At 39.8% G+C, this 144179-nt stretch overlaps 5 protein-coding genes and 1 long non-coding RNA gene across 8 annotated transcripts in view; 3 read left to right on the top strand and 3 right to left on the bottom strand.

Annotated features, from left to right (window-relative positions):
- tpt1 (tumor protein, translationally-controlled 1) overlaps nt 1-2540 on the top strand; it is a 3748-nt gene extending 1208 nt beyond the window's left edge. Inside the window, exons 3-6 of the mRNA XM_022213104.2 lie at nt 628-812; nt 1023-1128; nt 1756-1872; nt 2105-2540. Coding sequence (XP_022068796.1) covers nt 628-812; nt 1023-1128; nt 1756-1872; nt 2105-2107 — 411 coding nt within the window. The 3' untranslated portion in view covers nt 2108-2540. The remainder of the gene's footprint in view (nt 1-627; nt 813-1022; nt 1129-1755; nt 1873-2104) is intronic.
- A 3779-nt stretch (nt 2541-6319) lies between these two features.
- LOC110964389 (general transcription factor IIF subunit 2-like) lies at nt 6320-55494 on the bottom strand. Its single transcript, XM_022213101.2, has 6 exons — nt 55376-55494; nt 54384-54528; nt 12689-12770; nt 10456-10555; nt 8870-9013; nt 6320-6851 (listed from the first exon to the last, which is right to left on the bottom strand). Exons 1-6 carry the CDS (start codon nt 55427-55429, stop codon nt 6717-6719), a joined length of 660 nt encoding a protein of 219 aa, XP_022068793.2. The 5' UTR covers nt 55430-55494; the 3' UTR covers nt 6320-6716.
- On the top strand, nt 30434-32389 carry kctd4 (potassium channel tetramerization domain containing 4). The gene has a single exon (XM_022213100.2). It carries the CDS (start codon nt 30734-30736, stop codon nt 31508-31510), a length of 777 nt encoding a protein of 258 aa, XP_022068792.1. The 5' UTR covers nt 30434-30733; the 3' UTR covers nt 31511-32389.
- A 17699-nt stretch (nt 55495-73193) lies between the features above and the next one.
- LOC110964384 (TSC22 domain family protein 1-like) lies at nt 73194-108765 on the top strand. 3 transcript variants are annotated; one of them, XM_022213092.2, is made up of 3 exons: nt 73194-76664; nt 105505-105556; nt 106997-108765. In XM_022213092.2, the coding sequence occupies exons 1-3, from the start codon at nt 73963-73965 to the stop codon at nt 107264-107266; spliced, it is 3024 nt and encodes a 1007-aa protein (XP_022068784.1). In that variant the 5' UTR covers nt 73194-73962; the 3' UTR covers nt 107267-108765. The 3 variants fall into 3 exon arrangements, with proteins under 3 accessions (XP_022068784.1, XP_022068786.1, XP_022068785.2); XM_022213094.2 differs by lacking the exon at nt 73194-76664 and adding an exon at nt 101162-101491; XM_022213093.2 differs by lacking the exon at nt 73194-76664 and adding an exon at nt 104922-105245.
- Nucleotides 108766-110923: 2158 nt separating this feature from the next.
- serp2 (stress-associated endoplasmic reticulum protein family member 2) lies at nt 110924-116579 on the bottom strand. The gene is made up of 3 exons (XM_022213111.2): nt 116378-116579; nt 112477-112549; nt 110924-111408 (listed from the first exon to the last, which is right to left on the bottom strand). Exons 1-3 carry the CDS (start codon nt 116459-116461, stop codon nt 111368-111370), a joined length of 198 nt encoding a protein of 65 aa, XP_022068803.1. The 5' UTR covers nt 116462-116579; the 3' UTR covers nt 110924-111367.
- A 21997-nt stretch (nt 116580-138576) lies between these two features.
- LOC127537170 (uncharacterized) lies at nt 138577-142031 on the bottom strand. Its single transcript, XR_007946702.1, has 2 exons — nt 140438-142031; nt 138577-139410 (listed from the first exon to the last, which is right to left on the bottom strand). It is a non-coding gene; the product is annotated as an uncharacterized LOC127537170 (long non-coding RNA).
- Nucleotides 142032-144179: the final 2148 nt, after the last annotated feature.

The following is a 144179-nucleotide window of genomic DNA, read 5'->3' as shown; positions in this document are numbered from 1 at the left end:
TGTGTAGCAAGTCACAGTTACAGTGAAATAAGTTGGAAAATGAAAAAAGTTCATCTTTAAAATAGTAGAACCTGGAGTCAACATGTAGGACATATTTTGTGTGTGTTGTGAGTGGCATTTTCTGTAGGTGACATCACTGCTGTTAGGATGAATCACAGGAGAGGAACTAACTTGACTGCTTGAAGCCCTAAGCAGAGTACAACCACAGTCTCATGCTGTGAATTGTGAAATATTGCCATTTATAACTGACTTATGTTTACAGATGTACACGTGATTAAATGGCTGGGATGTGTAAATTCTGGTCTCTAAAGAGTTCTTGTTGAACCTTTTTTTCTGTCCCTCCTGTAAGCAAGAGCAGTGTACAAACACAGCATCCTCCAAATGTTTACATTTGAATTACAGATTCACATGTCAGTGTTAATTAGCAAAAAGTTTGTCTTTAATAGAAAAGTGAAGCTAATTCCCACACCATTGAGCTAGCTGTATAGCATCATGGTCACAACACTGACCATAGGCCATACATTTATCTTCTCCTGCCTGTCAGACACTTTATCGTTTATCATATTCTCACTTAGTTGATGTTCTTCCTTCCCATGTCTATTGTCCGTGCTCCTCTGATGTCTCTAGAACGTTAGTAGGAATGAAGACTTCGATGATGCTTTAATTGGAGCCAATGCCTCTGCTGAAGAAGTGCAAGAGTCCAACGAGTCAAGTACTGTCTCTGGTATCGACATCGTCCTCAACCACAATCTGCGTGAGACATCTTTTGATAAGAAGGGATACCAGACATACATCAAAGACTATATGAAGACGTGAGTATTGGTGCTAAAGACTGCACTGAAGAAGAGATGTTCAAATTTGAAGTAACCATAAGTGTCAGCTCTGCAGTTTGTCAGCCAGTACCGAGACTTTAGGTATTGGGGGGGAAAGTTGGATTTATGCCGATGCATTTGCAACTGTGTGGTATTTTGGATCTGATGTAATATCACACAGTGATAAACAGTATCACTCTTCATGTCCAGTATTAAGGCCAAACTGCAAGAAAGCGAAGCAGACAGAGTGGAAGGCTTCATAACAACTGCCCCAGCGGGAGTGAAGTCCATATTGGGAAACTTCAAGAATTTCCAGGTAACTATACATGTGTTGTGTCAAATAAAGTTGATTAAAATTAATTTGCAATGGACATTAGGTGTCAGCAATCAGGGCTGCTGACTCTTTACACAGGTTGCACTGGTGTACCTTACTTTTTCAAACATAATTTAGGTGTGACCAAAGTATTTTCTCTGCGAATTATACTTTTTAAGTCACCACTTTGGCCACGAGCCAATAATAAGTTTTTGTTAGTCTGTGGTTGTACACCAGAACCCTGATCTAAAATGATGATCCCTTTAAATGTTGTAACATGTCCTACTTTTACTTAAAGAGATTCTCAGTAAAATAATACTTATATGCTCTACTTTTGTGCTGATGCAGCCGTCTTTAAACAAAGTCCTGCCTACCGCACTAACTGGCTGCATGTGACGAAGAATAACTTGAGGATAAATGTTCTTTAAATCACACTGATGTAAAACAAACAAAGCCACTTCTTCATAGTTTTACATTTTGAATTTTCCCAACGTGACTTCTATTTTTACTGCAAATGAGTATCATCTAAAAGTATGTGTACTTAATGACTAATAATCGGTATCTGCTGACTCCAATTAGATCTTTTTGGACATTATGCTGACAGATGACTTCTGATGTGTTTTCCTGCAGTTTTTCACAGGAGAGAGTATGAACCCAGACGGCGCTGTGGGTCTGCTGGATTATCGTGAAGATGGCATCACACCATACATGATTTTCTTCAAGGATGGTCTGGAAATGGAGAAATGTGTAAGTATTGAATCTGTAGAAATACAAATGCTGTCAAGCAACACAGACACGTTTACTTTTCTGTGATTTGGCTGTAGAAAGACTTGGGTAATTCTTACACTACTCATCTAAAGTAAAAAATGTGTTTTAGTTGGATAACTGTTCTATTTTCCTGCATATTAACCTGTACAAGGTTGCTTGACTGAAATGAAGTAACTGGACAGATTATAACCTGTGTTCCTCTTTCTTACAGTAACTACATCTGCTACTTCTCCAACGATTCGCAAGCAGACTGACAGAGCACGACTTTGCATCATGACTGAACGGATACATCCTTGTTCGATTTCTTACATATTCACATTATGGCCCACAGTACTACTCCCAAAGCTGGAGGAATCAAACGTGATTGATCACTGAATAGTTTTAACTTATTCTTTTCAACCTTTGCAGTGTTTGATTTTTGTCCCAGGATTGGCTTAGTTTTGTGATTGAACTACAAGGCAGGACAAAGCGCTGACTTTGACTGGGAAAAAAAAAAATCTTTTTTCATCTGTCGGTGTACTCTTTTAGCGACGATCCATGCAGGTTAACATCTCCAGACCTCTTTGTGTTTGGGTTCCATTAAATAAGATTCCATTTACAGTTAAATGACTTCTGTTTTAATTTGACAATAAAATGAAATGCCACTACTTTCGGTTTCATTATTTGAGAAAGACATTTATATTTTAAATTCGGTTGCAGATTTATTGCCTTTCTGACAAGTTAAACCAACACTGGACCTCTAACAGGATTTCTGCAGAAATCAGCCAATCAAGTTTAATGCTTTTTGTGAAACCTGTTCCTACATTTTACTATTTATGATTCTGGAAACACTGCCTGGAACAATTCAGAAATGCTTTCATTGGATGTGTGTGAGTGGTGCTGCACAGCTGTGTTGCATTCAACCCAAAAGATGCCCCAAGACTGTTTGATTTTCTGACGGTAGCAGTGGTCACTTCAGCTACACTTGTGCTGTTTGAAGTAAATGCTGGTCACAGGAAAGTAACTAGCTACAGTTAACCGTTGTTTGTCACACTGCATGTGAGATTTCATGGCGTTGACACCCATTCACCAAGCTTTTTTTTTTTTTATTCCAAACATCCAGTTTTACGGCCATTTCACCCAACTGGCCAGAGCAAATACTGCAATGGTTCCGCATGTTTACGCAGATGTACATATCTGATGAATTGCAGTCTATGCTCATATTATCAAATATTTTTCTTAAACTGTAGAAAGAATTTTTACTGATTTTTAATACCATTTAAGGCCTTAATTTTAGCAGAATCAATTGAATGATTTTTGATGCCCTGCAGAAACCCTGTCTAATCTCCTGCTTCTCTGGACCAGACCTTAAATGAACAGGGCTATGGCCCGTTTAGCTGCTATTTGCTGGTAGCTGACAGTAATTCTTAGTTTTTTGGTGTTTCAAAGGTTTACAATAGTAACATTGTATACAGCGTCGAAGCCAATGAAAGAACCTCTGCAGAAAAATGTGTGTAGGCAACTAAAAAAAAACCTCATACCTGGTGATGGCTTGAACAGCACAGATGGTATACTGCAGCGTTTATAAAGCTGGTTATTGCTGCTACCTGTTCTTTCAGCCGATGAAGCCACTGACTGATGTTTTTAAAGAAGGAAACCTCAGGTTAACTACAGCAGCAATAATAATGTATATGTGTCCTACAATGTAGTTTAAGTTACATTTCAGAACTGACAACCCAAATCATTGTGTATACGTCAAACATTCATGATCAAAGTTAGAAGCAGTCTGATGACTTCAAACACTAATTTAAAATCAGTCCAACGTCGTGACTGGTGTGGAGGTGTGTGTTTAGACCTGATGTAGCTGATCCACACCAACTAGAGATACTTGTGTAAGGTTACTTCTGTCAAAAGAGCTTTTTTTAATCAGCTATTAGATCCAAGGGTTCTGTGACAGGTTAAGTGAGGCTGTTCCATATAGATGCAGATGCCAAAAGACGCATTTTGTTTGTGAGACCGATAAAGATCGGTTCACATTTTCTGATCTATCAAAGCTGTGATCAATCCATAGTTACTACTGTATTCCACTGTGGCTGCGCTATATTTGACACATCTTCATTTTAAAAAGTAAAATCATAAACTGCTGCTTTCACCCTGAACAGGCGTGTGCTCTGGGGAACACCCGTCGACACGTTTCCCATTAGTTGGGCTGCGGTAGGTTTCTGTCCTGTGAACATACACTGCTCAAAAAAATTAAAGGAACACTTTTTAATCTAAGTATTGCCTCAAGTCAGTCAAACATGTGGGATACTGATCTGGTCAAGTAAGTAACTGAGGGGCTTTTTAGTCAGTTTCAGCCTCTTTGGTGTTCATGAAATTAACAACAGGTGCACTAGAGGGGTAACAATGAGACAAGCCCCAAAACAGGAATGAGTTTACAGGTGAAGGCCACTGACATTTTTTCCTTCCTAATGTTTTCAGACTGTTTTTCAATAGTTTTGCATTTGGCTAGGGTAAGAGTCACTTCTGGTAGCATGAGGCGATACCTGGACCCTACAGAGGTTCCACAGACAGTCAACTCCTCCAGGATGGCACATCAATGCATGCCATTGCCACAAGGTTTGCTGTGTCTCCCAGCACATTCTCAAGCGCATGGAGGAGATTCCAGGAGACCGGCAGTTAGTCTGGGAGAGCTTGACAGGGCTGTAGAAGGTCCTCAACCGATCAGCAGGACAGGTATCTGCTCCTTTGTGCAAGGAGGAACAGGATGAGCACTGCAATAGCTCTACAAAATGACCTCCAGCAGACCACTGATGTGAATGTCTCTGATCAAACAATCAGAAAGAGATTTAATGAGAGTGGTCTGAGGGCCCAGCGTCCTCTAGTGCTCGCTGTGCTCGCTGACTGGCACCGTGGAGCTCGGCTGGCAACACAAGAATTTGCAAGTCCACCACTGGTGCCCTGTGCTTTTCACAGATGAGAGCAGGTTCACCCTGAGCACATGTGACAGACATGAAAAGGTCTGGAGAAGCCGTGGAGAACATTATGCTGCCTGTAACATTGTTCAGCATGAACCATTTGGTGGTGGGTCAGTGATGGTGTGGGGAAGCATATCCATGGAGGGGCGCACAGACCTCTACAGGCTGGACAATGGCATTCTGACTGCCTTTAGGTATCAGGATGAAATCCTTTGACCCATTGTCAGACCCTACATTGGTGCAGTGGTCCTGGATTCCTTCTGGTGCATGACAATGCCCAGTCTTATGTGGTAAGAGGACTCATGCAGTTCCTGGAGGATGAAGGAACTGATACCATTAGCTGGCCCCCATGCTCACCTGACCTGAATCCAATAGAACACCTTTGGAACATTATGTTTTGTTCCATCCGACACCATCAGGTTGCTCCTCAGACTGTCCAGGAGCTCAGCAATGTCCTGGTCCAGTTCTGGAAGGAGATACCCTAGGACACCATCTGTCGTCTCATTCAGAGCATGTCCCGGCAGTCATGCATACAAGCACATGGAGGCCATACAAACTACTGAATACCATTTTGAGATGCTGCCAAGGAATTTCAGCAAGATGGACTAGCCTGCCACATCAGTTTTTCACTTTGATTGTGGGGTGTCGATAATTTTCATTTCTATCAACCAATGTGGCACTTTTTATACCTAACACATTATCCAGTCCATATCAATGCTAATATCCAGTTTGTCTTTTCTCCACATTTGAAATACGATATGTTTTCAAAGTGTTCCTTTAATTGTTTTGAGCAGTGTAGTTTAAGGCTGTTTACAGCTGCCATAGTAACACTTATAGAAAAATGTGCCATGATTCGAAGAGAGTTGTCTTCATTTACAGGCACCAAAAATATTGTTTCTTTGTCTGAAGAAAAATCCAAAAATTCAGCAAAAAAATTCCCCAAATTTCAAAAAAATTTGCAAAACCTTCAGGAAGAAAATTCCAATAATTCCCTAAGAGTTTCCCTTAAGAGTTCTATTTTTTTTTAAATCCCCAAATTTGGCAAGAAAATTCTTGTAAATATTTTCAAGAAATGAGTAAAAATCTCTAAAGTGACTACAATATATATATATATATATATATATATATATATATATATATATATATCAGTAAAATTTCTAATATTTTCTTTAAGAACATTCACAAAATTTTTTTTTAAAAAAGATCCAGCGAAATTTGCTGGATTTTTGTTGATTTTTTTGTGAAAGTTCTTTATTTTTTTAAACATTTCTTTTCTCCAACCAAAACATTTTCAAAGATTTCCCCAAAATGTTGAAAATGTGGACACCATAAGTTTCACTGTGAAAGCATATGTTTTCCACATTTTCAAACTTTAAAACGGGTCAATTTGACCCGCAAGAAAACACGAGGGTTAATGTTTGATTCTGTTGAAAACACCAAAAAAAAAAAAGAAAAACACTATCACAACATATATTTATACTTTACATTTACTGGTTAAACAAGCAAAACTAAATAATCTGATAACCAACAACTCCAGCATCTATATCCATACGGTCAACTGTTGAAGTGCTTTGCTTCCTAGAGATATAAACTGTGAAAAAACACCTGACTGAAACGTGACTGTTGCTAGCAAGGCTAACACAAAGCCTTGTGCAAGAGAGCACCAGATTTTCAGTCAAATCATCAGATATTCAATGAAATCAACTAGCTAGCTAGAAAAAAAATTTTACATGTTTATGTGAAAGTTCTATGTTGGCTCATGCACAGCAGACTTCTACACCCAATTAAGTCAACTTAAAGATTACATAATGCAAAACCTGAATTCTTTGCTATGTTTATTTCTCAAAAGTTCACCCGTTTCTCACTTCACGAGGTCTGCATCTCCTCCTCTTCCTCAGCAGAATGGTAGTGTCGGTACTCCGGCTTCAGTTCCCAGGTGCTTTTGTGAACTCCCTTGCTGTTGTATGTCCCAATTTCTCGCATTATTTCTTTAAGGTAGGTCTGCACAATCTGTATTTAATAAAACAGAACAAACAACTGTACCTGTGTAAAAAAAAAAAAAAAAAAAAAGTAGCATGTACAGAACTGTAAAATACCCAGGACTCCACTCTCCGTTTAGTGAGTACTTGTTTGGTCTATAAAATGTCAGAAAATTAAGGAAAATATTTTTTAAACACCAACATGACGTCCTCACTTGTAAAGTTTTGTCCAGAACCCAAAGATATTTTTTTTCTTGAAGAAATAAAAATTAACAAATTAATCAATTAAACTGGTAACTTTAGCTGTTAAATGCTAGTTAAATTAGCCAACTGCAAGCTGTAGCATTACTAGACAGACATGACTGTGATATAAACTTATGTAAGTTTGTCCAGAAAATACATCCTTTTTTTTGGCCAATTCTAGCTGTTTCCACTGTATCATAGTGAAGCCAAGTAGCTGCTGGCAGTAGCGTCATTTTACAATCTACAAGAGAGGAAATAAACGGATTTCCCAGAATGAATCACACTATTCCTTTGGGCTAGAGGTTCACAAACCTTTTCTGTCATGGAACATAAAAGATTTTTGTCCCTCCTCAGTCCACTTAATATTTATTTGATCAAAAATTAATCAAGGGAGCAACTAATATTTAAGGAAATAAGTACAAGCAAGCATAATAGCACAAACAAGGCCTTGTTTATTCTCTTTATACAGTAGCTAGGCTTCTTACTGGTTTTACCAGATGACATCACATCTCCCCTCTTCTAGCTTCCCTCCACTGGCTCCCTGTCCATTTTAGAATTGATTATAAGATTTTACTGATCACTTTTAAAGTTTGCCAGGCCCTTGCCCCTGGCTTTATTTTAGACATGCTAACCCTGTATGTCCCCTCGCGCAGCCTTAGATCTTTGGGTGGGTTCCTCCTAGTTGTTCCAAAGTCAAGGCTTAAATTAAAGGGTGACTGGACCTTCTCCATCAGGGCCCCTCGGCTTTGCTACGACCTGCCTGAGGAGAATCAGTAGAGTCTTATAAATCACTTCTTAAAACCCGCTTTTATAGACTCACCTTCCAATAAAGTTGTCTTTTATTTCTCTTTTATCACTATGTTCTACCTGTCAAAGCACTTTGTGAATGTTCTTCTGAAAGGTACTATACAAATAAAGCTATTATTATGAATAATAATAATTATTATTATTATTATTATTTCCATTCACACCTTGCCAGCAGTGGTCCATCATGGTCTGCGTTTGCTGCTAAATCCCTGTGACTTGAAGACTCTGGTAGGATATTTTAGCCCCTTTCTGAGCTCGACATCGGGCCAGTTTCATGCTAGTGCTGATGTGACTGCTTGTATTATTATTTTGAACCATCCAACATGTGGAGTATCAGCGCTCCTGGCTTTTATCATATACCCACAAAACAAAGACCTCTTTTCTAACAGAGCAGTAGCTGTAGAAGACAGTCTGTCATTATCGGAGCAGCAGATAATCCGGCAGTGTGGTTTGCTTCTTCGGTCGACCACTGGGTGTCTCTGTTGAGCTAGTAAAGACGCAGCCACTCTACCTGATGAATAACAGTGAGGCTTTTTTTCATAATGGGCATTTCGGTTACTTTAGTTCAGTTAATTTGAGTGTTAGCCAAGTGCTTTAGGAGAGAAATGGTGGTGTGGAGTGTATTGGGGCGTTTGACTCCTACTCAGCCGATGGTTATGCAATCAGATGCAATCAGAGGGAGAGGAGGACCTCAAGGTCTCATCAGCACCTACACATTGCTGTTCACTGCGAGCTGGAACGAATCCCCTGCACGGTATCGATTCATCCCATGTTTGTGTGTGTCTGTGTGAGCGTGTGTGCGTGCGCATATTGGCCCAAATTTCAGCCACAACAGATAGTGTGAGCGGGCGTGAACGTCATGCCGTGGGCGATTTGTTCAAATTTAACAAAGCAAGGTGAACAGTGGGCAGGTGTATTGTTTTTTTTGTTGTTTTTTCCCAGTTATATTGTTGTGTAGTGTATGTTTGTGTGCGCATGCATGCTGCTCACCACAGGTTGTTTGGTGATGTCAACCAGGTCCTTGATGTTGTAATACTGGTGCTTCTCAAAGGCCGAGAAGAGCATGTCCAACACGACCTGCCGCTCAGCCCTCACCATCTTCCCCTCGGACTTCTTTTTCTTCACATATTCCACCTTAAAATTAAACTCAATATTACTACTAATGATAGTGACAGTTGAAATATTTCTAGAGTAGATGTTAAAAGACCATTGTTGTTTAAATCAAATGTCAGAATTTGTCTGTTTATGGGTTTATCGACCCAGGGAGGTTTTTCAAGCCTATAGTTTGCTTGCTGTGGACTGAATCGGAGGAGGAGTTGGAAAATGAGCTATTTTTTGGGGGTTTTTTTGGCAGGAATTTCACACAGAAGTAAACTGAAGTGAATCACTAATAGCCCCCGTTAGAAGCTAGAGCACTTTAACATACAACTAGCATTTTCTTCAGGATCACATATCAAAAAGTCGTGCATGATGATAACTGTGTTTTTGTATAGAGCAGTTTTGAGGTGCATATACTTTGCTTGAGTATTTCCATTTTATGCTACTTTATCCTTCTATTTCAGTACATTTCGGGGGGGGGGTGTTATACTTTCCACTCTGCTACATTTATCCGACAGCTTTAGTTACTTTAAAGTTCAAGATTTTATACAATGGATAATAAAACAAGCTTTTAAAATATGACACATGGTCAGAGCTTAAACCAGTGGTTTCCAGAAATGTTGGTTTCAAAAAGCAGCATGCAGTCGAACTCACATTGCTAACAGGTCGCTAAATGGTAATTTTCACATCTGAACCTCAAATATGGTGTAAATTCATTAAAAATCTAAGAAAAAAAATTCCCATTTGTGGATCAGCACCTTGTTTTTTGTCTTCCCTTCTCAATAATCATATTACTGCCCCACAGATTCATCTACTGTTCCTCTATGTAAGACAGTCTAGAAAGTAATTCAAACTTGCTGCATCTACTGCAGCTAGAACAGTAACATGTTGCTGAAACACTGACGTTTACTATTAATAATCTAACAATGTCATACATAGTAATCAACCAAACTTGTACTTTTACTTTAGTACTTTAAGTACATTTTACTGTAAATGCATTTTCAAGGAGGATTTTTCAGACCTGAATTTTACCTGCAGTAGAGCATTTTTAAATTGACATATTATTTGCACTACTGTGTTTATATATTCCTTTCTAGCTATATAAATATCTGTATATATTGTGCTATATCCATTTTTATTAAGACTATTTTTTCTCTTCTTTCTATAGTTTTTTATAATTCATTTTCCTTATTCCTAAGAGTGACATCACCAGCCGAAACCAAGCTCCTTGAATATCGTGTGCGTACTTGGTCATTAAAGCTGATTCTCGTACTTTTGAATACTTCTTAAACAACTGACAAAGTCTTCGAGAGCCCTCTACATTACTTCTTATTTACCCTGCAGCAACCTTCATGCTCAGATAGTTTCTAATCTCTGCTTTAAATCATTCTTAAAACAATACCACCCTATAGGTCGAGGGATATTGTGTTTTTGAATCAAACTGCTCACACACCCACACAGCTGATATTACTTCTCACATTGAAATCGTGGTTGGCCACAGGCTTAAAGACAGTGGTGACGGCTCTCTCCAGCTGCTGTGACAAACGCTGAGGCTTGACGGACTCTTTAATCTGTAACCTGACACTGACACTGACACACACACACACACACACACACACACACACACACACACACACACACACACACACACACACACACACACACACACACACACACACACACACACACACACACACACACACACACACACACACACACACACACACACACACACACACACACACACACACACACACACACACAGACAGACAGACAGACAGAGAGAACATTTGCTTTGTGTTTCTATCATCTAACATGATCTCTGCTGACAGACTTGCTATTGGCACAAAGATAGCTGTCAGCACCTTGAGTTTCAATGAACAGAAACAAGCGATGGCAGCTGCTCTGTTCAAAGATATTCCGCTTTCTATTTATTTTTTGTTGACTTTCATTTGTCTTGACTCAGCCAATCATTGAAGACGTTTTATTTAGACTGATGACCGAATGAAGCAGCAATGACTGAAATGTCAAACACAAGGCAGGCCAGCTGCCATAATGACTATAACACAATCTTGATGATACATTAACAATGCACAGTCCTTTTGTGAGGCTTACCAATGCATTACAGTCTATGGTTGCTCCTGTGCATACCTCTTTTTTTGTTGTTTTTGGAACACTAGTTTGTCGAGAAGTCAGATTTCAACCACAAAATCAAAATGGTGTGCATCAGAAATACAAAAAAAGACAAAGCAGAAACACAAACAACTCTGTGAAAACAACACATACTTTTGTTTGATTTGACTTCATAATTGATATGGAAAATAATGTGGCAAAGACTGTTCTTGAATTGTTTCCACACACACACACATTCACAGACAGACGCCACAACAATAACATAATGTCCTTCATATTCTGTAGCCTGCAATGATAGAGGGACATTTGTCAGCTGCCGTCCAAATGGAAGATTATAAAGCCTGATCCAAAAGCCAAGATTTTTTTCCTGAGTCTGCAATGAAATACTGCAGACAAATACTACCATCCTGTAACATCTGAGGAAGTCCAACCAGTAGATCAGCATATAAACATTTGTTTTTAAGGGCAGCTGACATGAGACGGTCACAGGAACGTGTTCGAGGATCAGGGGGAACACTTTTTTTTGCACTTTAAGCCTGAAACACTTTCCTTCAGCATTCAGCGTGTCGTATAGATTCGATGGCTGATGCAGACATGGTCTCACGCTGATATAAACTGTGCTTTGTGTTTGCCTTGGGATGTATTGCAGCAGTGCATCTGCCACAGTAATGCTGTTGCTATAGCAATGTCATCCACTAACTCTGGCTGGAATAACATTCTGATGAAGAGGAGACGGAAACCAGTGGAAAAAAAAAAAACAGTGGACTCGAGTGTGTGGTGTACACAAATCAATGGTTGCAACTATGCCCCTGTCAACAACTTTGCTGCTCTTGTTGGAATTAATTCACAACTCTTGAACAGATTTTGTGTTGTCCAGGGGTGAAAGAAGCAAACTGAACAGCACAGTTCTTGAAAACAAATGCTGCCCCATTGGCTTTGTGCATTTCATCTGTGTGTTCATTATTCTCCAGATTATATCTAAAAATTTTACAGGAACATCTCTGATATATCAGCTTTTGACTGACTTAAACTTACACCTCAACAATGTATGTGATTTCATTGAGACGTTGTGATAATGTTATTTTTTCACTCATTTACTCCATTATTTACTCATTTTGGCTGAATTGGCACAATAAACACTTGATGTACTTGTATACAATATTGATACTATATCTCAATTTTATACCCAGTGTGAGTTGGTACCGTTGTTTGAATTTAAAACATACATTTGCTGAATTTTACTTCACAGTATACTACACTGTTTGCTGCATATTATCAATCAAAGTTTATTTCTAGATCTATCTTTACAACAGCCCAAAGGGTGACCAAAGTGCTTCACAGTGAAAAACAAGGAAATAACTTTAAAAAATACAGTAACTTAAAACAGGACAAACACTCACTCGCACTCACACCTATGGGCAAATTCAGAATAATCAATTTACCTCATCACATTTCTGGATTATGTTGATCTAATGGAACGCTGAGGGACATTGTGATTTAAATTCATTGTGCGTGAGCTGAGGTAACTTACCTTTCAAATTACAGCATCTAAGTTGAACAATTTCAAAGTTTACTCACTTCTTCAGCTTCATGTAGTTGTCGGTGACGACTGGTCTGCATTCAGCTCTGTGCACCACCATCCCCTCCAGACTGATCTCATCTGCAGAAAAGACAGCCGCTTAATCATGACTCAGACACATGCACACAGAGGTGCACAGATTCTGTTGTTGGTGGGAAAATATTCATGATAACGAGACGATCAATGCTGCTGACTGCACCCGTCAGATGGTTTTAATGTCTATTGTTTCATATATAATGATATAATTTGCTGCACTCTCACAGTATGCTTAGAGAGTTTAGGAATTACACACTAAAGCTTCTGTTCATTTGTTTCTGGAAGCTCTGATAGATCTCACACGGTGCTTAGCAATAAAAAGTGCATAAAAAGCTTGAAAACAAATGGATTTCTCAGATCAAGTTGGAAAGTAATAACCCTCATATAATGGCTAGAACAATTCATTGTCAGTACTTGACAATTAAATTCTGAAAACCACCAATCTCACCACAGAACTGTGTTGACCGGAGTAAAGAAAATCTGAACAATGAGCTTAAATTTTGACCAAAGGAGACTAAAAACTCAGCGCTCAACCAACTAATTGGGCAGAGATGAGTCAAAGTGGCAGCAGGGCAGACCTCTGCAGCTCTATTACTGACTGTCATAAAGGACTACTGAGGTCAAAATAATAATGAACTGAACAGCTAGTTTATCAGTGAAGCAAGTCATTTTCTTAACAGCGCCTCACCTAAAATCTCTGATGAGGTCAAGGCTGAAAAGGCGATAACTGACAACAGCAAGGAAGTACTTCAAAGACATGATGCTGCACACTTAGTGTAGGTTTAGTCTGGTTTTATAAGTCAACACCTGTGTAGACTCACACGGTTCTAAAGTCTGCTTCGCCAACCTGTTTTTTGAAAAAGCCCTAAATACAGCAAACAACAACATTAGATTTAAGTGGAGATGCACCTTTCATTACTGAAACACCCCGTAATCATGCAGCCACGACAATGCTGGCTTTGTGACAAGCCGATGAATGTCTTCAATCTGCCAAAAGCCTGAACCTGACCTGAACCAATGCCGACAATCAGTTTAGACATAAGGACTGCAATTTAGACACACTTTCCCCGGGAATGTGACACAGCAGGAGAGCAAACGTAAGGAGAAAATTGCCTTAATCCAGGTGTGCACAGCTGGGAGAATTAGCCTCAAAAATACTTTGCTGTAATTGCCAGCAGTGGTGCTCTGCAACAACCTGAATAGAACAAATGAACCGTGCAACGCATTCATTCATACGGTTTCCTTGTCAAGTGACATTAATATAATTGTATGTGTAGACTGTTTGTTTCCTCTGAAAACAGAAATGAGTGTTTTCATGCATTAAGTCTCAGTGTCATTTTAATCTGAAAAGCAAGACAGAAAGCTTTTCATTCTCTTCAGAGGCTTTCCACTTTCAGAAACCCTATGGCACTAGCCATTAATACATAATAGAAGTATTAAGTCAGTACATTTGCAGCCTCGAACCAGTTATGGTCTAGTCGGGCTTCTATAAACCATCCACAACTCGCAGCTAGACATTTTGCGCCACTTCCACTTCACCTTGAGCATGGCTGTTTGTTTTGTCAGATTTATTTTCCAAGCTGTTCTTTCATAAGGTGTTTTAGCCACTTTTTCAACTGTCCAACCCACAACCTCTTTCTTAAACCATTTGATGCCTTTTCCACTCCTCTCCAATCATTAGTGTGTTTAGTAATTTTTTTTTTGTTAGCTTTTGGAATCCACCGTCCAGGAAATGATGGAGTCCAGTTGGTGAGCGTTGGCGTTATATTGGCAACAGCTCAGTCTATTGTGCATTGTTGTGTGGGTTTGGCCTCGCTTGTATGTGGACTCGCAAAAGGTCTGAGAAGCCACTACATTTCACACATATGACTTCGCACAACCAGCAAATAGAGAGACAGAGAGAGATGCTCAAGGGGCAAACACAGACAGAATAATTCCCCACAGAGCTGTAGAGGTCAACAAATAATTGATAATGAACCGACTGACAAGCCTGAATGACCAGCGGAGGAGAGAGATGGGCTGTTAAACGAAATTTAACATTATCTTTCCATTTGAACTGTGCATCTTTATGTGTGAAATCTGAGTTAGTAAATCATTCCAGCTCTCTCTCATCTCCACGCTCCCCTCACTCATCTTTCTCTTTTGTCTTAGTCCCACCCACTTAAATACGCGTGGGAGGAATGCAAAGACAAGATCCAAGGAAAGGACATTTTTACCCCTCTCAGGCGTCATCTGAAGCAACGTCAGTTTCTCATGACGGAGGCGCAGCACGATCACCTGTCTGTGGCATCTTTTGTTCCCCACAGATAATGAGGTGCATCGTCCAGACAATTAAAAGGGAGCATATCACCGCTGCTGAGGCAGTTACTGTTTTACTCATGTCCTCCCACACATCTATACAGCCAAAGAAATATTTGTTGGCCCTTAAAAGCATCCAAACATGCACTGCTAACCCCTTTTCACAATGTGTACAAATCAAGGCGCTGTTAAATTTATATGCTTCACTGCTGAGATTCTGAGCACATGAACCCCTTTTCTACAGGGCAGCAAAGTATTTTTGTATTCATTAATTATTCAGGTCTCTTATGTATTGAAGTTGTATTTGGTAAAGCCATTACTTAAAGATTTATGAGTCCAAAGCCAGAAATATGGATAAATAATCTTATGTGTTTGGGAAGAGAACAGAAATAGGTTTCAGATATGATGGATTACTGCTATTTTATGATTCTTCTGTTAATCAGGTCCACATATGCTAATATATGACATATTTATGATTTCTGAAATGATAGCAAATAAGGAAAACCAGTGATACTGAAATACCTGACTTGGGTTTGTTCATTGTGAGTGCACTGCTGGTATGAAACTGCAGCACTGTGGCGATGTCACAGCAGTTCAATCAACTGTGTTCTCCAGTTACTAATGCATTTCCCGTAAAGGTGACCACTTCACAGTATTATCTGGCTACAGGCTGCTGTGGGATATTGTTATTTCCTGGGTGATCAAATAGTTGGGAGCAATGCAATAAGGGAAATGGCACACACCTTCTTTCTTTAAATAAGATGCTAAAATCTCACAAACTGAGATATGTTTGTGTGTGTGAATAAATCTATGAGGCAAAATGAGAACACCCAACTAGAAATACCTAGCTCAAGCTTGTTTGTTCTACCGATATCTTACAGTTCTTAAAAATAAATACATAAATACATTTGTTGATGTCAATTTTCAGCAATTGATTAACACATTTTTGGTGCACTAGTGAGCATTCATCTTGGTAATTCCTCTGGGCAGCTATTTCAGGCAAACACAAGGTTCCTATCTAAACTGCAAGACAGCCATAACTGCAAACTAAAAGGCAAGGGGAAAACGAAAACGTGACTCTGCCACAAAATATATGAACCCCAAAACTCTAACTATTCATAAGTGATATGCGATTTTGTCGGAAACCTTAACCAAATCTAAGCCTAAAATCGTAAATCACATTTCACCAAAAAATAAAGCGATAAACAAAGAAACAAAGTAGAAACATAAATAGTAAATTATCCATATTATGTAGAGCCACGTAACACCTGTGGGCACTTGGAAAAATGTTGCATGTTTCCACATTTTCTTTAATTTTAAAAATAATCCATGAAATTCAAGTATTATTTCTTTTGTTTGTTTTAAGGATTTTCGGTAATATACCTTATTAAAAGACGGAAAGGACTATTTCTGGCCATGGTTGTGCAATTTCCACAGAGGTGCAGGACTTTACAGAGAAAAATTATCCAATAGGAAGTAAAAATGTGAAGCAAAGAAAACAGAAGCCAGAAGCGTTTCTAAGCAGATATACTTCTATTACGTATGTGCACAGCTTCGTCACATTGTGCTTGCAGCACTGCAGCAACATTGCTGTTTGGACATTTGATAAAAATCCATCTTTGGCACTGAAGAGCTTTTGCATAAATTTCTATTTAGGGTTCTTAAATTGGAGAGGCTCTATCCTACAACATCTCACAGCTCATCTATTTATGCTTCTGGACAACAATCAAGCTCTGTGGCTCAGAGGAATACAAGACTGGGGCTCCACAAACAACCCTTGTTGGTTGGACAAATGTACATATGTACTGTATATGTATTCAGTGTTAACCAAAGCTGAACAAAAGCAGGTGCAACTGCCACGGTCACCATAGTAACCAGCACACCACAACCTGACATCATGTGTCACACAATGTTCCATCTACTGCCCGCAAGAGTCTGTTTTTAATCTTGAGGGAACAAACACTTTGCAGTACGTGTCACAGATCTCACTAATGTTCATCTTTGCCTTTCCCACAAACGGATGCAATTATGTGCAATTATTGCCTGGTGAGTGCCAGAGCAACACATCTTTAAAAAAATAAAATAAAAAAAAACAAAACACACCCACACATAAGAAACATGTGTGCACACATGCACAGCGCTGCTGGAAATCTTCCCCCTACATCCCTGTTGCGAAGTGGTCAAACAGGGTCAAGGACAAGCCGTCTTCTTTCTGCAATTCGAGTCTTACCATTTCCTATTTCCAAAATCCAGAAGGAAGCTGGAGAAGCGCCTTTCTGAACATGGACCATGTAGATAAGAGAGAGACAGAGAGAGAGGACCAGCATGGGATGAAGACTGACCACACCAAATATAGCTCTAGGCTTTGTGAGTAGGAGGAACACTTGAGATGAATAGTAGACTCCTGCACATTGGTTTCACTACAAAACACTTAAGTGCTAGATCAGTGTTGTGGTCTGCACCTTACACAGACATTCAGTATCCTAATTCTCCTACGCACTTACCATTCAGGCCTTTATACTCTCTAGCAGATATAGACAAGTCCATTTTTATGCAGCTGTATCAGTGAAATCATGTTTTTGAGACCCGTTAAAAATCGTACAAACACATGTATTCTTGGTCAGGTTTCCCCTTATGTAGATTTTTTTCTTCACTACAAACCAACAATTTACAAGCGATCCAAAGCTGTTGTAGTAGAGATGCAGAAATAATGTCCACAGCACAACATCGTCTCATTTCCTGAGACAAAAATATTCATACCATTATCTAATATGTCCTCTAAGTACAAAGAAGTAAAAACCATTAATGATTAGTTAATTATTACAGTTCAACAGCTCTGGGAAAAACAGCTTAGTTGAATGTTTATTTAGATCAAAGTTCTTTGGGAGCCAGACTATGTGTTGCAGGACTTCTTGTCACTTGATGACTCTGGTTAAACGGCATTACAGGAGTGCGATCTGTGTGAAATCCCTTAAATGCCAAGTGACTCAAAATTGCATCACCTGTTAATAATTGCAATATGACAGAGTTGAGCAGAAAGGTGTCTGCTTAGATTTACTATATCAAAAACACAGGCCCTCCAATAGGAACTCAATGCTGAGATTAAAATCTTTGTTTTTTTCAAAGGTTCGCAATCATCCACCTTTATTTCTGATGACAGACTCACTCCTCCTCAGGATACTGGTGATACACAAATTACTGGAGAGATGTTCTGTTGCTCTTCAGAGATTTTTTTTTTTTTTTTTTATCCAGCTCTTCTTTGCCTGAGGAGTTGCGTTGCTCTACCTTTCTCTTTAAAACATCCCAAAAGTGCTCTGTTGGACTGAAGTCAAATGACACACTTAACAAGGTGATAGTTTTCACATTTTCCTTCTTTAGAATCTCTTGGGTGGTTTTTGGCAGCGTGCTTTGGATCTTTATCATGCTGGAAAATGTTTCTTGTCTCATCTTGTCAGCCAGGGTTTTGGTGCATCCACAGACATTCATGCTGCCATTTGTGAATATCACCTCCTCACCACCTTTCGCATCCATGCAGCCTCATATCATCACACCCCCACTGCCGTGCTTTGGTCCCAGAGCTATGCATTTATTCCTGACAGTCATGTGGCAGTCCTGGTCGGGTTAATGCCAAACATACTGGCCCCATCTCAGCCAAACAAATTCATCTTGGTCTCATCTGACCAAGAATGTGCTCCCAGTACTCATTAGGCTACTTTTCATGTTCTTCAGCAAACTTTAATCCTGTAGTTATGTGCCAAAGAACACATAAGGGTTTATTCTTGGATGCTGTCCATTGATAACCTCTGTGCCAAGTCTGAAGCACTTGCCTGTCTGTTTTTCAGAGCCAGACTGGAAAGGCAGCACACTGTCAATCACATCATTTTAAGAGCACGTCTACTGCGCCTCGTTCTGTATTTCCCCAGTACTGATGAACTCATGTTTTAGCTTATCTTTCTGCATCCTTTTGTATAGTTATGAAGTCTGACCGTCAGAGTTTTCAGCTCCTCTAGCAGCTCTTTTCCATTTGACAGCGCATAGGGACAACTACTGGTGTTACCAGATTGTTTTATAACCATGTTTATGCAAGTAGGCCAATTGGAAATCAAGGGAACAACCAATTAAGTTTCTTTGATCACTGGTTTTCTAACTTGTGTCACTGACCACAGGTGCATTTACATTAGCTGTACTGAGCTTCAACTTTGGAGTGTATAGTCATTTTAAAGTGTTTTTTTTTGATTGTTCATAAGTGGAAATGCTTGTCTCATCAGCTCAGATATAACGCACGTACTAAGAGATGATACAATTTTGAATCATTTGACATTTGAGTGATTTTGCACATGGGTGTACACAGCTCTGTTATGCACTGTAAGTTCAGGGGTGTCATTCAGCAAAATACATTTAAGTCTGATCGTGCCTTTTAAAATAGATAAGAATCGGCAAAAAATAGAAATTCCCATTACCTCCCGCACTGTCTGCAGGCACCAAGGTCCATCAACTTGTTTTATGGCTCTTATTCAGCTTGTTTTCTCCTGACTAGATCCTTGCTTGTCTCGTAACGACTCTCAGATGTTAGTCGCTTTGGATAAAAGCTCCTGCTAAACAAAACTGTGGAATTGTAGAATCTGTAGCACTGTGCGTATTACGATGTTCCTTACATGTGAAACAAACAGTGGCACAGATAACAGCCTATATGCACTTCAGTTTTGGTTTTAGCTGTAATCACTCTTCTCCCACATTGTTGTGTAACACACATACTTGCTCTCTGCCTGCCCATCATGTCATCCTCTAATCGAGAGGCCTGAATTTCACAGACGATGTCAAAACAGCAGTAAGCTACTCCACACACAACTAGCATCTTGAATATAGATGCCATTGAGTGATGAGCCACAAGGGCAGGACAATATATGTTGTATGATCCTACCCATCAAGAGGTTTCACTGCGCTCATGCCCTGCAGCTTAAAGGGCAAATGCACTGTAAGTTGCATAATTATTATCATAAAAATAGAACAAGCTTCAGGTGTCTCCATGTCTGCGTTTACATCCACTGAACGCAGCTGCATCACCGCTCAGCTGGAGTTAATATGAAATCAAGTCCTCAAGCAGTGTGGCTATAAGAATCATCACATTTGTTCCTTATGTTTTCAATTAAAATAAAATAACTGAATTCAAGGGGATTTTCTATAGGCTTACCTTTATTCTGTCCTTTTAGTCTCTTCCTTTCTGACACTCACTCTCTCACTTAAACTGTAAATTCTAAATAAATCAAGCATTATGTTTCTGTTTTAAACCTACTCCTTCACCCACACTTGTTTCATTTTGGAATGAGGAACTGTACTTTTGTGCCATTGAAATATATTTTTATTACATTTCACAGATGCAGCTCCGACAAATGCAAACCCAAAAGGCCCTCGGTGTGTATTTATTGGTATTACAGCAGATCCTTTTGAGCATTTATGTGATCAGACTGTTTTAAGAGGACGTTACAGTGTTCAGTACAGTGACATACAAACGCAATTCATCAGCCTTTCTATGTTCAAAACTACAATTTGGACAACAGAAGTGACCAAAAACAAAAAGCTGCGGTCAGATCAAACCACAGGCTCACTTATTATGTATTTGTTCATGTCAAGCAGTGCTGACAATACCCAGTGGTAGTCCCCACAGTGTTTTCATGAAACAGCAAAATATGAAAAAAGCCTGGATTGCTGGCATTCTCTCTGTATAACACAGTTCAGTTCGTTCCAAATATTAACACCTCTTAATATAAAACAATCCAGCAGAGTAAGTAAAGGAGCTTATTAAAGTGTGCCAAATTCATACAGTGAGATCAGGACAAGACCACTGAAGTAAATCCAAAAAATGCTAATACCAGCTTATTTTTGTTTGAATTAAATACAGTATTAAAAGGCTGTCTTGAAGGGAAATCAGGAAAACATAAACAACAAGGTCAAAGGAAAAGGTAAGGCCTGCATTAACAACATCCAAGACATTTAAATACATTTAAAGCCATTACACTTAGCTAATTCTTTAAGAGTAGAGATGGGAAAACTGGCTGAGTGAAGACAGCAGAGTAAGAGAGAGACAAATGCGAGGGTGAGGAGGTCAGTCGTCCACCCCCTCACGTTCATCTCTTACCTCCATCTGCTTCAAGGCCCTTTCCTCAAAGCTCTGACCTTCCTAATGCTGAACACAACAAACAGCTTGCCGCCCACTAGGCCTCTATCCACGGTGTCTAACTATCTGTCTTAATCTGCGTTTCAGTCACTAATACACTGAGCTGACATACAGAAGCAGAGCAACAACAAACACATGAAGGCCTTCATCAGCATCCAGCATGGACACAGCTCTACAGAAGCAGAAAATTATCACAAGTACTAGTCTGCTCCATTCAGCATCTACAAAAGAGAATCTTTTTTATTACAAACACAAGATGTAACCCATTGCGTAAGCGGCCTTTGTTCCTGTGCCTCAGGCTGTTCATGTGACCCCGGTTCTCTTTTTGTATGATTTCATTGCTTCTCTGAAAACACCATTCTTGCCTCTGACCTCAGCAGAGACGTGACTGAAGGATGGTGACCTCCTGGTTATAGAGCCCACTGTGAAGTTTGCTGTACTTTTAGCTCCTCAGGAGCGGTTCGTACAAGCACATGTATTAATGTGCATGCACAAAAAATAGGAATAAATCATTTACACATAAACAAGTATTTATATCAGAGCAGTGAGTGCAGTAGTTTTTCTAGGGCCAGCTGCAGATCAGAATATAAGGCAAGAAAATGTACATTCTGTCTATCATTCTTACCCTCAGGGCTGCAAAAATGAAAATGAGGTTAATTCCTGTAAACCTTTTCTTTATACATTCACCTTTATGCACTGGATTTTACAATAGGAGAAGTTTATTATGTTTCGTCCACAACATTGGAAGAAATGATGGATGGATAGACGGACAGACAGACAGATACTTTATTAATCCTGAGGGAAATTTAAGGAATGAATAGAATGAAGAATAGTCTAACAGCACTATCTGACTGGATAAATGTTGAATATCTATCTTTAATTAAATGTATAAAGCATAAACAAACAGAGGCATTTAAACAATTTATTGGGTTAAACTTTGTTCTTGAGAACATCACTGAAGGCCTCCTGCCCTCCATCCAGGAACTGTACTCCACTTGAACCAGGAAGAGGGCAGGGAACATCATCAGAGACCCCAGTCACCCTGGATATAAACTTTCCCCCCCCTCCCCTCCAGCAGGGGTTACAGAGCCATTTTCACTAAAACCACCAGACACAAGAACAGCTTCTTCCCCGCTGCCATCACCCCTATAAACAGCTGAGCCATTCCTCCACATCTGTACATTTACATGTATAATGGATATGCACATTACTTTTTGCACTAAGAACAGCATTCACTGCTTTTTGCACTCTATCATCTAGCAATCATCACTTTGCAATACTGTGTTTATATATTCCTTTCTAGCTTGTAAATATCTGTATATAATTGGGTTATATTTACTCTTTCTTTATTCTATAGTTTTTTTTTTTAAATATTCTCTTTCCTTATGCCTAGGGTGACACCAACAGCCGAAACCAAATTCTTCTTATGTTGTGTATGTACTTGGCCATTAAAGCTGATTCTGTTATTCTAAATTTTGACTTGAGAATTTTCCTTTTAACTACAAAAGATTGGTTATCGGTCTCCTTTATCATTAATAATCAGCATCAGCCCTGAAAAACACATCTTGGTCAATCCCTATTGTACCGCACTAAATTGCAATTGTTGCTAACAGTGTGACTGCATGACTAGTAATAAAAACTCTAAATTGCTGTACCCACAGCTGGTAAGCCACAAGATGTGCAGAGAAAGCAGGGATTACATTGTAGACAGGTGGAACAGAAAGTACAGCTACTGCAAAGAAATCTGTTGTACAACATGAGTATTTGTGAGTCAAGTTTCTCTGCTTGACATACAATAAATGAAGTAATTCAATGCAGCGTGTAAATTGTGCAGACACAGAAAATGCGGTGCTTGTAGCAAAACTTAAGCACAAATTACACAATGATAGCATGCAGCACAAGCTATGCGGGGATTAAAATCAAAAATTCAAACATTCCTCTGGGCAAAATTTTTACTCCGTCAAGGAGATTGTTTCCTCTCTGTTCCTGACCCTCTGTGTATGATCTGAGTTTTGGACTTCATGTCTTTCTCTCAAAGCCTTAGGCTATTATCAAAAAAATCTACCTGAAAAACATCCCTAAATTCCATCAGTAACAGCTCCACAGCTGTAAGGCCCAAACGACTGATCCTGAGCTCTGTGGGAAAAAAACACTTGGGAGAATTCTGAAACATAAGTCTCTCTATTCAGTTCACCAGGCAACGGTGTGATAAGAAAAATTCCAGTAAAAATTTAAAATGATGACATGTTTACTTCAATCCAACACACACAGTAAATTGAAGAATAAGGAAGGGAATGGGGTTTCATCATAAATATACTCATATCTACAATGACTGTAAGAGCTCAGTGCATTGCAACTACAGAAAATGTGCAAAACGACAAAACACAAGAAAATCAAGAAAGTGTCTTTACAGTGCAAAGTCACTGCAGCCGATATGTGCTTTTACAGACACATGCTACATACAGCTAATATGGCCAGAATAAGCAATGCAGGTGTTTTAAAATTACTAAACACTATCTCCTAACTTGTCATGTACTCTAACATATATTTATATGTACCTATAAATTGTGCCTATAATTATACATTATTATTTTTATTTTGTGTTCAATGTATTTATGCATCTCTGCTCTACTGTGTTATGGATGTTTCTGGAGGAAATAAAAAGTGTAATTGAAAAAAAAATACTAAACACAAATTATAAGCTATTGAACAAAATTAGGAAACAGCAAGGAACATTTTTTTTGACACATAAGGAAAGTGACGCTGGAATATATTACCATTCTGACTACACTACACTTTCCACAAATACAGAAACCCAACCAAATGCTGAAAAGCGCTGATATTAGCACAAACAACAGCGTAAAAGTATCTGGGAGGGGGGCACACTATTTGTTGTGCAGTAGTTTGTGACTCACAGAGCGGAATCTGACAGTAAGCTAACATGTACGTTTTAATTAGTCACCTCATGAGTCACAAACTATTGTAACAACACACGTGTCTAAGACAAAACACATTCTTTCCAGAAACAAAACAGAAGCAGAGCAACCAAATCTGACACTCATGCTATCATCCTCTGAGACATTTGGTTGGGATATTGCCACTTGGATGGCAGTGTGCAGTCTGGATCCCTGACTAAGAGCATTACTTGCGGCTGCTAACAGAAAAGTCATCATTCGAAACTGGACTGTCAATTAAATAAGCAGCACAGAGAAATAGAGTTTACTTTATGTTAAGACGATGATATGAACAATATGTGAAATACCGGTCAAACCAAACTACATGGTGGCTCCCAAAAGCACCTTAAACCAAATTTAAAAATGTGTAAATGCCATTGCATTAGACTAAGTAAATAGAAAAGCAAATGGCATATAATTTAAAGACAGCTTTGTAGAACTGCTTGACATCTCCCTGTGGACTCCACATTTCAGACATGTAGGCTTTCAATTGATGACTTTTTTTCCTGTGGTATTTGGGATGTAGTTCTGCGAGGGGCCCAGGAGACTTTGCTTTCTCCTGGGTGAAATATTCTTTCAGCAGGCGGCCAGTGTGCTTTGGATCAAGAGTCACTTCTTCACTTCTTTTGCTTGATTATCTTTTTGTCTGATTTCATTATGTTTGCATGCAAGTCAAGTGCAGTGGCTTTGGAGGCGTGTTTGGGACCTAGTTTAAACCTTTATCCAAACTATTAACATGTATTTTCAACCCCATCCCACCTAGACCGCTGAAGGTAGTTTTTCCCTTGATTACTGCTTCAGTGTTAAACTTGATCTGGGTTTCTTTAATAACAGTATGTATTAACTGCAGCCTTTAAAAGCTTCTTGTAATTAAACCTCCTACTTAAAATGCCAACTATAGAACTGTATCCGCCACCCTCTTTATTAGCTCCTCGAAAAAGTTGTTGCAAGTCAATTACGTTCCCATTTGCACAGAAATGGTTTGAAGAGTTTCAGTGAGGATTTACAGCAGAGAAACAGCACCGGTAAAAGTCACCAATGACCTCCTCAATGCTGCATTTGATACAGTTGATCACGACGTTTCATGACAGAGACCGGAACATGTCAATGGAGAGTAAAGAAACCGCACAAGGCAGGTTTAAATAAATTTATCAGACCGTTTGTTCATGTCAGCAATGGTTCTTCCACCCACACAAGAGTTCTAGACTTCCACAGGGTTCTGTACTAAGGCTGATACTATGGAACATGCTGTCTTTAGGGAATATTATACAGGAAGCACTGCATATATTTTCATTGCTATGCAGATGGCATAAAGCTGAATTTTCTGATGATAAAACAAATCAGTTAGTTCACCCCAAAGCATATCTGAACGACATAACGGCCTGGGTGACCTGTAATTTTCTTCTTCTATATTCAAACAAAAGAAAAGTTATGGTATTTTGCCCTAAGCACTTCAGAAACACGGTCTAACCAGATAGTTACTCTGGATGGTACTGCCTTACTCTCCAGTTCTACTGTGAGAAACTGACTTCTCATCATTCATTCCTTGTAAAATCCAGAAGAGACTTAAAAAGAAATCTACTCTCATACAAACACATACAACACCATTTTTTCTTAAAGAACCCGTGCTACCATAATATCCCACCAGAGCACTTCACTCTCAAAGTGCAGGTCACCTTGTGGTCCTGGAGTTTTCAAAAGCAGACTGGGAGGCAGAGTTTTCAGTTAACAGGCTCCTCTTTTGTTAAACCAGCTCCCAGTTGAGATTCAGGAGGCAGACACTCTCTCTACTTTCAAGATTAGGCTTAAATGTTTCTTTTTGATAAAGCTTATAGTCATGGCTGACTCAGGTGACCCTACACCATCCCTTAGTCATGCAGGCCTACAACGTTTTTATATGTCGTCAGCCTTCTCTCTCCTATAGCTTGTGTGTAGACCTCCCTCTCACCGTACATCCAGAGCTGCTCAGTTACTCATCATCAAACTGTCTGATGTCTGTTGTATCCTCATTTGTTCTGCATCTCTTTCAGTCTGCTCTCCTTTTCTCTTTCCTTTTCATCCTCTCCCAAGCAGGTCTAGGCAGATGGCGTCCCTCCCTGAAGCCTGGTTCTGCTGGAGGTTTCTTATAAACGAAAACGGAGGTTTCTCTGTCGCCAACTGCTGCTCAAAGGAAATAGTTGGATTCTCTATAATGCAATATTGTAAAATCTTTATATTACTATAGGATTGTTTTGTGTGAGCAATTGTATCATTCTGGAGTATTCATTTTATTACCAGGTGATCTTTATTGTAAGTTGTAAGCAGTGTACACCGACTTCACAAGGGACAATGGTTTGATGAGTTAGTGATAAAGAGGCTATAAAAAACACTGATATGCACCTAGTGACTGCTGATTTGACCTTGAAGAACTGTGACAGTGCGACAAAAGTGGTGGAACTGTGGTAATAATGACTAAACGGGGGAGTTCATATGTCCATGTGCTGCTAGCTGTAGGAATGAAAATCTGGCTTTGAAATATTTACAACATAAATCTATGTACACAGAGAACAATTTTTAATTAGTATTTATGCAATTTTCTGTCTTTTTGCATTCAAGTTGCAAGAAATTTAAGCCTCTGGTCATTGTCAAATATTATGCTTGTGCCTGAACTTTACTCGATCAGCAATAAAATACAACAAAAACGTAAAATAGAGCATCTGCTCTTATCTCATTCTTTCTTTTGCACACCTACATGCACAGTTAGGATGGAGGTTTGTCTACACAGGACAACAAGGAAGCAATGTGGGTGGGGTGTGTGGGATGAGATGCGGGGGATAAGACACTGATTGGATCTCCAAATATAATTTTCCATTAGAGCTCCCCTCCGCCAAGCCCAGAGGCTGCTTCATTAAGGAAATGTAATGATTCCATTCATTATCTTTAAAGTGATTTTCTGACGTTTGTCACTGTATTCAACCCACTTGTTTTTGATTCCAACATGGATTAGCAACATCAATATGCAACAGGTAGGCTTTGAAGTGCTGCTAACACAGAGAGAACTGGTGGGCAATTCAATTACGGTACTAGTGGACCGCACTAATGTAAGTCTATAGTCTTCAAAGACTCATGGGGTGTTTCTCAAAATAGTGCATTCTAAGTTTTAAAACAGAGTACTTTTTTTTAGTTTTATGTGTCTGAACTGAAAGGAAACTCTAGTTTACAGCCATACTAGCAGCCCTGTGAGGATAAAACTAAACAATACTATCAGCATGCAAACATTCTGATATGTAATATTTGCCATCCTATTTTAGCATACTGCACTTGCTAATTAGCTCTGAAAACACGGTATTTCTAATTAATATCAAAATAGAGTCCAGAAATCTGTGTGTAGACGATGTGCTATTAACATGCTTGGGTAATATTTTTGCCCTGACAAATACGTACACTCTGTACAGCAGATAGACGTCCGTAATGAATAAAGCAAAAGATTGACAGCTCTGAGCTCATACAGGACCCTAATTTAAGTGGTTGCCATGCCAGCTTCACAGCAGTCAGTGACTCCATGTTACACCACAAGCTCTTAGAGCAGCTCCATGAATAATTCACCATCTTTAAGAGAGAAGGAGAGTCCTTGCTTGCAGCATTTTGGGAAATTTAATTCCGACATCCAAAGCTGTCATTTTAAGAAAGAGATTCAACAGCTGTAACAAACAGATTCTCACTGACTTTAAAGACAATGATTGTCCTCAAAGAGCCAGTTTTTGACGAACAGGAGGCAGAAAGCAGGTCAAACCTCCCACAATCCTCTCCGCTGCATCTTGTCCTCGTTTGCAATTCCAATTGAGTGGTGTTAATGATGATCCAACTGATCACTGATGATTAGAAAATCGCAGCAGAGACAGCATTGTCACTCTGGGATCTTTTCCCAGATAAACGCACACAGAGAAGCAAAGAAAAGCTGCATTTCAGTAACCCACAGCAATTATCACCGCAGTCACATGTTTGAATTAAGGGTTTCAGCTAAAGTGAAGCTTCAGTCATTGTCTATCCAAAGCATTAACAGCTGCAGCTCAGAGGACCACATAGTTGATCACCTGTTGCATCAGTGTAACACACCTGTTGCTCTCTGCTTTACTTTAAGGTGAAAAGGCAAACCATCAAGCCTCATTATTTATTTTCTGCAGGACAAAAGAGCAGGGATGATTTTCACGACTGTTTAATCTTTGTAATGAAAATGCGGACACCTTTCTCATGCTGTTCTATGCACACAAGCAGACGCATGTACATTTACGGATCTTGGCCAAAATGTGGCTAATGAGAATTAAATTTGTGGGTTTAAGTGAAAAATTAAAGAACGAAAACTATCCTCTTTCCTCCAACATACAAACTTAGAATAAAATTCATATTTAACTTTCTGCCAAAGGCTTGGCTACTTTCACACACAATACTTTGCTACTAATTATTCTGAGCTATAAACATCCTTCAAAAGCAAGCACACAGTCTCTGTTGCCATGCAGTGGCAAATACTGTGACAATCCAGGTATTTTGTCATTGCCAGACTCCTGTGCAAGTGCTGATAAATTATGCAAATCGACTGGCATTGCCGCCCTGGTGTAAAAAACACATCTAAAGTAGGTTACAAACCGTCTGCACTGAAATATTTCTGCAGCAGAATAGCTGTTTGGGTCAGAATCTCGCATAAACATAACTTTAATGTGCAGGCTATCTGCCCTAGTGTTTGCATATTTGTGTCTGTGTAAAGAATCTAACAAGCATGATGCACAAGAGCAGTCGTTTTCCGACATTTTCTCACCCATGGCTTTGTAATATCCCAGATGGCACTAATAGAAACATGAATTCTGGCAAAATACAGGTCATAACCTAGAACATGACAAATGTACAATCGATTGCACTGATTTTAAGTAGGTGATTCTGATGACAAACAGAGCTTGTTCTCTTTTTAACAATTGACAGATTTTTAAAAAATCCTTAACTTATCCTGTCGTAGTTTAAGTATCAATGTATAGTCACTACTCATTAATATTTAGCTATACAGTCTCCACTACACTCACACTATCAGTGGAAACGCATCCAGCATCCCCTGCCAGCTAATACACATCTAACACAAAATTGGCGAACAATGCTACATACTATTGAACACTAAGCCAATTTTCTGCTGGCATCCTAGATCCTTTTTTCAGTTTTGAGATAAACTACAGTCACTTAATGTTAAAACGCTGGCATGAAGATCCAGACTAAATGATCTGCAGAGTACACACAGACTTTCATGTTTTTATCACACGCTGCAACCAGCCAGAAACCAAAAACATCACCCTCACATACACAACATCGCCGAACCTTTGTGTATTTCCTCATGTTTGATATGAACTGTGATTTTCACACATTTGCACTGAAAGAGCCACAGGCATGTAAAACACACCAGCATACACGCACACTCACTCAGACAGTTGCTGTGTGAGTGTGTGTGGCCAGATGGTCTCACAACTAATTTACAGCTGTGGGAAAGGAAAAGAGACTTGGCGTTTGATGGGGAAAGATGGGAGAGTCTATCCTTTAGGGGGAAGCCTTCAAGTTGTTTTGCTCAGAAATATCCCACACAAGTCGGCCGCATTTCCCCTGACGGGGGGGCTTCAGTCCAAAGCATTAGCCAATTGAAACCCTCTCTTTAATGACCAGACCATTATTGACTGTAATTGGTCCATTTCCTTGCAGGACCTCAAAGCCAGAACACATACAAGATGCACACACACAATCTTCTGCACAAGCAACATTTGTTAAGACAGTGAGCTGCTTGTTACCTTGCAAGAAAAAAAAAACAAGATTTACATAAATACGTTCCTGTTGTTTTCATTTACATAACGAAGACTAGCAGCCTAGTTGTCCCAGTCAAAACCAGAGAAAACACGAATTGAGCAAGTGAACCCCTCCTCAAATGAAGCTGGATTCCTTTTCAAACAGATTCCAGTTCACATGAAGCGCTGTGTGGTAAACAGATGGATTTGGCTGCAAAAGGAATTTCATATTCAGACACACAAGCTGAGAAAATTTCACACCATAAAAATCCTCCTCCATCTGGTCAGAGGTTGATGTGTGTGAGATCTAATTGCTTGAGCTCAGCTTTGCACCTTTTTAGGGATAATTAGGGAAAAACAGAATGAAAGAAAGAACTCTTGGAGTCCGGAGTCGGCTAGTGCTTGCTCACATATTCCTCTCTCTCCTCCCTGTATGTGACGCTGTCTGCCCACCCACTTATAAAGTGAGAGAGAGAGAGAGAGTGAGCGAGAGAGAGAGAGAGAGGAGGGACATAGAGCAGCACACAGAGCCAGTCTGTTTTCAGCTCCTAGTTCTCTGCCAGACAGCACTCGCCCATCCACCATCACACACACTTACACACATTCACTCTCACTGCACGACAGCTGACAACACCTTCCCATTTTCTCAGCTGCACCACAGACCCACACAGTCAGACCTAAAAGAGAAGAAGAAGAAGAAAACCCGACTCGATTTGTCCTGTACACACCGACACGCAGACACACCAGCTCTGAGGAGGCTGGGTCGAGGCTGGAAAGGGTGACTGGAGAATGGAATGGAACCTCAGAAGGATGGAAAGTGAACTGAGGCACATCAACCCAGACCTGCTGCAGCCCAGCAAGAGCTTCAAGAAGCCCTCCTCAGGCACCATCACCCTTAATGTAGGGGGGTTCCTGTACACCGCTCACCGGACCACCCTTGGCAAGCAGCAGGGGTCTTTTCTAGAAGAGCTTGCCAACGGTAAAAAGCCAGTTCAGCACACAGATTCCATGGGCAACCCATTCATCGACAGAGATGGTCCGGTTTTTCGCCATGTGCTCAACTATCTCCGCACCGGAGAGCTGCAGCTACCTGACGACTTCCGGGAGGCGGGGCTCCTGCGTCGGGAGGCTGATTTTTACCGTCTGACTGAACTGGTGGAGGCCGTGGTCGAGTGGGAAAGCCAGAGGGCAGCCCTGCGCGAACCGGCGTTTTTGGAGGTGACGGATAGCCACGAGAGGTCACAGGGCCTTAAGGTGTACTGCAGCGATGCCGGCTTCATCGACAAGGTCAAAGGGCGGCTGGTGCAGATCTCCAAGAGCCGACTGGACGGCTTTCCGGAAGAATTCGTGGTGTCGTCCAACGTGATCCAGTTCCGACACTTCATCAAGTCAGAACCCGGCTCCCGCCTCGTTCTGAAGGAAGACAGCACATTCCTGTGCACACTTGACTGTCTGAAACTAGAAACAGTAATGCTAGCGCTGAGATCAGGCTTCAAGCTGGTCACCAGCCTTGACAGCAGCAAAGGCTCCGTGGTGGCAGCTGAGGCCCTCCACTTTGTCAAGTAGAACGGAGAGAAACAGAGGGAGGAGAGAGGGAGACAGAGAGAGGAAAGAGTAGTGCCTGATTCCACATCCACACTGCTAATGTAAGACACTGGTTTGAAAATGTCGTAAGATGTGCTAAGCTGTAACGTGTCATTTGGTTGAAGGAGGAGAACAGGTGGGTGGGACTGATTCACAGAACAGTGGTTTACAAACACAGGATATAACAAGTTTTGGGTGATCTTTATTAGTAGAACGGCATTTTGGCACCATCCTTTGCACTGCTTTGTAAGCTAGTATTAATAGCATTCAGAGTGATCCAGATTATCTTAATATTAATGATATCTGAATTGTATCTGATTAGGTATTACACAAAGCATCAGTAATATGGAAGAAGAGCCAAATGTGAATTCTTCTTTAGAGAAAGTGAATGGAAACTGAGACCGACAGCTTTATCAGTGGATTTGTTTCGACACAAGAAATGCTTCTGCTGCTTTGTCAACGGCTGCAAAAGCCTTCAAAACCAGGCGTGATGTGCACTGTTGTGCCATTCAGCTTTTACTACAGTCTGTGTGTGCGTGTGTGTGCGTTGCTATACACCGTGTGTGCTGTGTTTAGTTGGTTTAATAGCTTGTGTGTAGTTTATTAGCTTCTCTGGAGCTTGAAGGAAAAACCACAGCTCATTAAGGTTGTCTTGGATGGACAAACAAACTTCACATCCAAACGTCAAGCTAAGCTGAAGTGCAAAGAACTGTGACTATTGTAAGGGCTTTGAACCTAGCATGATGCATGTGCACTAAATAAACTGTGTTTGTTAGTGCTGTGAGCCTCTGTGAAACCGGTGCCACAACAATGCCTTTTACTTTCAGTGTGAATATTTTACAAATAAAAGTGAGACCAAAACTCTCGGCTCAGTGCCACTGCTTGGTGTAACAAGTCTATAATTAAATACTGCCTGTGATAATATCTGGTGTTGCTAAGCTACATATTTCATAAAGCATAAGAGAGCAAGCCTTGTAAATGTATTGGAATCACGACTATTTTCCGTGTATCCAGCAGCATAAAACATACTTTTAACTGTATAATCTTGACCTGCCTGATCTTGCAGTCTGTACAATGTGTAACTGTTACAAACTGAGCCAGACAGGAGCATTGATAGTGTTACCAATGAGAGATATACACAGACTTGGCTCTCACTGAAATCTTTTTAAAGGTGAAACACTCATCCAAATGTCAAATTTTGCACTTTTTCGCACGTTAACTGCTATTTTTCCTACCTGGAACCTTCAAGACAAAATGTACAAAAGCAAGAATCAAGGAGCCAAAAATAAGAGTGTGTGGCATATTCTTTGTCTTTACACATATAAACCATCAGAACAGTAGAGGGTGTAATTTTCCTGGGTTTCATGTGCCAGTTTAAGTCCTGCTGTGCACAACCTGTAAAATGACTTAAACTGTATAAACTACTTAGAAAATTGCTTTACATTTGGTGTTATATATTATACAATTATAACTGTAAATCTAGACAGGAAATCACAAAGCACAGCCACGTAATGTTGTCTAATATTACAACATCATTGTAGATACTTCAAATGTGATCTGTATTATATACTTAAAATCGGTTGAAAAGGAAAAAAGTCTACCATAAAATCAAAATAATGTGAACTGTATGTTGCACATACTAAACAAACTTGCCTAATTGGGTATAGTTTGAGTTAGCGCCAGAATGACAGGCTTAAACATAGACTAAACTTTAAGGAGAGCTAAATCTGATAGTGACACAAGTGAAATGTTCTTGATGTTTTTTACTGGCTGAATATCACTTATTGGTGATAATCCTGTCTAGAAGTACTTGACCAACATCTGACCCCTAACACTGATTGAACAGTCAACTCCTAAATGTAAACATCAACTTAATACAGTACAAAATATTTTTGCTGTTCCTCTATGTGGTTAATATATTACTAACATCACTGTCAGGATGTTCCAAGGGCAACAGAACAAATCTGACAACGCATAACAGTGACACAGTGTTCTAGAGCAGTGCAACTGGAAAATGAACCAGAAGAGGCGACTTTAACAGCCGTTTCTAGTCTGACGTTAAGTTAATCTTTTGGGTTTTTTTGTCGGGCTCCTGTCTGTGAAATAAAGAAATTTTTGAAGCAAAAAAGAAAGTCTTACAGATATATGTGATTAGAGTTCCTGCATGTTCATTTTTACAATGTAATCTGTGAGCAGATTTCTAAGACAGCAGGCCTAAACTTGTCTGACAACAGTCAGTACTAATTTGTTTTTATAAAGTCATGTAATCACATGCAATAATGTTTGTCAATTAGCAGTCTAATTAAAACATGTTTAGCTTGGATCTCACCTGCTACAATAATTGACACAGTAAGTTGTACTGGCTCGCTGCCACCACTGCAGCAACTTTACCTGCAGGAGCCTTTGGGAGTCCCTTCAAACCCTCCCGGTTCTGGTAAATATATTTGGCATTTTAAAAGTGGGCCAGTCTGTGAGATAAATCCTGCCCTTTTCCCTCAAGGAGGATCTCTTTTTAGCTCTCTGCATCGCGCTCTGATGTGTGTCATCATCAATGCTAGAAGTAATAAACTATTTTTTCTGTGTGATAATTTTCAAATCTAACTTTAAGATATTACGGCTGTCAAACGTGATCCCCTTCTTAACAGGAGTAGAATTAGTCCAACAATAAGTTTACTATCCTGATTTGATTAGGTCATAATTAGTCTCCTGTGAGATGATGTGGGAAACCCCTAAGCTTGTGAAACCTTAATAAACTAGCTGGGAAGAAAAAATAGCAAAAACTAATCAATTCTAAAACTTTTCCACCACGATGACGTAAACTGACAAGATGATCTAAAACTTGCTGGTGCTTTGATTTTATCCAGTATAACTTATGTTAAATATTATAGAGTAGATGTGAACAAATGATACAAAACAAATAGTATTTACACTAATGACAATTACAGAAACAAGGGATGAAACACAGAATAGAATTTCACTAAAACTTTAAATACGTATTTAAATTAAATAAATAAGTTGATGGTAACATAATGAAAAGGATTCTCCAATAATTTACTAGTAAACTCCCACAAACATGGACAAGGGGGAAACACATTTAAAAGGAGTCTATCTCCAAATTATCTTCACAAAAAAGAAAAGAACAAAAAACAAAAAACAGCACAGCCCAATTTGAAGTTTTTAGAGGACAGAAAGCTGCTCGAAAGCCAAAAAAAAAAAAATCAGCTGTGTTTATCACAGTTAGACATCTGGAAGTTTTTTTCCACCATAATAATCTCTTCTTACCTTAAAATGACCTAGATGTAACTCCACACTGCAAACACTGTAAAACTACTCTGCACCACACAATGACAAGCTGCATGTTCCTTACAGGAACTAATTGTGAAGAGGAATAAAGACACAGGAAGCCCGGCCTAGAAACCCTGGAAGTCTGAATATTTGTTTCTGAGACCGTCATCAGTGCTTTGCAGTTTCAGGGTGCAAAAGTTCAGCTCTGGTGACAGCATAGTACACTCAAGATGTCGTTTCCAACTACAAAATACACAATAATGACACTTCAGCAAAGTAAAAAAACAACAACTTGATAGTCAACAGAGGGGGTCTCTAATAAAATCCCCTAATTATGTGTAAAGTCAGTGCCCTTCAAATAAGCACTTAAACACATCCCCTAAATAAATAAATCTATATCAAACTAAATATATTATAATGCAGACAAAAAGAATATTAGATGAATGTACTTTAGAAAAGTATGAGTTAAGATATGCGTGTTGGAGTAATACAAACTAAAGATTAAATCTGACCTACCACATTATGAATCAATATGTTGACGACAAGCCAACAAATAAAAACCTAATACTAGTTTGCAGTGGCTGTATTTAAGCATGTAAAAGCTGCTCTGGCACTGGCTGATGTTGCCAGTGCCAAAGCACATGCAAAGCAAGCCCAGCCTGGATTACATCCAAACAATGTGAAGCAGGGATGCGTCAAGACCCATTTATGGAAACTTGTAGGAGTGGAAATGTTTAAATTTAATTGTTCCAATCATTGAAAAGCCTTCATCTCCTCTCCAAGCTAGAGTGCAAAGATCTTTCTGAACCAAGTTAAAGTGCTTCTTCCTATCTGCTGGAAGTCCATGGTTACAAAGCATGTATATTTGACGAGGAACAATCAGCCACGTTTGAATGAAGCATCTCTCACTCTACCGCTAACTGTGCTCCCCCTGCACGGTGGATGAAACCATCTGCTCTGGCAGGCAATGTCGTCAAACCAGCAGCTCAGCCACCGTCACCCCCATCACGACTCATACACCCACACCAACCTCTGGCATTAAGCGAGCCTAATTCACAGCCCACTCCTCAAAAACACGCACAACAAACCCAAACACGTGCAATAAAGTAAAATGTGAACCCCTTCAAGAGCAGATGCCCAGATGTCAACCCTCGCTCTGCCACTTTACTGTCAACAACATCAAACCTAAGCTTGTTTTTAATTGCAGATCAACTCCATGCATTTTTTATGATGCTGACTGGTTTACTTATTAGTGGCAGGGTCAGTGTGATCCACGCTTAATCAAAAGCAACGAGGGTGGCAGGAGGTGCAGGCAGAGAAAGAGCTGGAAGCGGTGCGAATAATTCAAACCATACCACGATGAACCGTCTTATCTCCATCTTTTCACCTGTTGCCAGGCAAACTCAAGTCCTACATGATTCACTTATAAGCTGCTTTTCCCTCTGTCTCTCTAACACACCCCTCCTTATCACGACGTGTCAGTTGTACGGTTGCCACTCAGCCAGAAAATTACTAACACGACTCAGATTTTTATCATTAAAGTCCAGAAAGGAGGAGCAGGGACAAAATGATGAAGAAGAGGGGGAGGGGCGGTCAGGACACTTCCACTCAGACAAAGAGCAGCAGCAACCATTACACACCAACAATAAGGACATAAGGAACACATGCAAAGAGGGCAAACACTTGGTTTAGAGAATTTCTTCCATGCACAAAATGTATGTTGAGGAGACTGAAGCTGTAAATAGCTGATATTTTAAATCTGAGCTTTTCCATACTAGACATTCAGCAGTGTTTTCCCCAAAGAACTGTTTTTCTTCCTCAGGGTATTACAGCTTGAAACAGCATTTACACTTAAAGAAATGCATCATTTACCTCCATTTTTCTACAATAAAAAAACACTCCAGTGGTGTGAAATCAATTCCTACATTCAAGAATTTTCAAAAACACGTAAATATTTTAAACTTAGAAACAAAAAATGACATTTCCTATAAGTTTATATTCTACTACTAGTATAAAGTTTGAAAAATGTTAGTGCACAAGTGATGAAATAAGCCGTATATGGGTTATGAAAGAGTACGGAAACATCTGAAGACAGCAAATAAATAATAAAAAATGAGAGGATGAAATGGGGGCAGGCAAGAAACAAAGGTGACAGAAGCAGTAAAGAGCGCAGATCTGAAATAGAAAGATAGGAAAAGGATCTCTCCGGAAGAGCAGAGGCAGTGAGACAGAGCAATGTGGAGGAGGAAATCAGAGCCAACCTGCCCTCCACCTTTCTACTGTGAGTGTGAAAGTAGTAATCAATGCACTTTGACACAATGTGACATTAGAGGCTGCAACAGACAAGTTTGTGCGTGCACACAACACGATGTGCTGCACGTATCTTGGAGAAATAAGAAAATAAAGTCAGTGTCTTCAGTGAGACATTAATGATATGCTGTTTCCAGTCCTCAATGTATGCCCTGCAGAGTATATAGAACTATGAAACACTCGGAACAGAAACGAGAGAAGCAGATGAAAAAAATGTGGTGCGCTGAATTTCATTCAGATATGGAAAGACTGTATATCTGAGCATTAATTTAAACATATCTGGGCGGCTGCCAAAGCTCAGGCTCAAACAAACCGCTATGCTGAGCAAACAACCAGACTGAGAAAAGGAGGATATAGTAAATATTTACCGAGGACTCCTAGAAAGATATTATTACACACAGCCTGACCTAAAATATGCACCATTAATTGGGTAGTGCTTTAAGACTTCCCTGCTAAATCTGGCCTGCCTTCAGTGCCTGAATCTGACAGCACAGTCAGCCCAGGGTTGATTTGGACAATGCAGAGCAGAAACTCCCCACTGACATCCACACTAATGGTGGGCAAAAAGCTTTCTACAGCAGAATCAGGCAAGTTTTATTACTGTTGAGTAAAACCCTCCCACACAATACAAAACCATTTTCTTTCTCAGACATCTCACACAAAGACAATACGAACCTATGGACTGTGTGGCCCGTGAAGAGAAACCTCTGTGCCATCAGATGTGAACAACACTGACTCTCCCTAATAACATTTTTTTTTTTAAAAAGAGCCAAAATCAGCCAGAGTTTCCAACCAGCTCATGCACAAGTCTAACAATAATGTTATACTCTTCATTCATGTGTCAGTGTGCATGACTCCCTACAAAAGCAATAGCAGTCTCTCATCTACATCTAAAACCCCACTGGTTCAGGTCAACTGAGCTTGTGGATGTTAAATACAGAAATGGACTGTTAGAGTAAATTGGACTCTTCATTTGAAATGCAGCAGTGAAGAGAGAGAAATAAAGCACAGGACAAGATCTCTGACTCGTACTCAAAAAGACGGATTGCTGAAACGGGAGCAGTAATTTTAGAGAAATAATGCAAATGAAATTCTGAGAAAATTGTCACATCACTACGGTATATAGCTGTCATTTTATAATGGCTTTGAGTACATTTACTTTTAAAGGATCCATTTAAACAAGATAACAAGAAATACATTTACTGTAAAGTCAGTGAAATAAAATCTATTGACGTAATGGGCTTTGTAGACAGCAGCAAGGTTCATGAAAAGAAGTAAACCTCAATATTTCTATACATCTGCGACTTTTTAAAACATGAGCTAAAAAGGTTACTCATCGTACAATGACTTACACAGTCAGGGTATACCCCATCATCAAACTGTCTGTGTGGAGCCAAATTAACATCAAAAGGAACAGTCTATGTACCGGCAAAAATATTAAAAAGCAATCACCAGCTTTGTGTTGTTAGAGAGCAATTCTTCCCTACACTAGAAACAGCAGTTAAGGAGAATATCCACTTAAGTTAGCCTATTTTACAACCAAACAGTTGCTAACTTTGCTACATAGATATTTGTGTAGTGAACTACGTTAATTGTGCATAAAAACAACATCACCTAAACTAATGCTGGTATCAGATGTGGCTTGGTAGTTAATGCTAGACTGTGATCACACGTTAAGTCTTTTTAAATGGAAACTGTTCGTCAAAGAAAAAACAAAAACAACAAAAAAAAGACATTTAGCTTATATACATCTAATGTTAATGTTAGGTAACCAGCTAGAGTTGGTATCAAGAGGAAAAAAAGAGAAAAAAAGAGCTCTTTGAACCTGGAACCTCTACTATGAAGCAACAGGCTCTCTTTGTTTTCTGGTTTCACACAAAGCCGGTTATCAACCCAGGTTTTCTAAACTCAACTATGACCCTGTCCACACGTATCCGGATAAGTCTGAAAACGCATATATTTTTCTCCGATTCGGCCTGTCATCCACACGTAACTGGAGGTTTTTGGTTCTGAAAACGGAGGTTTTGAAAACTCCGGCCAAAGTGGAGATTTGGGAAAAACCGCGGGTATGCGTTTACATGTGGACAGACATAACCGGAGTTTTAGGAGCGCTGACATCACTGCCTGCGACAAAACTGCTGTGACGTCAGACATGCGACCTTTGTAGACAATCGGAGCAGAATGGACGCGCTCAAAAGTGTACTGGTTTCAACAATGCTACAAGCGCTTTTTGATCGTTTGATCTTACAAGCTCATTTACTGCTTCACCTCGAAAAGCATCAGAGAAGGAGGACTGCTGCGACTTCCGCTATTTTGCACCTGACAACTATTCCACGTCCTTGGCATGTTCGACGCGAGAGACGCCGCCGCCACTCCGGATACGTGTAGACAGAGATTTTTGTAGAAAACGGAGACGTGTGGCCGCAGATTTTTTCCTAAACGGAGGGGGGCGGATATTCGGTTTTAAAAATATCCGGATACATGTGGACATGGCCTATGAGTGCATCCAGATCACTAAACACAAACATGTACAGGTCAAAAGCTGCATTTTTCTCACAGAAGGAAGAAAGTGTAAACCATTACGAGGAGCTGGCAAAAAATTGCCAACTGTGTGAATGTGTAAGTTAAAAGGTTTATCTATATCACCTTCCCATCATTAAGGACAGAGAAATGTGACTGTAGTTACAATTGTGAATAAGCCGCTTTGTGTAGGTTTCTTATTCAAGATTTAGTTTATTATAATGCAACACAAGTTTGTATTGACTTCATGCTACTTATGAGAAAGACATCATTTAAAAAATAAATACGCAACAAAAATAACATTTTTTTTGTGGAAGATGACCTTGGTAATCTTACATTCAAGCTCAATCCTATAGTTTTCAAGGCAGTTTGGGCCATATCCTTTATGCTTCATCCCTGGCATACAGCTTTGAGAGTAAGTTCAGAACAAACAGAAAAATGTCGTTCAAACCTGTAAGTCGGTTCACTGTGAATCTTATGTCAAGAAGTACAAGGCTTTGGTATTTTAATCAGTTTCTGTTTTAGGATTATATCGCCATACAAAGGCATATGGAACAAAGAAATGGCACTAGAACCTTATCCTCTCACTGTCTGTGCACTGAGCTTCACAGGATCCACCACCAAAAGATTTGTCACTAAGCGGTGTTTTTATACGCACTGATCCGTCGCCTCAAACATACCCTGCTCTGAAGCAGACGTGCAGCATAAGTTACCATGGTATCCTGGTAAGAAGAGAACCACCAGTCAAACCTGATATTACTTCTCCCAAAGCCTGCTTCTTAGTTCAAGCATCTGTCACAAACAGCATGTCTAGCTCTTCCTCTGTGTACAAGTTAAGATAATCCTAAAACATGCTTTTTAGTGAAATTAAAGACTCCACTTTAAGAAGTGTTGGCAGCCTTATTTCAGAAATATGACAAGGACACTGCTTATAAACAACATGAAAAGAGCTTAATATTTCCACTGAATACCAAATCCCTCCAAACACCACCAGCCCTGGTCATCCAGACAGCTCCCCAACCCCTCTGAAATCCTTTGGAAATCTCTGCAACGTGCATCACTGAAAACCTTTTCAGTCTTTCAGCTACCTAATGACAGAGGCGCACATTGTATCTACTGGTGACAGAACATCACATTTTAGCCCTCTATCATTATTCTGGGTGTCACGTGTCTGTTGTGTGGGAGCCCAGCTGGGGTTGGATGAACCTTTATTTCAAGAGGCCAGCCAGAAATGAGAACACAGATGACATTTCTCCAGCTAAACAATTGCTGGCTTACTCTCATGTTTTCACCTTGGGCAACAACAAGCATGCATCTCCGTGAAGAATAGCGGGACAGTGATTCAGCCCTGCACTTTTCTGTGACTACAGGGAAAAATAAATGTGATATGTGCATTTTTGAAGAGCCTGCAGGGTGCACACAGGGACTTTCTGTCCACAAATTTAGACATTTTTCATCTGGTAAAGTACGACAGGTATTATGTGCTTAGTGATGGGTTAATAACACCAACAAACCACACAAAAGAAAACAATGCTCTCTGGGTACTAACCATTTTTTCTATATTTCAGTGGTTTTAAGCAACAAGTGATGACCTTCCTTTGCTCACTTATCAGGGGTGCTGTACACTGAAATACTCATATTTGGCAGCATTTCAGCTATGCAACACATTTTCTCTTGGTTAGATACGATTAATATGAGCAATATTTTAATCAAATGATTGTTACAAACGCACTAATTTCTTCTGTATCATTGCCTAATGTACTTCACCAGCAGGTGCACTTAGCTTAAACTGTCCACCTCTTTTATATCAATGAGGTCAGACACTTCTCGGTGTAATGCAATACAGGTCAACAGCACCATAAAGTGAAGCCTGCAAAATGAAATCGAACCTGTACTAAACAGAAATAAAACCTCTCTATAACGGTTTCAAAATGACTATCCAGTATAACCTCCATAAAGATGGGATTTACAGCAGGAATGTTGCATGAGACTACATTAGTTTGAGCCATTTGTAACCAATTAACTGAGCATATGGAGATGAGGCTGGACTGTCACGACTCTTCTTAATTTGTGAAAAACTGAACAGGCACTAAATGTGCTTTTCATTCCTACAGAGCAGTACAGTTTGGAACATGAGAGCGCTTAAAATTGCTGTGCTAATTAGAAACAATGGATTCTTATGGTGTGAGTGTGACCTGAATAAATGAGAGGAGGACAGCTGTTGGAAAAAGCTTGGAGCTCAGACCACTGTCTAAGGATTAAACAATATCTTTTAAAAAATAAAAATGCCGGAGTAGCTATATCTTTATTTCTTCAATGTAAATCAGGCCTGCAGGACTATGGCCAAAATTGTAATCCTGACTAGTTTGATCGGTATTGAGATCACAATTACTTGTGATTGTAAAAAGATAATCAGATCGAATTCTTTTACCCTTTCACTAGGCAACATAGTCCAGCAGTTTTTAACCCTTCTTGCACAAAGACATATTATTCAAGTAAGATAATTTTCTACAAACACTCAGAGAGTGCAGTACTCCACCAAGGATGCTCCATTTCCTCCGGATGAAATCTTTAGCAAAAAATTTCCTTGCGCTGAGCACAGGCGTGTGTTATGTACGCATACATTATGTACAGATACTGAATCGCGTGGCCTAAATATGTAGCAGGCGGCAGGAATTGATGGGATTCAGAAACACCCCCACAATTTAATCAATTGTTCCTTGTATTGTTTCCAACGAGTAAGTCCCAATAAGATCACAGCAGTGGATTTGTAGTAGGATAGCAATCATGTGATCATCAGCACACGGCGTTCACTTGTTGTCATAGTTACAGTGCCATGCCGCTATCTCGCAATGTTACAGAAATCTTCAACAAATCTGTAGATCCAGACTAAGCTGCATCACTGCCAAAATTCAATCACTTGGTTCTTGGGTCATTTCTAACCTTCCCTGAAAATTTCATATAAATCCATTTATCTGTTTTTGAGTAATGTCATTAACAGATGGACAGACAGACAAATGTACTCCGGACATCTTTAATACTCCACCACATTCCTTAGCGGATAAATTGTGATCATTGTTCTTTGTTTGATTTCTAAAAATTACTTGTTATTGCTAAATGATTACTTACTTTTTCTTCTGTGTGAACATCAAGTCTCTCTCTCATTTAAAAGAAGCTCTGCAGAGACTTTGTTTTTTATTAATTTTGGCAGACTGACGGCTTCATTTAACATCAAGTGCAGGAAACAAGCACAGACCGAAGCGGGAAGACAATCTAGTCATTTTTCAAAATAAAACACCCTGCAGACTTAAAATGTAAAATTAAATGTTTTTATTCTCTTTCTGCGGCCCCGTACCGGTCTGCAGCCCAGTAGTTGGGGACCACTGATTTAGTGTATCTCCTAAAGGCAAAAGGGCACCCAAACACATCATATTCAGGCTACGGTAGACATTAGGCAAAAAAATAAATTAAAAAAAATCTCAAGTCTTCACTCAGTTCCTGCAGCCTGAATGCTATAAAGCGGTTTTCTTGATTACATAATTTTCTGTTTCTATTGTTAGACAACACAAGAAGTATGAAACAATGGCTGAAATGCAGCCCATTGAGACTACAAGGTAAGTGTTCATCACAACATTATTTCATAACTGCAATGCCGTCAGACAACCTCATCACACACAAGTTTATATAAAATGATCTCAGAGAGAATGTGTGTGGCGACAAAGTCCTGTCCTCACACACAAATTCACATCTGTGCCAGCTGCTGAATGGTCAGTTGTTTTGTTTTGTGCGTCAATCACAGAGACTTCCATTAATTTGCTGAAAAGGGGCAGAATATGGGACCTGTAACATCTGATTACTTGTGCAGTTCTACCAATGACACTATATTTTGAGATTGGTATTTTTCCATATCATTTCTGGTTGTGCTCGGAGAGAGAGTGTAATTGGGGAGAGCTGACAGCTTCAACCAGCCTTGACAGAGAGTTTGCCCAAGAGGCTTGAGCTTTCCGAAAGCAGGAGCTCTGAAGCCTCTCACTGGATTAATGCTGGCACAGACCAGCCCTTAACTCCCCTAACAAAACACAGAACTGACTGCTCCTTGACGTCAGTCATGAAAACAGCTCAACCATACAACTATTAAGAGCACAACTTTCCATACAGCAAGAGGAAGGCTGAGAGCTTCAGATGAATGCCGACATTTCATACCGTAGGTCTGCTGAATCCTTCTGAATGAAGTCGGATATATTTAAGCATGGGTTGTTATTGTCGTCTCACTAGAAAGTCATGCTTTTTCAAGAGGTATCCAGTCAAGAGATATTCCTCTTTAAACCCTCAGCAATTCATGAACCGCATTTTTGGAATGAACCTACAAAGCTAAGCCAGCCACACTCCTTCAATAAAACACCTACGACAGTCTGCCCAGGATCCAGCCAGCAGCTTACACAGTTCCAAAGGTTTAGTGCATGAAGCGACTGCACAATGTGGATTTCAAATAACTTAGGACAACAGCAGTACATTCTTTTTATAGAAGATATGTAAATGTTAATTTCTACTTTGTTTCGATATCTGAATTGCTACCCTGCTTTTTTCAGAGGTTCTCTCTCTCTAAAGTCTGATTCTTGTAATTAACTGTCTCTTGATGGAAATAACAACCGAGCCAATAAGTATTTGTCAGCAAAAGCAAACTTGTTCCAACAGATGGGGTCATAAATATAGAGCTGCAAAGTGGGGGTGATGCTGATTCTTGAATTATTTTTATCATCTTTTTAAGAGCGGGCTGCATAGTGGTGATTAGCACTGTCGCCTATACAGCTAGAAGATCCCCGGTTCACATCCCGGCCTTCCCAGGATCTTCTGCATGTTCTCCCTGTGCATGCGTGGCTTTTCTCCAGGTTCTCCAGCTTCCTCCCACAGTCCAAAAATATGCTAAGGTTAAATGAATATTCTAAATTGCCCGTAGGTGTGAGTGTGATTGTTTGTCTCTATATGTAGCTCTGTGATAGACTGGAGACCTGTCCAGGGTGTCATCTGCCTTCGCCCCAAGTCAGCTGGGATAGGCTCCAGCAACCCTAATGAGGATTAAGCGGTAAACAGATAAAGGATGGATCTTTTCTCTCTATTTTTAAGACCAGGCTTAAAACGTTCATTTTTGACAAATCTTACAGTTAGGGCTGACTGGGTGACCCACAGGGGTTCGGCTTGCGTCTTCATTTGCACAGCTGACTCCCTCTTGGACGTCCCTTCGTTCTGCCCCTAGTCATGCTGCTATAGGCCTATAGGCTGCTGGGGGACTTCTCTTGACACACTGAGCCCTTCTCTATCTACCTTTACATTTAATATGTATACCGTTACTGCAGTACATTCACTCTGTTTCCCCCTGTGCTATTTCTCCGAGTGTCCCTGGTCCCAGAGCTGGATGCTTCAGATCTGCGGTTGATGTTCCACCAGCTGGTCCAGTCTCCACCATGTCCACTGTGGGATGCTGCTGCTGACCTTCCTCCAGCCCTCTGCTTCCAACTCCCCTTTTTCCACCAGTCAACTCTGCATTGCCTTCACTATACTTGTTATGCTAACTTACATACTGTTTGAATTTTACTGCTAGCTATATATGGAGTATGTTTTATGTCAGAGCCATACATCATAAGAGTAAATTATGAGTCAGTTTTCAATGTCAGCTTATACTTTCTCTGTGTCACATATCCTGTCATACATGTATCCAAATGTGTGTTGTGTTTTCCTTGCTTTCCCGCCCCTCCCTCTTCTCCCATCCCTCCCCCTTGCCCTCCTCTGTCCCTCTCAACCCGCCCGGCCAGCAGGCAGATGGGTCCCCCCTATATAGAGCCGGGTTCTGCTCAAGGTTTCTTCCCTGTTAAAAGGGTGTTTTTCCTTGCCACTGTCGCCTTTGGGCTTGCTCTGGGGGTCAGGCATATGGGTTCTGTAAAGCGTCTTGAGACGATTTGACTGTAATTGACGCTATATATAAGATTGAATTGAATTTTGAAGAGCTTCTCAATAGTAATAAAAGTATCATAGCATTTTTAAACCATACCACAACATCACCAGAACCTAACGGCATGATCTTTAATACTGTGAAAAACCTATTTTCCTTCTTGAATCTGCTCTATTAATGTGATGTTTTGTGGGGCACAATTTGCGCTATTAGAGGTCAGTCATGACACAACCAACTTTAGAAAAGAGAACTAAAAACAAAGCCTTTATAATATAATAAGATTCATCTGATATTGCGCAGGGTGGCCCAAAAATCCATCAGCATGTGTGTTTCAAGTGCAGCAACTGAAGGAATATTCAGCACAGTGTGGGCGTACAGTCACCCCACAATGCTCCTTACTAAAGCGAGACAAAGTAAATATGCTCATCTTGTTGGTAACAAACCTTGTTGATTAGGTCTGCTAAACCTCGGTGCTCTAAATCAAAGGATGAGCCATTATGTTTAAGCTTCTTTGAAACTGCAGGTTACGGATTTAATAAGGTTAAATTATACTGTATGTTCGGAGGAGACTGTGTGAATCAGTAATTACTGGTATGATGAGTCACATTTTTTGTGTTCCTTTGTGAGACTCTGAGAAGGTGAACGGATGGTATCTGCATAACTGGTTCCCTGGGAGAATCTTGGAGGAGGATGTGTGATGGAGTGGGGGGGCTTTGCTGGTCACACTGTTGCCGATTAATTTAGAACTCAAAGCAACACCTAACCAGCATGGCTACCACAACACATCATCCCATCTGGTTTGAGCTTGGTGGGACCACTGCCTTTTTTTTTTTTTTTTTTTTCCAACAAGACGCTAGTCCAAAACACACCTCCAGGTTCTCTAAAAGCTGCATTAAAGATTGAGTGCTGCATTGATAACTTGGCCTCCAGAATCATCTGGTCTAAATAACGGTTTATGAAGAGCTGGACTGCAAAGTGAAGGAAATGCAGCCAATAAGTGCTCAGCATGTGGGGACTCCTTCAACACTGCTGGAAAAGCTCCAGGTGACGGCTTCATGAAGCTGGCTCAGAGAACGAAGAGTGTGCAAAGTCTTCCAGCAAGTAGGCGTGTCAACACTTGTGACTGGCACTATATGGTATGAACCATCAGTTATTTTTTTCCAAATTAACTTTAAATATATTTTCTTTCCTGTCAGTTTCATATGGCGGACAGCTCCAGCAGCTACAATACTCAGAAGCTTCATGTTATTGCTAAGTCTGAGGTTAAATATGGAGCTATTGAGTAGCATAACTCAGTGTATTAGTTGCCAGATCTGTCTGAAATATATATAGGCTACAGAAGCAAATTGCAATGCTTCTACAATTCTATTCATGGTAATATTTAAGAGCACTATAGATTCCCATCTGAGGATATACATCAGATCTACAAACCTTTTGACCTGTAAGTTAGTTATATGTGCTACGTTGTCACAGGAACTTACGTGAATCAGTTGGTGATGCATAAAAATCCTAAACATGTTTTCATGTTCAGTCCTGATTTGCTGCCAAGTCTGTTTTATTTTGCTGGTATTGCAGCTAATAGCATATTAGAAAACTGATTAGTCTACTGGCATTTATCACAGAAAATATTCAATCCACAATATTGTTTTCACTTTGACTTTACCAAAAAATGAAATGGTTTTCACATATAATTCATTATGGTACAGCGTCAGACCTATATGCACTTCTTGACTATAATGTTTGAATGAACAAATTTAAAAGCTGAAATGTGCTGTCATGTTAGAAATAAAATTTCTAACAAAACTAAATTTCATAATGAAATCCAGGCTAGTTTTGAGAGGCTTTAACTTGTGGCTATCATTAGCAGACCAGGGTTTGGATTTATGTACCTTAACGTTCTAGGTCTTCTGTAGTCCATGTACACGGCCTTATATCTTTAAATATCTATTTAAAGAATCAGACATTTTCCAACAAGAGCAGTCTATTCACTCAGATGAGTCAAATTTCTTTTTCATAAACACATACAAGGAACCAGTCATTTGTTGTGTTGATATTTAGGTGTGACCTTGTAACAGTTATGGCAGTATTATTTGGCAACATTTTTCTGTGTGTTCGATTTGACTTAAATAGAATTCCAGACGTGGCATTTTGTCTCAGTTAATTGTGAAAAATGTCTCTAATAAGCATCTAATACATAACACAGTCCAGATGTTCATGATTACACTGTTTGACAATTACAAACAATCCAATTAATTAACAGTGAACATCCTGTTTGGCGTCAGTCCTTCACAAAAACATCTTCTTAGTGAAAAAAAAGCATCCATTGTGTGCCTAATAGACCAGAGTGCAATCCAGCAAAAAGAAATCTACTGGGAGAAATAAAAAACAGTGTTCAAAAAGTATGCATAACACTGCTTAAAGTAATTCTTGGATTCTGTTAAGTTTGTCAAGTTGACAATATGAATACAGACATCATGTTCTGTGTGTTTTAGTCATTTCAAAAGACTCAAGGTTTGCAAAGTTTTAGTGAAAAGCTTCATACAGGCGGCAGAGGCAAAGTCATACTGTAACAGAACAGTACATTACATCTGGCTTTCTGTTCTCCTCTGCACGCTTCTGTGGCAGCTAAGCCTGTTGCTTAGCAACCTCTTAATCAATACCTGGTCCTTTGCCGGAACAAAGCAGAACGAGAGAGGAAATAATGGAGGAACATTTAGCTAGCAGCCTAAGAGTACAAAAGCCATGTCAGACACCATTCGCGTACGTATCAATCATTGACGGTCACCATTAGCAACCTCTTGCTATTGTGAGACATTGAATACTCATAGCAGAGGTAGAGGAATGCATTAAATAGGATTACACAGTGAGGCTGGCTGAATTATACATTTCCTCAAAAAAAAAATGGACAGAGTTGGCCTTGACCGTTTTAAGATGTTAAGGAGAAATAAATGCTTGTGCTTGTTTGGTCACATAACAAATAAAGTCACTTGGTGAAAATTTCATCTCATAATCAGTAACCTTAAGACTTACACACTGCCGGACTGAACTGAAAACTCCACGTTTTAACAAGCTGGGGTCCTATTTGGTACCTTAATCTTCAAATTCATGTTTGCACGTTATACTGCAGTGGTACTGTGTTAAAGTAGCATCTGTAATACATTCTACTTCGTAAAGTTCAGACTCACTGTATGTAAAAAATCCATGTGAACACCCAACTGTGTTCATATATGAAACATCTGACTTCAAAACTTTTTGTCTGACATACATTTAACATAAAAACATTTTTAAGAACAAGCTGAGTGAAGATCATATCGTAAAAAGATGAACAATTTGGAGGCTGACAGTTGATTATACAATTGCCTAAGTTTCCCACATCTAAAATCGAATATTTAAAAATATAAACCTGCTTTGTCCAAGGTGTCAAGAATTGGCAAAATTTGAGTAGGCATGAGGAAAAAAGTGTGCAAGTGCAGATTAATGCGCAGGTACAGTTAGGCTGGAAAGCTGCTGTGTGTTTGTGTGCATTGAAGAAAGCAAGACTGTGGGAAAGTGAGTGGGAGCCCAGTGTCATACAGTACACCTTCCAGTAGGCGAGTGGAGGTGGAGCTGAGCGTCGGTCAGGTAAATAGAGACTACACACCACCGCATCTCAGAGGACATTATCCTACTTCTTGTTTCCAGTGCACTTTCACAGTCAAGCCGGCCATCTGGAGCACTGACACCTTTAAGAAGGAACTAAGAGGTTTCTACGCCTCCTGAATGCTGTTTTCACATTCACAAACACAAGATTATAATCCTGATGATCCTCGCTGACACCTGTACCCACCCACCGCTTCTGTAGTTTTACTTAAGCCCAAGCCTTTTTATTAAAATAATTTATAAACCTGAAAAATTGCATGTTGAGGTGTTGCTTTTTATGATGGCAATAGAAGACTAAAGCAAAAGCCTTGAAAAAGAGAAACTGAAAAATCCATTACCACATGTAGGAGGTATTAACACACATGCAAGTGTGGGTGCATCTAAAGTGCATGAGGGCGGTGATAGAATAAACCTTGATGAAGAGGAAGCTTTGTTTAAACTTTCATTGCAGTTTAGTCAGAGTTGTCTGACTGGGACACAGACATGGCCGATACATGTGACGCAACATCACAATTATGATATGAATATTTTTCAAGAACTGATCAATAGGAAACTTTTAAAAAATAATATTACTTTCAAAGCAGTGAACTAAGTTAGAGTGATACATTCGGCAAAACTTTTATGACAAAAATTCACTTTGTTGGTGTGATTTAAAAGTTGCTAAATGATAACGACTAATCTAGTTCAGATTTTGCCCTAAAAGCATTGTTTTCACTCACTGCATCACTTTGTGTTGTTCTGTGCTGCTTTCTGACTTCTGCCCTGTTATGAACACCAGGCTGTGATGCTTTACAAGGAGGAAATGTTACGAAACTTTGCTAAAAAAAATATTTTTCACCATTACTCCAAAATTAAACAATATTTTGGAAAGTAAACTATTCCTGGACACATTATACAAGTAAGGGCTTGAAACAGTGGCCTGCATGAGGTACAAGTCTGATTTTGCACTGTGTGTTTATAGCAGAGAAATATAAATAATCAATTTCAATGCCGTACAAAATTAGTACAAAATGCCTCTATTTTTACCTATGTGAAGTGCCATTAGTAAATATAGCACACTAATGTCTCTTTAGTCCTTTTTGCTTTCCTACACAGTAAAAAAAAGAAAGAAAAAGGTTCCATTAAGCCATTTAAAAGGATTGCATAATACGCTGTGGTTCAAAATGCTGGAGGATATATTTGTTATTTGGACACACAATGCTGTGTGGAGAAATGGGAACTGACAGACTAAAAATAAAGAAAAAAATAGGTACATTTACATAATTGTTTTTATATTTCCTTGCTTGAAAGTACACTACATCTATAGTATTATTAGCACACATTTAGTCACAGGTAAACTGCAGTTCATATGAATGCATACATCAGCCTTAACAATAATTTATGTCTGAATTCTTGCTTGTGTTGTACGTCGCTTTGGACAAAAGCGTCTGCTAAATGAAATTGTAGAATTCTAGAATTGTAGAACAATAAAACCACAGACAAGTGATGCAAATAATTGACAATGACACCTGTCAGTGGTGGAATATATTAGACATCAGGCGGCCATTGAGTTTTGAAGCTGATATAGTGAAAGTAGGAAAAATGGTTAAGTGTAAGGATCTGAGCAACTGTGACGAGCAAAATTGTGACGGTTTGACACCTGAGTGAGAGCATCTCCAAAACATCAGCTGTTGGAACCTGAGAAAACAGCACAATGAAGGACGACTGGTGAAAAGAAAAGAGTCATGGGTGCCCGAAGCTCATTTATGTTTTTGGAGTAAAATGCAGAGCCCATGCACTCCAGAAATCAGAGTTACCGCAACACAAACTGATGAAAACCTAAATATCAATAATGAAAGGAAAGTCTCAGCACACACAGTTCATCGCAGCTTGTTGCACAGCCACAGATCAGACAGTGCCCATGCTGACCAACTGCCCACTGTCAAAAACGCCTACAATGGGCACATGAGTATCAGAACTGTACCACGAGCAATGGAGGAAGATGACATGATCTGATGAATCATGTTTTCTTTTGCACCATGTGGACAGCCAGGTGCGTATGCATCATTTTCCCCAGGAAAAGATGGCTGCAGGATGGACTAAGGAAAGAAGCTAGTGGAGGCAGTGTGGTTCTCTGGGTACAGCAATATTAGGAGACCTTGGGTCCAGGCATTCATGTGGATGTTAGTTCAACGTGTACTACCTACCAAGACACTGCTGTTGGCCACATAACCATTTATAGTAACAGTATTTCCTGATGGCAGTGGCCTTTATCAGCAAGATAATGCTCCATGCCACACTGCAAACATGGTTCAGGAACAGTCTGACCAACAGGACAGAGAGTTAATAGTGCTGACCTGGGCTAGATCTCAGGTCAATTAAGCATCTGTGGGATGTGCTGAAAAAACACGTTTGATCAACAAAGGTCAAAGCCTGCAGGACTTAAAGGATCTGCTGCTAACATCTTGGTGCCTCATACCACAGGACACGTTTCAGAGGTCTGTGGACCCATATCTCAACAGATTAGAGGTGTTTCGATGGCACGAGGAGGAACTGTACAATAGGTGGTTTCAAGGTTGACTTATGCAACACTGAACTCAGATGTTCTAATATAATTTTCTCTTGTATTGCAGCGCTTCTGTTTCTGCTATATTAATCGAAATAATCTTACAGATCTGCTCTTAAGTTTGTCAATGCCTTGTTGTACAATGTGCTCAGCTGCTTAATGAGAACATTATTCAGCCGTTTTCCTGTTTCTCCCGGTGGTTCCTCATAATTTAAACCAACATGAATATTGATTGTTATCGATTTCTCTTGTTCTTTGTGCATGTGTACGTACAGCTGAGAGCCGGAAAGGCATTTACTTTCCATGTTTCTGTCCATTCCTAATGTAGGAGTAGGAAGATTGGATCTGAAGCTGATGAACGTGGGCAGCTCTCCAGGATTTGGTAGCTGAATTGATTATACATTTGGGAAATTATTATTATTATTATTATTTAAAAGTAACAATGGAGACTTTGATGCTTTGACCTAACTGTGCAATTCAGGGGTAGTGATTTCCATTATATTTTAAAAATTAATTTATTATTCTTCATTGAGTGCTCATGTGGTGCATTTTTTGTGCTTAAATCCAAAACACACAGATAATTAAGAAAAGGGGAGATGCAGGGGTTCACACAGGTGAACCCCTGCATCTCCCATTTACATTAGCGAGTAAATCCATGAAAGCAGGATGAAGTTCACGTACCAAGGGGATCTTTCTTTGCTCATTACCAAGAATTCACAACTAAACCTATTCACAGTGGGAGCGCTTTTTGTGTTGCCTTTCAACACTTGGAAATCTGCACCTTGGACATTATCTGGATTGATTCCAGTAGAGGAAAAACCATTCACTGTCTGACTTTTGAGTCAAATGGACTCTATATACACTGAAGGTCTGAACGAGCAAAGTCACAGATGCGATTTAAAACTACTATACATAGAACTAAATTTAAGCACAACTAAACTTGGGTTTGGCGTCTAAATCTCTATAGGCATGTATGAGCACTCTGGTTTGGCTGCAGCGCCCCCTTCCTGTCAAGCAGGGGAAGGGGAAAAAAACAGCAGGACAAGTCTAATGTCACTTATATCCAAGTGAATAAGCAGTAAGATTGTGTGACTTTTTGCAAGCCGACAACAGAAAACATAGCATATTACACATCAGTATCTAGTCTTGTTTCTCTGTGATATACTCACACTTCATCAGAACAATCTGACATTCTGATGTCCAATTTACAATTAAATATTCACTACTGTTCAGTTTTCTCTTCGTATAAAATATTTCTGTGGTTTTCTTTAGTTTAAACTTCAATGTTTTAGCTTTCCTCTCTGTCTTAGTGTAATCACAGCTTCAGCTTTTTCTCTCGCCATACCGCACTAGAAAACTATGCACTGCTCCATTTGGATTCACTCTTTCCACTGTGGATACAGTTTTGGTCTCCGGTCAAAATGTGCTTGAAACTAATTTGGTCACATCTAGGGAGTGCTCAAAAAATGCTTTTTGTTTTGAAGCCAACACCACCCAATTATGTGCACCCTTAGCCCCATCTAAAAAAAATACAATGAGAAGCAGTAATTTCATTTTTATTGAGTGCTGGACCCCCTGCAGGTACAGAATTGCTCTTGAGATTTTGCTGATTTGAGCAGCCCATTCCCTGCTTTTTATTTACCTTCTCACAAAATGAAAGTGTTCACTAAATTAGGGGGGCATTTTCAGTTTTAATTTTTTTCCGTATCAGTCCCTTTTCATTCTATTTTCTTTCAATTTTTTAATCTTTAATAATTCCTCATTGTACTGTCTTGGAATAATAATTAAATCCAGTTCCTTATTAATTACTTTTCTAAGTGTGATGTATGAAAATAATCAAACAGCGCTGTTGTTATTCTCAGGTCCCACACTCAGACACCCAACCCTATAGCTGCAACTATTTTTAAGCTCTTGGTCTGATGCAAATCCCTGCAAGTCCCTCTGGCTCAGTAAGCAGTATGACACATCGTGCCTGGCAGCAAGCGTCCTCCACAAATCAGAAGCCACTCTGAGCATTCTCATGAATTTTACAGTGCAATCACTGTATAATATATCAAAAGGAGCTTTCTGTCAGAGCAAGGAAACCTCAGAAACATGGAAGAGCTCAGGCTACTCAAATCAGTAATGTCAGATCGTGAGTGTTTGTAAGAAGCTCCATGATTTGTCTTGAGCTCCCTTAAACAACTTAATATATTAACAGGCACCAGAACATCCACACAACGTTTTTGGTGTTTTGGCTTTGCTTCAACAAAAACAACTCAATCTGGAAAATAACAAAAAGGTGGAACAAACAGGAAAGAAGTTTATCCAAACCTTAAATTCTGCATTGAATCTAAAGTGAATTTCTTCCTCTTTTTGTGATGATAAGACTGTATCCCCATTCTCCATCTGCACTATTTGTTTCTTTGTTATCTGTCAAGGACATAGACTTTTGTTAAGCTACAATTTAACCACACTGCAATGTGCACCACTGCAGAAATCACATACCCAGTCACATCTATTTCAGGTTGAACCCTCTGGCTGCCTATCAAATGTGTGGTCCAGATGACATTTTTCAGCACAAAGGATACAGAGAGACGAGGGCTGGAACAGCTCATTTGGAGACTGACCTGTGTCGCTCTGGCTGAAGACAGCCATGGTCTGTCCACCCACTGAGTGCATTGTGAAGGGATGATCCCTCGGGACCTGCAGCGATGCATCCTTCTCCCCTGTAGCGGCCAGAGCAGTCAGCTCCTCATTCAGGCTGAAATGCACCTGAGAAATACAGCTTACTCAAAACGCTGCCGAGGTCAAATATGATATTAAAGAACTGTATCGAGCCCCGTGAGGAAATTAGACCACTGCAGCAGCAAATAGTCACGGGATGCAATAAAGAAGGAGGAAAACACCATAAAAACAAAAGAAAACTAAGGCTAAGTAGCTGTGAAATAACTGTGTGTAGAGCAATCCTTAGCAAGTAGTTAAGAGCTGCTGAATTAAAGACTGTGATCTTTACAGCCAAAAATACAAGACAAAATGCTTCTAATTCCAATTAAACATTAATGTGTGTCATTTAACCCACAGACAGGAAGGTATACAATTTTACTCTAATTATCAGGTATTTTTATCTGCACTCTTGCTTCTTTACACTGTTGTTTCTCTCGAGCCATTTCTGTGGTAGTTCTAGAGATATGGACACAGTTCAGATTTATTGGGATGCAAACTGTCAAAAGCCAAAGAGCTAAAATGAATTAGGCAAACTGTGATTTTTTAAAAAACTTTTGCGCTGAAGTTGTGACTCTTGCCAATCGTCTCAACTCTAAAATTAAGCCCTTCTTTTCTCTAGTGAAAATTTATCCCGTAATTCCCAGGTAAAATCAATGTATACCTAAAAGTAAACTGAAGAAAATGGGGCATATTAGTGAAAGCAAAGCCTGATCATGCAGTAAATGCATCCCAAAATCCACAGAATTCATACTGGTATTTATTATTTTGTACCTTTACCACATAATTTTGACCTCCAGTGAGTGGGACACACTTATTTTGCCATTTTGTGATTCTGAAAATACATTTTTTTAAATTGTTCAGCCCAACTGTGCAGTACTATATGAAGCTGTCTTACCTCTGTTTTGGCTTGTTTCCTGCAGAAAAATGAGAAGACAGAGAAAGCGTGCATCACTGACACTGATAAAAGCTGCAACTAATGATTACTGTCATCACTGATAAATCTTCCCAAACACAGGAAATATGTCTATTTTGTGCTTTAACGACTGCTCTAAGCCCTAAAATATTCAAACACTTTTCATTTTTTGCTTTACAAAAACCAAGAAACACAAGCACATGACTTCAGTGGGTTTTAGAAAATACAAAGCGTTTCTTTTAAAGCCTTTCATATTCCTGGTGTGCACTTTGAGAACCCCAGGCAGAGATCTGTTGTCTGTTGCAGGAGCCCGGCTGAAAAAGCAAAAGCGGCAGAGCGCTCTGAAACGATCTGCCTGAGGAAATCAGATGGGCTGAGTCAGTGATCTTTATTACACTGGAAAGCCTTTCATGGATTTATTTGGGCTTTAATTTCCTTTGAGATACCTTTTATTTCTTTCAAGAATATTTTAGCTTTTTTAAACATCATGCTGTTTTTTTGACCAAACTTTGATTTTACATCTCTTCGAACACTTGAAGATTTAATGATTTGCCTCTTTTATTTTGCTGCCTTCATTTTGAAAAGTGCTCCATAAATGAAGATTATTATCATCATCATCATCATCAGAAAACAAAGATTCCATTTTTAAAAACACTAGGTGATTCACAATCAATGGTCAAATCACTGCAGGTGCAACACAGATAAACACTGAGGAGCAGATACTAAAATCTTTATTTTAAATATATTCAGCATTAAGTTTGTACATACTTTACAATGGTAATCTTTCCAACTTCTCCTTTCTCCGTGGCTTTGTCCCATTGCTGAGATAAGTACTTGGGGACCTGTCAAAAGACGAAGCAGGTAAAAGTGTGTTAAAATGATGGTCAGTGAAGTAGACACAAAAATGAAACGTCACATGAAGGTTTAGCTTCACTAGACGTCAATACTGACACACCTGTTCCGCCAGAAACCCGTAATTTAAGGTATGAAAACAACCATTTATCTACCTTATTTAAACTGCAACCACTTGGTTTCTATCAGTCTTAAACTAAGAGCTGCTGAAGTGCTGCTAAAGTCGTGTTTTACCAGAAGTTCGTGTCGAACAGAGTACCGTGATGTATGACGTTTGATGTGACTTTGGATCATTTTCGGGTGAACAAACCTTTACGAGCCACACGCCTTTACTTTGTTTCACTCCACTTAGATTCACCTCCGTCTTCTCTGACATGTTTCTAAATAAACTGTGAGAGTTTAGTGCGGATAAGGTGAGCAGGAGCTAAATTAGCAACTTGTTCCGCATCAACGCCTTAATTTACTCAGCGGGAGCCAATTAGGGAGCAGAATTTCAAAATATAAGCGCTGACATCCTTCAAAATAAACACAGTGACCTCAATATTTGCACACAAATTGCAGGGACTCTTACATAGCAGGAGCCTTTTATATCTATCTAGAACAGCCTGTAGTGGATTTGTTTCTGCCTTTGTACTTAAGAAATCTAATCATTTCCCTCCATTATTGACCTGCTGACTTAACTTCATCATATAAACATAATGCAGGCCTACATTTTGATTTTATTTCATGTAAAGGCCGATGTATTGAGAATGTATACCTCACCAGTGAAATTACGAGTGATTTTTTTATGTGAAAACTAATCCGGTAGCTACTTAACAGCTTGAATTCAGACCCAGAGGGCAAAATCAGATTGAGTCAACACTGAATATCATTTCAACAGCCATCTAAACAGTCTGTTTAAGCTGCAATTTAGCTGAATAGATATTTATTTATTTAATAAGCATCGCAAAATTATTCTCATTTGATCGTCATCAATTTAAAGCAGTTGGCACCTACATTTTAAGCTGAAATGTTAAGCCATCTTATTCATTGTTTTGTGTTTTGGCATGTTGTGCTCAACAAATAATCAAAAAACATACAATTTAATAGGAAAAACTAGAGTACTCAGTAGAAATACAACATCCTTCTAATACTATATTGTATGAGAAGTGGTCCAAAAAAAGTGAAACCACAAAGGTCCATGTTTTTAGCTGTGTGAATGCTAATCTAGTAAATATTTATCAACTCACAACTGACACTTAAATGACAATTATCCCTCACTTTAAAAGCAAACTAAAAGTGCCCATTAGGATTGATGCTGGATAAATGCCAGATTTTCAGATGTCACTGAATCAAAATAAATTAAACCATCATCTAAAAAGTCACTCTAAGCTACTTTTTAGCAGAGTAAATGTTCAAAAAATGTTGAATTTTGACACATTTTGCCCAAGATGTAATAACTACAAGGGAAAATCTTTCCAAAAAGGTTGTTCTAAAGGCAAGTCTCGGGAGTTTATCGCTGAAATACATCTCAACATGTTAACAAATTTAGATTGAAGAAATATAGCATCCCTTGGAGACTGTATTGTATGTGACACAGTCCAAATAAAAAAAATACAAAGGTTTAGTGGGTTTGTTATGTGAATACTAAACTACGTAAAAGCAAATTTACATCTCACAACGGCTTGATAAAAGACGCTTTTGGCGTGAATAAAGTTTTTTACTTAGTGTTTGTTATATTCTGAGGATTTCCGCCTTGAAGCTGCAGTGTACCGATGACAGTTTTAAAATTGCAGATTCAGATTTTTAGAGTTTCATGTGTAACAGACTTCAGGTACTGAAGCTGCCAGCTTGCAGGATGGGGAGTTCCTTATTGTTATTATTATTTTTCAAAATCATTTTTGTTGGAACATGAATCACCCCAGTATTACCACCTGCCATTGTGTAGCATAGAGGAGTTTTACAGAGTCAGAGGTGAGCTGGTGTGCTCGAGTGGCAGCGAGTGGGGGTGAATGGGTGAAGAGAGGAGTGGGGTCTTAATACATTCTAAAGGAAGCAATGGTTTAGAGTTACATTTTATCCATTTTAAGATTTGAAGGACTTATTTTAATGAAAGAAACGTTGCTCACCAAGATGAGTGACTTCAGTGAACTACTCTCTGCTCTTTACAGTCCTAAATTGTCTCTGAGAATTGGAGAAATGTATCGAATAAAGAAAGAGACATCACAGTTGATTGTTAGACCTGCAGGTCACCAATTAAAATTATATGACATCCCACGAGTAAAGCTATACCATAATTGCGCAGCAGAGATCCTGATCTTGAGGCCATTTCTGGAGCAGCGACCAGCTATGAAAATGTAAGACCTTCATCGTTTCAGCTAATAAAATGCTTTTATTGTGTGAATATTTCATTCAGCTGGAGAGAGACAGCAATGAAAATTTTAAAAGGTGCTCAGCAGCTCGTTTTGGCCTCAAAGCCCTTTATGAAACTAATCCGGCCATGATGGGCAAATTAATTATATGATATTGTTACTCCAACTAACAGAACATGCTTCTGTTATTCTAATTTGGATGGATGACGATGTATTGTCACAGAAGCTCCGTGCAACTTTTAACCTTTAAAGTTCAGGCCTCTGAATCATCGCCCTCTGTTAGATTTATCTCTACTAAGAAATCCTTTTTTTCATTTGATTATCAGGTCATTAAACACTAATGTGAAAGAAGGCTTTCTAGACACACTGTAGCACCCTTGTATGCAAATAATTACCTTTTCCTAATTGTTTAAAATTGTCTGAAATCTTCTTCAGATGAATTATAATTACAGATAAATGTCTTGACCATGCAAAGGGTATTAAGCTCCACACATAAAAGGCTTCCCAACCCAGAGATTTGAATCCAGAACCTTTTTTCTGTGAGGTGAAAGTATCAACCACTGCATCACTGTGCTGCCCTTCTTGCTGAAATGTTATTTCATAATAAAAAAAAAAAAGAAAAGAAAAGAAGAAGTCACTGCTACCATCTAAAGATCATCAATCATTTTTTGAAACAGCATTTCCAAGAAGAGGCCAGAGGAAATATAAAACAGCCATCATTAATGGGAGTGCTTACTCACAAGTCAAAATGAGTCAAGGCAGTGCATTTGGAATGAGGCAACAAATCAACATGTCTATTTGCATTTACAATTTAGTGAAGTGTAGAATAAACAACTACTGCCAGAACTGGAGTGCTGATGGAAAAACAAGACATTAACACTTTTACAGACGTGGTACCCAGTGGTACCAAAGCTGAATATTTAAATGCACAGTTATGTTTGTTATAGTATTATGTTAGTTTTTCAAAAGTCACACAGGAAGGTTTGATGATCATATTTAATTTGCACCTTTAAGTCCTTGCCTCTTTTCATTTATCATTATTACAGAAGAGTATACTTATTTGTTTAAATGAAAAACATTAAAACAGAAACAGGTGGCATCACCGTGTGGATCAACAGAAAACTGGCACTCTTTTAAGCTGTCAACAGTTCAGTTGGTGCTACAGCAGCACCTGTGAAGCTGTCCTCTAATTGATTTATTGTTCCAAATGTTTCACTTTGTTATATTTTAAATTTGTGTGTCTCAGTGAAATAAATATCGACTTTTTCGCCCATTGTCAAGTGTCTCTCCTGCCTCTGTGAAGTTCTCTTCTGTGGCGTCTGAGCTTCATATTACAGAAATATTGACTAGTTCTTGGTCATATCTGAGTCGAGACGGTGGTAAATATGACTCAGATTAAGTTAGGGTTGAGAAAAGACTTATGAGATTCATTTGCAGTAGTGTTATTGTCTGAATTTCTGCCATATAAAAGAAAGTCGTACAACCTCTGACTGTGGAGACAGATCTGGCTGTGTGAGGCTTTACAGCCAAACCTGTCATGGAGATTGTTTCTGGTGCTTCATTTCCTGCGTATACACTGTGATAGGCTGGGGATTACAGGACATTAGGCTTCCCTAATAGGAGCCCAGTAAGTTGAAGTCACTGCTGTTATGGATGGTATGAATAGGTAAGCCAGTTCAGCTCTGAACCAATTATTTCACTAAATAAATTATGCATGTAGAGCTTGAGACCAGAGTAAATCAAAATTAGCTTTCAAGGTCATTAACATGAATCATTGGAGTGTGACTGTGAGACTTCCATGTACTTAATATGAACTGCACCGCATCTGCTTGCACTTCGGAAATGCAAAGATATCTAAAAAATATTTACGTAAATACTGTCTATAAAAAAAACCACTTACATTGTGTTCTTTTTTTTATTGCAATCCTTTCTCTGGTTATATTTAAACAGCTTGACATGTATTAGATAACTGTGACACTGAGAAATGCATCATTTATTGTAGTTATCACAAACAGTGAACAACTTTTATTTGTGGTATTGATTTAGAGCAACTGAACAGTAGCTGATGCCAGGAGATTACTTGTCTTTGTCTAAATCAGGAACATATAAAGCTAAAGAAACAGACAAATACAGCTAATCATAAAAACAGTACCTTAAATTATAGCTTTAATTCAGCTGTGAATAAGGCAGCATTCCTCCTTTACCACTGCAGCTCACTTGTATGTATTGCCATCTTGTGGACAACCACTAAAACTGGAAATGAAAGAAGTGAATGAATGACTGAATAAATGAATGAATGAAATTACATCAAGAAAAAAATGCAGTCACATTCATTTATTTTTGATCCATATTCTCAATAGTTTTTATTATTATCATGTGCCTCTTTAACAAAGTAAACTATGTGAGGAAATTAAACATATTTAGAGAGCAGGCGGTCTTGTGGAGTTGGCACCAATATCTCAAATTGCATACTTATTTCTTGCTCGTTGTCACCACCATTTTAAAATACGACAAAAATACTATATGAAATCAAACTAAATCACTAATCGTGTAGCACATTTTAAAACAAGCTCAGTTGACTAAAATGCTGTACGTGTTATCAGACAAGCAGAAAAAACTAAATCTGTGCAAAAGCTAGGCACAATACAGACTATGTAAAATTAATTAGTAAAACAGAACAAAACAGAACATATACTGCTAAAAACAAAGCAAACAAGAACCAACTTGTTACATTAAGGACTACAATTTAAAAAAAGTATAATACTAAAATATAACACCATTCAGAGCAGCCAAAAGCCACTGAAAACATGTATGTCTTGATATTTTTCTTAAAAATGTCAATGGATGAGGCACATTTTATTGATAGATTAAGGTTGTTTCAAAGCTTTGGAGCTGCTTCTGCAACGGCATGATCTCCATTACCTAGTAGCCTCAGTTAAAAGCAGTAGAATAATGTCTAACCTACGTTTGTTTGACACACCAATGTGAAGGACACTGGCTGAGTCTGAATTCTAATACTTTTTGTGTCACTGTCAGGGTTAAAAGAGATAAAAAGAGGAATGGAATTTACCAAGAACTTTAATGCTCCCCAGAAATGAACCAATTACCCTTTGGACACTCAGTAAGCTTTCCCTTGTGCTGGGAACATTACGGCCAGCAATAACAAGAGCATCAACTACATCTACACAAACAACCTCAGGAGCTGATGGCTGACATCAGATTTCAGTCTTATTATCTTTGCTGTGTTAAAGTTTTCAAATTGGTGATCAGATACAATCAGTACTGGGCAACTGAACACTGTGTGCTGTGTGAACGATAATTGTTCTTGGTCAGTATGTTAATTGTGATGCATTTTTAACAAGAAAAACACGCAGTACTCCGTCCAGGCTGCTCAGTGGTAACATTTCCAAATGGAACCGAAAGGATACCGAATGGCATGACCTAAATATGTAGCGAAATTGATGGGACTCGGAAACATCCCCACAATTTAATCAATTGTTCTTTGTATGATTTCTGACAGATAAGTCCCAGTAAGTCCGCAGCGGTGGATTTGTAGTAGGATCGCAGTCATGTGATCATCAGCAGGAAGATAAGGTAGCGTTCACTTGTTGTATAGTTACAATGACTCCGTGCCGTTATCTCACAATAATAAGGAAATCCTTCAAAAATTGATAAATCCAGACTATAAGCCACATCACTGCCAAAATCTAATCCCTTGGTCCTTGTGTCATTTCTCGCCTTCCCTGATAATTTCATCCAAATAATTATTCCATTTTTGAGTAATGTTGTGAACAGGCAGACAGACATAAACCGACATACACAAAACTCTGCCTTGTTCCCTGGTAGAGTAATAACAATAGACAGCAAGGAGTTGTAGCAGTTGGCACTGGTTTGAGAGATAACTTCCTGTGCCCCAAATGCATCTCTCAGCAGTGTGACCTGGAACAAGCAGCCACATCTCTGCAACACAAAGATTTCCCTCAGGGCCACCTTTGTCAGCTGACCAGCCGTCAGCACATTCACATCAAGTTTAACTCAGTGAAAGCTCTCATCTACATCAAGACATTAGGACAGAAGTGTCCCAGCTGCTGCCCACAGTTTATCAGCATCATTGGAATGTGTTGAAAGTGCACGTCTGTGTTCGTGAGACAATGAATCCTAAGTCCTACTTCCTCTTATAACACACATTCAAAAGTCTGTGAAACTCCTGCAATCCTCTATCTGTCCTCTGCTGGTTGAAAGATTCACAAATCCCTTTTCATCAGGGATAAAATGAACTTGGCAGCGACTGGTTGATGGTTTTGGCTTTCCTCTCAAGGTCATCTTCAGTTTGAGGTAAGCATTTTTGCCCACAGTCTGGGTATATTTCAGGGCATGGCGAGGATGATAAATAACACAGAGACTTAAAATGCCAGCACTCTGCTTTATACCAAACGGCATCCATTGACAAACTCTAACCTTCAGAAGACAAAAAAGCATTCTGGCATGAATAGCGATGTTTCAGAACCTGACATGATTTGGCATAAAGGCAACACAAAGCACAATTGTTATAGTTTCTACAGTAAGTGCTCACAGTGGGCTGAAGGACTGTTGCCATGGCAGCCCCTACTGGGCAGACACAGTCTTTAAAATTGGAAGCTGAAAAGATAAGACATTTTGTAGAGGGATTTAAGACTTAATATTTTCAGCCTTTGACACTATTATTTTCTGTTAAATGTAATTCTAATGATGACACTTCTATAGGGTACATCTACATAGATTTTTCATGGTGCAAATCTCCTGTTTCACTTCATCCCTTGGGTATTTTACTCCGCTGATTCTGCAGGCCCCCGGAATAAACTAAAGCATCTATCATTGTTTGAAGCTGTGCTGAACCAACACATGTTGCGTGATGTGGCACATTACCCTACTCCATCACACCAGCACTCCAAAGCAACACTCCTGACACCATTTCTCCAGCAACTTTGACAAAAGGCAGGAAATGTCAATGAATTTAAACTGTTTTTTAAAAACTCCTGATCAGTCAGAATGTCATGCAAGATCTGGTAATAATAATGTTTTACAGTGCCGTCAGTATAACTGAACTCAGAAAACTCAATATTTCTATTTACATAATTCCTCAGTTAGACAGCTGCTGTCAAATCATGTCTTCAGCCAGATATTATATTGAATAGCAACAACTTGAGTCACTCCCGGAGGAGCTGGACGTTTGCTGTCAATAAGTGTTTGTATTTACAAAGTCAGTCGCTGAATATATTAGCTCATCCCTGAGGCCGAATTCTTCATTGGATTGCATGATTGACTATATATACAACAAAAATAAAATAAAAACACTGAGAGGCAGCACTGAAAGTGGTAGAAAACAGCAGAGCTAAGATTTTCTGGGACTTCACGTTCCCACAGCAGCCGCTGGCCAATCAAACACACATAGTGGTGGTTGACAAGAACCAGAAGAGCTCAGTTGTGATCGTTGTAATCCTAATTCAGTTCAATTCAATTCAATTCATATTGCACCAATTTGCAAAATATTCCATCCCATAGCGCCCAACATATTAAGGTGAAGACCTTACAAATTCTAGCTGGCAAAACTGCAGCTTTTGTAGAGTGCTGCTGGTCTGCAGTGGTCAGTATCTATCAAAAGTGGTTTAAGGAAGGAACAGTGGTGAACCGGCGACAGGGTCACAGGTGGCCAAGGCTCATTGATGCATGAAGGCTGGTCGTGTGGTCTGATCCAACAGACAAGCTACTGATGCTGAAATTGCTGAAGTTAATGCTGGTTCTGATAGAAAGGTGTCAAAATACAAAGTGCATCAGTTTGTTGCATATGGAGCTGCATAGCTGTAGATCAGTCAGAGTGCCCACGCTAGAACAAAACATACCACTTCACTGTAAAATTATTATCCCTGATATCTAAAGTCCTGATATAAAATAATGTAAAATCCCCATTCATCAGAAATGCTGAGCAGGGCCGTGCAGAGCCCTTTGGAGGGGCAGATGCTCAAAGTTCAAAGGGGGCACATGGAGCACAAATTTGAAACATCGTACAGAAACATACCTTACAATATAACTGGCATGAATTGTAGCAACCCATATTCATAAGGAATGTAACCTGGAATCACAACATACCATATCATTGTCCACACCTGATACCTTTGTTACGGGTCAGTCTTTGTTTGACCTGATGGGGAACATTGAACAGCTTCTGTTGAGGGGGTTGGTGAGGAGGCTGCTGCTGCTGATGATGATGATGATGATGATATTGCTGGAAATGGGCTGTATTGATCTGAGAATGCAGACACTGAAAAGATCATGGGAGAGATTGTAGCTGATTAAACAAGTGTTATGTGATCATGACAAGTAGCAAAGATAACTAACACTGAAAATGGCTGACTATGACTTGCCATACTGCTGATTGTAAGAGATCCGCTGACCGTTGGAACTAAACAAAACAAGTTGCTTAAATTGAAAGGGGAACATTAATGGAGGGGCGAGAATAAAGGAGGGGTGGAGGTACCGCCTACATCCCCAAAGCCATAATTCAAGCTGTGCATTAATTTAGGACATAGGAAGATAATGTATCAAGTTGAATTTAGATCACCATGAGACACTGGACTGTTTAACTGTGGCTACTCTTCCTGGAGTCTTTGCTTTTAAGTTTAAATAAAATTAGAGGACAAAAATGGAACAATTGTGACACCTCTTTATTTTAATTTCACAGCTTTATACTTAGTCAAAACAAGCAAAGAATTCAAGCTAGCTAGCTGGCTAACAGAAAGCAAATATAGCATGTCGCTAATTTAGCTAAACTTGAAGTCAGCGAGTTGGCCTTTTAAATGAATAATAACACATTTTAACTGCTAACTAGCTATTATTGTACTGTATTATATAATAATGAATATACTATATTCAAACTCTAGGCTACAACATTGAAAATTTAATTATTCCATGAGTGGCTAGGTAGCCTTACTAAATCATATTTTTGCACTTTCGCACATTACAAAGTATTTGTTTAAAAAAAGCAAGTTTGTAAATGTGTATATATATATATATATATATATATATATGTCAGGGTAGAGACTGTGATTTGGTAGAATTGGAGCCTCTACCAGTAGAGATTGCGATTGGAGTCTCTATCAGTAGAGTTTGCGATTCTAATCTCTACCAGTAGAGATGGAACTTTAAATCTGACCCCTGCCCTGACCCCTGACCCTAACCTTAACTAACCCTGACCTTTAAATCTAACCCCTATATATTATATATATATATATATATATATATATATATATATATATATATATATATCAACTTTCATTATATATATATCAACTTTCATATATCGACTTTCATTATATATATATCGACTTTCATTATATATATAATTTCCTAAACGGCATGCCATATATATATGTGTATATATATATATATATATATATATATATATATACATATATAAGAAAAAAACTTACTTTGTACTATTAAAATATTGCATCAAAAATACCTTCAATTTATTTCTTTTGAGTTACTCAGACCAGCAAAAATACTTAGAATGCTAGTTCAAGATTAGTGAGGCTACTACCTGACAGGAAACATGACTATACATCTGGGGGTAAGGAGAAGAAGAATAGTGGTGGGCATTTTTTCTCAGTATACTCTGCCAGGAGTAGAATTGATAACTGGAACAGATTTGAAGGGTGGAGTCCACAGTGTTCCCAGTGGTCCGCGGTGTTTGGTGTCATATCTTCTGTCAGATTTCATGTCAGGCTGTTAGCGGTACTTTACAGCCTGTTTCTACTGTCTGCATGATGCTGACAGATGTTATTCTCTGTTGCAGATCATCTATAATCTGGTAGCAGTATCGGCATTACAACGGCCAAAATGCATAGGCTCATATTCTACATTGAATATATTTATGTAGTAATTGCAAAGTATTGTGCATGCGATTACAGCCATTATAAAACTTGGCCTGATGGGGGTGCTATAATCAAGGGTCTTTTTTTTTTTTTTACACTATCATAACATCGAAACCAAAAATGATTTTTGTTGTTGAAGCACTTGATTGTCAAGATTGTCCAACATTGCTGGACTGGTACTAGACTGATAGACATTCAATCCAAAATTCCCCCATCTGAGTCTTTAAAATCAGAATCAAAACAACTATAATTACATTAAATGAAGAAATGCATCTTGTTTAATTATTTTAATTTTGGCCCCTCCAACTGTGACCACGGTTCACAAATTGTCGAAGATATCATTTTTTAATGCAAGGTTTAAACAGTACCAGTTCTTTACTGATTTTCGCTTCACTTTTAATTAACTACAAAAGTGAAGCTTTTGAAAACCTTCCCTTGGTATTTCTGTTATTACCACTAACCAATAAGACTTACTTCCCTTCCTCCTGGCAACACAGTCCTGAAGCAGTTTTATCAAACATTGTTTCAACTTGGACGTGAGTCTGTACCATCTTAGATTCTCTCCTTCATTATTAAATGCAGTATTTCCACTGGCTGTTCTCAAGTTTCCCTTTCACTCATCACTCAGGCATGCAGATCTAAGGTTACTGCTTTGTTTAATTCATTGTGTTGACTGTATGCTGGTCTGTTGATGCAAAAATGAATAAAAAACATTTTCTGATGACATAAAGGCCTTTAATCCCCCCCTTTAATCATATCTCACTATCCTAACAGTAATTTTAATTGCTGTTATCGTTAAGTGACTTACATTAATATCATGTACATCATGCTCTGGTACCACATATGAAAGAAAATATCTACCACAAAAGTATCCAGTTGTTTTGGAAGTATTTGACTTTCACTGATGAGACAGTGTAAGATCAGACTTTAGGATTTTTCTTTTGCAAATCTTTGAAGACACTTATTAAGAGTCTGCTGAACGAACATGTCCGTAGTCCTTTACCCTCATCAAAGTTGGAAACCAAAACAAACACTGAAAGGTTGTGTGTAAGGCTATATGTTCAGGACTGTGTGGGTGTCGAACATCAATAATACAGGTAGTGGCTTTACTCAGAACAATCCATATCATATCAATACTAAACCTTTTGATCGTTTTCGTTCATGACGATTAGTACTTTCTCTTTATATGCAAGAATAATTCTTGTTTTCTAGATCACAGATAAAACAGAAATGGGCTAAGATATACAGATTGTTCATCACAATAAAGCCACCTGCCTATATTGTGTTGCTAAAACAGCTCTAAACCCATCAAGCCTTGGACACAGGACCTCTGGGGGTGTCCTGTGTCATCTAGCACTTTGGCGCTGGCAGCGGATCCCATGGGTTGTGGGGTGTCGTTTATGTGAATCAGGCTTGTTCTGATGGATGATCAACTGGATTGGGATCTGGGGAGTTTGGAGAGTTTTTGGCTCTTAGTGATGTTCCTCGAGGCATTCCTGAGCAGCTTTTGCAGTGCGGTGGGTCCCGCTGTTCTGCCATTTCTTTTAGAAGTCTGCAACAATGTTTAGATAGGGGTTAAATGATAGCCATGATCAAGTCAAGTCACCACTTTTGTTGCACTATTTAAACAACAGCAGTTGTGTCTCAATGCTGTCCAGTAAAAAATAAAATAAAAAAAGATTGTCATTAGTGTTACAAAATAATCTGACAAATTTAAATTATCAGAGCCAAGACCCCATAGTGTTATTAGTGATGTTATTTTACCTGAGTAATTTATATAGTAGGGATTGAAACCTTACAAAACTTGACAATAATGCATAATAAGACTGAGAGGCTACAGTATAGGACTCTTGGAATAATATAGTTAGAACAGAACAGACTATCCTTTATTAGTCCCACAAGGGGAAATTTGCAGCAATGTGACAGTAAGAAAAATCAAGAGAACACATCTATAAATTAACGACATAAGATATATGTACTATATATACAATATAAATTAGAAAATAAGAAAAACTGAAGAACACAAGGATAGTAACAACGCAAATTTAAGAATATATGCTCAATGAATTGCACTTAGACAGTTTGCTAACAGTCATTAAGTGTGTGTGTGTGTGTGTGTGTGTGTGTGTGTGTGTGTGTGTGTGTGTGTGTGTGTGTGTGTGTGTGTGTGTGTGTGTGTGTGTGTGTGTGTGTATGGTCTGTTGGGAGCAGTGTTGATTATAGAGTCTGATACCAGCAGGAAGGAAGGAACTGCAGTAACGCTCCTTCACACACCCGGGGTGATGCAGTCTGTCACTAGAGGAGCTGTAGTGCCCTCAGAGTGTCATGCATGGGGTGGGAGACACTGTCCAGTAGGGATGTTAGTTTGGCTAAGGTGTTATTAATTACATTACATTGCAACAAGATGGTCATTGCTGTTGACTTCAGTTGCAGTGATTTCAATTCTGTGATTAATTAGTGAATAAATAGGTGAAGTGCTGCTGTAAACCTGTTGTGAGGTATGTAGGGGGCAGCAGTTGAATCTTTCTTTAGTACAATGAGGTACAACAGTGTGGGGAAAAAAGGCTCATGAATGAATGTGGCAGTCCTGGGTACACTTTAACATCTAGTACCACACACTCCTGATTTTTTGCCAGGAGAGTCGTCCAGTAAAAATAAAGCCACCATCTATTCTGGTCTCCATTCATAGCAGGGAGGCTCAGTGGACACAAGCCCCAGACAGAGACACAGACACCCTGCCCCGCATCACTGGGCATACCCCAATGTTGTCCACGGCCAAGAGCTGCTGCTGGTTCAGTAGTTTTGGGTTGGGTTCCCCACCATCTTTACCACTCCAATCTGAAAGATCCTGTCTTTAGGCTCAAAACTCCACAACTACTTGTATTCTAGACATCCATCCATCCATCCATCTTCCATCCACCGCTTTATCCTCACTAGGGTCGCGGGGGGTGTTGGAGCCTATCCCAGCTGACTCGGGCAAAGGCAGGGGACACCCTGGACAGGTCACCAGTCTGTCGCAGGGCTACATATACAGACAAACAATCACACTCGCATTCACACTTACGGGCAATTTAGAGTAACCAATTAACCTCAGCATATTTTTGGACTGTGGGAGGAAGCCGGAGTGCCCGGAGAAAACCCACGCGTGCACAGGGAGAACATGCAAACTCCATGCAGAAAGATCCCAGGCCCACCCCGGGATTCGAACCAGGGATCTTCTTGCTGCAAGGCAAAAGTGCTGTATTCTAGACAACAATAACTTAATATATTTAAAGTATAATAATCAGCTCCTGCTGCTAAAGGAGCCTAAACAAGGTTTTGTGGTTTGTCACCATGTGAAATGGAAATATTTGAATAAGTAGTTATCTCAAAATTTTGCCACATTTCAGTTTACTCAGACAAAATGCTTGAAGGCAGTACTCGAGTAACTGTACGTAGCTGCTTTGAACTGCAGCTGTCGGAACTCACTTTTTAAACAGATGTTGCGGTTGTATGGAACCTTTTATTCCACCGTTAATCTGATCTGCGCATGATAGGTGCATGTCTGTGCATATTTTAAGTTTGATTTGATCCATACTGAAAGCTTTTACTGGCAGCCATGTGAGCAAACTTTACCAACTAACCTGACTGGATCTCACAAAAACATGCTTAGAGAATAAAGTTAAATCCTTTCAATCAAGTGGCTTTTCGCTTTCAGCTATAAACATTTGACAATCCATACCAAGGATAAAATATGTCACAATAATGCTCCACAGTGTATTTTCTAACTACTGACTGTGGAGCACATGAACAAGAAGACTTGAGTTGTTATTCTTATTTTTTGACAACTTTTTGTGAACTTTCTTTGGAGAGCTGGCTGTTGTACCCACAATCAAAGTATGAACAGTTACAATGAGGATTCCTGGTTGCTACTTCTACCCATGCAAACTACATCACATTACAGCAATTCAGGGTTTAGAGTTTTGTTCAGAGACAGGAGGAGCCAGGAGACCAGACTGCCAACTCAAAATTAATAGTCAAACCACCTTCTGCCTGCCTACAGCTCCTCCAACAACCTGCTTATTCTTGGAGCAACTACCGTAGTGTACATCGCACAGCTGGATGTCTTTCAATCAGCCGTCGAGCGTAAAATTGTCCCTTCTTTATGTGAATAGACTGTGAATTATGACTTTCTCTCAGAACGGAACATAGTGTTTACAAAATGAATGCAGAGTTCAGAGTATAAAATGTTCATTATTGTTGCAGCGGGAGCACAATAGTGCTGTGTGTTTTTTGTTGTGCAGTGCCAGGGTGATTTAAAGCTGCTGACAGCACCAGACGCTTACACTGCAATAGGCTCCTGCTGTCTCTTGTCCTCTATCATTTGTATCGATGGATATAGCCTGTCTGCCCGACAGTCAATCTTTACTTCTCGCCTCGCTCCTCCACCCCTATAACTAACCACTGCTCTCTCTATTAGTTACCTCAACTCCTCCTCTCTCTGGTTCTTGCATTTCCCTCCCTCCTTCTCTTCTGTCACAGACATTTTAAAGATTTACATTTCCCCAGCAGCTAAAACCAGCAAACTCAACTGAGCATCTTATATTTATCCTTCACAGTTTTTCTCAATTGCTAAAACACTAAATCCTATTGTCTGAACCAAATTCTCAGTTGCTTGAACCCACTTATTGAATCAGTCACTCTTTTGGCAAAACCAAAAGCACTTTTCACCTGTTTAGACACATCTTGTCAACACATTGTCGTTGTGATGCACCTGTGTTGCATAATGGTGAGCACAGGTGCCAAAAGTCAAACACAGTTAAAGCTCAGGCGTCACCGGTTGAACACAACAACTCAAAATTGATCACACTTGTGGCTAATGATGTGAGGGTACATATAAGCCAAAGCACTGGATTGTGAGGCACTACAATGGATAGAAATCTAAGAAGAGGAGCATGGATACGACATGCCAGGGGTTTTTTCCCCCGTTGCCTGGCCAGAGAAAATGTAGCCTGTGATGCAGATGAAGTCCTGTGGCCTGACCCAGTACGGAGAAATGATGCTGTGACAGAGTAATGCACTTCTTTTCCTTGTACTTCATTTGTATATTTTTGTGCTTTATTTTTACGTACAAGTGCTACATGTAAATGCAGAAGAGAAGAGAAGAGAAGAGAAGAGAAGAGAAGAGAAGAGAAGAGAAGAGAAGAGAAGAGAAGAGAAGAGAAGAGAAGAGAAGAGAAGAGAAGAGAAGAGAAGAGATTAATTGAAAAGGATGTGGATCTATATATCCAGTGATGAACAGAAAAGACCAGAACACAGAAAATGGATGTGCTTGACTAGTCTGTCACTAGAGTTCATTGACCTGCAGAGGCAACATTACCCACTAACAAATGTGTACGTTTCTCTCAGCCTCTCTCTGTCTCTCTCTCAAAAACAGGAGAGACAGAGGCCCCAAACAGTACCTGTGTGTAGAATAATCCTTCAGTGTGGTTAGCACCTGTGTCTGCAGAGGGATCTAGCAGCTCTCTGTCTACCTTTGTTTCAGAGACGCTGTTGTGATGATGTTTTGCTCAATACACAACAAATGTTTACACCCTCCATGATTTTATTTTCTCATTGAATAATAGTATTATTTTACATTTTCTTTAGTGATAAAGCGATATCCCTATATTGTCACATAATATACCTATACTTGTAGGCACCATAACTTACTGTAGATTGCTGATTCAATGACCAGTTATAGATATTTGTTTAGATTTTTGTTGCTAAGCAAATACAATTCCATATCAAAGCATGGGCGTGGAGCATCTTGAGATCTCTTATTTGAAAGAATAGAAGTAAAAATAGCGGAAAATAATCTAAAAATAAAATCAAGCATTTTTTTTACCTGAAAGCATGACTTAAAAAAAAAAGACAAGCAAAAAAATATTTTAAAAAAGGCAATATTCCAGCAGTTGGACTACCCAAAAAAATGACTGTAAAACATAGAAAAATGACATCTCATAAACACCTTTTCTAGTTTTATTTTGCATGTCATCATGTGTATTTTGGTGGGATATTTAATATGTAATAAAAGATATTTCCATGTTTGAAAACAATGAAATTCCTTGCAATTTATAAAAACAATGCATGTAAAATTTTACATATGTGTGAATTTATTTAAACATCCTCACTTAAAATTTTTTTTGTGGTTATTTACTTTTACAGGTCATTGATGATATTTACATTAGACATGCAAATTCTGTCTATTTTTTGATGTTTAATATTTGCCTCGTTTTGAAAATACAAAAATAAGAAAAACAAGAAAAATGACATACAATTAAATGTGATTTTCACAGTGTACGTTTAAATGAATGTAAAATTAATAATTATGCAGATCTGCTCTTTTTTAGATAGTTAAGTTACTTATATTAATGTGTATGTAACCTGCTTTATTCCATCATTGCATCTGTACGACTGCAATAATGCACCACGTTTTGTAAAATATCATTTATAAATTATTGTTTTTTTTAAAGATAATATGTAAGTATCCTTATTTAAACAGAATAGAAAAGAAGCAGTCTATGGGGATGTCTCTGGAGCCGTGTTTGAGGAAGCACCCTCTGCTCGGTACTTTCCGGCACATTTCGTAGGTGTTCGTGTCGGGCTCGTCGCCGCCTCTCCCAGACTGCTTTATGTCTGGCAGCAGAGACCATGCGCGGTCGCCATATTACTGAGCACCCCTCCCCTCCAGTCCCGTCACAGCACAGAGCCACAGCAGCGGTGCGGGAGGCTACATACTGAACGACGCTACCGCTGGGGAGGACCAGTGATACAGCAAAACCAAGACCAACACGAGGATTCAGTGGAATGGATTTAACCTTTGTGCGCCGCTATTAAGTGAACGTATTCGTTTTTACATCACTGTGCACCGGATGAAAGGTCGCTTGTTTTGATTTTCCTTCCTTTGAGAAAATTCAGCAATATCACTGTAGTCTGTGTTTAGCTAGCCGGTGATGGAGACTGGCAGCTAGCTAGCTGACGTTACCCCTCTGTCAGGCTAGCATTTCATATAACGCTAACTTACTCTGCAGCTTTTTTTCTCCTTTACGTGGATTCATTGCAGAAGAGCATCTTATTAGAAATCACCCAGAATGTTAGCTCATGTTTAGCAAAGGCGCAGACGGATAGCAGTGGTTGTTAACCGGCGAAGTACAACTGCCATCAGCTGACGTTAGCTCGCTAGCTCCTGAGCAAGCGGCCACTAGCTTCTTTTGCCTCGCTAACTGTCACAAGATAACATTGAATCGTGAATGAGAGGCTGTGAATATTGGCACAACTTTGCCTGATATTTAAAAACAGCCGCCTGACGCTTGGGTGAAGTATTTTTTTTGATCGTGTTGTCTGTTGACCGTAGTTTTGTCAAGACGGCGCCGTTAACGAACTGCAACCTTATTGCATACTGTCAGAGACCAACTACCGCCCGGATTTTCTCGAAATGCATCATCCGGACCCTGCAGGAGACTCTGGCAGTGTTAGAAAGATGGCGCATCCGGCTGTCTTTCACAGAAGGGGCAGCAACACAGGCAGCGGGAGCGGCTCCGCGCTGTCAACACCGGCAAACCCGGTGGTCAATAATAGCCACGTTACGACCGATGATTATCAACCCTCCCTGTTGATTCAGTGCCAACCTCCTGCTGGTTCATCCTCCCCGGGTCCCCATCATCCTCCTCCCCACAGCCTGAATCTGCTATCCCAGCCCCAGCCCACACAGTCCACCGGAGCTCAGATGAAAAAGAAGAGTGGTTTCCAGATCACAAGTGTGACTCCTGCACAGATATCTGTTAGTACCAATAACAGTATTGCAGAGGACACAGAAAGCTATGATGACTTGGATGAGTCCCACACGGAGGATCTGTCATCTTCCGAAATCCTGGATGTGTCCCTCTCCCGAGCTAATGACGTAGTCGGAGCAGAGAGGAGCTCTTCAGAGGAGACACTGAATAATTTCCATGAGGCAGAGACCCCTGGAGCTGTCTCCCCCAACCAGCCTTCGCACCCCCATACCATGAACCAGGCGCAACAGCATGGTGGGGCCATGGTGAACGGGACTGTACACCATCACCATCAACATCCCCATCATCCTAACCATGCCCAGGTCTACCCCATCTCCTCTGGGCCTGGGAGCAACCCATCTGCTCTGACTTCAGGAGCTTTACCTTGTGTCACCCAGAAAATGCCTTCTAATGTTGGGGGCCCTCAAGAGAATGTTTCCCAGGCTGCCCCTCAAAGTATTGTTACTCAGCCTGTGGGGATTGCGGCCCCAGGATCTATCCCTGGAATGCACAACTCTGCTACAGGCACTACAGTTAGCATAGTTAATCCCCAGACCAGCAGTGTTAGTAATGTGAATATGTTGAGTTCTGCCAATGTGCCTGTGAGAGGGGGGATCAACACAAGTGCTAGCAGTAGCAGAGGTGGCTTTCCTCTCAATGTGATAAGCAGCAGTGGGGGAAGTGGAGGTGCTGCTGTTCCAACCACCACTAACGTCAGCATGATCCAGCAACACCAAAACATCAACTCTAACATCACCATGGCTACTACGACTACTGCTGCTGCTGTCAGTGCCTCTGGAGGCATGGGAGTTCCCGGTGGGATCCAGGGACGAGTTGGATCAGCTGTGCTGCAGCCTGTGAGTGCTCCTGTTACAGCTGTGGCCACAGCTCCTGTATCATCTGCTCCTGCTATGCCTGCCCCAGCTCCAGCCCCTGCAGTGACTACCACCAGCTCTCGCTTTAGGGTGGTGAAGCTGGACTCTAGCTCTGAGCCCTTCAAAAAGGGCAGATGGACATGCACTGAATTTTATGACAAGGATATGCCTGCCCCTGCTCCTTCTTCTTCTACATCTGATACTGGGTCTCTCAGCATTCGTCAGTTTGTCTCTGAGAGCTTTGCTGGGGCCTCTGAGAGAGAAAGCACAAGTGGTAGTTCTGTTAGTAGTACTATGAGTACATTGAGCCATTACATTGAGAGTGTGTGCGGTGGAGAGGCTGGTGGGCCCGCAGGATCCCAGCATGCCCAGGATTACACCTCCCCTCCTCAGGGCTTTCAAGGAATCCTCCCCAGTGGCTTAAGCATGGGAGTCTCTCAAACCCAACCGCACATCCACACCCAAGACATCACCCATCCACATGTGAAGACTACTGTGGCTCCCTCAGCTCCCACAAACATTCATCAGCCTGCATCCATGCCAGGCCACCAGACCACGATTGGACTCCCTACACCTGCTGTGCCCCAGCAGCAGCTCACCTATGCCCAGGCAGTTGCTAATCAACCCCCGGGCTCCTCACAGAGCATAATGGGTGTTCAGCAGCAGAAGTTAGGCTACACCAGCCTGCCACAGCAATCAGCTGCGACCGCTCAAGCACCCACATTGCCGATTAGGCCATCTGAGTACACCCAGCAGCAGCAAGGCATTCCCCAGGCTGCTGCTTCTCAGCCTCTGTCCACCCAAACTGGATCAGCACCCTCTGGGCCAGCTAATGGAACTTGCCAGATGATGGCAGGTCCTCAGCAGCCACAGGGCCTGCTTCACACACAGCCCCCCTCTCATCAGGCCACCCCCTCCAGTATCCCCTCTCATGTCGGTGTAGCAGGTCTTGGCCAGCAGCTGCAGAGCCACCCAAGCCATCTGGATTGCCAGCAGCAGAAGCCACAGTCACTCCCAACACAAATCCAAAACGCAGGCCTGAGCAGCCAGCTTCCCTCTACAGTCCACCAGAGCCAAGCGTCAGCTTCAAGTGTGCCTCCTCCCAACCCTCAGAGTGATCACCAGACCCAGACCCAAGCCCAAAACACTGGTAATAGTGGTCGGATGCCCCCACAGGGTGTTCCCCATAGTCAGCCATCCTCTGTCAGCTTGACCCAGGACCACAGCAGTGCTCAGGCCCTGGCTCACGCTGCCCAGGCCAGTGCCCTCTATGCCAGTCTGCCCACCTTCACCACCACACAGCTGCAGGATGCCCAGCGACTGCTCCTCCAGCATCAGTCAGCTTTGTTGGGGCTGCCCAAGCTCTCTGGGGGGGAGGCTGGATCTGGATCCCACACCGGCCAGGGTCAGGAAACTGAGGGCAACGCTGCCGCCACCAGTGCCTTAACTGCCCCAGCTGGTCTCAAGACTGTTGAAGGAGAGGAGGATGGGTAAGACAGTTAATTTCCTCACTTCTTTTTCTGTTTTTTCATATTTATTTCATTGTCTGAGTTTTGACAAAATCGCATGTGATAAAAATTTATCAGTAGTCTGAAATGTAAGTAGATTGTGTTGAGGCACTTTCTATTAAAAGGGTGTTTGTAGCCTTATTCTGCATTCTCAGTCTTTTTGAAGCTGAACGATATCTGTGGTTGCTGCGGCAGCTGTGAGGGAAAAAAGTGTTATTGTTATCCCAGATAACCAGCCAGCGGTGGCCAAGCTGCTACATTCTGTCGGTCTTCTGTCAGTGGGACACAGCGCAGGGCTCCGCTGCATGTGACGTCTCTTGTCTTTATCAAGTGGCTGCAGTGATTCAACGTTTTTACTTTTCCTGCCTGCTTGCTTGCAGTCTCCCTTACATGGCACAATTTCTGCTGGGTGCACGGTTCACAGTAAACACTCCTTCAGCAAATGTGTCGCTAAAAACAGGCATCACAGCAGCAGTTGCGTGATTATTTAATTAGTGATCGAATGAGACATTAGCTGCAAATGTGACAAAAATGAACTAAACGATCTCATTGTATAGATGAACCCTAACATTCCAGCTAGTGTTAATTTTTTATTTTTTTTTGTTATAATCTTTCAAACCAATGTAATCAAAAATGCTCTTTTTACCTTTGGATGAACTCATGAGAGAGAGTTACAGGCTACTTGTTGACTTGAAAGAAAAGTGCATAACTCCTTTTTTCTCACTAAAAGCTTATTGATTTCGGTAAGAGCTCTCTCTCTGGCCTTAGCCGAGTGAAAATCCGTTGGAATGTCCTCCCAACAAGTTTTAAGAACTCATTTTGAGGTTAGACAGGAATTTTAATCACCTTGCAGCAGCAGGAAATTACTCCCATTTCATTCACTCTTAACAATCCTAAGCCTTTTTTCCTGACTTTTGAACATTTTAACATTACCTTAGTCTTTTAGGATTCTTAGCATACTCAAGTTAAAAGCAAGTAAGCAAAGCTGATTACTGTGAATGTAGAAGGTGACATGAATGTGATCTCGGCAGTTTTGTTTCAGTCTGTCTGTGGGTCAGTTTGGTGGATACTGAGGAATGGCTACTGTTATCACATGACGTTTAACTCTGAGGAATGTAAAATCTATGTGGGATCAGGTGGATTATTGTCTTTGATGATCAGCAGTATTCAAGCCTAACCTAAGCCCTTGCTACAAAAGAGAAGATTGTCTCTTTGAATTATGGTTCATGGTTCCATATTGTCTAGTTTACCTGCTGTCAAAGTAGTAGTGGTAGATGACAGAGCCCACTGAAGGCTGTGTTTCTTTACTTATGTCTCTGGTTTCTTTAACCAGTGAATCTCTATTGACAAACATAATCCAGGCTCAAATTATGGCATGGTCACATTAGCTGATACACAAACAATCACCCATGCACACTTATGAAGATCACAGAGCAGGCACGTCCCAATTGAATTACCCCCACATCCAAGTTGAAACAAAATTTGAACACGTACAGACAAAACCACACTGTTGATAATGTGGTGGGAGTAAACAGCTGCACATTAAAACAGCAAACTTATCTGCAGGGTCATACTGTGCATATATTATTTGAAGTTCTGCAAAATGACTCGTGAAAATTATGCAATCAGATTAAAATAGAAATAAAATCTAATTGAGTCAGTTACTGTTCCAGACAAATTTGTGCTCAACATAAATAGTCGGCATCTAAAGAGCTTTTTGACAGCTGATTAGCCGTCGGAGGTCAGGCTACTTTTCAGTGACAGCGCTTCACTGATAAGTGTTACTCTTAAATCAGGACTGTCACAACAGATTGAAATGCAGGGGAAATGTCACTTGTCTGGTGTTCTAGCATATAGATAGGCTTTTCCTGTCGGCTGATTCATTCCACACTCTGTTCTGATTCATGACGGTATATCTGAGAATATAAAGCTGATACTAAATGGAAATACTAGATTATACTATTAGACCTACAGGCACAGATGAATGAATATTGTCTATAAAAGAGTTTGTGGCAGGAGGCAAAGTTTATATTCAGTCCTGTCACAATGGAAGAATCCATTTCAGACCAACTTAGTTTTTGTGTGTTTTGTTTTAACTTTTGTGGGGTTTCCTAGAGCTTTCAGAGCTGTGCTGATGGTCATTTTGATTTACTAGGAACTTAGCGAAGCAATGTAGTACACATTGTGTAGTTTAGAGTTCCTGGAACATTGAAGCATTCTTACCAAACGCACAAGGACAGGCTATATCTATCAGTTTAGAAAACTTGATATGGCTGCTACTCACTGCTGATTTAGTGAAATGTAATCACCGCATGTCTGTATATGCAACCAGGGATTGAGGGTGATATTGTCATCGTCATGGATTTTAGCTGATAAAGGCTTTCATGAAATATTGGTGCCTGTCTAAAATGAACGCTGACAGATATTGCCTGTCGGGCTGAAAGTTTTGTTTTGTTGGAGAAGGTCACTTGGATATATCATGGCATGTTTTACGACTGCGCAATCAGTTGACTTAAAATCCAAATCATGGTTTGAAACAATTCAGTTGGCAAATCATAAAGGCTGCAATTTTGGATATATGGGATGTAGCATATTTTCCATAATGTTTAAACTGCTATGTCTGTGATTTTACAAATTCATGCCGTCCTCCTTGTATGACAGTGATGCTTTTAATGGTAAGATAATACGATAAGGCCCCCATCACATGCTTTAAATGTATTATGTATGGAATATTGAACTAAAGCTTGGCTTAAAGTTAAATTGAAAAGGAAATTGCAAATGAGATAGTTTCCCCAGATATTTAAACCATTGCACGTTTTAAGTTTTCATGTCAACAGTAGGCATGTAAATATGTTAATTCCACTGCAGGAGTGACCTGATGTTCTCTGCAATTAGTGAATGGATGTGCATAGGTTGGTATCAGCAATCAGTTCAGATAAGTTGAGTATCAATATAGCAGATATGTATAAAAATCCAATATTGTCTAACAAGTTTGTTCATTTTAATTTACAGTTCACACTATTCTGAACCTTTTTTGCTAACATGATAATCAGCTCTGTCTTCATATCATTACAATATGATAGCACTAAAGTTTGTAATCATTGTTATTGAGTTGGTGTGCCTGTTTTAATTGTGGTAACATGGGAATGGCTGGTATTGATTGCTTTACATTCCCTGCTGAACAAGATGGTCACTCTGAGCAAAGAGGCAATAAAGTACAAGTGACTGCACCTTTTAAAGTCACTTTAATGGAAGCATTGCTAAGACATGGGACGTACCTCTTTGTGCACTGATGGCAGACAAGTCTCTTATCTTTGTGCGTTCTTTAGTAGGAATGTATTTACAAGCATATTGTAGGGTCATGTGGTCAATGTGGCTGCTGTCAACATGCAGTATTTTCAGGTTTTGATGTGTGGGACGACCCTGCCTGATAAATGGCCTCGTAAGGCACAGCCATATAACACCAGGACCTTTTGCATGTCAGTGTGTGCTTCTCTCTGTGTGTGTGTGCGTGTGAGAGAGAGTCTGAATGAAGGATTATGTCAGCTGTGCATTTGCTCAATCTGCTGACAAGTCATTAGTGGGATGTGCTCAAGATGTGTGGGTAGTCTGTATATGTGTGTGTTGACTGGCTGCTGTGGTTTATCGACCTTTGATGGTGATTTAGAATGAAGTGCCAATAGCTAAATAGCATGAGCAAAATGTAACTGTGGGAGCAGGTAGTCTGATGAAATTGTACGGAGGTTACCACATGCATGTGAGCATCTGCTGCATGTGAGAATGTGGTTTTGTGCAGTAAGACTGTGCACGCTTGTTTGCATTTAGTTCCTGTTTCACACCTTGGAGACGGTCCTGAGGCAAGAGGGAAATGTAGCCTGATTAGCAGAATTAGCTAGCTAGCGTAGTTTGGTTTCATTAATATTATATTATCTAGGTTTGGTAACATGCTGTGGTGAGATCAGGCTGTGAAGTTATTTCAGAGGCTGTGTTTTGCTGTGATGTTTAGCTTCTTGTTGTGTTTGTAGTGCTAGAATATAGCAACATCTGCTTTATTCATCACCTTGCTCTCAGAGTGAGGATGAACATTTGACATGTACAGTTATGGACAAAATGATAATCATGATTGCTTTGATCAATGGTGAAATTGGAATTATTTATCTGGCCTATTCACAGATTTTAGGAACCCACGTTGTCATTGCAGTTTTCCATTGAAATAAGCAGCTCTGCTGTCACTTCTGATGTACATATTTTTATATTAAATACATCCTCTCCTTATTCACAGTGCATCTCTGGGAAACAATATTTAAACAAAAATGTGCCAAAAGGTTTTACAAAAAAACCCAAACTGCTTTCACTTAAATGATGTGTGATAATGTGATGCATTATTGCGATATAGTTATGGATGTCTGAGTTGATGATCAAAAAAGAACGGCATTCGGTGAAGAAATGTTGATTCGGGTGTTGGTTTTGGCCACCATGTATTCATCGTACTGCAGTTTGTGGTGTTTTTAAGCAGGCTGAAGAATTTAGTTGTGTTGCTTTGCATCACAGACACGTCTCATGCACTCTTTGCATATGATTCGTACTTGTTTAGCATCCCTTTCCTTTGATCCACAATACTTAAAAACAGCAGGTGATGATCCAGTTTGAAGGAGTAGCTGTTCATCTTCTGCTCCAGACGTATGGTTTTACTGTTTTCTGCTCTGTGTAGTATATCATTCTTCTCCTCCGGACTGCAGCCTCAACATCAAGAATTTTTTTTGCACAGACCGCCACTGTAGGGATGCTTGCACATCAGCATGACGACTCCCCAAAGTGAAGCCAAACCATCTCAGTGCCTGCTGGCTGGCTGTGAGTTTAGGAAGCACTTCATTTGCTAACCAGCATGTGTTCTATCAGCAGAACCCACAGTTTAAATGTCAGTATTGTAGTTGGCCATGCTAGTTTAATTGTTGGAAGCCAAAAGTGTGATCAAGCTCAATATTCAATTAATTGTGTTTAATATATAATATGAAGTAACTGCTGATGGACAGTTCTTTTAGCTTTTAATGAAGAGATGCACTTTGATGTTTTCCACCTCAACATTGATCCGTGATTGAATTTGTGATGGGTCTTACTGTTAAATACTGACTGTTGATTCTGATTCAAACAGATCTGTTTTTCATTCTCACTTTTTGTGTGTACTGTGTTTTCCAGGCAGACAGATTCTTTTAGTTTCACATATTAGCAGTGGTAGTGTTTTCTGTATTAAAAGTGTTAATGGTTGTTCTGCCTGAAAACAGCCCATTTAACAACAAACTAGAAAAAAACGTGGTGCTATGTTGTTTAGAGGTGTCTTCTTTTGCCATTCATGAATGTACATTTGCCCTTATTTGCCTGGCCATCACAGTACCAGTGATGCTGCGTTGCACTGTGGGGAAAAGTTGAAGCTGTTACAATTTATTTTTTTTTGCACAAAAAGCCCTCCATCTTTTTGCAGAAGTCACTGTTGTGCCAACACTTTGGTCTCATTGAAATGAATGAAGAGGGTTTTTTTGTTTCTCTTTGTAGTGCTGAGCTATTGTTGGTCTGAACATAGCCCAAGTGTGTATCTCTCTGTGTGTGTGTTTCAATGTGTGAAAGCTCAGGGGAATGTGGACTGGCTGGCAGCACGATGGCTATCTCTGCTGCTGGCTGTTTTGAATGTAATCTTCCCCCTGGCAGTGCAGGGAGCCGGTGTGTGCTGGGCCTGTTGCTCATTGTGTGGAGATCAACGAGATCCCCAAAATTCACAACACACAGCGGAAGTGACCCAAGCTGACCCAAACCAACTTAGTCAGGTCTACTGGAGCTGGTTTAGACCTCTGAGGACACAGCAGACTGGACCAGATGGAACCAGACTGAGCAGAGTCACTCACTGTTCCATTTCTGATAAATCCTCCCATTGTGTTACTTTCCCATTTCCTTCATCGCTGTTTGTTCTGTTGGTAGTTTTGTACGAGTATTGACTTGGGAAAGTTTCTACCATAGTCTATGACAGACGTGATGTCCTGATGTGCCAATCTGTTCTCCACTGAGTTTTAGCTAAAGGAGATATTCGAGACATTTGTTTGTCTTTTCAGGTCAAATTTTCTTTACTGACCATACCCACAGCTGTATGCATTCATAGGCAGTACTGTCTTTCTAAAATTCAAACCCATCTTGGCTTTTTCTCCATAGTTGCAGAGGTATCATGTTCCAGCATAGATGTTTTTGTTATATATTTCAAAATGCAGTATTGTCTTTATCCTAACCCTTTTTCCACTAGTTATAATAGAGGCATTAAACTGAGAAAAATAGCTATAAATGCTTAAGTGCCTTTGCTTAAAACTAGTATGATTGAAGACACAGATGATTATTGTTTGCTTTTGAGCTGCTAACATCACACTTGACCCCTTCCTTTTCTCCACTCCACTGCTATCTTTAAATACTAGGTTTATTTCTGCAGAGGTGGCTCACATCTTTTGTTGATGTTAAACTTAACTTGTTAATGCTTGTATACTAAATAGCTTTTGCTTTTTGACAGTTGACTTTTATTTTCAAAGAGACAATGGAAAGAGATGTGGGTTAGAAAGTAGGTGAATGACATGCAGGAAATGGTGTGGTCAGCCAAGATTCAGACCTGGGGCTGTTTGTACAGAGCATTTGCACCTGTGTGGTATGTGCCCTGATGACTCAGACATGGAGTCACCCTGATTTTTATTATCTTAACATTTTTGTGAGATGTTAGGATAAGGCAGAAACAAAACAGATGTCTGATAATGTCATGTTACAATGTGGAACATTTTGAAGCGCATTTTTCGCAGGTTTTGGATTTTTTTTTTATAGACTAAAGGTCAACCAATTAGTTTTTGTAAATTCTGATATTTATACTGACTTTTAGTAAAGAAGAGTGATGTTTTCAAATAATTTGCCAAAAAAACTTCATGAAAATTTACAGTGACAAACTCCAGCATATCACTCCATTTGAAAATTTGTTTATTTGTGTTTTACCTACTGTATGTTTAATTAAAAGATCACATTTTCACATTTACCCTTCAGTACTGACCGAGTGTTACTTGTGACATGTAACAGATAATGTTGTGGGACACTGAGACCTGAGAGTGGGAACTACTGATAGAGAGAGGTGGCTGAATGAGACAGTGGCACATTTTAAGAGAACATTTGTTATTGGAGTCTGACTCTTAACCCTAAAAAACATAATACCAAAAAGAAAAGCACTCAGAGAGCACAGTACTCCACTAAGGCTGTTCATTCCTCAATGTGTGTATTCAGAAATCAAGGTAACATAGAATCTGACCATTTTATTATAGATCTACCCACAAACTAAATAAATAAGTACCTTGCTGTGAGCACAGACGTGTGTTATGTATGCATACGCTATCTACAGATAAAGAATTGCGTGACCAAAATGTGTAGCAGGCCACATGAATTGATGGAGGCAGCTGACACAGCTTGTTGTCATAGTTACAGTGATGCCGTGCCGCTATATCGCAATGATACAGAAATCTATAACAAATCCGTGGATCCAGACTATAAGCTGCATCACTGACAAATCTAATGAGGTGGTCCTTGTGTCATTCCTGACCTTCCCTGAAAATTTCATCCAAATCCATTCATTTTTGAGTAATGCTGCACACAGACGTACAGATTCACAGAATGACAAATGCACGCTGATCATTTCATAAGTCTTCCACGTTCCTTGGTGGAGTAATAATCACAAAAATCGTAAATACCAGATGTTATGATTGAATATTGGTGTAGACCAAACAGTACGTTAAAGACAGAATCTCAGGGACTGATCAGTCCAAAACAAAATGGACCTGAACCGAGATTGATGAGTCTAAAGTGTTGCCCTGACTGGAGCAATCTGGTAAAAACTATTTTAAAAAGCCATACAAATTTGAGTTGTTCTTTTTAAAAATACTGCCCAGATGTTTGTTGCCAAATTGGTGTGGTCCAAGCAACCACAGACTTGTCCAAAACTTGTCCAGAACTGGACAGGTGTGCTTTTTCAAGCCATGAGAACACACACGAGGTCATGCTGTAAGAATTCCTTTTATTGTACATCTTCACATTGTCTACATGGCATCAAACACAAGTTATTTTTTTGTATCAGTAAATGCCTTCATAGCGAACGTTCCAAATATTGTTGTCATGTTCAGCCATGGCCTTTTAAATAGAGCTCTAGTTTGCCCATCACTAAAGTGTTTGACTAAAAGTAAACAGGAATTGTTGTTGTTCTGCTGCTGACACCTCCCCCATTCCTACCACAGAGACCGAGCCAGAGAGCACCAGAACACAGCAGAGCAGCAACATGCTGTGAATGAGAGAAGGGGGGAGAGAGAGGGAGGGAGGGAGGGAGGTCTCACTATGCGCTACTGAATATTTACCGTCTTTTTAAGCCGAGTGGTGAAAGCATGAATGGTGGAAGGAAACTGAACAAGGAGATGTGTATTTTGGGGTGTTGGTTGGACAGGTTAATACAGCTGTACTCTGTATCACATCTCTGTAAATCGCACCAGGCTTTTGTCTGCTGCTTATTTGTGCGCTGTGTGCAGATGCGTCATTGATTTTGTTTGTCTCTGCCCCCTTCTTGCTGATGGTTTATTTTTCCATCAATAAACAGGATTGTTTCACTTAAGAGTGTGGTGGGGAAACTAATGGTCTGTAATGGATGATAATGGATTGTGTTTTTAGGGTGCCTTTCATCTATGAGAATATTGCCCTCCCAACCTGAGCGAACTCATACGCACAAACACACACATATTGCTATGATAGTCTAACCTTGATGAATAACAGCTCTTGCTGTTGTTATTGTGTTTCTTCTTGTACCTGGAAATTTTAGGCAGAAGCAGTTGCATTGCTGCCTCATTCTTTTGAATTTATGATTTCACTGAGGATGTTTATTTGCGAGTATTGTAATGTCTGTTTTGGTATTGTGCGTATGACCCATTAGCTCTTTCATTTCATCACACTGAAAATGGCCTATCCTGCTGGGTTCATAAGAGGTTCCATGTTTCCCTCTCTTTGTTAACACATGAAAAAGACAATCCATATTTTTGTGACAGGCCATTGTGCTGATTGTACTTCCTAATTAGTTCAGGATAGCACTGACACACAGAAATCCTCTGTGTCCTGGCTCATGGGAACAAAGACCTCCTAGAAGAAATATAGTCAGGCTGTAGTCAGCTGAGGGAAATCTTAGTTGTCTGAAATTGTCCCTACTGTTCTACGTATCTCAATGTTATTTGTATCTCTAATTATCTCTTAACTTAATCAGCCACAGTGGACTGAATGTCCTGTATTTGCTGACCTTAGAGCCGAAATGAATTATAAATAAATAATACCTGATACCATTTTCCTATAGAATGCTGTAGCAACCAGAGGAGGCCAGCAGTTCCATGCTGGCAAGCAGAAAGCATCGGGGGGTATCGCTCGCCATGGGGCACCTAAAAAATGCTTCTGTGGCCATTATTGACCTCCTGCTAGTGCATATGCTCAGGCAATAGGAGACTAACTCTGTTCTTCTGTCGAGCCCGTCTTCGTGACTATATTATGAGACCACAGCTTAAAATGGTGACATCAGCATGGGACACGTGCCCAGTGTTCTCAGTTTATGATAAAGTCATTCAGCTATTAATTGGTAATGGAAAGTTATTGAAATGTATGATACCTATGTTACAGCTGCTGTATACTAAATATACGGCTTAGGTTTGTGCTGATACAGCTTAGATAAAAATTGCCTTTACTGGCCCTGATACCATCCCCAGCTGAAGTCATTGTTGGATGTATCCCCATCAAAGCAGAACAACCCAACGCAGACAACTTAATGCTAAGTTTTAGATGGCATGCCAGAAATGTTTATATGATAACCACTTTGCAAAGTTTATGCTTGCCTTTATGCTTTCTGTTTTGACAAAAAAAATATGTCGACACTGATGACTTCTTTGACAGGGGGTCAATTAGTTTGTAGCTGATCCACTCTTTAAAACAAGCACAGTGAGACTGAATGTTCAAATATCCTTGAGGAACAAGTGTTATATGGGGTTTAGGTAGTCTATATGTGTAAGGGGAAGACTGAAGTTACTGTATTGACATTCAGAGCTCTCAATATGTGTTGTAGAAGTCACCTTATTGAACCAAATGATAGAGAAGGATAAGGGAGGATTAATTATTCTGCAGTCACTGAAAGCTCCTGCTATCGACAAGCGACATGATGTGTGTAATGCATGTGTAATATATAACACTATGAAATGGTGTTGATTGAGGTTTCATCTTCAGTCATGCATTTTTATTTTTAGTGGGCTGCCAATGTCGTCCCCCTAAACATGCAGGCAATGTGCTGAATCATGGCCAGCATTCCTGTGGCCAGAACACTGTCCAGTCAGCTCCAGGAATTTTACACTCACTCACACACACACACACACTCAAAAGTAGAGAGAGAATACAGTAGATGACTTTGCTATCAGCATTAGGATTTCTGTATTTTGTCCTCCATGTGTTTCATACTATTTGTTTCTTTGTGTGGTTCATTACACGACTGCTCTCTCAGCCTGACAGGAATTTGAGCTGCAGAGATCATCTTAGGATATAAACATAATCACTAATGGTAGAGTCTTGCTTGTTACCAAATGATCACTGATTTTTAAGCTTCGTGGTTGACATACTCCTAGGCCTAAACAATTTGACTTGAAATCTAATTTGTATTATTTTTCGTTTTAAACTTCATTTTAATGCTTGATGTGTAATAGATTTTAAACATGATGGATTAACATATGCCGCACAGATCATAGGTGTCATACAAGGACAGCATGAATTTGAAAAACTATTACCACAACAGTTCAAACCTTGGCTTGGATGCTCTAAAAAATGTGTGAGGTGTGGCTATTAGATGCTGAAACTGAGCTTATGTCAGTTGAACCGCATCGTGCACGCCATTTAGTATGCATTGATCCAAATAATTACTGAAAGTTTCGATCTGCTTGAATTAGATAAGCTTTAATAGCCTCCCTCCATATACCCTGAATTGCATCCTTTACAATTTGCTAATTGCATTTTTTTCCAAGTTTCGGTTTTTATTGGAAATCAGTTAATTGTTATGTCCTCCATGCTATTGATGTTCTTACCACATATGAAAGGGAGAAGAATCAGCTAGGACTATTGCTTTCATTATTTGTGAGTCTGAAAATGTGTTGATGAATTAATTGTGTGGAATTTGGACTTTTGTTCAGACAAAACAAAGCGAAGTTTACTGGCAAAAGAAGCCAATATTAGCATTTAAGAGGCTTAAAGAATTGCATATTTGACATTGTTTGCTTAAAAAAGACTGAAATGATTAACTGGTTATTGTTATATGTGCCAGTTAAGTCTACCGATTGACTGATGTCTCAGCTGAAGAACTGGTCCCCTGAAATGCTAAATCTTGTAAAAACATTTAGTTAACTTCAAGCAAAAATCAAAAGGACAGCTACCAGCAGAGACATAGTCTATTACTCCTTTTTAAAACTCTTTGAATGGAAGCAGGAGTAAGAAACTAGTGTGGCTCTGTGTAAAGTGCAGAAATCTCGCTTATCTATAAATACTCAAACTAAACAGTTGCTGATTTATCTAGTTTGCTCAGGTTAGTTGAGTCTGATGGTTTCAGCCTCTCTGCTTGGCTGTGATGATGTGAGAGTTCTAGCCAGTGAGTGTCTTTTCCCATAGGGGTTGATATTCATTCACTCCTGCTTTGTGTGAGCTAATCCCCTTCTCTATGCTCTGTGGCTGAATGAGGAAGGCTGCTGAAGGGAGGGGGTTAAGTTTTCCCTTTATTTAAAAAGTCTTTTTCTCTCAGTAGTCTAGCCAGCTGCCTCTCTTGTCAGCACAAATAAAGCACAGAGACACTTGGCTCCTCATCATGTCCGTGTCCCGTACCTAAATGTCCATACCATAGTCGTTGTTTCTCATGAATTGAATTTATTTAGGTATTTAAAATGCATTTGAATGTTCACACAGCCTGACAAATCTTATTTAGCTTTTGAGTCTTTGGCTGTCACGTTTACTAGTACATCTCACCCTCGAGCTGCACTTCTACTTGGACTAACCAAAAATGTATTTCCAACTTATTTTGCTAATCTGTTTACTTCAGATTTCCTTAGACTAGAGGTTACATGTCTCAAACTTTATTTCTCTAAGCCTAGCATGGCCATTAAATTTGCTTTAGCTGCTGTTGGCACTGTCACCAAAGCATTTGAGTCAACTATAGTGTGCCTGCAAAGCATTTCCAGCTCTGTAAATAGTGCTGTACTACCCCCTGCTGGTTGGCAAGCTGTGGACTGCCTACATACATCAGGTTTATCATATTGCATGCACAGTACGCGTGTCATATAATAGTCTGAATGCTGGTTTTAGTCCTAAAAGTACTATTACTGTATATTTGTCAAGCTCTGTTTGTTTTAAGATTGACCAGACGTGACCATGGGTGAGTGTTAAAGTACTGCTGCTTTTAGTGCTCCTTTTCAGGCATGCTAGCCTTCCTGCTTGGAGAAAAAAGTAATGTAGCAGACCTATAAAGTAATGCACTGTTATAGAAAATCTACCTTTTTTCTTACACACATAATGGTCAGTTTCTCACCAAAAAGTCGTTGTTATTGGTTTGTATTATTTTTCCAAAAGCAGATTCATGTTCCCCAGTATCCCTCTTAACAAGCCTGGACCTTGGCTCATTGCTTTTTAATCTTTAACCATTTTTTAATTCTGTCATAAATTCAGTTTTGCTTTCCCCATCTTTCAGAGAGCCGTTGTTTTTCTTCTTCTGAGAACATGATGAAAGTCAAATTTTAGATCTTTAATGCTGGCTACAGATAATAAATCCCAGTTATTCATTACAAATAAAATCTGTCGTCTGACAGTTACACTGTCGGTTCAGTGCTGCTGTCATAATCTGAAATGCGTTCATGTGCCTCAGCATCAGAGACTTGAGAAGCAGTCATGTGAGTTATTAAGGTCGCATAGCAGCTGTAAGACTCTTCAAGGTTGCACAAATGTGGATTTAAGACAAAAGAAAACCATGAACAGGGTTATAGTCTCTTCTCAGTATGCAAATTAACAAGAATTTACAAAACCAAACGATGCTTCACACAAGTAATCCTCAAGTGAACTGAAAGGGAGAAATGCTGTGATTGTTTTAGCAGCACTGGGGTCTCTAGTTAGTGCTGTAATGCATCCAGCTATGAATTGGGGCTAACCATAGCTCAATATTGTCTCTGAGCTTTGGAGAGAACAATACGTGGTGAAAGGTTACACTCCTAAATAACCTGGAGGAAGTACACTGGTATTGGAGAAACAAGCATGCACACCTTTGCTACCTTGTTGCTTGATACATTTGAGAAGATGGATAATGAGGTTGTTTATGTGCTGAAGAACAGGCGATTAGCTATGAGAAGAATGCACTGTTCTTTTGTCAGTGTCATTTGAGCATATTATTTTATGCTCTCACAGGCTTCATATGAATTTGATCTTGCAGGACAGTGATGATGGAGCATTTGCATTGTACATAGACTGCACGTCCAACCACTTCAGCTGGACTAACGAAGGGAAAGTTAATTTCATCAAGTGTCTGTTCTCTAATCAGACCCATTTAATGAGCAAAGAATTGTTACCAGCAGGCGTTGTGGAAATCGCACAGACTGGACAGAGGTCAGAATTGAAAGCTGTTAATTCTATTTACGTATTCATCTTTTAAACCGTACATTTGATCAGATGCTACTCCAGCAAAAGGAGCCTTAGATCAAAAACATGCTAGAAGCGCCTGTAGTGGCTGATAATGAAGCCTAAAACAGCTTATTTCACTTAGTAACTTATTTTCCAACTAATCAAGCAATCAACACGCTGAAATCTCAGTATCTGAAATTGCCTTTTAGGTGAACAAGCCATGTGCAAAAATGAGTGATGATATAACAAAGCTGAAGAAACTGTAGCTACAGTGTATGATTACCGAACTAATTAAAACTTTTCAAGTGTCCTTGCTTCAGTGAGATAACAGGACTGAAGAGACGGTTTAAATTTACTGTACTTTTTGGCAAATTTAATCAAACTATTTTTTTGTTGAGTACCAGACAGACAAAAGATTTAAGCTTGTTTCTTGAAACCTTTTGTTTCAGAGCAAACAATGAGTGGCTCAGCTCGATTGTCACATTTGAAATGTTGTATGTCAAGTCATTGCAAGTATTTCTCTGTTTGGCAGCTCACGATAAATGAAAACATGCAGCTGTGGCGTCTATTTATTTGGTCAGCCTGATAGAAATTTGAATTAGGAGTAAGTCATGTTGCCTCTAGTACTAGCCACTAGATGGCAGTGTGGACCAGCTCATCCCTGTGAAAGTATCCGCATTTTCAAGCACTTAGCGGGTTATGTGTTTGTTGCCTGACAATAGAGCGCTTTATGAATTTATGGATGTCAGATGATGCCTGAAGAAATGTTACATTTGTGTGCTGCCTCACAGAGTTTATCTGTGAGTACGTCAGAAGTTTGTTTTATAGTTTGTTCCACAGGAGAAGAGCCCAATAGCTGAATGCAGCTTCACTTGTCCAGGTTCTGATTCTGGGAACACACAGTAAACCTGCCTCTGATGACCAGTGTAGTGATTTGAGGACTGGTGTAATATGGTCCAGTTTCCTAGTGTTTGTTAGGACTCTGGCAGCAGCGTTCTGGATGAGCTGCAGCTGCTTGATTAATTTAAGTAACTCTGTGTTAAGGTCAGAAGGAAATGTAATGAAAGGCTTTTAGCTACTGTACATTATCAGTAATCTGGTTTTCTTTTTCTTTCTTTCATGTTTCCTTTTGCTGCCCCGCTGTAACAGATAAGACTTTTTTATTGATTCACTTTGTAATTCAGTAAGTGTAGTAAATCTCGTTATAAGTGGGCAGTTTTCCCAAGAATCTAAACTAATTCTTAGCTGATATTTAGTCAAAGCTTCCCTCACGTTACACTCTTAAAATCTAGACCGATTAATTGCTATTTTAAACACGGCTACAGGAGATCCATAAGACTACATCCTATTGAAGGAGATCCCATTCCATATTGGTTACATCCCCTTATCGGAAAATTCAACTCCACTATGGCAGAGAACATTAATCGATTGATCCTCATAAGGGCAGCTGCCATGATTAGTCAGCATACGTGATGACGTTGATGCTAAAAATGCCTCGGCATCAGTATATTAAACTGCATGGATTTTTTTGTAAAATGCAGCAGTTCATTATTACAAATGTTTTCTTCCATATCGCTGTGTAACTGCTGTAGTGATATCAGTCATTTTTGGCTCCAGTCAGCTGCAGTTGCAGTTTCAAATAATGCTGGCAGCAGTGTCAGCAGGGTCCAGCTTAGTTTGGATGCTGTATTTTAATACAGTTGAATTTCCTATAAAGCTGTTCTCATTTACATATTATTTCTGTTTCTGTGGTCAGACAACAGAACAAGTATGAAACAGTGACTAGAACACAGCTCATTAAGGTACAGGTTAACTGGCAGACACTTCCAAGTTGGAGCTCTGCACTGGAGAAAGCCTTTTATTATCGCAACATCGTCTGAAAACCTCACCATATACATGCATTAAAGACAACAGCTGTGCCTTGAACTTGGCTATATATACACAGAATTCAAAGCTACTGCCAAAGTCAGAGAACAATTATACAGGAAGGAAAAAGAAGTTGCTTCAGCTGGGTTGTTCCACTATATCATTACACATTTTGTAATATGCTGATTTAACGGTTTTACTTTAGTGGTTTAATTCAACTTGGATTTCTGCATGATATTACTTAAATTTATTTTGTCATTGCAGTTACCAGTCTAACCCTAAAGTTGTGCACTATCATATGTAAATCTTTGTAGAATGCAGCACAGTGCAAATTCTACCCAATTCTACGTAAAATTAAAATACAATCGGCTTAAGTGGTCATTATGCTTTTTTGGAGTAAAATGAATTGCTTAAATTAATCAACTAATCTTTCAATTATTTGATAGTTAGTCAGCCTAAAAACTTTTGTTGCAGCAACCCCACACTTAAGGCACGTTATGGAAAACAAACAACAAAATGTACTTGACGATTTTTTCTGAGTTTACAAGGGATTAGTAGCCTGGCCGTGCTAGACCCAGGGTCTGAAGGCACAAGGGTCTAGGAACTCTCAACAGGGAGGGAGGCGGGCTAAAAGGTTGTCTTTCAAATCACTCTGCAGCAGTTGGGTAGGTATACAACCAATCAGCGCAACGAATAGGCTGACGTAGTTCCTAGAGCGCCGGAAATCAGAGGATGCGGTAGTTCGGTGAAGCCTTATTTATACAGTCAATGGGTGAAGCTCAAGTATATTACAGACATGTTAACAGAAAGATTATTCAGAGTCGGGGCTAATGGAGCTCAACGACTGTTGTCGTTTTTGTTGTCGACCCTGGCAGAGAATTAAATTCGTTGCCGTGGGTTGTCTAGCGCGGCTAGGCTAGTTGTTTCCGGTTGTTTCTGTCAGAATCGTCGCGCCACTGTCGTCACTTAGTTACGCTCGCCTTCTGACTCTACACTTCATGGTGATTCATCGGCCAGTTTTAGGAGCATCCAACCTCATCAGACCAGGCCACCTTCTTCCTTTGCTCTGTGGTCCAGTTCTGATACTCATGTCCCCATTGCTGGTGCTTTCGGTGGTGCACAGGGGTCAGCAGGACACCCTGACTGGTCTTCAGCTGTGCCACCGCACCAAACTGTGATGAACTGTGTATTCTGACAGCTTTCTATCAGAGCAAGCCTTAATTTGAGCAACTGTAGCTGGTCTGTTGGATCAGACTACACAGGGCAGCCTTTGCTCCCCACATAGATCAATCAGCCTTTACTGTCCATGACCCTCTTCCTTGAACCACTTTTGATAGATACTGACCACTGCAGACCAGGAACCCCCACAAGAGCTGCAGTTTTGAAGATTCTCTGACTCATTTGCCCTCCCAGCACAATTTGGCCTTTGTCAGACTCACTCAAATCATTACACTTGCCCATTTTTCTTGCGTCTAACACATCAACTTTGAGGACAAAATGTTAATTTGCTGCCGAACATGTCCAACCCACTAACAGGTGCAATGATGAAGAGATAATCAGGGCTATTCACTTCACCTGTCGGTGGTCAAAATGTTATGCCTGATCAGTGTGTCTGTATATTTATGTGTAAAAAAAAAAAAAAAAAGACATGTAGAGAAGGGTCAGCTCAGTGAAAGTGTCAGGATGATGGTGAGACTGCCAGCACCGACCTGCCTGATCGTAAAGCCTTACAGGAAACAACGGTTTGTTGGTTTGTTTGTGACTAAGCCGTGCCTATGATAGCTGTGCTGGCGTCAGAGGTTTAGCCCCTGTGACGGTGGCGCCATCATTAGTTAATCCACTTACTGCTCTGTCCTCTTGTCTTCACTTGTAATCTTAGATGAATGAAGGCAGGAAACTGGGTCAGGGACTGTAGCCTCATTTTTGCAGTTATTGATTTGATGAACTCTCCCTGGCCTCCTGCGTCAGCTGAAAACGCAAAGAAAAGAAACCAGGAATGGAGTTCTTACAGCCTGAAAAAAAATTAAAGCTTGATTTTGTATTTTTTTTACATATAGTTAATCAATTGCTTTTTTATTAAAATAACATATTTGATAAAGACATATTTCTGTATTATTGCGGGGATGAGAAGCAGCAGCATAGAACAGTGCAAGCCAAAAAAACAGATTGTAATAGATTTAGGTGAAGTTCTTTATGATATGCAGAATTTCTACATTGCTGACGGTGTATTCCATTCTCCATTGAAGTTCAGGAAAAATACAGGAGTACCTGCAATAGAGAAGTCTCGTAATGTTAAATCTTCACTTGTTTAATAACTGCATTATCTTTTCATTTGCTAAGCTGCTGTGAAAACTTTGTTCATAATTCCTTTGTGACTTTAGGGAAACCAAAACGAAACATAGGACTCTGCTGATGCTGTTACTCACGGGCCAAAAACGACTCTTTACATTACCAGCGCATCTTCTTCCACTGCTTTGACTGATTTGGCTGAGAAAACTGCTGAGTATGTTGGCGGGAGGTTTGTTGAGATGTATAGTTTAGAAGGGCATGAGAGATACAGATGACTCAGTTAGTCTTCTGTGGAGTATTATGAGAAAAGCGGTCTCCCACCAGTCAGCACCAGCACATTTATAACATTTTGCTGGCTGTCAGATGGAGGCTGTGTAGCAGGTATATGTGTGTGTTTGTTATAAAGCTTCGTGACCCAGACATCAGCCTGAGTCATTTTTCCTCCTTCAGCAGAGAGTTTTTAGATAGACTCCATTGTCCCAGAGGCAAGTATTGTTTTACTGTTAACACAAAACATACAGAGAGCCAAATCCCGACATAGAACATATACCATTAATTATTGTTCACCAACCCGTTCAGATGAATACAAATGATCATTACTATCGAGTTGGTTTGTTCAGAGCTTCAGTGGCAGATGGGCCAAAACTTTGCCAAAGCCTCAAAAAGACATTAAGATAGAAAAAGGAAAATGAGAACGGCTTTCACAGTGTTTGTGTCTTGGTTATATGACGACCAGTTTTGACTTTAATGCTCTGAACCCCAAATTCTGCCTGCAGGTTTTAAAGGTATGTTCTCTTTTTGTAAATCCCAAAATTACACAGTTTATCAGAGAGGATAAATGTTGGATTTTGAACTCTGTGACAGTCCTTGAACTGCTCATTTGTGACATTTTTTAGTTGCGTAATCTCTCAAAGTTTGTGCTATTTCCATAGAGGTGAAGGACTTTTCATTGCGATGAGCAATTGACTTAGCCTAGCCGCGCTAGACAACCCACGGCAACGAATTTAATTCTCTGCCAGGGTGGGTCTAGTTACCCTCCATAAGGCTTGAGGCTGGATTCTCCTAAAACTGGCCGGACCAATCACCATGAAGTGTAGAGTCAGAAGGCGGGCGTAACGAAGTGACGACAGAGGCAAGACGATTCTGACAGAAACAACCGGCGCACAATAAAGAGTTATCTTTCGACTCGGCTTTGGCCACAGCCCTTAAAGATTTTAAGCTAAAATTCAACTTGAAAAATAAACAAAGGACGGCACTGAAGTGTTTCATTGAGAAGAAAGATGTATTTGGACTTATGCCGACGGGATAGGGCAAATCCTTAATATACCAGTTGGCTCCACGGCTCCACTGGTTGGGAAGCTAATGGGACTTAGCCACAATCCGCCGGTGCTCTCGGAACTACGTCAGCCTATTCATTGCGTTGATTGGTTGTATACCTACCCAATTGCTGCAGAGGGATTTGATAGACAACCTTTTAGCCCGCCTCCTTCCCTGTCGAGCTTCCCTAGACCCTTGTGCTGTCAGAAACATGGGTGTAGCATGGCTAGGCTACAATTGACTCACAGTGAGTAAAAAAATTGGACAGGGGAAAAACATTCCCAGAAACTGCTTGGCTTTCAGAAGGTTAAGACTTTGAAATGTGAACAGCGAGTAAGATGCAGTTCTATCGATACTAATGACTTAAAACTTGCCAATGCTGGAAAAAAAAGTAGCTGATTTCAAATGGTTTTCTCTAAAAACCCTGAGGCGTCTACAAGCAAATTTTGTTTTGAATTTAATCTTGGTTTCACACTATTCCTCAGTGCTTTAGAAGCCTTTCATTTCCCATGACAGCTGCTATTAAATATATAAACATGGCTATATTAAAAATCTATTTCTACTTCAGTTAATTTTAAATCAAACTGCCAACACGATGTGTTAAAGTCAACATTATCAGTCATTAAAATAAAACCTGTGTAATTATGCTTTATTTCTTGTCATCCAGTTATACAGACATATCTACATCAGAAGTGGAATGCATTACAGAACTGCAGCCCATAAAAATGCATCGAGAATAGTGAATTTATACAACTGTGGTTATGTGTAAGAATCCAATTGTTGGTTCTGTATTGAGACATGCCTTAGTACATTCTCCCTTGAAGTCCTTTTATCCTCGTGTTTTATTGCTGCCGTTAGCGTTATTTCTGTCCTGTGTTGTCTGGGCTCAGAGCGCTGTGTGTTCTTAGGCTACTAATCCTTTTAATGCCAGGTTTCACTCCACATTATTCAAACCTGATGCTCACACACCCGTCATGAGTTATGTAACATGGATCTTTTGTGTGTGTGAGTGTTTGCGAGATGGGCAGAGATTTGGAAGCTATTGTAAAACGGGCTGCTTTTCCTGCCATTAGGTACTGAAGTGTCTCGCTAAACAATGTAATCTTTTCATATCACTTGCTATAAAGAGCATTAATAATTAGAAGCAGAGTGTCCACGTGCTGTAATTCATTTTTCATTACTTGTATCACCTGAAGGCTGCTTTGACTACACAAACACCAGATGTTTGTTTAAGTCTGTTAATGGACAACCATTGTGTCTGCCAGTACATTGAATCACCATCTATCTCTAGTCTTTGAGGTTTGAAAAGCCTTATTTTTATTATGAGGGCATTATGTTTTGAAATGATGTCTAAATTCATAAGAAATCACATCAAGCTACAAGATTTAACTTATTTAAACTTAATGTTAATTGTTTAATCATCTACAGAGTCTAACTTTGTCCTCATTTTATAGCTGTATATATTTTTGGACTAGTTCTCCACATACTCTATACATTTTGCCTGAAGGCAAAGGCATTAAGGAAGCACTGTAAACGAATAGTATTGATTATGCTAAACGAAAGCCGGATATATGCATCTTCAGTAAGAAAGAAAGTCTAAGAGAGGGAGGAAGAGTAATGTGTGCTGGTGCTTATATAGCTAATCTGACTTCTGTCATGATCATCTCAGTTTTATGTCATGGAAGGAATTTAGGACCAGGCCGCTCAGTTTCTATATGTCTGTGAAGTTGTTGGGATGTTAACACTGGTATAACATCTCTACTTAATGCTCATTAAGACGTATAGTGACAAAGCAGAACTGGTGACATGGTTGCAGAAAAACATTTGGGTCTTTCAGTTTGATAATGGATGTTTAGCTTGAGACTGAAAATGAATCAAGTCCCTTACATTTTAGCTGACATCAGTATGTCCCGCAGGGTTCCTGGGATTTGCAGCAAGATTCTATTGCAAGCAAAGTTATAACATTATTAAGAAAAATTCAATGCACTGCACCACTGCAGTACTTCACAAAGACCACGCCACTGATGCATTTCTAATCCTAAAACCTGTACAGCCAGTGTATTGCTTTGGATGATTTTGGAAATATATATAATTCTGAAACACCAGGGTTAGATTCATGCTTTAAATGAGAAATGATAAGTACGGTGTGCTGTGCTTATTTACAGTTCTTGAGTCTAACTCTTGATATAGTGAGAGCTCTGTCAGTATTAATGTGCACTTGAGCTGGGAAATAATGTAATTTGTTCTTATTTACAAATATCCAGTGTTCAGTTGAATTTCAGAAGAATTGCAAGAAAATTGCATGTAAATGCTACCAAAGTTGGTTCTCTTTGTTTATTCCATAAAGGGTCATAACTTGTCTTTGTTGAGGTCTCGTGAATTATGGATTTTGGTGTCAAAAGTACGCACATACCTTGGAACAATTCTGCATTTTTAGAGCAGTAAAAGCGACATTGCCTAAAAGCACACATTTGACCTGATTATTTTAAACACTGAGTAGCACGGTAGCAGAATATTAAAAATCAATTCAGTGCCCTCTCAGCCAAACTATATTTGAAACATGTCTGTTTGTTCCTTTCTTCTCTGTTCTGTGTCGCTCCATGACTCATTGAGACAGTACTAATGCTGAGGCGGTGGATCTAGGACATTCTAGCCCTTGTGTCTCTGGCTCACTCTCTCCCTCCTTCTCTCCCTGTGCCTCTCCCCCATGTGTGTGAGTTTAGTATAGAGTGAGGACTAAGGACTTGCTGCTGTCAGCCCAAATGCTCCAATAGCACCTCTCTCCCTTACGTATGGAGGCCAAAATGGCCACTCATCATTCCTCCCTGCCTCTCTGACTGACTCACTCAGTAGCTCTCTGTCATTCTCCATAGTCAGGGTGTGACTATGGAAAAACCACTGCCAGGGCTTACTGGTAAAGTCTGTGTGTGCTTTCCACTATCAAACTACAGCTCAGCCAAAGCCTTTACAATTCAACAATTCAATAGAGCTCTTTTTTCCATCACTGGGACATGCCAGGCCCCTTTTATTAACATTTAGAGTTTGCAATTCCCCAGAGACGCTGTAGACCTGACTGCAATTTCTCTTCCTGTAAGACATAGTAACATTGAAATACATTAATAAAAAAGAATAAAAATAAGAGTGTTTGGAAGCAAAGACAACCTGTATATAGCACCTCTCTCATTGTAATCAAAATGGAAAGTTACTGGATAGTTAAGTCCTATTAGTGATGCAGTGTTTAGCACAAACTGTTTTTTTGTTGTTTGTTTTTTAATTTATTTTTTGTCGTGCAGGCTAAGAACTTTCGGAATTAGTATTAGTATAAAAAACATTTAAATAAACCTCCGTGTCATGATTTTAGCCTCTGGGAGCTAATTTTCTGAAACAATTGCATTGTTGCAAGTTTAACACTTCTTGATGCGTATGTGTAGATTTAGTATTTTTGTATACTATGCGTTTTTTAGTAGTTAATATGCACCTATAAAAGGTCCAGTTCTTGGATGCAAACTCTCATTAGTATTTTTGTAGATTTGTTTTGTCACTCCAAAACAGCCAAACTATTGGCTAAAAGCACATATTACATTGTTTGTGAACTACAACAGATGCAGCTGTTGCAAACAATAGCAGTAACAATTCCAGATATGAACATTTTGACAACATATGACTATTAATGACTAAATGTGTTTCCTCTAATAATTTCAAAGGCTCTTCGATACCATTTGCATTCTGGCTTTTGGTCATTCAACTCAAACCTGATTTCTACACAGATTTTGTCTGTTTTTGTTGTCTCTCAAGTTGCAGCAAACCTGTTGCTACATCTGCTTCTATGGTGTTTAAGCACCATAGAAAAACATGTTGGCATAGAGTTGGTACTGAAGTATTAGTTCTTGTGTCATTCATACAAACGGTAGGTACAGGTAATTTGTGTACTATGTGATGTAAATAGTTTCTTGCCTGGTTGTGGAAATGTTTTAGGCTTATTGATTTGTGTTCATCTATGCACTTGATGGAGTAGCATTTCCTAGTGCTTACAATAAGAAATGAGTGACTTAAAATCACAGTTATTTTTGTTTTGTCAACTTGATAGGTGAGGATGAATTCAGGTCCGACATTGCACAGTTCAGAAATAGCGCAATCATGCTGGTTTTTTGCTTTCATCACTTTTTGTGACGTTAGCAACTGTACAATAGCCTTGTGCTTCTCCTGAAAATTATCTAATGCTCCACCAAAAGCAAAGTGATATAACATCAGTGACGTTAGCTGCTCATAAAAGGCGTTTTGTTTTGTTTTTTTGCCCTTGTCTGGGAAGTGATTATGTTTGTAGATTTAAAGTTCATTCTCATTCTGCAAGGTCTATTGAATCTCAAATAGGGAACAATGAGTCTACAATACAATTATTTTTCTAAATAAGAAGGGAGAGTTTGATTGAAGGTGTTTGAAACCTGTCGCTAGGAGAATGGTTGGTTATCTACACTGTAAGCAGGCAGTGTTGGGACCGTATGACCCACATAGAAGTCATGTGCTACTGATTCACCCCAGGGACGTTGAGTCTGTTGGGACAAGTGAAATCCCCTGGATTGTGCTCTTCTTTTACCTGTTGTCTCTTGGCCGGCTGTCTCTAAGCCAATGGAGGCCCTGCGAGTGCATGTTGTGTTTTCTATCTGCTGAGGCACTAAGCCATCTTAAAGCTGGTTTTCAATGAGAAATGACAAGATAAGACCTTAAAGCAAAAGGTGTCTTGTCCATCACGCAGGCAACTGGCATACTAACTCACTAGGGTGCTGGAATAATCACGAGTCAATGTGAACGTGCCAACCAAACCAACAAGTTCAAGTTGCTTTTGTAGATCCTGATGACTTTGACCTCTGAGCAATTGTGACAGCCTTTACATGACAAAAAAATATGTATACTTAATGATCATCTCTGTCACCTCTGACTTTTGGGATAACCTGTACCATTTTGTCCCCATTAGTCAGAGCTTAATATTGGCGTGTGATGTTACGTAATTACGATATTCTAAAGAGAAAAATGATTGTTGTTGGTCAGTAACACAACTGATTCATTTGGAATAGGAAAGGGACTAGGCTAGAATTACTGACGTTAAAGCGTTGAGGCTCAAAATGTTACTGTTTGGTCATGTCTCGGGCTTCAAAGGGCACAGACTTGTGGTGTCGGAGTGAGGAAATCACTGGGCCACGTGCTAATCTCTGTTGATGGTTTATGTAACTCCTCATATCACATGATCACACGTCACTACCCGCCCAGTAACTGTCTTTATTCGGTAATTCACTCACTAGTCAGCCGTTCAAACACAAATAGATGACAGAGGAAAAATGAGGAGCACACATGCATCATTGTATCCTGGCACGCCACTTTTAATTCAGTGCCGCAGTCGCTAATGCATCTGTAGGTGTGACCCAGATCTGTTCCCCTAATTGAAGAAGGAACCAGGGGTGTTTGAAAACACTAAACAAAGAAGATTGGGATACACTGCTGTGTTACTTTGGAGTATTTATGTTCCTGCTGACGGACGGCTCCATGAGAGTGCAGGGAATACGAGTGCAAGGCCATGACGAGATGGCGGTGAATCTTTTGTTCTGGGAGCTGGAGCAGCATCTCAAAAGGTAAAATAGAGAAAGGGAATCCCCAAGGAGTCCATACACTGTAGCACTGACTGGGCCAATCACTACAGTAGCTGCACACAAAAGGGCTGCACGGCTATATTGTCCTTTCTGTTCAGTCACGCATGGCTTCAGGGGCTTCATTAGCATTGGCCGCACTCGAAGTTCTTTTCAGTTTAGCATCTTGTGGTGGTAAGTAAACTGGAAGGAGTGTGGATGTGTAGTGAAAATGTATAAATGTGCAGACAGAGTAGATGACGTACAGCAAGGACATCTGCGATATAAATGTGGGCCACCTACTAATATCTCCAGGGGATGATGAGTAATTAAACCCACAGCATGTTTCTTTTTCGTCATTGTATCGCTTGCCATATTTGTCTTTTTTTTTACGCTGTTCCTTTGCTATCAGATTGGCCCATCTGGTCCATCAACTCACATGAAGTTGTCTCTTTTTTTTGCAGTAGTATAGCAACACATTCAGCCCACAGTATCTTTGCTTTACAAGATAAGCTTTCCAATTTTTTTGTTTTTTTTAATGGCAATGGGACTGGTTTTTAACAACTACAGCGTCACAGGAATCACAACTTGTGTCATGATGCGTTTACCATTTAAAGTCGTTTCTTGTGCACTGAAAATTAGTTCAAAGCAGCAAACACTGGTAAATGCAGCTTGTTTCAGCAGCCCTGCAGTAAATTTTGCCTTAGTGAAATGCAGTGAGATGCCAGTTAAGAGCATGGTCATTTTTGAGACCCATTGTTTCTTGGGATCATATTAGACCCCATTATATTAAAAGCATTTTCATTATTGCCAGCTGCATGCACTGCTGTAAAGCATACACATCTTTAAAAATGTATATACTGTGCAGAATCTTGACACGTATTTGTTTTTGAAAGCAGATATGTGGTCGCATGTGTTTTAAATTCCCATCACTATTATCTACCGTCAGATAAAAGTAGAACATGAGCAGCACGGGCTTAATAGGTTTTGGGTCATTTCTCTCTTAAGATGCTTCAGTAGGTCACCAGGCCAGTGTTGATTTACAGCAAAGCAGCAAGGCCTTCAGTCGGCTGACCTACCTATAACTCGGTCTGATTTTGTATACACTGTTAAAGCTCTGTAGTGTGTTGTAATAAATCAAGCACAAGTACTAGTAAAGCACCGTATGTGTGGTGTCGGCATCTACACAGTGTCACGGCAACAGTGTAATAGCGCAAATGACGATCAATTTATTTAAAAAAAAAAAACACCCTGCAAGCATTGTTAACATTCATTTACACATGTTGCTAATATAAACAAGCCTTAGAGAACGATAACTTGAATCCAGTGCTGAATTTGTGGTTTAAAGCATGAAAATCTGAACCACTGGCTTATTGAAATGCCTTTCCTCTGAACGGGAGCTGGTGGAAGCAGGTGTAGCTCCTGTCAAGCCTCTGTGTGCTCGCTTGTCCATGCATGGGTTTTAGTCCTCAAGAGCTGCTGTTGTGCTTGCTATTTGGGTGTATATAATTGGCTAAACCCTCTTCTAGTCAAAGACGAGACCGGAAGGGATGAGAGTGGCTTAGAGCTTCTCATTAAGGTATTGGCTTCTTGATAGACGCTTAAGTGTCAGGGATCAAAGTTGAGCGGCGGCTGAAAACAAGACACTATGTTTGAGCCCCTCTTCATGGTATTGGTGCTTTATTAAGCAGGGCTGTGTTGTTGATACCCAAATTAGCATAAGTCCCCACTGAAAAGGTGACTGCCAACTCCTAAATCACTTAGGATGTACTCAGCCTTGCATGTTCTGAGATGGAAACTGATCCGATGTTTTTGTATGTCGTTACAAATGAACTGATGAACACTTTTAATCCCGTTTTCCTAAATAATTCACAAATCTTTACACCTGTCTTTATTTGTCGTAGGTGGCTGTATATCATTGAGGTCCATGAACCTTAAGGGTTGGCCTGCGATGTCTTTACTGTGACCTTGTGATCTGAGGCCTGCATAGTATGGGTGTGATCAGAGGCAAGAATGTGACGCATGTACAAAAGTTTTTGAGGCTTTTGGGAGTACAGGGAATGAGTGAGAGCGTAGGGAGGTGAATGTGTGGGAGAGGGTGTTGTTTCGTGGATGCCTGAGTTGTAAGTTTCCGTGTGGAGGAGTTATTTTAGGTGTATCCATGTGACCCGAGATAAGGCCATCTGTGAAGTTTTGTGAAGGCCCTTTTTAGGTATGTGATCATGTTTGAGTCACATTGATCCACACTGTCTTAAACACTGATACTTGGCAAACATGTTAAGTTAGACTTGAATGGGTCATATGTGTATCTTGCATTTACCGGCTGGAATTTGATTGATGAAATCTCACGACGTTTTCCAGTGGTGTGAAATTCAATCAGTTGGACTGTGAGCATTAGGTCACTATTGATCTATTGTTCATGTGACAGCATTGCGTTGATGTATATCTGTCCTGCAATAGTTTCAGCCTTCAGTGTCGTTTTTAGGCTTTTATCTCAGTATAATAATTAAAATCTCTAGAGCTCCTTTGCCAAGGTTTCCTCCTGATATTGTCTCATCCTCGCAGCTCTGCAGTACTTTTCAGAGCCACATGGGGGCAACAAGTATATACAAGATAACACTTTGATAGTCCTCTGAAACATTCTGATTCACACAAAGATTACTTGCTTATTTCTATCCGATCTGAAGATTGCTGTTAACTATCCTCTTCATATTGAGCTTTCACTGTACATTACAATATAAATCATATAATCTACAGTGGCCCAGGTCTCACAGGAGAAAATGAGATTTGTGGATTTTTTGTTCTTTTTAGTGTTTGGGTAACAATAGAAGCTGTGGTTCTGTACTCATATCTTGGTTGTGTTGTAAAAAAAAATCTGTGGTGAGTGATTTTACACATTTTAACACCCCTTAAATTGAGGTAAATGATGCATTAAATCATACAATTACATGTTATATTTAAAGTTTGTGACCAGAGCCTTTGAAATTGCTTTTTTGCTGATATTTTAGGGACTAGTTTGTAAACGATCTCGCCATGATGCTGATTTATAATAAAATAAACTCTCTTTAAGTTGTCCCTCTGGGATGAAAAACACTTCAGAGCTGTTGAGATGACAGCAGGATAATGTCTCAAGTTAAGATAAGGGAAGTGCCCAGCTGACGCATTCTCATTGAAACTGCAGCAGATTAATGCGTGCTGTCGCAGTAATTTAACAGTCCTAAATCTTGTTCCTCCTCGGCCTGTTTTCCAGTAATACGGCCCCTTTCTTCTTCCCTTTCCATCCGGTTTTCCCCGGTTTCATCCACCTCCTCTCCGTCGCCGGAATATTTTATGCAAAAGTGGGTCAGCTGAGCGGCAGGTGGGGGCGTTCCTGCATAAATTATTCCTTCAGCCTCCTCCTCCGCCAATCAGCAGCCACGGTGTCGGTGTGTCGCCGGATAAATTATGCGGGCTGGTCCCGAGCTGCAGATCCTTGTGTACCGCCGTGATGAGCTGACCTTGGATTGTATGTGTGCCGCTGCGGTCGGTGCAAGAGCGTTTACCGGACAGAGTAGGTGTGGATGTTTCCCGCTGAGGTGGTGGACGTGTGGAGGTCGAGTCGAGCCGCTTGACTGTACAAAAAAGAAGCAATGAACAGCATGAATACGCCGTGCTACACCGTGGCTATGGATCTAGGCGTCTGCCAGCTGAGAAATTTCTCCATCTCGTTCCTGTCGTCGCTGCTGAGCGCAGAGAGCTCCCACATCAAGCTCGGCAATAGGTAACCGCTGCCTCCGGGCTCCGTCATGTCACTGGGATGCTCCATTGTCATTGTACTCGCTCCACACTGCCATTAACGCTTCCTGGGATAGTGGGATTGTTCCCCCCGGTGAAAAGCAGGCGGTTGATTTTTATAGAAATATCCAGATGTTTCCTGTGAAGGGAGACGTTCTGCCTTTGCAGGCTGCTGCTGCTCTCTCTTCTCCATCTTTGTACGGAGCGGTTTAAAATGTGTTCACGTCTCTCCTCTTCTCTTGCAGCTCGTCGGGAGCCAGCGTCGTGGCCATAGACAACAAGATTGAACAAGCAATGGTGAGTTTTCAAGTAGTTTCTAAAATGTTCACTAGCTGCTACGGTGGCCTTTAATCCATGCAAACTCCTGAAGGGATGGTTGGCTTAGAATAGCTCTGAATCAGGTGAGGGTTTGCGGATAGAGGACCTTTTTTATGGATATGTCCTCTGTTACATGTCTATATCTGGAGTTTAACCCTAGTGTAGTTAAATATTGACATTTATTTACATCCCTGGTAACAAAACTGTTGAGTTAAATGTAGGGAAACATCATTTAAACTATGACATGACCTGACTTTTGTTTTATGCTAATGTTAAAGTACCTTAGCTAAAATCTGGCTTCCTCCACAGCTACCTGAAAACTAGGCCCATTTGCAACAACATTTTGGTGTTTTGTTTTTTTAATTCTGTAAAAACAGCACTAAATATGTTGAATCACACTGTATAATAAAAGAAATTACTGTAACTGAAGGCTTTATTTCCCAGAAAGCCAGCGGGGTTTTGTTTTCTGTTTCACCGTCTGTGTTGTCGCTGTTGTCAGCTCTGTTGCTAGGCAAACTGGAAGACTGACACGCCTGGTTATAAATATCTCGGCCTCTGATTGGCTGACGCTAAAGTGTGGGCCGATTTAATGACGTAGCACCCTGGGAATATTGTCCCTCACGTTTTCCTTTTATCGTCTGTTTATTAGATTATCACCGGATGACACTGACAAAGCTTGTATTTTTAAGTTTCCATTCGTGTCCTCATGCTAATTTAGTTTAATGTTTCCAGGCTACATTAATTTCATTATTACTTTGTAGCAGTTGTTGCATTAGTCCCATACTCATTTTCATTCGATAACTTCCAGTACTGAAGACGTTTGTAGCACCGTTTGCCATGATTGTACATAAAGCTGTACGTGTTCTTATGAAATGTTTTTTCCCCTATTGTATGATATAATAACTAGCTTTAGCTTGATTGACAAAATATGTTAATGTTTCCATTTGTGGTTTTTTAGCTACATTAACTACATGTACAAAACATTGAAGACAAAGAAATGAAATACTTTTTGCTTTAATAGGTTACATGGTCAGGTTCTTCCAACAGTTTGCTTATCCTCATTGGATAAGCTCAAATGTATTGTGATCAAACTTGCTTTGCTTGAATGTTTACTAAGTTTCGATACAAATATTTGCATTAGATGCAACATTAGACCACATCTGTGCAGTTTTCCAGCTTTGGAGCTAGTGTCCATATGCAATAGCTACATAAACAGGTGTCAAAGCATTTTATGAGGGTTTTTGAGACTAATTTGTCATGTATGTAATCTAATTTCTGACATCATGACAAATCTGAGACATAGAAATTGGGTCATAGGTTAGATAAGGTCTGCAAACTTTGAGGTTCATGCCTAATGGTTTAATAGTGTGATATTATTGATGTATTGCAGTCATAACCAACTATCTCTGTCTGTTTCAGGACCTGGTGAAGAGTCACCTGATGTACGCTGTGCGCGAGGAGGTGGAGGTCCTAAAGGAGCAGATCAAGGAGCTGATCGAGCGCAACTCCCAGCTGGAGCAGGAGAACACGCTGCTCAAGACACTGGCCAGCCCAGAGCAGATGGCCCAGTTCCAGGCCCAGGTTCAGACCGGTTCTCCGCCTGCCCCTTCGACAGCTGCCACACCGGGACCCCCAAGCACTGCCTCCCTCGCCCAGCCCGCCTCACACAGCTCCGGCGCCTCGGCGTAGCCTGACCTGCACACACACAGACTGACCGAACGTTTTTGAGTTCTGCTACAGCTGCAGAGCCAAACTTTGCCTTCTACAGCTGGAGGTTTTGCTGTTAAGACAAGAATTTGCACATATTTATCTCAGAAGGATGCAGCAGGCGGGACAAGCGGCGCTGTTTTACAGCACAGTGGAGGGAGATAATCTTGAGATGCTGTATGAGGGGCGGGGGGTTGTTTTCATGTTTTCAGAGGAGGATTAATCATTGAACATTTGCCAAATAACCCTTGGTCATCAACTAGAATGTCTTACCAAGAAGAAACAAAACACCTTATCAGTGGCGACGGTATACTTAACTTTAGATACTAAAAAAAAAAAAAAAAAATCACTGTGCCTGCGTCTGGATTTTAAGTGATGTCGATTATACTGACGGTGGAGATGGAGCAGTAGGAGGGAGGAGGATTGTATTGGTTGTCAACTATTTTGCTGAATGATGTAAATACGCGTTTCTCTCTCAAGGCTAGATCCTAGAGTTGCAGGTCGAGAGACTTGGGAGAGAGAAAAAGCCTTTTCAGAGTGACAAATGAAGAATGTGAGCAATCATTATCACGACAAAGTCCCCATCTGGAATGGGGGAGTCGGGGCGGGTGGGTCGGGAAGCGGGGCGGGAGGGTATTTTGAACAAGACTTGGCAGCATTGACGATGTTACTTCAACTGTGGGTTGATGGGATGAACAAACCATGGTTTCTTATGGAGATGATGATAATCTATTTTCAGTATTTCAAGCTCCTCATTTTTGCCCTTGACAAAAGCTCATCATTGCTGTTCTCTCAACCCTGCGGTGGCATGTAATTTAAACCTTATTTGACAGGGTTGAGACTTTGGGCTACGCTGCATTTTTCTTTCTTTTTCTTCAAAGTTTGACGGGCAGAAGATGATGATGACGATGTATATTTCTGTACAGTGTAAGTACCATGTAAAATAGTGAGGAGAAGAGGAAAAACAACAGATGCTATCTAGGTCACACAGATTGATGCAGATGAGCAAGGAATGCGCTGGTCTTGCCCAGTCTGTGTCATCTATTTTTAATGCTGTATTTTCAGGACTGTGGACGGACAGGAGTTTAGGTTATTTAACTGACAACAACACAGCCAACAATGTTGTCCCAAATCCCTTACTGCAACATTAACTCTTTGACTGTAAAACCATTCTCACTTGACTCTTTTTTCTTTCTGGAGTATTGCACCGTTTTTTTTTCTTTTTTAAATTTTTTTTTGACAGTGAAGTACCTTTGGATGAACAATATCTTAAAACTCAACCTTTGAAAAAAAACAAAACAAAAAAACAATACAAACTCTGCAGATGTTCTTTCTTTTTCATTCTGTGTATCAGTTGTATGCTCATGTTCTGTGCATGTTTCCGCAAAGACCGGATGAGATATTGTAACATACATACCACAATTGCACTTGACAGCTGCACTTCACAACTTTCAATAAACATGCTTAAGGAAGAATAACAACCTGGTCGCCATCTCGTTTTTTGAAGTCGCCCTGCCCAGTGGGAGCAGCCGCGCAACCAAGCCTCTAAATATTGATTTATATCCCGGAGAAACCAGTCAGTTGTGAAGTCATACTTGCTTTGTGCCAAGCTGAATTTCCGATTGCTTCAGAGTGTTATTGAATCAAGGTGAATAACTACCTGCTTTGGAACAACTTGGGTGACATTTTCTGATTCAAGGTTTTGAAATCCTAATTAAATCTCCTGACTTGGCGCCACATATACGTAGGTGAAGCCCAGTTTTTGTTCATCAAATGGCTAAACTAGCTTGAAGTAGTGTTTTAGCAGGTGCTGAGTGGGAGAGTAGCAGACAAAAAGTGTGAATATAGACATAATAAATGATGAATGAACACGTATTCACATGGGTTTAAATGTAGTGCTTCTTTACAGGGAATTCCTTGAGAGACTTCCTGTAGGTGGCTGAGCTGTACCTTAATTTAGACAGGAGAAACAGTGTTTTACTGTTTGTTATTCTCTATTGACTGCTAAATCCCACAGTAATCCCGCTCAACACCAGAAATACCCTCCGTCTCTGGGGAAAACATGTTTATAATAGTTTTGCCTGGTGGGAAACCATATCATCGCTGGCCGATACCTGTTTTTTAATACACCCTTCAGTTCAATCTTGTGAGATTACGATGTCTTGTTCATGGGTAGCTGATAAACACGCCTCAGATGGCATTTAAAGCATTCAGCACCATCATATTGTCACGTTTCTCTGCTGTGTGCGTTTAAAGCAGGAGAGTAGCAGTTATTTGAAGGCAGAATTATTAGTTGATCAGTGGTTTGCTGTAAATGTGACAATAACAATTAAGCTGAATGATGATAACGCACCATAAAATAAACCACCTTTTATGCAGAGAAAAAGAAAAAACAGCTTTTCCTATAAAGAAACATTACATACTTAGGACAGACGTCTGCCTGTCATGTGCTTGTGCACTAATATGTTTCCCATGTTCCCTTTTATTGTTATTAGATGCCGCGTATTCACTATTTAACTCTCGTGTCGTCCTGCAGGTCAAATTGACCCGTTTTAAAGTTTGAAAAAGTGGGGGAAAAAAATAGATTTTCACAGTGAAACTTCTGATGTCCACATTTTCAACATTTGTGGGAAATCTTTGAATGTTTGACGGAAAAAAAAGAAATGTTAAAAATGTTTCTTTAAGAACCAAAAAATCAACCAACTTTTTTTTTTAACATTTCTTTGTTTTCCACAAAGAAATGTTAAAAAAAATTCCCAAAAAATGTTGAAAATATGGATGTTTTGACTGTGAAAATATTTTTTTTCCCCCCACATTTTCAAACTTTAAAATGGGTCAATTTGACCCGCAGGACGACACGAGGGTTACAAGTTTCCCTTAAAGTATTATTTAAAGAAAACCTCCCAAATTTGCCAAGAAAATTCTTGTAAATATTTTCAAAAAATGAGTAAAAATCTTTCAAAAAAATCCTAAAAATATTTAAAGTGATTACATATACATCGGTAAAACTTCTATTTTCGCTGGATTTTGATTGATTTTTTTGTAAATGTTCTTAAAGAAAATATATATATATGTAATCACTTTAGATATTTTCAGGATTTTTTTGGAAGATTTTTACTCATTTTTTGAAAATATTTACAAGAATTTTCTTGCCAAATTAGGTGATTTTTAAAAAAAATAATACTTTAAGGGAAACCTTTAAGGAATTATTGGAAATTTCTTCCTGAAGGTTTTGCAAATTTTCAGAAATTTGGGAATTTATTTTTTTTGCTGAATTTTTGGATTTTTTTCAGACAAAGGAACAATATTTTTTGTGCTGTAAATGAAGACAACAGAAGGGTTAAAGACTTCAGATTTCTTCTACTTCTTGACATGCAATCTGTTATTTTAAATTCACTGATAATTTAATATTTTTCCTGCTTTCTACCATTAGGTGAAGGAATGTGAATCTTCACTCCTGTATTTCCACTACGTGGTGTTGGCAAATAAAACCTGGAGCTGCCTGTCAGAAAGACCCCCTCATCCGTCACACACACAAAAAACACATCAGCACATAGCGTGCGTGTGTGTGTGTGAGTGAGTGCACACGCTGTAAGAAACTGGGGTGTGCAAAAGCAGAATTAAAAAGGTACTGCTGTCTAAATGCTCAACATTTATTTGAAAAAAACATTCTTCTCACACAGCACAGACCAACAGTGAAATAGACAAATATGGCACGTTGTTAGCAGGAATCACTGGCCGCACAGTCTCACACACACACACGCGCACACACTCACACACAGGTGCCAAAGTGAATAATGAAACACACATTGTTCTCCAGCCGGTGTGGTTTTAGACTGTTCATAGAAAAGCTGTCAGTACCACAGACTGCAACACTGTAAACACTGATTGAGGGCAGGGGCATGTCCGTAGAGGAGGATGGTGGTGGAGGCGGCGAACGGGGGAAGCTTCTCTCTCCGAGGTCTGGCATCAGTCTCTGGGCCTCTGGACGTGGCTGGAGGAGGGTCGCGAGTGTGCAGGAGCGGGCTAGCCGGGCTCAGTGAGGGCATGAGGGGGGACGGGGGTCCAGAGTCTCCCTCTGGATCACATCCCCATACGGATGCTCTGGATGATCTGAAATATGGCTGAGAGCACACAGAGCCGCTTGTCACGCCATGTTGGTCTCCTTCATTTTTTTAGTTTTTGTTACTCTGAAACGCCACCAACATAGAGGAGCAAAGCTGTAGGTGTTTTCCACAGAGGACACGTCACAGCAGTAAATGAACTTTGTCTGAATTCCATTCATGTCTGGTTTCTGCTGTCAAACTATCACGACTTACTGGGACGTTTGTCAAAATCAGACAGGAGTCCACTACACAAATTAAGAATAAAAAAAACCAAAACACCTATTATGGTTGAATTTAAAATTTTTACACTGTTATTTTACTCAATATGTTTTAAAAAAGCACATTTTTAAAGATTTATTAAAGGATTTACACATTGGTCATTAGCTTTTCAAGGCTTTTAAAAAAATTCAACTTACTTTCTTCAGCTGATTACTACTAAGACAAATATTTCTGGTATTACAATATATTCTGAAATATGCAAATGAGGCACAATCTCACTAAATGTACACTAATTGGCATATTTCCAAAGTAGAGAAATCTAAACATCGAACACTTTCTTGACCTGCTAGAGTTGAAAGTTTTGTTGTTGTTTTTTTAAAAATGCTCTAAAATCTTATCAACCAAACTCAACTTGAGCCATGTTTTTAGGAGTTTTAGGAGAATGTTCTATAAATCAAGCTATGAATAATATCTCAACTAAACTAAAACCTTCAGAATATATATAGATCAACTTGGTGTATCAAAGTACTGCTAAAGATATGCTATGTAGAAGAAATATACAGACCCCCAAAAACAAAATGTAGTCAAATTAACACATTTTCTTTTCACTAATCTAAAAGAGAAACAAATTACGGAACCAAAACAGTCAAAAATCTCAAAAAAATACCAAAGGCACACTTTCAAAAAATTTAAAAAGTCCTCTTCCATACTCTTTCTCCCCTCTTTTCCCACAGTGCTGTTAAATGAGTAAAGCCTTTCTAAAAACAGGGACTGTTGTGAGCCTCTATGAATTAAGATCTCTACATCACTGTGGGCAAAACATGATAAAAACAAACATTTTCTGCTGTAGATATTAAAGGTTTCTACCTGATCCGCACACAACAAATACAAAGAGGGCGAGCAGCCAGGGACCCACAGGATACTTCTCCTCTTGCGGTCGCTATGGGAACACATACACACACATTGTGCATTAATATTTCTGCTACAACAGACAAAGCTGTGGAGCAAAAGTAAAACTACACAGAGGTTTCCCATTTCCTGCACTGCTGCTCAGGTGGTGGTTGTTGTTCCCGATCTTGTCTTTTGCTCAGTATTTCTGCTTTTAAACCCCAAGTTCCCAAAACTAACCAGATAAAAATGAGGCCGTGCAAACCCCAGCGTTTAACCCTCGTGTTTTCCCGCGAGTCAAAACTGACCCGTTTTAAAGTTTGAAAATGTGGGGAAAATTTTTATTTTTACAGTGAAACTTCTGATGTCCACATTTTCAACATTTTTGGGAAATTTTTGAACATTTTTTGGTGGAAAAGAAGAAATGTTAAAATGTTTCTTAAGAACATTCACACAAAAAATAAACCAAAATCCAGTGAAATTTGCTGGATTTTGGTTGATTATTTAGTAAATGTTCTTAAAGAAAATATTAGAAGTTTTACTGATATATAGATGTAATCACTTAAGATATTTTTTAGATTTTTTTGGAAGATATTTACTCATTTTTTGAAAATATTTAAAAGAATTTTCTTGCCAAATTTGGGAGATTTTTTTAAAAATAAAACTATTAAGGGAAGCTTTTAACCCTCGTGTTGTCCTGCGGGTCAAACTGACCCATTTTAAAATTTGAAAATGTGGAAAAAAAGATATATTTTCTAAGTCAAAACGTCCACATTTTCAACATTTTTGGGGAACTTTTTGAACATTTCTTGGTGGAAAACAGAAATGTTTAAAAAATGTTTCTTTAACAACATTCACAAAAAAATTATTTTTTGTGAATGTTGTTAAAGGAAATATTAGAATACTGATATATATGTAATCACTTAAGATATTTTTCGGATTTTTTTGGAAGATTTTTACTCATTTTTAAAAAATATTTACAAGAAATTTCATCCCAAAATTGAGGGATTTTTTTAAAATAAAACTTTACGGGAATTATTGGAATTTTCTTCCTGAAGGTTTTGCAAATTTTCAGAAATTTGGGGAATTTTTTGCAAAATATTTGGACTTTTTTCAGACAAAGAAACAATATTTTTTGGTGCCCGTAAGTGAAGACAACAGGAGGGTTCATTATAAAGAGAGCACAGTGAAGTTAGTGGTTTTCCACACTGTCAGACGAAGGATTTGAGCAGCACACATCAACCTCCGCTGATATCATCTGTTTGGACATGTTGCATGTTTGTGTGCTGCTGTGGGAGAAGCTTCACAGTCAGTGGTTCAGGGATGATGTAAACAAAGCCGGAGAAAAGAGACGCTGGGTGGAAAAAATCTCGTTCATCCACAGATTAAGACACGCATGAACAGTTGTGATTATATTCAGGGAAGCTGACTTTAAAGTTTAAAGAAGGAAAGATGGATCTGAGATGGAGATGGATTCAAAAAGCAGCTCCGGAGCTTTGAGTCTTCCTTTCTTGATCCTGAAAACAGCTCTGCAGGGAGCTCCCAAAATAATCTTGTGGTGAGGAATGAGGTTAAAATTTTCAACTTTTAAACCAACACGGATGATGGGATGGAAATTTAAATTTTACAACGTAAACACTCAGACGATAGTGACAATGTGTGTTCCAGTTTCCCAGAACTTAAACCACAAGATCTTCAATTCACGATAAAAAAATGTTCACGCTGCAGAAGCTGAAAAATTAATGTTGGACAGTTTTTCTTGATAGATAATTAATAGAGTAAAGAAACAATAGTGGCTTTAACAGTTAATTGGTCAATAGGTAACCCATTGAATCATTCAGTTTGTCTAAAAACAAATAAGAAAACCAATTTGCTAACAAGACTAAGAAATCATTACTAATCATGTCCTCCTGTCCATTTCATCTTGACACTAGAGCTGCAACAACTAATCAATTAGATATAAACTGCTAAAATAATAAGTGGCAGCTAATAATCGATTCATCAGTTTCAGTCAAGTTCTCTGATTTCAACTTCTAAAAGTTGAATATTTTCAGGTTTTTTCCTCCTCCGTGGCAGTACAGTAAATATCTTTGGGTTGTGGACAAAACAAGACATCTGAGGATGTCATCTTGGGCTTTAAGAAACAGTCATTAACATTTTTTCATCATTTCCAGGCATTTGTAAAGACCAAACAACCAGAGGTGGAGCTAAGGGGTGGCAACGATCACTACAAAGTTTGATGGCTCCACACGATCAAGAGTGAAGCCCGTTAGAGGGCTAGCACATCTGATAGAGCTGGAATTACATCCAGTAACTATGATTCTTCTAACAAAACATTTTTCTCTGGCTGTTGTTCCCATACAGACAATTGTGCAACCGCCTCCATTTAACCACACACAACAAGTAATTCTGACCAACCAGGAGATGTTTACACTGATTCTGTAGCAGCTCAGAGATTTCATTTGATTGTCATTTAAAGCTGTGCAGACAGTATAAAATGTATCTGTTTTTCATATAAAAAAGAAGCGTGTATGATTTAGGTTTAGCTGTGGATTTATTTGAATCTCTTGTACAGACTATTCAAGACTGTGGGGATAAAACCTACTTTGAGGAGCTCTGAAAACCAACTGCTGACAGAGACTGATACAGAAACAGAAGCTAAAAGAAAGAATCAAAACGCTGGATACAGTTTGATGTTTCAACTAGGTGGGTGTCCTGAGCAGAACAGGGACACTTAAACTCATCTTTTATGTACCTATTCTATGTCATTTGAGCTTTAAGAATAATGAAAAGAGCAGAACTTAAGCAACTGTTCCAGATTTGCTAAGTATATACAATCACACACTGTATATACATATATAATATATAGCTTTATTGTAATTAGCCTTGCATTGTCAGGCCTATCTCCACAGCTCTGTCAGTGCTGGAGAATGGTCTGACTGCACCTTATCGTACATAAGAAGAACTGTGACTTGTTTTTATTTCTTTAAACAATCACAGCCCTTCTGAGTTGAGCTAAGCCCAGGATGCAGCACAGATGCCCCTACAAAATAGTGACAGGGAAACAGTTTTGGTGGGCAGGGATGCCATCACTGTTTTGAAAATGGATAACTCAGTAAAAAAAACAAAAAAAAAAAAACAAGCAGAGCTGCCTTACTGATGATCCAAATCTTTCTAGTGTGTAGGTTGCTGCTTGGAGGTTGCTGTTGTTTCCTTGTAGTGAAGTGGATTTTGAAACAGTAGCATGCAGAGAGTGAAAGGGAAGAAAGGGAGAAAATTGCCTGAAATGGGAGGCCAATGCAGGCTTATACCCATAGTGTACATCCAGTGAGTCAGACTATGAACGTATGAGCAAATGAAAAGAATGAATGACTGAAAAATGGCTTTTTGGCTTGCAGTGATTGGCAAAAATAAAATGTGAGTGACGGTCTGACCACCTCTGCAAACAGGTCATCGATTTATAGAGAAAATACTCAACAATTAAAAGTAATTGTTGGTTGCAAGCCCTTCTATATAGTCGCTGTACAGTTTGGTATCTGCTTAATAAAATAAGTTGCACTGGTTTAGGTTATTTTCTCCCTATATGATCCAGTGTGTTCACCTTTCACTGAGTAAAGTAACGTCAAGTTACACAGCTCAGGGCGGTAACGAGTCCAGTCTGAATAATGACATCTGAACAAACAGCTCAGCTAGGTGGATCATAATGTTAACTGAATATAAGGAGCTGTGGAGGTCCTGAGTCACGCTCTACCTTCATCTGACAGCTGCCACCACCACCACCTCCACCATCCTGCTGCTGATGCTGCTGCTCTCACCGGGCTGAGCGTCACCTATCTGGGCTAATGTCATGCTGGCATCTCGCTATGAGTGAACGGCTCACCAGCGTCTTGGCCACGTTTCCTCTCTGAGTGATGTTCTTGCTGTGTTTCTCGTTGGCCATGCGGATCCTCTGTTTAGCCACCATCTTCCACAGCGAGGATAAAACCCGGGATAAATGCCTCTGTTTAGCCTGTTATTTTCTGATGCTGCAGGCTGACGACAGCAACCCCGCGTCAAGTTTCCGCTGCTGCGGAGCGATCAAACCGGAAGTGATCCGGGATTGCTTTCAAAGGTGAGCATGAAACCATCCGTAAACAGACTGAGGATGCTAATAACACTCATAAAATAATGCATTTCTTTGAAAAGATGCATTCATTTAACTTGTATTGTTAGGTTTATTTCATGAACTCGCAAAACAACATAAAGTGCTTGCTAACGCTCTTATTTTGAAGGGCATTACAGGATCTTGCGTAGTGTTTGTTTGTAATTTACAACAGCTCCACTTTGTACCTGGAGAAGAGTGGCCAGGGGAGCTCTCCAGCTACCCATCATGGGTTTTAATTGATTACATTTTTAAATGCATATAAAGAAGTTGTTTGTTACTGTTCTAAGCTACAGACTGTCGAAATATTTAGAAAAGATTTTAAAAAATGAGAAAAAAAAATTGGTAGGTTAAGGAAGCTGAATGAGTTTAAATTTAAGTGAAATAATAAAAGAATGTATAAGGTAAATTTGTTGTTGGGATATTTAAATGAGATGTAGCATAAAAATTTCATGGTTTTTCCCATAATTGCCTCTCATCTTTATTTAAAATCCCTTTCCAGTTGTTGATTAAAACCTAGTCTGACTCACCAGGTATAGACTGGGGGTATAAGACTGCCATTGGCTAATGTCAGACTACTTTTCCGTCCACTTCTGCTATCTGCATTTTATCATCTTCAAAACCAGCTTCACTGCGGAAGCACTGAATATTTGGATCCTGCAGTTTGGCAGTTGTACTTACCATGCTTGTCTCACTGTGTGCAAATATTCCACCAAACAATCCTAGCTGTTGTTGTTTTGAGGAAACACAGCAGTTACATCCTTTGCTTGATAATAAAATGCATCCAGTGTTCCATGAAAGAATCCCCTCCTGCCTTTTACTATTTTAGATTTAATTCCACACCACTGATTCCCTGAGACAGACTGGCGACCTGTCCAGGGTGTCCCCTGCCTTCGCCCGAGTCAGCTGGGATAGGCTCCAGCACCCCCTGCGACCCTAGTGAGGATAAAGCGGTGTATAGAGAATGGATGGATGGATGGACCACTGATTCTTCTAGAATGAGCAGATCTCCCCTTCACCCTCACCCTAACCAGTTGAGGCAGATGGCTGCTTCTCCCTGGGCCTGGTTCTGAATTCTGAATAAGAATAATGACACAGAAAGTCCCACTGTACCAGCTGACATGACTGGCTATTAGGTTTTAGGGGTGTTAATGATTGATTGTAATCTATTAATTGCCATTAATAATTTAATTCAATTAAAATGTATTAACTGATGAGGTAGAGTTGTGATGGATGGATTGTGGTGGAGCCTCTGAACCCAGTCGATGAATAGATACATTTTTTTAATAAAGTCAATATTTTATTGGGGGGGGGGGGGGGGGGGGGGGGGGGGGGGGGGGGGGGGGGGGGGGGGGGGGGGGGGGGGGGGGGGGGGGGGGGGGGGGGGGGGGGGGGGGGGGGGGGGGGGGGGGGGGGGGGGGGGGGGGGGGGGGGGGGGGGGGGGGGGGGGGGGGGGTTGGTTCAAAGTAACCTGGTGTTTACTGCGTCTACTCTCCAAAGTAACCAAGCTGTTTCTGAGGAGAAAATTAAAGTGTCAGTGTTTAAAATGGTTTTACAAGTATATCAGAGTGTTCAATGTATTTAAATCATTATTAATGTTAATGTGGTCTACTATTGATTAAAGAAACATTTGCATCCTGTTTGGTTTTTCTGTATAAATCCCCTGAAGGCTGAATCTGAGACTGTCACGGTACACTGCAGTTTCAAGGTGGAAATGCTCAGCCATGATGTTCAATGCTTATTTTGCATTTTAAAATCAATGTTTTTTTCTGTGTACTCTGATTTGTTTTAATCGTGTATCTCTTGACATATGGAGGATGAAACACAACCTATCTATAAACATGAGATTCAAGTGCCTGTTGATGGAAATGCACTCACTTGCTGATCGTTAATACAACAGAAAAATGACACAGCCTATATGGAAGTTAAAATGTTCAGCATTGCAAAATTTCAACAAAAACTCAACATTATAGACTTCAGAAATATTATTTATTGCAGGATTATTCTGGGAGAGAGTGTTTGCTTTTACGATCAGGCTGCTGGGTTTTATCCTCCACAATACTGGCTGTATTATATTATATTGATGTTCGCTCTGGCAATATTTACACCACATGAAGAGTAGAAAGTGGTCCCACAGGCGATTTGTGAATGAATAAGAGAGATCAGAGTGAATGGGGCATTGCAGGCTGTACTTGATGTGAGATAGCACTTGTTCCACATTACAGTACACACAGTTGGGGCCACTTTTCCAACCAGGAGACTCCAGCCTCCAGAGCACCTTAAATTATAGCCTTCTTTTCTATGAATACAGGAGAGCGACGACTGCCTCTTCACAGGATCACTTCAGGTCAGGTCAAAATGCTGCCACTTCTTTCACATTTGACTTGCTAACAGCAGCCTGCCACGTCCGTGTTACAACCACTTAAAGATGATTACCAACTCAGAATAACACAGTGAATATCAGCCCGGCTTCACTTGGAGTGTTTCTGTTTTCAGTTGCAGCTTGCTTACATCATTCAGCGACTCTGACATGACGAGTGAGCTGCTGCTCGGAGTGAAAGGAGGGCAGAGGCAGAGCAGAGGTTGCCTAGCAACTGAATCAAAGGGTTTGCTTGGGGAGGGACACGTGAGTAAACTCCACCAACGGAGAGGAAGAAGATCAGCCTAAACAGATAAATTATAATGAAGTGTCAGCCATGGACTGTATGTAAAGAGACTGACAAGTGTGGCTGTGAGCACAAAGGGAGGGGTCTGTTTGTTGCCTTCAGTGCTGTTAGATGATCAGCTGCTCCACTGATGATGAGGACATCAGAAGGCATCATACTGTTGGTAGAGCTTACACTGATGGATGGGTGTCTCCCTAATGTCGGCTGCCTAAATGACTAGTTCTCTTAATCACATCTTTTCTCATTACAGGTTTTCTCTTTCTAATGTGAGCTCATGTTTTCAGCAGCTATCATTCTGGCAGCAGCTTCATTTTTGCTTGACTCACTTTGTTTGTGCAAACTCTGCTTTCAGTCCCAGGTCTGCAGCGCTCCCATGATTACAGTCACAAAGCTGGATGATTATTAGGATTATCTGCAGGCTGCTGTTTCTTCATTTAGCAAAATAAGTGTGTTTCACTTTCTTTCCGACAGCGGTGAGATGAGAGAATCGACATCTATGTCAAGTCTGTGGAAAAAGACAAAACTACAAAGAGCTAGGATGGAAACATCAATCCACATACATCTATGGAGATCATTATTTAAATTACTGTATCTTATTTACTTTACATTTAAAGAAGGAAAAACAGCAATTTATGATGTTAGGATGTGTAGGAATGATTTTTAATGAAATAATGTGTCACAAATTACTAAATTTGAATGGTATTGTACTGTTTTTTCTCTCCAAAATACAATTAAAGCTGTTACATCTTATGCTTTTTGACTTTTGTTTGTTTTTTTGAGCCAATAGAAAGAATGACTAGCAGGCTACTGGTGAAACTGACAGCTTGAACTGTACAAAAAATGTTTGTATTTTACAAAGCACTTTACTTTGAGGTCAGTTTTACCATTTTTTTCTTGTTTTTTTCCCCATTAAATTCCCAGTTCATTAAAATGCGGATTACCTTCTCCTTTCTCCTGTATTGTTTTTAGGTGTTTTGAGGTATATGCATTTCTAAATGTTAAACAGAGTTGATAGATTTTTATTCTGAATTGATGAAGATTAAAGATGCATTGTTATTATTGTATATTTTTGCCATTCATAGAAGTGTATATACATTTTAAAAGAAAAAGGTAATTTGCACGCAGCTACAGTTAATGTTGGAAAGACTACATTAATACATATAAATACAGTACAATTATTAGCAATCAGTTTTACAATAAGTGAGTGTAGCTAAAATTACAAAAATAACACTGTTAAAAAATGCAGCTGCCACAGTGTTTTATTTGCAGTTTTACAGGAAACAATAGTTACAGTCCTATAGGAGGAGATGCCAGCTATAACTAATGAGCACATGTTTTGCTTTTAAGTCTTTCTTCAGGTGCAGGTGTACCATAAATGTCAGCCTCAGTCCTAACGACAGGACTGCAGCTGCTGTGTCCAGGTTTACGGGGAAAAAAATCCCAGTGCAGAAACTTCTCCTCAAAACATTTTTTATCATCTCTTTTCAGTGGGAGCGCTGTGAGGAGGTAAATAGAGGTCGAGGCTGCAGATCAAATGTCCTTGTGTGTTCAAAGTCACCATCAATGCGTGACCTGGATTTGAAGCTTCTCTCTTTCCCATCCCGGGGGTCTCCATTGTCTGAGAGAGAGAGAGTGAGGGCCCAAGTTGTGCAGAAGGGAAGAAGAGTATCAGTAAATCTGCTTTTCTCCTCATAAATTATTCTTTACAACTTTTCTTAATCTTGTGATGCTTCCCAGCAGAGCCAAAAACATGGAAAACATGTTATTTTCCCCCCTCGCTGGGACCATCTTCTGTCAAAAAGGGAATGGAAATAACCAGATACAATAAGATGTAATCAGACACATGACAAGAACATCATGGATGATCCCTGAGTTGGCTGCAAAGAAACACGCAAATGCCAAATATGCAAAGTATTCATGTTAACATACAGAAATCTATAAGGCTAAACACTGACCAGACGTGCAGACGCTCTCCACCTGTTCACACACTTTAAATTTACACATGAAGATAACAGAACATGCCAGTAAGAACTGCGTGACCTATATGTTCCTGCTCTGTGCTAGCCCAAACAAAATGCAAATCAGTGTGGAGAGGCGGCAATTATGCAAAAAAGTATGCAGGATGGCAGGAAGACGAGTTGACACGAGGACGCGAGCGTGTGTGATGCAGCAGCTGTAGATGACTTTAGCAAGGAAATACCTGACATTGCATCTGTGAGCCCAATTAAAAACAACAGTTATGCATAAATGCAAAACACACAAAAGCAGACAGACACATAAATAGGTACAATTTAAGGGAGATTTTAAAATAGACAGGCTCTATTGTCACTTCAAAGTGTCTCCAGGGTAAGGAAACCCCACCCACATTAGTAGCCCATAACACTGAGAATACGTGACCTAAATTCTGGCTTGTTTACCTCAAACCTGCTACCCTAATTATAGTCCAAAACGCACCCCGTAGAGCACAAGCATGTACTTCAACCACCTCACGAGAGGAGGGTAAACAGCAGTTAAACCAAGCAAAATAAACCTGAAACGTGAGAGATGAATCCAGGTAAAGAGAGCCGGGGATGAAGCGGTGGAGGAGGGAAGGAAATACTTGATGTCTGCATGCGAGGGTGTGACATGAACAAAATAAGCCCTGTCTGAAAACATATAGGCGGGTCGCCAGGTTGAAACTCTTTACACCTCAAACAAGCCCCTTCTTTCCTTTTGATCGCCTGGCTCATTTACGTCCCTGCTGGCCCACTCCCTGCTTCTCCTTGATGCCGCCAGACAGAGCCCCATGTGTAATTTCATAGACAGTAAGCCACACACACCCAGCCCCAAACATAATACACACTGCAACACACCAGCAGCTCACTTACATTCAGTCTGTTTCATGTCAGCAAACAGGGATGTTCAAGCTCATTGAACCCCTCAGTGCTGCTGTGTTGAATGGGAAATAACACCAGTGCAGCCAGGAAAGCATCCAGCTGTATGTTTTTCTCACAAACACGCTAATATGCATTGGTTGTACCAGCAGTTTCATCCCCAAAGAAGGAAACCAGTCTGCAAAAATACTATATACCTGTGGCTTCCAAACTGGCATTTGACCGCCGAAAGAATGGTAAGAAATTCACTGTGCCACTTTATAGTGAGGATCTGTTAATTTAAGGTTTGTAGGGGTAATGGAATTCTTTAATTGTGGCTCATAAATACCTCATGGATAAGTTGCTCAGTTGATTATTACAGCTGTATAATTAGCATCCAAACATGAACACATTCATCTTCTCATCTAACCTTCAGCAATAATAAGAGTTTTGCCCAAAATGTTTAAAGTCTAAATCAGGGGTGTCAAACATGCGGCCCGCGGGCTACAACCGGCCCCCCAGAGGGTCCAATCCGGCCTGAGGGATGACTTTGTAAAGTGAAAAAATTACACAGAAGACATTAAGTGCAAATTTAAAATCTGTAAAACTATAAATTTCAAATAGTTTCTAAACCATGACAGGTTGTTTTGGTCTTGAAGTAAAATACTATATTGTTCATTGTTCTTTTGTCTCTTTGTGTCTCATTTTGTAATATTTTGTCATGTTTTGTTGTTTTTGTCTGACTTTTGCCGTTTGTCTCATGTTTTTGTCATTTTGTTTCTCATTTTTGTCGTTTTGTGTTTCCTTTTTTGTCTCACTTGTATTTTTTGTCATATTTTTGTCATTTTGTGTTTTGATTTATTTGTCATTTTTGTCTCGTTTTTGTCGCTCTGTGCCTTTTTTGTCAGCTTGTGTCATTCATCTGATTTTTTTGTCTCTTTTTTGTTTTGTTTCGTGTCGTTTGTCTCATTTTTGTTGTTTTGCGTCTCAGTTTGTAATAGTTTGTCCTGTTTTTGTAGTTTTTTTGGTCATTTTTTGTCTGACTTTTATCGTTTGATCATAAAGTAAAATACTATATTATTCAGATCCAGATACATGTGACTAAATGTTTCGAGCCTTTGTAGATAAACTGTGATCTGTAAGTTGTAATGTGTAAATAATAAACTGAGGCATAATGTTGTTGAAAATGAAATCATTTTCTTAAGAAATTTCAGGTTGGTTCATGATGTTTTGTTAAAAGATACTTACTGGTCTGGCCCACTTGAGATCAAATTGGGCTGAATGTGGCCCCTGGACTAAGATGAGTTTGACACCCCGGGTCTAAATGATCATTACACCATATCAATACCCAGGAAACACTTTTGCCAATATTAGACATTAAAAAAAGAATCATGTTTTATAATTTTTAGAATTTTTGATCATTACAAACAGCATTACCAGTCAACAGTCAGCATAAGCATCCACCAAGGCTCTCATATCTCAGTAGTCATGAGTGTAAATGTGTTGTGTCAGTATTTAAAACATGATCTACACATTAAGAGACATCTTCTCAGTGAATGAACCCAATCTTTCAATAATAATCAATCCAAACTGTACGTTTCCATCTGGACCTGGAGTGAGTTGAGGACAGGCAGGAAAAAGTGATTAATGCAGTGATATGGAGGTCATTTTGACTGAAGGACTCAATGTTCTTTTGGCAAACTCAGTCACTTGGTTCAGGTTAATGTTTGACTGCATTTCTAAAGGGAACATCTTACAAATTTGAACATGTACACAGTGTGCCAAAAGTTTGTTCTCCCCAGAAAATCAAAGCTCAGAAGACTGAATATGCAATCAATTTATTCAATAACTAGTATTTCCCTCTTTCACTTTAATCAGTCTTTCATGCATGGAATGTATAAATTTCTTTTTTTTTAATATATTTTGTTTTTTGCCTTTCTCAGCTTTATGAGATAGTCACAGTGAAGGTTGACAGGAAACAAGGGAGGAGAAGACATGCAGCAAAGGGCCGCAGGCTGGAATCGAACCCCAGCTGCTGTGTCGGAGACCAGACCCTATACATGGGTACACTTAACCCGATGAGCTATACAGGCACCCGGAATATACAAATTTCTTGAATGTGAATGGTTTTATCTTTCCACAGCCCTAGAGTTGAGCTGTTTCACAGTGGTCGGTGGTGGACTGGTAAAGATGAAACTATTCAGGATTCCCCAACAGTTATCAATCGGGTTGAGTTCAGGGGAGTTTGGTGGCCATTCCTCCTTAGCAGAAAGCCAGGCAGATGCTCAGAACACCATTGCTGAGTCATATGGGCACAGTGAACAGGGGCACCATCTTGTATAAATACTAATTATGAATGTCTGGTAGATATCCAATCAGTCACAGGCCCTCATTTTCTCCTCCTGGCCAAAACTGGAAGTAGCACCTTTTCTAGAATGTTGTCGGTATAATATTGTACGTGAACAGTGATACGTTGAGGCCCAATGTGCAGCAAGGAGACCTGAAGTGGACATAGCCCCCAAACCGTACTATGACCACTGAACTTCACTTGAACTGAAGATGGCATTTTTCACAATCATCTGTATAGATTATTTTGGCTGTTTGGTGTCGTCAATAAGTAGAGAGGGTGTTCATCAGAGAAAATCCACTTCTCCCAGTCTTTAGGAGTCAGAGTTATGTGCTTCTTTGCTAAAGTCAGTCTCTTCTCCTTTTGCAGTTTGGTGAGTCATGGGGTACGTTGCCTCTTGTAACCCTTCAGCCCCAATGTTCCTGTTAAATAACAATGCACAGTGCTCTTCTTCAAAAAATGTTCAGCCTCTGACTGACTCGCCAGCATGACTGGTGTCTTTTACCTTTGGCCTTTCTTATCAGATCTTTGCCTCTTGCAGTTAGGCCAGATGGACATCCTGAACGAGGCAAGTCTTCGAAGGATCCTCCTTTGTTGTACCTTGCCACCGCTTCTGCACTCAGTGGGCTTGAGCTACCTGCTGATGATTTTTTCCTGCATTCTGAAGAGCAGTGGCCTGTGCACGAATCTCAGACTCCGAAAGAGCTTTTCCACCGTTATTCAAGACCATGGTAACAACACTTCCAGAATTTTGTTGTCAGTGTAATCCATTCTGGTCAAGCAAGAAATTTATGTTCTGGGGCTTAACAGTTTGACCAGACAAACAACCAAACAGTACCTGATTGACCAGGTGTAACCCATTTTGGTGACAATCAAACATGTTGTCCAGCGGGGAGAGCAAACTTCTGGGACATGCGTACTATTTGTGTAAAGGAAGAATGTCTTGGAATGAAATAAGGACAGGAAAACAAGCAGTGGGGGAAGTGAAATGGAACAAGTAGGTAAATGCACAACACATAATGATTTCTCTTTTTTGTTCTTTTCCAGAGAATTATAATGAACTTGAACACACGGATGGTTTCGGAACTGTGAATTGTGCAAAAACGGTGTCAGAATATTGAACTTTGACTACATCTTTGCCTCAAATCTTTCTCCATCTTGGTTCTGATGAAGACGCTGCAGTGCTGAAATGCAGCGTGCTCCAGTCCCCTCCTTTTTCTCTGGAAAATTGCTGTCCTCGAGCCAAGCAGCACCTGATTCAGCTGCACTCTGATGAAAGATTTGCAGAGACTTCCAGTTTTTTTATTAACATATAGTTTCATTTCTACATTTTCCAAATCCAAAACCCACAGTGTCAGCAGTTCACATACTGATTCATTTTCTACCATGACAAAGAAAACCAAGAGGAGCAGAGTAAATGCTGGCAACACATCAGTTGATCAGTTCACCTCAACTGGTTCAACTATCCCTGAGAGGAGGGGAGATTATTATGCTCCCCCACCCTCTGCAGCTATGTGACCCACTTTGAATGCCAGACTCAAGGACTGCCTTGAGATGTGAATGCATGTGTGTTTGTATTCTCTTGCCAGTACCAACACACACTCATCAAACACAGGCAGTAAAGTCAGCCAATGAAACTTTAAGACTATAGAAAGAAACCAAATACACATATATAGTATGAACAGATAAATAGGAATAAGTGAAGCACAGAATGGGACAAATGAGCGTGTTCCAGTGGGATTAGCTTTATCGTTGTTTGATTTATTAAACATGTGGTGCATTAAGCAGGTTTTACGGTGTTTTTTAAAAATTGGGTGTAACTGTTTACCTTTGGTGAAGTATTTTAGGTATTTTGTGGTCAGTGCATGTGCAGCATTTGGTGAACTGCCAATTCTGTCAAGTTGCTCTTGAGTATCACATACAGAAAAGTAGCATTGTTTATAATCAGAGATTATAATGTGCCCATTTTCCACCTGACACAAAGTCAGATTAGTATCAGCTGATATCACCTCTGTTCATTCTGGACACATTATTGACAGAGAGGACAATGGAAACTGTCCATTTGTCAACGAGCCCGTGGACAAATGGCCTCTGTGCGACTGCCTCATCTCCTTCCACTCCAAGGGATTCCCACTGGATAAGGAAGTGAGCTAAGCCAAAATGAGAAACCCTCTGCACATCAACGACCTGAACATGCTGAAAATCACCTTTTAATTTTCTTCAAACCTCCCGGTCCTCCTTTAGTTCACCAGATGACTGATCTAAGCTAATCTGGAGTAAAAATAAAACACAAAAACCAGTCGGACCCAGGTCAGAACGATCTGAAGACGCTGTAAATCCACCGCCGTGCCTCACGGTTTGACTTCACAGGGACCTTCAAGGGCAGTTTGGTTGGTTTTCCTGCAGAAAGACCTGGACCAAGGTGACCTTATTTTGTTGCTTAGTGAGTGAGCCCCAGTAAGGAAAGTCGCTGTTGGTTGTCCTAAAAGTCGTTAGAAGTCGCTAAATGACGTCATCGTCTAATTTGCATATTTCCCAGTTTGCATGTAATTGTAATCAACGTTGTAGGAGAGAGGAATAACGTTGTGGAAGAGACCAAAAAGTGAGTATAAAACACCCAAAATCTGTTTATTTACTAGAGGCTAAATGCTGTGGTTTATTTTAGCATGACAGTGAAGAAACATTTTTGTTTATATGGCTCCATAAGTCTGTATGGGATCTGTAGTGACTTTGCGCATGTGTGATTCTGTCGTCTGGCCACGGAGTGATGTGTCCTCTAATCAGACACTGGGACTGCTGCGGGGTTACTGGACTGACAGCCTGTGCTCTGGGAGGGGGAGAAGCTCACAGCAGTACCTGCTGCTTGTTGAGGGCAGTAACTGCAGAATGATCCGAGTTTTCCTGTCAGAGTCTCTAAAACGGCAGAAAACGTCGCTAGTCGCTTTTGACAAAAAAAGTCGCTAGGAGCTTTGAAAAGTCGCTAGATTTAGCTAGAAAGTCACTAAATTGGCAACACTGGTAATACATGCCAGAGCAGACCTCATTAGCACTTCCGCTAGCTCGGCTAATGTCCGGTCACTCCATGAATGTTGTTGTCGGTAATGTAGCCAGAATATGGATAAAATTTTCGTTTGGGCTTGACAAAGATGAGAACAAAAATATTCAGAGCAAGTGGAGCAGCTAGCTAACGCTTATTACAGTTTGTTTATATTTCAAAGTCACATTTTGAAATCATGTGAATTTTCCATAAAACATTTTCCATAAATTTCTATTTTGTCAGAGAGCCCTGAAAACTTTGTTTATGTAATTCTGCTAACTTGACTGAACGTGGGCCGTTATTTAAACATCAATGTGATGTATAAATGCAGATGGACTTCATATATTTCGTTATGCAGATATTTTTATTGATGTCCAGTACATTTTATAGACATAAACATATTTGATAGAAATATTAGAAATGGATTTCAGATTCCTCACAATAATTGAGTTAATGCCATTAAATGTTCATCAGTGATTCATCTTTAGTGTGAAACTTTTACTTTACACCTATATTTTTTTTTTAAAATGTTGGTCATTTAAGATAAGACATTAAAGGATGGTTTTCTTAGGTTAATAAATTCAAGGTTTAATTAACTGAAATCTTTCAGTGTTGTGTTCTTTCAATTTGAAATATCTCAATTTAATTAATACAACTCAGTCAGTTACATTTTATATTATTAAGAATTGCTATTCAATTTAACACTAGATGACATATCAGTTCATTGAGTATTTCAGAGCCATTTTTTTCTTTTCAATTATCTGTAATTAATGTGATATTATTAAAATATAATTGCAATGACACAACAGCAACATAAAAACCGACCAAATATACAAAGGAAGTGCAGCTACTTTAATATAAAAAAATGATCTATCAGTTACAACACGGAGAAAGTGTAGCTCAAGTTAAGTTAGCGAAACTAGGGATAAGCAACCTTTACTTTTACTTCCAGAAATAAAAGCCTCATATTTGTTATTTATTAAAAAATCAATAAAAGCAACACTTTAACCAAGCTTGTTTTAGTTTGTCGATATTTATTGGTGGACCAGCAGCACATTTTCCACAGAGAGTTTTACTGTCCGTTGTCTTGTTTTAATCAGTTTTCAGTTCAGTAATTCAGTCCTTTGGCTGATTGGACCAACAGACACTGAAGGACTCCAACAGCCGGTCGGTGCCAGTTTTATTGAACTTTGTGTTCAACTTCGGAGTCAGATATAATGTAAGCAGTGAACCCCAGGAGTTGGTGGAGTTTATTAGTGTGTGTGTTGACCAGAGAAGAGAGTGATCGAGTGAATATTAGCTTTAATGTGAATTAGCGATGCTAACCGAGCTAGCTGACCATTCCTGATTAGCAGCTAAATGTAGCATCAAGCTAACAACGTTTGTGTTGTTTCCTGTCAGCAGCTGAAGTGTGTTGTGTTCCCGTAATCTGGTTCATTAAGTTCATAATACTGTGGCTGATTGATGTTAATGTAACGTTCAGGAAACTTAAATGTGATTTAAACAGGAACATTAATGTTCTTGTCAGTAATCAACTTAATTTAACACTAACACAGACTCTGATAGTTTTAAATGACATCAGTTTCATTAATTTGTCGAAATTGTCTCATTTGTTATTGTGATGTTTCTGCTGATTCATTAAAACCAGATGATCTGTTTTGAAGACACATTCACTTCGAGTATCAGAAGTACAAGAAGGAAAATGTAAGTTTAGTTCTATGTCAAAGATTTCAGAAATAAAAAAACTAAATGGGCCTTTATGCCTCCAACTTTATTTTAGAATAATGAAACAATCACAGATAATAAAAATATAAATAGAGAAAATCTGAGAGAATAATTTCCTGAAAAGTTTGTGAAGGAAAAGCAGCTTTTTATACTGAAAGATCAGAATCAGCTCCAACATCTGCATCTGACAGCATCAAGTCAACCAGAAAGAAAAGAAAAAAGAAAATGACTTCTTTCCAATCACATCTGTTCCACTGCTCACATTCTTCATCTTTATAGTCCACTTTTTTTAATGGTTCAGCAGACAGGTGCTCTGCTTTGGAGTGTGACAATGCCGTCGGTGATGTGGAGAGTGAAGTTTCCGTTTCACCCACAGCGTGCTTTAGGGCACCCAGGTAGAACTTGATGTTTGAAATACTGACTGACAGCTCAGATTTAACTGTCTGCAGTTCTGTTGTGATGGGTGTTAAATTTTTACTCAAAGCCGCCAGGAGCTGGGTCTTTAAAACACACAAAAAAAAGATTTTACATGGTAATAAATTATGTTGTGTCCAGGGGATGGAGGGAGTTCACTGAAGTCTTCTTGGGCTCACGCAGTAAATCATTTTTAAAAAAAAATAGAAACTTGATATTCATTCTAAGGAAACTGGAAACTGCAGAGCAACAGAAGAACCAACAATATCTCCCATTTTCTCCTTTAATGAGTCGACTCTTCTTATGCTTTCAGACCAAAGAACTACAGACTCTTCACAACCTGCTCAAACTCTTGGTACAGGACCTCACCACACAGGTCAAGAAGGCTTCCTTCTTTTTTTCTACTCTGAAGCTCACCTTCTCCTGTTCAAACTGCTAATAAATGTTTCTGCTGCTCTAAAGTCTGATCTTCAGAACTTGCAAAAAACTCTCAAAGTCTCTTCTGCTGCAGGTTGCTTTGTAGAACCGTTACAGAAAACCTCACTAAACGACATGGAGGGGCCTCAAGATAGTCATCCAAATGAAACCGTACAAAAACCAAACTAGCACAAACCAAACGCTAAAGTCTCCTGCAGCCTACCAGAGAACCTCCTTAAACAGAATCAGGACAGGAACTCTTACCTTCTGGACAACCAACGTTGGTTCACAAACAAGAATACAGAATGTGTCTGACCAAAAACCTCTAAAGACTCACTACAGCCAAGATAAAGACACAACTCAGCTGCACCAAACACACTAATCACTGCACACGTTAGCACCATGTGCTAACTGTGGCTAAAGAACCACATTTACCAAGACAACTATCCAGTACAAAAGCCCTAAAACACACCAAGAAACACATTAAAGATGATTTTACTGCTGGACACTGCAAGCCAACGCCTAAAGAACAAACTAAAGCAACAGAGCCAAACCCAGTTCAGTGGTGAAGAGAAGCAGAGGAAATGTTTGACTGCAGACATAAAGCAGGAAGACACGGAGCTGCTCAGGTGTTCCTGATAACACCAAGCAGCCACCTGGACAGCCAATAGGAACACAGCTTACTGGAAGTCCAGAGGGCTGGCTTAGTGAAGTAAATTTAGTTTAAAGTTGAAGCAGAAAGTTCACAAAGAAAGTTGAAAACCACTTTCTGATACCTGAAATCTCTGAGTTTTCACACAAAGAACGCCTGAACATGTCAAACTGGTTCCATAGTAGAACCATCATTGTAAAAACGTCATAGTATGGTGTGTTGCTCAAAAAACATTACAACCGGCTGTCTAGGGTCGCCGAGGAGCAACACAACAACAGGACAAACACTGGTTTCCAGGGGGTTTGGAGGCTATTTATTTGAAAGAGTAAGTTTACAACAATACAACATGTGAGCAGAAAAATCACAAAGTCTGTTTTTAGTTCAGCTGAAAATATTAGTTTTTTCTTTTTATTGACAAAACTTTTCAGGAAGTAGATGAAGAATAACTAAAGCTCTCATGTAGAAGTCCAACTTATTTTGGATCCTTGTGGAGAGTTTAGTCTTAGGGTTTGTAAAGCTGTTGAGTTTTTAGAGTCACATGGATTGTTTTGACATTTAATAACCGAGTCCTGAAATAAAATTAATTCAATTCAATTCAATTCAATTTTATTTATATAGCGTCAATTACAGTCAACTCGTCTCAAGACGCTTTACAGAACCCAAATGCCTGACCCCCAGAGCAAGCCCAAAGGCGACAGTGGCAAGGAAAACACCCTTTTAACAGGGAAGAAACCTCGAGCAGAACCCGGCTCTATATAGGGGGGACCCATCTGCCTGCTGGCCGGGCGGGTTGAGAAGGACAGAAGAGGGCAAGGGGGAGGGATGGGAGAAGAGGGAGGGGTGGGAAAGCAAGGAAAACACAACACACATTTGGATACATGCATGACAGGATATGTGACACAGACAAAGTATAAGCTAACATTGAAAACTGACTCATAATTTACTCTTATGATGTACGGCTCTGACATTAAACATACTCCATATATAGCTAGCAGTAAAATTCAAACAAATTACAGTTGTGTATTTCTGTCATTTAGTCTGGACTAAACAAATAACAGCAGCAGAAATCTCAAATGTCATTATGAGCAGTCTGGATTGAGGTTTCTCACTTGATAATGATCAAAACATGAAATTTAGGTTGGTTTAAAAGAATATTCCACCTTAAATCTTTGAATGTTGACCTAAAAGGTTGGTTTCAGGAAGCATTCCACCTACAAGGTCCAGAGAGTAAAAGAAGCTGTTCATGCTGGTTTAGATTAGTCTTTTATCAGTGATTTACAGTGGCCTAAACTTTTGTTCCTGTTACGTATTACCATGAAGTAATTTATGTACAAGACAGGACAGTGCTCTCTTTGTTTTGCTCCAACAGTGAACAAAATTGAAGAATACAACCATTCATGAATATTAAAAGTTAGTAAATTAAAAGCATGGTTTAAAAATAAAGCTGTTACTACGGCCTGTCAGTTCAAAACATCTCTTTTTAGGAGAACCTCTCTCCCGCCCCTGCAGATGACGGGTTTGGGGTTGTGGCGATGGACGGGTTGGTTATTCCTCTTTGTCCTGAAGATTAGAGCTCCAAGCACTTCTTTGTTAGGGTCTTCTGGTGGTTATGTAGCTCCAGCTCGCTTCATATTGTCCCGTGGTGTTGAGACACAAACGGGCGCGCTGGTTTAACAGCTAACCGCTGCTGTTTCACTGACCAGTCATTAGGAAAACAAAGCAACCGCAGACAAAAGAAGCACAATGACTGCAAGCTTGAAAGCCCGAGAGCGCGCAAGAACAAGGACAGAGTGCACACACGTGTACACACTTACAGAGAGCGTGCGAAGGCAAAGATGTGCAGACACATCTCACACACATGCGCTCACACGTGGGGACAAGCCCAAAGATGCAGAAGTGAGGAAAATGGCTTAGCTCCAGCAGAATGTGGCACAGTGCAAACACTTGATACTCATTCTCTGCATGTCAGTGTGTCTCTGGCTCCACGTCATTCAATGAATGAATGCAGTCTAAGAAAAATCCCACAGGATGGAAAAATGAGTGCGTTTCTGTGTGACAGACTGCTTTGAGGGTGAGCTGATATCCAGTTCTCTTTTCCACAACAACAGCATTCTCTTCCTTGTGCAGTAACTCTACTTTCCCAGTCTCAGCAGTCCCTCATTTATGTGGTCGTGTTCTTCTTTTTCCTGTTCTAGCTGCACTGTTTCTCTCCACCTGTTTCTCTACAAGTTTTACTGTTTCCTCGCCTCACTCCATAATTCTTCTACAGTTTTAGGTCCATGCTGTTTTACTTTGACAGTGTCCAATTAAGTTGACATACAAACCTGGACATTAGAGTCATATTTTTGCGTTGGTGTTCGTCCCCTACAGGAGTTTTTGAGGCACGTGAGAGTCATTCAGGTGTTCACCTTCACAGATGGAAGCACAGACTGACGTTCATGCACACTACCAGTCAAAAGTTTGGACACACCTTCTCATTCAATGCTTTTTATTTATTTCTATTATTGTCTACATTATAGAATAATACTGAAGATTAACACTTTTTGTTTACAGCATAATTCCATACATATTCTTTTATAGTTTTCAGTATTCAGTATTAATCTGCAATGTATAAAATAATGAAAGTTTTTTCTTTAATTTTTTTTAGTTGTCTTTTTTTTTTAAATATTAAAAGTAACTCAAAGATGTGCAGTGAGAACACAGAGATTTTAAACAAATAAAATGTTAATGTCTATAGCTGCACATAGAGGGCTAGACTGTAACTGACTCAGCAGTCAACTGGAAGAAGATTTATTGGTATCATGAGGTCAAAATTGACCTTTTTGACCATTAGAGTAGACATTATGTTCGGTGGACGCCAAACACTGCACAGACACACCGTCCTCACTGTGAAGCATGGTGGCGGCAGCATCATGATGTGGGGATGCTTCTCGGCAGCAGGCCCTAAAAGACGAGAAGATCAAATTAATTTAGTAAAATTTAGAGAAGACCTTGAGGATGAACTGATGCAGTCTGCAAGAGAACTACAACTTGGAAGATTTATTTTACAGGAAGAAAACGACCTACAGCAAACAGCCAAAGCTACACAGAAATGCTTTAAAGACAATGATGTGAATTCTAGAGATGCCAATCAGAGCACAGAGCTCAGTCCAATTGAGAGTTTGTCTTTGAACTTTAAAAAGACATTCCACTCATGATCCCTGTGTAATCTGACAGTTTTGCAAAAAAAAAATGCGGTAAAATTTCAGTGTCCAGATGTGGAAGGCTGACTGACACTCATCAACACAGACTCAATGCTGTGATTTCAGCCAAAGGTACACCTGCTAAATAATGACTTGAAGAGGATGAATATTTATGCAATCATTTATTCAATGTTTCATATTTGTAAATGTCTGACTTTGCCATGAATCATTTTGCCATGAAAGATTTTTTTCCCTTTCTATTTTTTTGTGAGTAAATTGACCACACTTCATGCAGTGAATACTTTTTATACTTTTACAGGTACTGGATCCTTGATCATAAATCATCTGCACCATAAACAGACAGTTACAGGTATATAGTTATGTAGATGTACCCTGAATGAATTCTACTGCGAGTAAAACATTTAAATTAAATTTTACTGGTTGCATGAACATCACAGTCTTTTCTCTGTTTCATGTTAATGTCCTCCCTGATGGCTGCCCTCTGTGGAAAGAAAATTTGCATTTTAATGTGGAATATTTGATCATCCTGCATCATTTGAATATTCCTCTTCTAGAAATTCCATCATGAATATGCAAAAGAAAAATGCAAAAGCACACACAAACACACTCACTACATTCACACTCACTCAAACACACAAAACAAATTGAAGTCAAGAATAGCATCATTATTCTACACAGACATTCTATTATTACTGTGTGTGTTTATGCAAATTTCAGATTGAATTTAGAACTAAACGTGTTTCATGCGGCAGACATCGTAATTCAGCGAGATGCTTCAACAAAGAAGCCAACGTCAAGGACTAATGTGCATCATTTTATGCTTGTTTTTGTTATGAGAAATTATATGTGTGATTTGGATCAGCATTCTGGAAAAGGTCCTCTTCCTGCAAAGGTCCTCTTCCTGCCACAGAGCAGTTCAAGACTGTTTAAAGAGCGCAGAGTCAGCCAAGGCCAACACCTATACACACCTGCACGGAAGCAGAAAAAAGAAATGCTCACGGCATGTTTCTATGAACCACAGTCATCAATGTACAGATTCAAACACAATCGCGTTTCTGCTTCTTGGTGTGTGTGTGTGTGTGTGTGTGTGTGTGTGTGTGTTTGCAGTCATGTGAATGAGTCTCTGTGCGCCCGGCTGCTGCTTGCAGGTGATGCCAACCCACAGCAGGAAAACTGGGTCAGCACTTGGCAGGCCAAGGACACACACACACACACACACACACACACACACACACACACACACACACACACACACACACACACACACACACACACACACACACACACACACACACACACACACATGTCTGGTTCTTATATCCCTGTGGGGACTTACCATTGACTCCCATTCATATCTAACCCCTAACCCTTACCCTAACCCACACCAAAACAATGCCTAACCCTAAAGAAACTTTTTTGCACTTTTACTTTTTTCAGTAATAACAACATGGCCAAGAAAACACTGTTTCCCCCCGTGGGGACCTCATTTTTGGTCCCCACCGTGACACGAGTCCCCACCGAGATAGCAGAAACAAGTACACACACACACACACATACACACAGAAGTTATTTTAAATTTACATTAACCATTAATCATCTGGGCTGCACAATGGTGTAGTGGTTGACACTTTCACTTTGCAGCAAGAAGATCCCTGGTTTGAATCCCGGCTTGGGCCCGGGATCTTTCTGCATGGAGTTTGCATGTTCTCCCTGTGCATGAGGGGGTTTTCTCAGGGTACTCCGGTTTCCTCCCACAGTCCAAAAATATGCTGAGGTTAATTGGTTACTCTAAATTGCCCCTAGGTGTGAATGTGAGAGTGATTGTTTGTCTGTGCATGTAGCCCTGCGACAGACTGGTGACCTGTCCTGGGTGTCCTCTGCCTTCACTTAGTCAGCTGGGATAGGCTCCAGCACCCTCCGTGACCCTAATGAGGATAAAGCGGTGTATAGAGAATGGATGGATTAATCATCTGTGTAGTAATGATGACCACCACATCCTACAAACTAAATGGAAAATATAGAGGAAGTAGGTTAATTTATCCTCCTGCCTTGTAAATGTATTCAAATTTATCCATAAAAATTAATAAAAGTTGTAAAATATCAAGTACTTTTATAGAAAAATTGCAGTTAATGTCTCTGTAATTTTTTCACTTTCCCTTGGGCCAGATTGGCCTCTGCTGGGCCAGTTTTGGTCCACGGGCTGCATGTTTGACAACCCTGGTCTAAAACCTTAACTCAAAGCACTAAAGCCTATATGTTGTGTTCAACTCTAAATTCTTTAATTTCATGCATCATAGTGTTGCTGGATCAGTCAGACACACCTAAACGACTAAAAACTTGTGCAGAACCTCGGCTGCAGAGGACATAGTAAGGTTTGTTCATTTGTTCTTAACACTGTTAGCAGTCAGCTGAAGCTTTACATTAGTGAGATCAGCCAGTGACCCTGAATATTCAGATGATGTTGTGTATCCCCCCTTGAGCTCTGGATAAGTCATCATAAACCATCAAACATATTTTTAATCTTCTACCGGAAGAGAAAAAATGAGGATTTTGTCAACATATAGCACCAGTCAAAGTTTGGATGCAGCCACTTGTTCAAGGAGTTTCTTTATTTCTTTATTGCCATCAAACCAATGAAATAGGACATGTAGAAATGTTTTGTTGGAAAAGTTACCAGACCAAAATATGTTTATTCTGTACAGTCCTCATAGTAGCCACTGGTAAATGAACAATTAGTACATATCACAGGATCTTGACTGAGTTTGTGTGTTAGTTCATAGTGGCTTTAAGTATCAACTCACAAACAGAAAAAGCGATGTGAACAGTTTAGATTTCATGTGAGAGGAGGTTTTTGGTTCCTACATTTCTGCTGTCATTCTAGCGCAATGAAATCAAACTGAATTTTTCCTATTTTCAGTGTAGCTGACAGGACACGCTGACATAAGCTTTTGTAGGGCGTTTATAGGGACCAGCTCCACTGTGGGTTAAGTGGGACATCATCTCAATAAGGAATATGTTGATTTAGTTTTTCTAATGCTGGGTGAGTATCTCAAAACCTCTCCATGTGATGCTAAAACTATTAGCACAGAAAAATACTAAATTAAAGTCACTGCACTGTCCATCCAGAAACATTAATTGGCTCATTTTAAGATTCCACACCAACTGCAATCCATTTTCTCCCGTCATCATTGTTCACCCATCATGGTAAACAACCATGCAGATTATGTTTGCTCACTAAGGAGACACTTTGTTTTGAGGCGGCCAGATTCCTCCCTGGGTGTCTTCCTCAACATCAAGAGCTGATTTCATGGAAGTTCCTTTTAAGACGTCTTCTCTGACAGCTTTGATGAACGTCCACCGTTGAGCTTCATTCAGGAGTTCACTGTGAGGGAGCAAGAAAAACCAGTTTTCCTAGAAACACTGAATAAAAACCACTCGGTGTACATTGTGTGCTGTACTTCATTATTCTAACTGCTACCCATCAGCCGTCTGTAAAACGCCTGTGCTTTAATTAAGACCGTGTGACCACAGCCGATACTCTGTGGGAAACAAAGTAAGTGAAAAGGTCGTGATTCTGTTTATTTCATTTTCCCAGATGACGTAGGAAGAAGCTCAGACTGGAGTGTGTGTGTGAACTGAAGTTCGCATGGTGTTTGGATGCTGCACAGTTGGTGAGAATCCACAGAGGAAACATAGAGGACAGTGTTTACCCTGCCGACGTCATCGCCCTGTGTTTGGGTGCGTGAAGACTCTATTGACATTCACAAACCCTCCTCCTGTTACAACACAGACTCTCATTGAGACCTCAGCATGAAGAACACCAGCCCGAATGTGGAGCATGACTCACAGTTATTTAGATGTTGCCTTCATTAGGTTGTTAGATGGGTCAAAATATAATTGAAGGACGTTTTGAAACATAATTGGCAGGTATCATAGTTGACATTTTTGCTGTTTTCAGGCCTATAATCAACATGGCCGCCTGTAACCAAACACCACATGGCATTTTAAGAGAAAGATTCTTCTAAATATTATGTATACAATTGTGTAAAATTCAAATTAAAAGTTATTGATAAAGATATTTTAGTAAACCTGTTGACATGCCATAAATTCACACTTGACTCACATACTACTTTATATTAAATAACTCAGAAAGCCTTGGAGTCTTTTCCTCAGGAGGAAATGACATCATGTGGAGCAGGTCATGTGATTTAGAATCAACACACTTCCCTGAGAGGTGTTTTTGTAACGGATAACTTAGTTGAAAGTGATTTCTTGGACACAGATGCAATTTGTTATTTTCCATATTAAATTTGATATATTGCCCATCTCAACTTAATTAAAAGAACACAGTCAAACAATTTTTGAATGAGCTCATTTTAAGATTTTTTTAGCCAATTAGAAGGCGGTTGTTATTAAATTCAGATTTTACCTTTATTTTATCGTTATTTTTTAGCCTGATCGTACTTGTGTAATTCTTGTCCTGCTTCTTCCCATGCCTCATCTGTATCTAGAAGCGGTCACATTAAAAAGTGATTAATAAAGTTCATCTTATCTTATCTACAGTGGTACCGCAGTGTAATGAAGAATTAATCTAATGACTAGTGCCAGAAATGACACTTTTCAAGTCAAACCAAGTCAACTTTATTTATGTAGCATTTACAAAAAAAAAACAACAACCAAGGTCAACCAAAGTGCTGTACAGTTCAAGATAGAAAACAAGACATAATCTGTGAGGAAATACACAGAACAAATGTGATTGGTCCTAGTTCTTTCTGCAGTGTGACAACAAACCCAGACAGAGACATAGAGAAGAACAGTAGGTCCTGCAACAGATGGCAGATTTCATCATGATCAAGTCAGTCTGGATTATACAAGGAGACAGAAAATAGTGAGGCAGACAGCGTCCATGGAAAAACTGCAAAGTCATCAAAGTACCTTTAAAATATGTTTAAAGTCTATTACGTTTGCACAGTTTTGCACATATTTGGCTTCTCAGTACATGTTTGAAACTTTACATCAGGTTAAGATACCCTCTGTGTAATAAAACATATTTTTACAACAATTTTTTTTAATAGTCACACCTTAAAAACTGTTCTTTTCAAACTGAGCTATAGGATAGTAGCCGTTTGAATGTTGTTTAGGTGTTAAGCTACACCAGTGGTGATTCCTCCTGCAGACTGATGGTGTAATGAGAAGTCCAGCTGAGAGGCCCTCCTTCACCATCAGCCACTTCTGCAACAGTGACACCTCTGAGGTAATATTTAGCTTGGCTGTTTGTGTGTGAGGCAGTGTGTGGACAATAGTTAAATCGCACATTCCTCATTGGGATGTGAAGAAGGACCTCGGTTGTGGATGTGTTGGCTGAAACGAGGTCGGCTGACACTGCACAGGAATGTAAACTCCATCTCCTGGAGTTTTATTTCTGTGGATGCTGTAGGAAACAGCTTCTCAGAAGGCCTCTGCATGGCAGAAAGAATCATGTGTTACTAATTAATGAGGGCTGGCGTGTTACACCTTCCTGGAAATTCTCAGTTGACAGATTTCATGGAAATTAAGTCACGCTTTAGAAATTCACTGGCTGGATCCAAGACCGAGCACTAAAACTCCTCACATGACACGTGCAGCGGGCATTACTGAACTCTACATTTCTCACAGTCGGTGCACAGCAACAAGTCTTATACCTAGACAGGACAAAATGAATCAAAATCAGACATTTTAAGTCATGCTGTGACACTTAAACTCAAAGGGCCTCCTGTTCAGGACTGGAGACTGAGGCAGGTGAATCTACAGGTAGTGATCACATGACCAGTGCCAGATGTCCCATGGTGCATTAGGATGGAACAAGAAAGTCACATATTGCACGAACGCATACAAACTCACAGTTTACTGTAGCAACACAACATGTTGCTACAGTAAACCGCATCATCACTCTGCCTCTGTTGCTGTGTGTCCACCTGGAGACTTAAAACCTGCTTCAGATGGACGATCAAAGATTGGAAAGCTTTGTTTAGTTTGCTTCATTAATCCTCATCATTTGGTGTTGCAGCTGTCGACAAAGAAACTGTTCTCTCTGGTGTGCTGAAGGATGTTCTGAAATCAGATTTTTGCAGATGTGATCCTGCGATGATGGTAAACGACACACATGCACAGGATCATTTTGTTCTGTTGAAATGCAGCATTTATTTTAGCCCTCATGTCCGTTCAGTCAGCCAGACAAGGTCAAGTTACACAATAAGAGCTACGCTACAAGATACACATGAGAACAGGGTGTTCTTATAAATAGATGTATGAGGGTGAACAGGTGCCGTCACCTGGCTGCCGCTGAACATAAATATTCTTCATACAAGGTCAGTTTGTGTCACCTCAGATAACAGTGTTGCTCCATCATCTCAGATTTGTTCAGTCTACATGTTTGTTATTTGGGAACCAAAATGAAGTTCTATTAAATAATTTTTGCAGATTTTTTTCCCCCACATGTTTACATACCTGGAAACTTGGGTATTTCTCCCCTAGAAAACACAAGAGAAGCAATTTTAAGAGTTCGATATCTCCAGAATACGATTCCCACCATCACGAAATCCCGTGAGGACTCAAACGTGTTTGCTGCAGATCCAAATGACTGCATGGTTCAAGCAGACTGGCCCTTGAAAATGGGGAAAAAAAAAAAAAAACTGCAACATTTGTGGCCTCCAAAAGCTTTTGTACATGTACAAAAATGGATGAATTCATATTCTCCACAAAAAACACAGTCTTTGGTGAACATTTTACCAACTTTTAAGACCTCTAACACCAGTAGAATCTGATGTGTGGCAGTATTATAAACCGAGGTTCCAGTTTTTTTACTACTCTGACATGCCAAAATAATGATGTGGATTTGCTCTTAAGACTACAAAAACTGGTGCACATAGCATCTGTGTAGTCTATACGTCTGTAAAGCAAAATCTGAGATGTTTCCTGAATTCTGCTGTCACAGACTGAACCCGACACAATCATTTTTTTGTAGTTCATCATTCTCCAGATGTTAACTCAAGTCACACCGCTAAACTGAAACGCCTGGCTGTGAGGAGGCTAAGAAAATATGAAAACATTCACAGTAAATGCACTTCTTTTGACTGGTAGTGTATGTTCTGCATAGTTTTGGAAATGCTCAACATATAATAGGCTGAATAATGAAAGTGTTATTCAAAGAAAGCGTCTTTCCTTGTACAGCCAGCTCAGGTTAAGGTTACTTTTCGTGTGATGATTAGCTGCTTCTGTTTCACTTGGGCAGACAGAAAGCTACTGTGGCTGCAGACCTTCACGAAGATGATGCTGCTCACAAACATGGCTCTTATCCAGAAGCTCATATGGCTCTGAGGTGTGTGCATTTGTTTGCACTTGCGTGGATATGTGTCCTCTGGGAGGGAAACATAACACTGTGACTGGTCACCGAGCGCAGCCGCAGTGACAACATAGCATGAGAACAGCTAATTAATGCTGACTAGCTGACAAAACCCTGTCTTAGTGTCCTCCTTTCTTCTAGCTGCTTGTGTCAGACACAAAAATACTTCAGTTAATGCAATTAAACAAACTGATCAAAAAGAAAATAAAAATGAGATGGCAGCGGTATAAAAGTGATCAATAGCTTTAAGCAAAAAATATTAGCATCAATGTGTTTTTATAATCGTAATCTCTCACTGTCCAACACTGTACAGGCTTAATACAGGATATTCTGGGACTGAAACAGTGCATGTAAAGTCATTCTTCAGTCATTGATTAAACTAAAAAGACTCATCTCTCCATGTCTGTTTTTTTGAAGCAATAATCTCTTTGTGCTGTTAAATGGCTTCGATGTGTAGAATGTGCAGATATGAATCCTTGCCTTTCTTTGTGGCGGTTTAACCAAATTGTCTTGAGCTTCCAGCCAAACTCCACAAAGGATTCATGTACGCACATAACCCCTGACTAGGGATGGGAATCGAGAACCGGTTCTTTTTGAGAACCGGTTACCAGTAATTCGATTCCTAAGAATCGTTTGTTTACTTGCCCGACGATTCCGCTTATCGATTCCTCCTACGTCGCAAAAACGTGATGATGTCACACGCAGGTTCTGGACTTTTCCAACATGGCGTCCCAGCAGAAGCACTCAAAAGTGTGGCTATATTTCACTCATAAAGACGACACCAGGGCTACTTGCAACTTGCAATGCTTCAATTTCGTCAAAGGGCGGAAATACTTCCAATATGCTCAAACATCTGTCCACCCAGCATTCAATTACTTTGCGGAAATGTACTGCGTTTGATATGCTACTTAGCGCAGGTGAGCCTCATCCAGGTAAAAGCAGGAGCGGAGCTAACTCCTCCAGGTCCTGTACATTGTGTTTATGCTAGCGCAGTTAACCTCACTTCACCATATGAATATTGCCTATCTCCTGGAATTATATTTTACACACGTGGACAAAATTGTTGGTACCCCTCAGTTAAAGAAGGAAAAAACCACAATTCTCACTGAAATCACTTGAAACTCACAAAAGTAACAATAAATAAAAATTTATTGAAAATTAAATAATCAAAATCAGCCATCACTTTTGAATTGTTGATTAACATAATTATTTAAAAAAACAAACTAATGAAATAGGGCTGGACAAAAATGATGGTACCCATAACTTAATATTTTGTTGCACAACCTTTTGAGGCAATCACTGCAATTAAACGATTTCTGTATTTGTCAATGAGCGTTCTGCAGCTGTCAACAGGTATTTTGGCCCACTCCTCATGAGCAAACAGCTCCAGTTGTCTCAGGTTTGATGGGTGTCTTCTCCAAATGGCATGTTTCAGCTCCTTCCACATATGTTCAATGGGATTCAGATCTGGGCTCATAGAAGGCCACTTTAGAATAGTCCAACGCTTTTCTCTCAGCCATTCTTGGGTGTTTTTGGCTGTGTGTTTTGGATCGTTGTCCTGTTGGAAGACCCATGACCTGCGACTGAGACCAAGCTTTCTGACACTAGGCAGCACATTTCTCTCCAGAATGCCTTGATAGTCTTCAGATTTCATCGTACCTTGCACACTTTCAAGACACCCTGTGCCAGATGCAGCAAAGCAGCCCCAAAACATTACTGAGCCTCCTCCATGTTTCACCGTAGGGACAGTGTTCTTTTCTTCGTATGCTTGGTTTTTGAGTCTATGAACATAGAGTTGATGTGCCTTACCAAAAAGCTCCAGTTTGGTCTCATCTGTCCAAAGGACATTCTCCCAGAAGCTTTGTGGCTTGTCAACATGCATTTTTGCAAATTCCAGTCTGGCTTTTTTATGAGTTTTTTTCAGCAGTGGTGTCCTCCTTGGTCGTCTCCCATGAAGTCCACTTTGGCTCAAACAACGACGAATGGTGCGATCTGACACTGATGTACCTTGGCCTTGGAGTTCACCTTTAATTTCTTTGGAGGTTGCTCTGGGCTCTTTGGATACAATTCCAACGATCCGTCTCTTCAATTTGTCATCAATTTTCCTCTTGCGGCCACGTCCAGGGAGGTTGGCTACTGTCCCGTGGGTCTTGAACTTCTGAATAATATGAGCCACTGTTGTCACAGGAACTTCAAGCTGTTTAGAGATGGTCTTATAGCCTTTACCTTTAAGATGTTTGTCTATCATTTTTTTCGGATGTCCTGGGACAATTCTCTCCTTCGCTTTCTGTTGTCCATGTTCAGTGTGGTACACACCTTTTCACCAAACAGCAGGGTGACTACTTGTCTCCCTTTAAATAGGCAGACTGACTGATTATGAGTTTGGAAACACCTGTGATGTCAATTAAATGACACACCTGAGTTAATCATGTCACTCTGGTCAAATAGTTTTCAATCTTTTATAGAGGTACCATCATTTTTGTCCAGGCCTGTTTCATTAGTTTGTTTTTTTTAAATAATTATGTTAATCAACAATTCAAAAGTAATGGCTGTTTTTGATTATTTAATTTTCAATAAATTTTTATTTATTGTTACTTTTGTGAGTTTCAAGTGATTTCAGTGAGAATTGTGGGTTTTTCCTTCTTTAACTGAGGGGTACCAACAATTTTGTCCACGTGTGTAGATGACGATGATGATGGCCTGAGCCATGCTGGCTCAGATGCTGGCTCTCACTCTGGCTCGGAGTATTGTATTTTTTGATGCCCTTACCCAATGAGAATCGATAAGAGAATCGATAAGGAATCGGATCGATAAGTAGTATCGATAATGGAATCGGAATCGCTAAAT

Source organism: Acanthochromis polyacanthus, chromosome 14 (assembly GCF_021347895.1).
Source record: "Acanthochromis polyacanthus isolate Apoly-LR-REF ecotype Palm Island chromosome 14, KAUST_Apoly_ChrSc, whole genome shotgun sequence".
In the NCBI taxonomy this organism is placed as follows: domain Eukaryota; kingdom Metazoa; phylum Chordata; class Actinopteri; family Pomacentridae; genus Acanthochromis; species Acanthochromis polyacanthus.
The sequence above is the reverse complement of the archived record's forward strand: the minus strand, read 5'-3'. Positions and strand labels throughout refer to the sequence as shown.

Excerpts from the sequence above, each read along its gene's own strand:
- LOC110964384 (XM_022213092.2), top strand. The coding sequence starts at position 73,963 with ATGCATCATCCGGACCCTGCAGGAGACTCTGGCAGTGTTAGAAAGATG. Across the intron at positions 76,665-105,504 it reads GTTGAAGGAGAGGAGGATGG|CTCGTCGGGAGCCAGCGTCG; the intron begins GTAAGACAGTTA and ends CTTCTCTTGCAG. Across the intron at positions 105,557-106,996 it reads ACAAGATTGAACAAGCAATG|GACCTGGTGAAGAGTCACCT; the intron begins GTGAGTTTTCAA and ends TGTCTGTTTCAG.
- LOC110964389 (XM_022213101.2), bottom strand. The coding sequence starts at position 55,429 with ATGCACGCTTTCTCTGTCTTCTCATTTTTCTGCAGGAAACAAGCCAAA. Across the intron at positions 54,529-55,375 it reads GGAAACAAGCCAAAACAGAG|GTGCATTTCAGCCTGAATGA; the intron begins GTAAGACAGCTT and ends TGTATTTCTCAG. Across the intron at positions 10,556-12,688 it reads AACTACATGAAGCTGAAGAA|GTTACAGATTAAAGAGTCCG; the intron begins GTGAGTAAACTT and ends TGTCAGTGTCAG.
- serp2 (XM_022213111.2), bottom strand. The coding sequence starts at position 116,461 with ATGGTGGCTAAACAGAGGATCCGCATGGCCAACGAGAAACACAGCAAG. Across the intron at positions 112,550-116,377 it reads GAAACGTGGCCAAGACGCTG|CGACCGCAAGAGGAGAAGTA; the intron begins GTGAGCCGTTCA and ends GTGTTCCCATAG. Across the intron at positions 111,409-112,476 it reads ATTTGTTGTGTGCGGATCAG|CCATATTTCAGATCATCCAG; the intron begins GTAGAAACCTTT and ends GTGTGCTCTCAG.
- kctd4 (XM_022213100.2), top strand. The coding sequence starts at position 30,734 with ATGGAATGGAACCTCAGAAGGATGGAAAGTGAACTGAGGCACATCAAC.